We start from the raw sequence: 133323 nt of genomic DNA, 5'->3' as shown, positions 1-133323 counted from the left end.
GAGAAGTGTTGTTGGGTATGGTATTTCAGGAATTACTGGAGAGTCCAAGTCTTTCATTTTGGTGACCCAAAACTCAGTATTTTATTATTTTGTCAATCTTTAAAATCCCCATTATTATGCTACAGTAGGCATACATTCTTTTGGATATTCTCCCAGTCCATGTTAACATGGGAAAGAAGAAACAGACTAGGATGGCAGGGAAATAAAACAGGGCTGTTGTATAATTTGGCTATTTGATTCTGCTTTGAGCATATAGGCTTGCAATAGGCCAAGTGAACCACAAAGGTTGGCAAGGTTTGTGTAATTATGCTGACACCAACACCCAAAACTAACTAAAAACATCAACAATAAGAGCCGATGCAGTAGACCAGTGGATCAAAGTGGTGAGGAAGGCTAGAAGACGTAAAGACCCTGTGGATTTGGAAGACTTGTGAAAGAATTCATATTTGTGCCTCTGATAAAAATTCTAACTCCCATCCAGAAAATATTCTGTCAGTGGGAAGTCAATGATGGCCAAGATTACTGTCAAATGGGTGAAGGAATGCTGCAACTATGGTCCAGTGAGCCTTTCTAACTCCTCGTAGGGTCTCCTCTCTGTTTACCAAGAATGTGATAATGTGGTAATCTGCTGCAGAAGGTAAAGGTGATTTTTGAAAGGCCCTGTGTAGGAAGACGTGGGACAACTATAAACATTCTTACTTGTACCTTGGTCAGTTTCATATTTTAAAAAAATACCATGTCGTGAGCCAGAAGTGAGTGTACCATGACTACAATATTAGCTATTTGAGCAGATGAGGTTGTGAAGATCACAGTTTGAGGCTGGATGGTGGTCTGTAAAAGCCTATATAAAAAAATAACAATCTGCAAAGAATTAGATTAGCTTTACAACGGTTTTTCAGTACTGAACAATAACAAACTCAGTGCCTCACACATCTGAGGCAAACATTGTACCTCTAACCTATATTTTCAACTCCAAGATTATTTTATTAAAAAAAAAAACAACTGCTGGCGCCAGTAGCTCATGCCTATAATCCTAGCTACTCAGAAGGCTGAGATCTGAGGGTAGGAAAGTCCATGTGATTCTTTTCTCCAACATCATTAGAGTGCTAGCTTTGAGGTAGATTAGCAACAGTGCCCAGACCCTGAGTCCAAATCCAGTACTAGCACACACACAAAAAGTGCCTTTAGCCTTTGGGGACATACATACATACCACCCCCCCACACACACACAGTTACAGTACATATGTTTACTATATAATAAATATGTATGTGTATACACACACTTACTTGACATGTCCATCTATATGATACATACATACAAACACATTTCATATAGGAAACCTATCTTAGATAATAAAAGCAGTTGAAAAATGTGAACACACATTTTATGAGAAACTTCCTTTTCCTATGATTTCAGAAGCCAGTTGGGTAAGAATATTAACTGTTTACCTCTTGGGAAATTTATCCCTCGTACTTCCTAGTCATAGAAAACAGAATTACATTCTGTTTTTATTTTCTCCTTTATATTCCATCTTGCCCAAATGTCTGACTGTTAATTACAGTTTATTTAACAATAAAATATTTTTCAGTGTTTAAGAATTTGTCACTACATCACTACTCATTCACTCACACATTTTGTGTACCAGGTAATGTTCTAGAAAATTCAAAATCCCTGAATTCATAAAAGGAGATCGACAGTATTCAGTTTAATAAGGATATATGTAATATACACACATGAGCACAAGCACATAACATATACATATTATAGGTCAGAGGTTCAGATGGCACAAATGCCATTGGGAGAAATGGGAAAGAAAATGACTGGAGACTCTAAGTTACTGGTTGGCATTGAGGAACTGGAGTGACTTGAGTGACATTTGAGCAGATGTCTGCTCAATACAGACACAAAGAGGAAGAATGCTTAGCATTTGCCAGAACAGCAAAACTGTCTATAGTCTGAGCAAAGTGAGGCTTGATGAGGGGGGTATCAGAAAAGTTTGGAGTAGGCTGTGGTAAGGAAGTTCATCTTTAACATTTTAATTATAATTCGTATTTTTCAAATTTCTCAATAAAAATCTGTTCTTATTTCCTCTTGGGATACCCAGAAAACTACATTTCCCTGCTATCTTTTCACTTAGCTGTAATCCTATGTCCAGTGGAAGCTAAGTAGAAGGGATGAGGACTACTTATCTACCTGAACACAAGTCTCCCTTCCAGGAACCTCCATGTATTTTCTCCCTCTGAGCTGGAAGGTGACCAATAGGAGACTGCTAGGAGGCACATGCTGAAAATGAAGTAAGAAGGAAGTTATGGCGACACTAGAGCTGACCACTGAGGATACCAGTTTTGTGAACACGAGATTAATTTTATTGTGTTAAGCTATTAAGATTTGGAGATTTGTCAATTACAGTATGAGTTGGAATTCCTAATGAATCAACAAACATATAGGGAGAGTTCTAAAGAACTTGCTACTAGGAGCTGGTGGCCCCTGTATGTAATCCTAGCTCTGCAGGAAGCTGAGATGTGAGGGACACTGTTCAAAGCCAGTCCTGGCAGGAAAGTCCATGAGAGAGTCTTATCACCAATTAACCAGCAAAAATCTGGAAGTAGGGCTATGGTTCTCGTGGTAGAATGCTAGACTTGAGCACAAAAGCTCTAGGACCTTGTCCAGGTCCCTGAATTCAAGCTCTAAAATTGGCCAAAATATAAAAAGGAACTTGCTTCTCTTGATATTTGTTATATTACTCTTTTGTCTGTCAGAGAAGTATAAACTGCTCTTTTCTGATAGAACATTGACATTGACCCCTGAGGTATTGGTCAGGAGGGATCTGTTCTTCTGAAGTCCTTCCTTACATGAGTCAATCTGCTGCCTCTGTATATCTTTCTCTATAGTCTATCATTTGTAGCCCATGAAATAGCAAATTGTTCTTTGATCTTACCTCATTCTTTCTCAGAATGACTAATAAGTTTAGCAGGGTGCCATTTCCCTCCTGGATCCTTTGATTCTTATTGAACACTCATTCACTCTCAAACTATTATCCTATTTCAGTCATCTGACACTTGAGGATATGTCTCCATACTCAATCTGACCTTGAGCTGTCAACTGATTATCAGCCTCATTAAAGTCTCATCAAGCACCCTGGCCATTCTTGTTAATATTAACTTATTAGACTAGCAAAACTGACTACACAAAGCTGTAATCATACTTGCCTGACTGATAGAAGAGGCTTTTTATTAAGATATACTATTATTTGTGAAGAGTAAAATACGTAAGATGGTATTAGTTTCCTACTGATATTATAACAAATTAACCACAAACTTAGATCGATGACAAATTGATATTCTACCAATCATTGTTCTAGCAGAAATCCAGAATGATTTCCACCTAATTTTCAAGAAAGTAATTTACTTTATCTCAAGATATTAAGCTTTGAGACTTTTATTTGATAAAATTTCTGTATTGACTAGTCCATGACTGGACAAATTATACAAATCTGTAAAAGCCCTCAGAGAGGGCTTCCTTTTTGTACTGGTATAGGGAACTTCTTTTATGGTAGGTAGAAAAATAGCCACCAAAGATGTTCATATGCTAATTCCCGAACCTGTGACTGTATTAATTTACATATCAGAGGAAAAGCTGAGGCTTGGCTAAGGAATTCAGATGGAAAGATTATGCTGTATTAGCCATGTGGATAGTCACAAGTCCTTATTACTCAAAGAAGGTGAGGGAGTCAAAGTTGGATTTGAAGATGCTGCCCTTCTAACTGAGGGTGAAGATTTGGGGATGGGGTCAGGCATGAGCCAAAGAAGGCTTCTCTCTATCCCTCACCCTTTATCACTTTTCTTCTTCTTTCTTCTTCCTTCTCCTTGTCCTTCTCCTCTACTTTCTCTTCCTTTCTTTTAGACAAGGTTTTGCTATGTAGCTCAGGCTGGCCTAAAACTGTTGCCCAGATTGGCCTCAAGTTTGCTATCTTCTTGTCTCAGCCTCTCTAGTGCTAGGAATATAGATGTGTGCATCATGCCTGGTAATGTGAGAAAGTAGAACAATCTCAATTTATTTTTGTTATTGAAAATGTTGAAGCAACAACACTACAATATCATTTCTGTTAATGGGGGAGGAACTGCTGGATCAAACTTTTTGTTTCTAATTCTGGGGATCCTAGAACTCTTTCCAAAGCTTCAAAAACTGTGTCCATTTGTTTACTCTCGCCTTCCTCTAAATGAATATAATGAATGAAGTTTGTGTATCTTTTTTATTTATATAAGTAGGATAATTGTATACATGCTTTTCTGCATCTTATTTTTGTCTAGTTATCTATTCTGGAGATCTTCCCATATTAATATATGAAAAATGCAAGTATTCTTTTTAGCTTTGTATACCATTATGTTCTTATCCCGTTGTATAAATACACCTGTCCCATGTCTTGACTTTTCCTGCATGCACCATGGAGAAGATGGAACCTAATGCGAGAAAAGATCTCACAGAGGTGCTGACATTCCAGAGAGAAACGGGAGCCTGTTGGATAAGCAAAAGTATAAGGGTCATAGAGAGTTGGGGGGGGGGTGTAAAAGACAAGAAAGAGAAGCAAGGAGTAAGAAAGGGAAGGAAAGAGAAGAAATATAATCACTACATGGGGAGGAGATGTGACTACAGGCTGAGAAAGAGAATTAGAAAGAAAAGTACTTCTTCCCACTACCATTAAAATGTTATAAAGCTCATGGTTTAAACTACAGTTTGCCATAGTCTCTTTCTTCACAAAGAAGCCTGTGCAGTAAGGTAAATACTGCTGTTGAACTGTCTGACCCAACTTGATTTCTTACCTCAGGAAACATCTTTATGGTTCCTATGCCATCACTTAGACTGGCTGGATTCTGAGAATCATGAGAAACGCTAATTAGTTTGAATAGGAAAAATAGGGCACCAAAACCTAGCAAGAGGGCAAGCTGTTAAATAGGGAAGCTGGCACTGTGCCAGTGGTCAAAGAAAACAAGCTTGTTTCAGATCATATCAGTAGGAAAGGGCATTCTGTCTAGTTGCTGAAGCACAGAAGCAAAGGAATCTAGAGGAATTACAGTTCAGAATTAGAAGAACAGTAACTTTGTTCATGAAGACATTACTCCTGTGGAGAAAGGATTACCATGGACTCCTAAGGTGCTAGAGATCAGTGAAGTTGTACTAAACTCACAGAGGCTCCATAGCTATCGACACACAATCATGTAAAATGATGTTTATCAAAGCAAAGAAATGGAAATAAGAGGGTTTTTTTTGTTGTTTTGTTATTTTGTTTCTTGGTTTTTTTCTCCTCCCTCCTTTGTCACTTTTTTCTGTACCTTTTGTCTTGTATGTACATTTATCTGTTTGGGGGAGGAGTAGGGAGAACACAAAAGTGGGGGTCAAATGGTGAAAAAATGCATCAGGGATACTCACTAGACACTATGTTGGAAAATGTACTATACAACTTTTGGGAGAGAGGCTGGGAGGGAAAACTGGGGGAAAATGAGGGAAGAGGTGACACTGTTCAAAATAAAATGTACTTATTACCTGACTTATATAACTGTAACCTCTCTGTGCAATAACAATAAAAAGAAAGCACAGGATGTGATATCAGCAGTAGAAGCCAAAAGGCTAATCAAGAGCACAAGGGAGGCAGGGTACAGATGCCCGGTCATGGAGACTGGGAATATATAGAAGTCAGCTCTGGGCTGGGATGTAGCTCAGTGGCAAAGCCCTTGCCTAGCAAGTGCAACGTCCTGGGTTCGATCCCCAGGACCAAAAAAAAAAAAAAAAAAAAAGACAAACAGAAGTCAGCTCTAACTTGGATGACTCAGGACTCAGGACTAAGTTCTTGATAATAAACTGGGTTGTCTTTGATAACTGTGATATTTTAATTATTTAAAACTGTTGTATTACCTTCAAGTAGTTGTACAAAGGGTTTTCAATTCATACTAATGGTAATGTTCTAAAATAGGGCTTGTTATTTTATGTGAAACATTTTAATTTGTCTTGAAAGTAACTTGTGAAACATGTTAATATTACACATTTACATTTACATATTAAACATGTAATATTACACACATTTTGCTGAGGTAAACCTGAAACTCTTGGTTGGTTCCTCTTGTTATTACCCTGCATATTAGAACTGGATTTCCAGCTGGAATCCTATTGGAACTGAAATCATTCATTATTAAAAATGACTGCCATCTCTCACATAGCCATAGCTCATGCTGAGAAATATGACTATATACAGATGGAAGTGGTTATTAAAATCCCTTAGCCTAATTACTTTTAGTCATGGTCTGTCAGTCTTTTTTCAGTTCTCTTAGCATGATCTTTTTTAAACCTGGTCTATTCATTTCCCTCATATACCTCAGTTCTACATTGTTCCTCTCTCCCCTCCCCCACAGGCTATTTGCATGTGGTCATTTATCTTAACTGCCTTTCCTTTTGTTTTTCTCTTCTCCCAAAAGTGAGTATTTACTTATTTAGGCCCAACCTTATTCTTTATTTGCAGAACAAATCAAGTACAAAAGAAATGTCTCCCATCTTCCATTTCCAGTATTGGATTCAGTCTCTCAGTGGGGTTTACCTATTGTTTAAATCATTTATTGTTTCTGCATATAAAGTTATAACTCTTAAAAATAGCATTTACAATTAAATTGTCTTTTATAATATATTGGTGCTCACATCTAGTGTTAACTATAGAATTTTTGTATTTAGTAGTCAGCACGATATTTATTATTATTATAGTGTGTGTGTGTGTTTGTGTGTGTGTGTGCAGTTCAAGTACTGAGGCTTCAACTCAAGGCCTGGAAGCTGTCCTTTAAATTTTTGTGCAAGGCTGGGACTCTTATCACTTGAGCCACAGCTCCGTTTTCAGCATTTTGGTGATTAATTGGAGATCAGATTCTCACCCTGGGCTGGCTTCTAACAGCAATCCTCAGATCTCAGCTAGGCTTACAGGCATAAGACACTGACACTTGCCTCTTCTATTATTTTTATTTTCTTCTATTATTTTTATTTTTTTATTATTTTTTTTTATTTTTTTATTTTTTTTGGCCAGTCCTGGGGCTTGGACTCAGGGCCTGAGCACTGTCCCTGGCTTCTTCTTGCTCAAGGCTAGCACTCTGCCACGTGAGCCACAGCGCCACTTCTGGCCATTTTCTGTATATGTGGTGCTGGGGAATTGAACCCAGGGCCTCATGTATATGAGGCAGGCACTCTTGCCACTAGGCCATATCCCCAGCCCCTCTTCTATTATTTTTAAACAATACAAATTTCACTTTTTTAACTTAAGGTTCCAAAAAGAAGAAAATCATTGTAAGAATTTCATGTGCTACAATGATATTAAAAATGCTAAATTTCAGCTAATACTGCCTAACAAATAACTTATTAAAGTGGTATCATTATTAAAGTTGTTCCCAAAGTATGATATTTCAGCATGCTGGGTACTGGGAACTAGAGGAGCTTGGAAGGCCTCAGAAGTGGCAGCCTTGCAAGTAAAGTCTCTCTCTTGCTTTCTCTCTTGCTGTTTCTCACTCTTCTCCTATGAGGAGAGTTATATAAGCCAGAATTCAAGGTTGTCATAAAAAACAGAATCTCTCTGCCCCAAAGAAAGCCATAAAATCACTGTCCACCTTCTCTTAACACTCATTCTACAGAGGTCCTGTCCCGTACTCTGAAGGAACAAACAAACACACAGAGAAATAAGGAGAATGTGAACAGGCCATGGTAGGTTTGCACTTTATTCTACTAGCTTACACCATCTTGTCCAATCTCATTTCTCCATAGCTCTTCATTCTTCATTGAACCAAGTGTAAAAATATCTTTCTTTATTTCTGAAGCTTCTCATATCATGTAACTTTCCATTAATGTCATGAAACAAGAGGAAGTGATTTAATAATTAATAAACTAATTTAACAAATTAAATATTAATTAGGTTAATTAATAAATACCATTAACTAGAGAGAACTTGTTAATCTGTGTCTTGTTATAATAGTGCTATCCATTACCCTTACAATAAATGAGGAAAGTCATACCTTTCCAGCTCTACAAAGTTGTAAATAATTATAAATTTTCTGATATAGACATTCAAGCAAAATTGTCCTCCAAAAAATGTTAAGGAAAATAGAGAAATTTTTGTCTGACAGAAAAGACTCTGTTTCAAGAATTACTTTAATGATCACACAAATGATGATGAGGATTTATAAATATTGCTATGAGGAGGTAGGAAGACTTAGAGATCTGTTTTTCATAAGTAGAAGACATATACATTTTTTCCTTTTGAAAGAGAATGGAGAAAGTAAACTAATTTGAAGATATAGAACTTAAAGATAGGCCCTAGAAAGACCAATAATTATATGTAAATCAATAATCACACAATAGGAAATATAAATTAACATTTTCAAAATTATACAAAATTAATATAAAACACAGTACACAAGCCAGGTACAGTGGCTAAAGTCTGTAATCCTAGCTGACTGGGTGACAAGATCAGATGATCACAGTTTGATGCCAGCCCAGGCATAACAGTTGAAAACTCAACCAATGTTGGAGTAAAGAGAGCCTATCATCCCAGCTAAAGGGAAAACACAATGGCTGCTGCAGTGATATGCACAGGTCATTCCCTCCTACTAGGAGAAAGCACAAGTAGAACAATCACAGCCCAGACCAACCTGGGCACCAGAGGGAACCTACGTTGAAAATGACCAACACAGAAAGGGGCTGGAAGTGTGGTTTAAATTGTGAAGTACCTGCTTAGCAAGTGTGACCAACTGAATTCAATCCCAACAACAACTACTACCACAACAAAAATACTCTATAATCTTTACCACAAAAATATTTAAATATATCCAAAAGTTTTAAAGAAGATCTGGACAAATGCATAGATAGATGAAGAAATATGTTCAGGAATGAGGAGGCTGTAAAATAGCTAGGGCTCAAGGAAGGTATGACTGTGTAGGAGCAGAAAAGTGTTTCCCTGAGAGGGTAAAATAGCTTTGCACCATGACTTTGGTCACTTCCATAAGTCTACACACACACTAAACTTAATATAATCCTTCTACAAACATGCAACAGTTTTTGTAAAAAGAGAAGATTGAAATAAGCCTGTGGTTAGTTTTATTTTCTGGCTTTGATCACATAGAAGGAACCGGCAGAAGGGCACACAGGAACTTTTATTTATTATTATTTTTTGCAACTTCTAAATGAGTCAAAAAACGAAAGATGAAGATTTCTAACAATGTGTGTGTGAACCTTACAGCCCTGACAGGACAATGACTGGCTGAAGGAAACTTAACAGTGTGCTTGAATTATGAATGATATCAGTGGAAAACACTGTTTACTTGTTTATCCTATGTCTAACGACACAGGATTAAGAGTGTTTGACATTTTGCATTAATTCCTGTCACAAGTGCCTGTATGCACACATGACAGTGAGGAAATTCCTGGATTCCTTACCAAAACTGCTGAAGTGCTTCCTGACTTTTTTGACATCTACCTCTTGGAATGTGCCCTTTTGTCTAGAACCTGTAGTTCCCTTAAGAAAGTCAACCTGAACCTTATAATCTTGAAGGTTGGGGGAGAGAACTTGAGCTTAACTGTATCTGTCAGGTAAATGCATTCCTCACCCCGTGGTGGTAATTGGAATAGTATTTAATGAGCGACCTTTTGAGATATCACCGTATGGGCATCTCATCATCTATCACCATAGAATCTGCTGGTCAAAACTAGCAACAATGCCTCATGCCAAATGCCTCATACATTAAAGAAAACAAAATAGACAGTACAGAGAACTTGGGAAACGTAGAAATATATTATATAAAAATGTCTGGAGTGTGCTTAAAACAGTCGAGAAAAATTATCTATTAAAAATAAGAACACTGGGCTGAGAATGTGGCTTAGTGGTAGAGTGCTTGCCTTGCATGCATGAAGCCCTGGGTTCAATTCCTCAGCACCACATAAACAGAAAAAGCCTGAAGTGGTGTTGTGGCTCAAGTGGTAGGGTACTAGCCTTGAGCAAGAAGAAGCCAGAAGCCAGGGACAGTGCTCAGGCCCTGAATCTAATCACCAGGACTGGCAAAAAAAAAACAAAAAACAAAACCCAAAATAAAACAAAACAAAAACCCTCAAAAAGTGAAAAAAAACCCACATCTTTTAAGAAAGTAGAAACAAACAAAAACAATAAGCTGAAAAGTAAAGTAAGCTGAAGAGAGTAAATAATAAGCCTCAGGGATTCAGTACTAGTAAAAAGAAGATGGTAATACTAACACCTTGACTTTGGCCTTCAGAATTATGAGATAATAAAATTTTCTTTTAAACTATGGAGCTTTTGGTACTTTGTTTCTTCAGGCTAAGTAGTACAGCTAGTAAGGATCAAGCTGGTGCATTTTCTACTGAAGCATTAATAATAAGTACTTTTATTAACAGTGGTGACATGTGGAGACTGGAAGTGCGGAAAGGAATGCTGTAGTACACTCATAAACTTCATCCAAAAAGTAATTAATGCCATTGCTGAAAATAAGAACAAGATAAAATAAAACACTGCATGTAGTGGCTTAATTAAAAAAAAACCCACTACATGCTAAAAATAAAACAGTATTTATTTTCCCAGTACACTAGTTTCTGGCATGCTTTTCAGTTTATGACACATAACACAGGGTGAGTAGTACAAGTTTGTAATTTCTAGGAGGCAGAGACAGAGGAATTATAAATTTAAGAACACTGTTTCATATACACCAAACAACAAACATCCCTAAAAAACTGTAAAAATCATACTTTCTGGATCCAGCTTATAATCTATGTACTACCATAAACATATCAGTGTAAATGTAATGTCCCAACAACATTCATGCTCATTTTTCTTTTACACAATTCCCTACTTGTGTTTTTTTTGTTTCATGTTCTCTGTTGTCTGCATTGACCATTTCAGAAAACTTTTCAGGAAAGATTCTTGGTTGACATTCTTAAGCCTTGCATTTCTGAGAATGTCTTTCAGTTGCCTTCACATTGAAATAGTAACTTTGGGGGTCTGGGAATATGGCCCAGTAGTAGAGCGTCTGCCTCAAATACATGAAGCCCTGGGTTCGACTCCTCAGCACCACATATGTAGAAAAAGCCAGAAGTGAGGCTATGGCTCAAGTGGTAGAGTGCTAGCCTTGAGCAAAAAGAAGCAAAGGACAGTGCTCAGTCCCTCAGTTCAAGACCCAGGACTGGCAAAAAAAAAAAAAAAAAAAAAAAAAAAAAAAAAAAAAAAAAAAAAAAAAAAAAAAACATGGCAAGGTGCATAATTCTCGGTTCAACAATTATTTTTTTCCTTAAAACTGTACGGTCCCATTTTCTTCTGACATTTAGAACTGCAAGATATAAATATGAGTTCTGGTTGACTTTTGTTGTTTTATATGTTACTGACTCCTCTGCCAGGATCCAGCTTGTAATATTTTTTCTTGACCCTTTAAGTTTAAAAGGTCGTCAGATTTCTACATATATTTCTTTCCTTTCGTTAAATTTAAAAGGTGCTGTGTGAGCTTTTCCCATTTGGAGGCCTCGTCCGTCTTAACTCAGAGAAAATTCTTCGGATAGTTCCTTCATTCCCGGTTCAGCTTCACTGACTTTAAACTGTCTCAGGCAATCCTGTTGTGATTTTCCCCTCTCACACTGACCTCCTTCCCCCTTGGGCTCTGCGTTCTGCGAACACCTCTTGTTCGGCATCACACTGCAATAATCTGACTTTGAGCTCAATCCGGCCTACACTTTTTCTTTTCTTTTTTTTTTTTTTTGGCCAGTCCTGGGCCTTGGACTCAGGGCCTGAGCACTGTCCCTGGCTTCTTCCCGCTCAAGGCTAGCACTCTGCCACTTGAGCCACAGCGCCACTTCTGGCCATTTTCTGTATATGTGGTGTTGGGGAATCGAACCCAGGGCCTCATGTATAGGAGGCAAGCACTCTAGCCACTAGGCCATATCCCCAGCCCGGCCTACACTTTTTCTCTAACTCAACGAAGCTTCCACGTGCTTACTGTATATACACACGGAGCCGAGGGCTCCACGCCCTAGTATCTATCACACGGTACTTCACACTCCGTAGCTTGTGTCCGTGTGATCTCCGTTACCACCGGTCATGCTTTCCTTTCCTAGGCTCTGTTCGTGTCTTCCGAAACGCAGCAGCACGCTCTTGAAAATAAAGAGCTTATCTAGCCGACGTGTGAAGCCACCCAGAGATCTCCACTGATAGCCCACTGCCTTATTATTTATTAAAATGATCTTTTTCCTCACTTATCTTTGCAATAACTCTCCTTGGCCAAGCTAGTCAGATACCAAAACACTTTCCATCTTTCGAGCCAGGAAACCAGATGGAAAGATGGTCCCTAGCTCCTCACGTTGCGTCATCTCCACGCGCCTTACGTCAGAGCCAGTGGCCTGGCGCGTAGTTTAATGTGAAGAGGCTGAGGCGAATTGTCAGTCATCATCGGGGGGCGGGTCCGCCTGTCTGCGCTTCCTCCCTGGCCTCCCAGTCCAATCCGAGCGGGATCTTGGGAGTGCGCACGCGCAGCACTCCACTCCGCTTCTACCCGGTTCCCAGGGCCCGGCTCAGATCCGGTGCCGCCTTAAAGGTGGGGCTGGGGCCCTATGGTGGCCAATGGCGCTCCGGGTGAGGGATGACGAGTGGGAGGTGCTTGCTTGTCGGTGGTGCGCCTTTTCCCCCAGCCGCCGCGTGTGCCCTCCAGTGGCACGTGTGCCCGGCCACCCCGGAGGCCATGGAGGCTGACCTGGCCGAGGAGCTGGACGAGGAGGAACAGCTGGCGAGGCGGCACCGCAAGGAGAAGAAGGAGTTGCAAGGTGACCCGCCCCGGCCGCGCCGACCGACGATCATGCAGACCTCCGGGGGCGGGGCGTGGGGGGCCGGTCTTTTCTATGGGTTCTTTCCTGACCCAGCTGGGTCCTCCGCTCCCCGCGTCCTCCGGCCCTTCCTCCCGCAGTCGCCCTCTGCCGACCCCCGCCGTGCACTGCTAGCCCCGCGCCGGCCGGCGGATCCCGGGTCTCCCACGAGGACCGATACCCGCCCAGCTCCCCCCTTGCCCGGGCCTGCCCTAGCGGGTGGCCCCAGTGGGTGCAAAAATGTATGTGCATGCCTTAGTTCGGGGGTTTTAGAAGGTACTTAACGTGTTGAAAACTTGTTTCATCCACTCCCCTTCTCCACTAATCAACACATTCATGTTTCTGTGAATGAAGTGTTTGGTCTCAAGTTTACTCCCATCCCTTCTCTGTAGCTGTTTGATTGTTGTTCCGTTTACACTTCTTGCTTCTGTAATTAGTTTTCCTATATATTTCTGACCTTCACTGGTTCTTCACCAGTTATTCCCAAGTTTCTGATTTTTTTTTTTGTCTTTGGTGGCTTTTTAGCAAAAATTCAAGGTATGAAGAATGCTGTTCCCAAGAATGACAAAAAGAGGAGGAAGCAACTCACCGAAGATGTTGCTAAGTTGGAAAAAGAAATGGAACAGAAACATAGAGAGGAGCTAGAGCAATTGAAGCTGGCTTCCAAAGAGAATGAGGTGTGTAGAAGGATGTTGTCTTGCCTGTAGCACCTGAACACAGATGGTTACTTCTGTTAAGCTGCTTATTAGCATCAAAGAATGAGAAGGAGAATGAAGTCACTCCGACATGCTCATATATCACTTTCATTAATGTGTTTCTGACTAGGTTTACGTGGCAGTGTGTTCCTGTAAGGGAGATCAGTCAGCAAAGAAGGTACACTACTTTACCTATTTACCTGCAAATAAAACTTGGAAGATTAGACATGTAGCCCTAGAACTGCCAATGGGTAGGATTGTAACCTGAGCAAAGTTACCCAGCCCTTCTGTGCACAATTTTCTACGCAGATAATGATGGAACAAATGTTTTTGCTGTTTAATCACAGGATCTTGTAAGATCCAAAAGGGAACACAAACGTAAGTCACTAAAGTGCTTGGTGATCAAGGTGTAATAAATGATGTAAATAAGTAAATAAGAACATGTTGGGGCTGGGAATACGGCCTAGTGTTTAGTGAAGTGCTCGTGTTGTATACATGGAGCCCTGGGTTCGATTCCTCAGCACATATGTAGAAAAAGCCAGAGTGGGGTTATGGCTCAAGTGGTAGAGTTGAGCAAAAAGAAGCCAGGGACAGTGCTCAGGCCCTGAGTTCAAGCCCCAGGATTAGCAAAAAAAAAAAAAAAAAAAAAAATATGTTAACTTTCATTATTTGAACTGGTATTTATCATTGTAGTTAACATGATTGTGGAGCACTTTAACATAAATTTTCCTTTTGTCCTTTTGTGGTACTGGGGTTTGAACTCAGCACCTTATATTTTCTAGGCAGGCACTGTATCATTGAGTCATGCATTAGTTAGGACTATAGGATTATAGCATGAACCTCTAGTATCCTGCGCTTACTCCACTTTTGATGGAGATTTTTTTCTTTTCATTTTTTGTGTGCTGGCACTGGGGCTTAAATTCAGGGCCTAAGCACTATCCCTTTTCTTTTTCTGTCAAGGTTGGTGCTTTTTTTTTTTTTTTTTAAATAAGAGCCTCACTAACCTTTCTGCCCATACTGGCTTTGAACCTTGATCATTAGAGCTCATCTAGGATTATTACTAGCATGAGCCACCAGTGCCAGGTAGAGATTTTTTATATCTGTGTAAAATCTTATCTGCCACAATTAAATTTTATTTTTTTATTTTGGGTCTGTTTTTAACAGGGAAAACAGCATATCTATACTGATTTACAATGGTCCTATAATAAATGATAATTTGAATTTCTTTAACTTTATTAGCCAGTTATTAAGATCCTGGCCTTTCTTGCTTCTGCAGTACTTAATCTCAGCAAAGAAGGATTGATGCTTTAAGGATTGTGTTTTCATGATTGTGGTATTCCTAATTATCTTCCTATCTTTCATTAGCAAGATAATTTGTTTGCTTTTTTAGGACTTCAAATTTGAGATTTCTTTCTACGATTTCCAAAGGAAAGAAGTTTAAATTTTAAACTATACATTGTCTGACTGTGAAAAAAACCCCTCCCATTCCTTGCACTTTTATATTAACTAACTTGTTTTCTTGTTGATACTTACCTAAATTCTTACATCACAGCTTTTTGGTTTTCCCATGCCTTTGTATCCTGCCTGATGTCAATATGGCTGCAATTTTAGCAGCGTCCTCTGAAATCATAAGATTCGTAATGTCAGTAAAGTTGATAATTACTCATTATTTATAGATTTTTATGTTTTTATCATTTGTGATGTAACTTTTAGAGACACAATATATTAAAGGCTTTGAGTTCTTTTTTCATTTATGTATCATTCTACAAGCTAACTTAACATCAATACAGTAACAAAATCCTAGCTACTTACCTTAATAGAAGCCTAGTATGCTTTGCTTTTTCTTTTACAAACACATCATTAGCTTTTGAGGATTAGGACTGCTTGTAATGTTGAATGATCTTAGAAATAAAATATACTTTCTGCTTGAAGGTGTCTTAGGTTTTGTTTTTTTACTTTTTTTTGTGCTGGTCCTGGGACTTGAATTTAGGGCATGGGCCCTGTCCCTAAGCTTTCCTTGGTCAAGGCTAGTGCTCTTACCACTTGAGCTACAGCTCTACTCCCAGCTTTTTGGTGGTTAATTGAAGGTAAGAGTCTCATGGACTTTCCTGCCTGGTCTAGCTTCTAACTTCAATCCTCAGATCTCTGCCTTTTGAGTAGCTAGAATTACAGACACGAGCCAGCAGTTCCCGGCTAGGTCTCAGTTTTGTAGGAAGGAAATAATGGGGAAAGTTTAGTAGTTTGTAGGATTCATTGTGTTCTGGCTAATTAAGATGGAGAAAGCACTGTGTTGCCACATTTGAATTGAGGCAGCATAGGACTTAGATTTCTATGTACTATCAACATTTAGAGAGTGAACCAGCGCTTATAGGAAGTAAGACAGTAAATGGAGTAGGCAGTTCCTGGAGGAAGGAAGGCAGGCATGCAAGATGAGCTCTAGCTTTGAGGAACTAGAAGGAAGTTTCTTGGGAATCTGAGAAATTGTTTCATAAACTAGAGAAAGTAGACAAAATCATACTGTTTAATATACTGTTGCTGTTGTGCAAATGTAAAATGTGGGATTGGATGTATTTGTGATTTTCAATGATGACCAGTGAGCTCATATTTTTGATAATTTAAAATATTTTTTCATTTTTTTGTGCTTTTTGTTTCCTTTAGATAGACTCTATTGCTGTTAACATTTCACACCTGGTAATTGAGAATCAACCACCTCGGATATCAAAAGCACAAAAGAGACGGGTATGAAAGTCATGTCACCAAGTATAAAAATCTCTGTGGTGTGCTCAGTACTATAAGAGGGGCATAAAAAAATGAAGTTACTTGTTAAGGGACTGGCACTAAAATTTGTAAAGTACTTTCTATGTGTCTGATATGTTTATTTGTTTCTGTGAAATTTCATTTAATCATGTGAAGTAGGATTTTGTATCCCCATTGTATAGAGAAGAAAATAGGCCTATAACAATATAACAAAAGATGTTGTTTGTAGTTTTCCTAGAGGGTAGACCTGGGAAGGGAGAGCAGAAGTGAATTCTTTTAATCCCAGACTTGGTTTAGAATCTTCAAAATGCGTTCAGACCCATAACTAAAAATTGTGGCATTGAGTAAAGAAACAAGCATTTGAATCTGAAAGTTGTATATAGGTGTTCAGAATTGTAATTATGTTGGTATTTAGTAGTTAACTCTTTTAAAAATTCAGATAATTGTGGGTTGATTATATAAAGTGTTAAATGATGGATTGGAATTTGAAGGAAATATAGTAATTTTGACAGATTATTCCAAATAGGACAAAAACCATAAACAACAGCAGCAAAAAACTTGAACAATCAAGTATGAGGATGAAATCAAAGCCTACGTGGAAAATGATTTATTAGAAGTAACTAATTAATGGTATTTATTATGAGAATACCTTTACATAGGTAAGGCCATTTCACTTTGAAAAAGAAAGAGGTGTGGGTTGGGGGCATGGGGACAGATAAAGAGGAGAAAGCAGGGAGAATGCAGTAAAAAATTCAATGTATATACTAAAAATTAAGGAAAATGAGGGAAGGAATGGGTTAGAAGGATGGGTGAGAATGTTGAAAGGGGTACAACTACTTAAAGATAATGTAATTGTTAAAAGACCTAATTTCATTCTTTTCAGTTCCAACTACTAATTTTTAGTAGGATTCAAAAAGAAGTATTGTTTAGATATATGGCACAAAGTCTCCTCATGTTCCTCAGGCTAGCTTCAAACTGTTAGTTTTTATGCCTCTGCCTCCCAAGTGCTGGGATTATCAGCATATCCTACTGCTTTCTAGCACTTAAATTCATATTTTAAAACTAGTGCTGCATCTTACTTAGTTACAGATAATTTGGTAGAGCATGGAGTTTAGTATCAGACAGATGAGCTTAATATCAGGTCCTTATAGCTCTAGGACTGAACCTAGGGCTGCCTATATGCTACACAACAGAACTACACCCTTTAATTTCACTTGTGGTGACAATACAAGATTTCTAACTTCTTTAAGACATTTTCATATGTATATGTATATATGAATATAAATATGTAATGAAGAAAAATTATACTAATTTCATAGGATCATTTTATTCAATAATATACTGTTACCACAAGTCTTGGAGCACTGAATCATTGGCAAATGGTTGTAGTATAGTATGTCTCTAAAATATAAAACCCAAGCTAGGCACCAATGGCTCTAAATACTCAGGAAGCTGAGATCTGAGGATCCTGGTTCGAAGTCAGTCCAGGCAAGAAAATTCCTGAAACACTATCTCCAATTAACCACTAGAAGAAAGTGATGCAGTGGCTCAAAGTGGTAGAGAGCTAGCCTTGAGCAAAAAAGCTCAGGACAACACTTAGGCCTTGAGTTCAAGCTCCATAACTGACAAAAATATGAAAAAAATAAACACAAAATAAAGCCCATGACCAGTGACTTTTTTGTTTGAAAGTTAAGTTGCAAATCAGTAGTCATTTATTTTACTTGTATGAAATATTTTTTCTTGAGTAATGGGTTATGAATGCCAAAGAAATTCTGTATTCTTTTAGAGGCTCCCTAGTTCCGACTCCTTTTTTCTGACAGTTATTCTGTGTGCCACTTTTCTACAGTTGTCACCTTACTTTTTCAAATCAAAAGTAGGTTGTGTGACAGTAATACAAGGGTTGTTTTTAAAATTACCTCTACTTATTAATTGCTTAATTGATTGTTAGTGGTAGCCTAGTTCATTGTAGAAAGCATAAGGATACAGTTCCTTTCCTTGTTCATCTCTGCTTTGACCCTTAAGTAACAAAACCTAAAGGAAACTAGTGTCTTCCTTAAAAATGTTTCTTTTTTCTCTTAACTTAAATGTATATCTTTTTCTGCTATACTCTTGGACAGTTAGTATCTTTGCTCTTCTAAGTACTTTAGCACTTGGAGGTCAAAATGCCTTGGAAGGCCTGCCCAGTTTCTTACTTGGTTATATTAATCACATTCTCAAATAGAAAATATTAAAAATTTGTAATACATCAGAAAATGGAACCTGAAATAAAAATGGTTAATTGGGAGTTTGAAACATTTATTTATTTGTTTATTTATGCATGCCAGTCCTGGGGCTTGAACTCAGGGCGTGAGCACTGTCCCTGGCTTCTTTTTGCTCAAGGCTTGCACTCTACTACTTGAGCCACAGTGCCACTTCTGGCGTTTTCTGTGTATGCGGTGCTGAGGAATTGAACAGCGGGCTTCATGTATGCAAGGCAAGCACTCTACCACTAGGCCATATTCCCAGCCCCTGAAACCTTTATTTTTGATAACCAGTTAACTAAGTGTATATATTTGTCCAGAGACACTACTATGGGAGGAAAATATGACAAAACTTTATGAGGATTTATTGTAAATCTTAGGGAATTTTGTAGAACATTTATCTTGCTTTGTAACCTGGAGAAAGAGTTTTTTTTTTAAAATTTAATTGAAAGAATTTTAAAGCTTTTTTGATGTGGTGAAAGAGTCCAAAGAAGGTATTAGAAAAATGGACTTCAAAAAAATATAATGAAGCCTGGTGCTGGTGGTTCATGCCTGTAATCCTAGCTGCTCAGGAAGCTTAGATCTGAGGAGACCCTTATCTCCAAATTACCACCAGGAAACTAGAAGTACACTTGTAGCTCAAGAGTGGTAGAACACTAGCAAGAGAGATCAGGGACAGTGTCCAGGCCCTGAGTTCAAGCCACATGAATGACAACAAGAAGATGAAATTTGACAGGTAGAATGAGATTTTATTCAAATAAGAAAGGTGAGACCCAGGTTTTTTCAATGACTTCCTGAGTTTCAGACAAACCTAGAGCTAAGTACCCGCTTTTCATCATTTCACATGAACTTCTTTTGCTTATATTAACGTATCAATGTGACTAGTTTTACCAATAGTTTTATTTTAAGTTTCATGCTACATTTTGCTAATGTATTTTTGCTAGACCTTCTTGGTGCCGTCCTTTCTAGTTCTTAAGGTGTAGAAGACATGTCTAATGCTGTTGAAACTAGTTTGTAGAGGAAAACATCTGGCACCTAGCACCTAGCACACTGGAAAGCAAACAGTTACCTTGGAACGCTGAAGTAAAACATGAGTGGAGGAAATGAAGTGATGGAATTAGTGTTTTAGAAATTCATAAATAAAGTTGCACTCTGCTAGTGAGAAGTATATGACACCATTTTACTCTAGCTCCCATCTACTCCAGCTCTTATTCTGATTCAGGTGCCTGGATAGAAGGATCTGTGAATGTTGTTCCTGAGCCATGTTCTGCTCTAACCAGCTACATGGCCTTTGGAAATCTTCCTGCATGCTGTTTCCTCAGAAAAGGAAAATAAGGGGTTTTGGAATTAGGTGTTTATTCTCTCCCCTCTCAAGTATTGTGTAGCCTTTTCTAAAATAAGAGTGCCATCTTGTGTTTTAAGATTTTATGCTTCCCTGGGAAAACACAAGTACTGTCTTTGATTTGGGTAACTTAGAAATGACTCACATGCATCTACTATGCCACTTCACAGGCTGTATACAAGTATGTGGAACCATTTTTGTTGAGGCTTGCCTTTTCTCATTCACTTCTGCCCCCTGGGAAGAGCTAGGATGTGGAAGTCTTTATTTATTTGCCTTGTTTACCAATTCTTTCACTATAATTTAATCCTAACATCAAGATTTGTAGAATTTAGTTGGATTGTTTTTTATTCAGTGGAAATTAAGTTTTCACTGAATGAATAAATAAAACAAACTTGTAGTTGGGGATTAATTAGAAAGATCTTGAAATCCCCAGACTTATGCACTTCAAAATAAAATGTATTTTACTATCAAGAAAAAAAATCACAAATACTTTGTGCCTATCATTTTAATTTTTTTATGTGCTATTAGCATAGAATTAATAGGTACTACTACATAGCCAGCTTTTTAGTTTGAGCCCTCAGCCTTCCTCGCATGGTTCTCTGAACTGTGTCTAGCTATGAAACATGTATTATTCTCTGACTTGTGATCCTTACTAGATAAGCTGCTCAGATTCCTTCCCCAGACTTCCTTCTCTGCTTATTTCACAAATATCTTGCTGCCCTCACTTTACCTTATCCTTTCTTATGGCATGGAGAGATCTCGTAGGAAGATTGCATAAGGAAAATAGAGGAGAATGTCAAGTATGATGCTATGTTTATTACAAAAGATGAGTTGCACATTTCCCATGAGTATACTATATTTAGAATAGTGCATAAAAACAAAGTCCGGAAAGGTATACTGCGCACCTCTGGAAAGCATGGAGACAATAGTAATTCTTAAAGGGAAATTTTGTCTGTTTTTACTGTTTTTCTTAAGAGTATTTTTTATATTATTACTATATTAAGCATATGTGTAGTTAGACTGAAATGGATATCTGCCTGTAGCCTTCTAAAGGCATCACTGTGATTAGAGTGATAAGGAGCCACGATTGGCTTGTGCTTAATTGTGACATTGTGTTTATAGAACTAGGACAACTCACTCTTAGACAGTACCTTCAAATCAGCAAGTAAAAATTTAGAACCTTGTTACCTTTAAATAGACTTTAGTAGGCTAGGCCTGGTAGTGTACACTTGTAATTTTAGCACTTGTCATATAAGGATGGCAGCTTCAAGGCCATGCTGGGCTACATAGCAAAACTCTGTCTTAAAAAGAAAAAAGGTATATAAGCTGGGCACTGGTGGCTCAGGCCTGTAATCCTATAGCTACACTGGAGGCTGAGGTCTGAGGATCATTATGTGAAGCCAGCCCTGGCAGAAAAGTCCCTGTGAAACTCTTAGTTGCAATAAACCACTCAAAAAACCCAGAAGTGTGATAGAGCACTGAACATAAAGAGGCCCAGGGATAGTGTCCAGGCCCTGACTTCAAGCACACCCACCAGAAAAAAGATAAAGACAGACAGATAGATAGATAGAGTGACAGCCATCATACAAAAGTCCTTTTTTCTTCCTCTTTTCCTCCCTTCTTCCTTTCTTCTCTCCCTCCCTTCCTCCCTCCTTCCCTGTCTTCCTCCCTCCCTCCCTCTCCTCTCTCCCTCTCCTCTCTCTCCTCTCTCCCTATCTTCCTCCATCCCTCCCTCCCTCTCTCTCCTCTCCTCTCCTTCCTTGCTTCCTTCCTTCCCTCCCTCTTTTCTTTCCTTTCCCTTTTCTTCTTTTAAGACTGAGTCTTAACTATGTTTCTTAAACTGGAACAGTTATGGAACCCAGATAATGCCTCCTGATTTCTGGGATTATAGGCATGTGGCACCCTGCCCAGCTGCAAGAAAAGCTTTATATGCCTCAGTTCTGAGTTAGGTACTAGGAACACACAGCTCTTAAAGAACTTTACAGTATAAAAAAATTCTATACGCGATAAGATAAATCTGATAATGCTTGTGGAGTAAGGAGAGCAAGGCAATCTTAACATCTTAGAATCTTAACATCTCTGTCCCTTTAGTAAAGTATAAATCATTAAGAATTAACTTTTTTTGCATTCTCATTTTAGGAAAAAAAAGCTGCATTGGAAAAGGAGCGGGAAGAGAGGATAGCTGAAGCTGAAATTGAGAATTTATCTGGCGCTAGACATGTGGAAAATGAGAAACTCACTGAAATACTGGCAGCCAGAGAGTTGGAAATGAAGCAGATTCCATCTGATGGCCACTGTATGTACAGAGCCATTGAGGACCAACTGAAAACACAGGACTGCACCCTCACTGTGGCTAAGCTGAGAAGTCAAACTGCTGAGTACATGCAAAGCCACGGGGATGACTTTCTGCCATTTTTAACGAACCCCAATACAGGAGACATGTACACACCAGGTTATTTGCTTTTCTCTACTATGTTTGGCTAGTTGGTTCTGGTTGTATGTGTGTTTTGTTTTATTTTCCCTACAGATGCAGAAAAAGCATTTGACAAAATCCAATATCCATTTATGATGAAAGCTTTGGAGAAACTAGGAATCCAGGGAACATTCCTGAATATAATACAGGCAATCTATGACAAACCTATAGCTACCATTATACTTAATGGCAAAAAGTTAAAGCCGTTTCCTTTAAGATCAGGAGCAAGAAAAGGATATTTGTTCTCTCCACTTTTCTTCAACATAGTACTAGAATTCCTAGCCAGAGCAATAAGGCAGGAGGCAAATATAAGTGGGATCCAAATAGGGAGAGATGAAGTTAAACTCTCTTTGTAGATGACATGATCCTGTATTTAAAGAACCTCATAGTCTCTACTCCCAAGTCACTTGCCCTGATCCAAAATTTTGTCAAAGTAGCGGGATATAAAATAAATCCTCAAAAATCAACGGACTTTCTGTATGCCAACAATGTGAAGAGTGAGGGTGAAATCAGGAAAGCAACTCCTTTTGCAATAGCCTCAAAGAAAGTAAAATATTTAAGAATAGCCTTAACCAAAGAAGTGAAAGACCTCTATGATGAAAACTTTAAAAACCTGAAAAAGGAAATTAAGGCAGAAACAAGGAATGGAAAGACCTATGCTCTTGGATTGGGAGGCTTAACATGAAAATGGCCATATTGCCCATTACAAATTACAAATTCAATACAAATTCAATGCAATACAAATTACAAATTTTATGCAATACCCATCAATATCCCAACACCATTCTTTAATGAAATAAAGGAAGCAATCCAGAAGTTCTTATGGAACAATAAAAGACCCCAATAGCAAAAAACAATAAGTTTTATTTAAAGTAGTTGTACGAAAGGATTACACTTGATTTTGAGTACAATGTATCTTGGTCAGTGTTACCTCTTACATTGTTTTTTGCCCATCTTTCTCAATATCTGTACCTTCAAGTTACATTTTACTGTTTTTATGTATGTATATTGAATATAAATATTTTCCTACCCTGCCTCACTCTATCTGTAGTTATGGTTGCTTTTAAACATGTCTCCTGAGGCAGGACACAACCTGGAGACACAAATGGAAGAAAAAAAATTGAGCAGAATTATTTTCTATAAATTAATATATACCTACATATGTATGTGAGTATCTATATGATTTTAAGAATATGAGCAGAGAATGATTATTAGTTTCTTCTGTTCTTTGCAAAATTTAATGTTCAAGTTATGTGGCCAGGGTGACTTCTGCAGAGAGGATATTTAAGGGTGACTTTCCTTTAATGGAGTGTGTTTCCTATGGACTAAGATGAAGAGGGTGGAACCGACACCGAAGGCATAGCAGTGGCAGTCAATTAGATCTTTAATGAGATGCTCTAAGGACCTGTTGGTAGATGTCAAATAGGATTATAGAGGTATCTAATTCTCTTGCCCACTGATTTACTATAGATGTTTTATTTATAATGTACATATTTCTTAATGTTTTAGGTCACTATTTTCTAAAGGACTAGAATTTGTTCTAGTACTTGAAACACATTTTCCATGTATTTTGATATATGTAGAATAAACACAAGAAACAACTCAAGTGAAACTCCTGAACTCTGCTTGTGGTAGAATATTTCATACATGATTTTAAGTCAGAGAAAAAGACAAAAGACTTAATTCGTTATCCATTCATTTATTGTTTACTGAATACCATTATGTACTGGCAGTGTTCTAGGCACTGGTCTGAACGCTGAGATTAGGGACTGAGACAAACATAGACAACTTATTTATTTTCCCTTTAGTTCATCACATGTTCTTTGTTTTGGGCAGAGAGTATATCTGTGGTCCATTTAACACAGTGTATAAAAAGATACACAAACAGACATACCCTTTGTAGACTCAGATTAGGTTTTTACTTCACATAGGACTGCTTGAAAGGTTTCCTCCTTTGGCTAAGACTGATACTGAAGCAAGTAAGGTAAAGTGCTTTTGAAATAACAAGGAGGTGCTCTTTGACGATAACCTCATGAGATGAACTTAAACTCATTTGTACTTTACCTGAATTCTCTTCTTATATTCCTAATAGGGTCTTGCCATAAGCCTGATTGTGTAAAGGCTACACATTAGTCTATAGTGTTTTTTGGACACAAGTCTGGGCTTCAGCACACATGTGACGATAACTCTGGTGGCAGTTTTGAGAGTCTTTGCATTGGGTGGGGAGAGAGAAATAAGTTTGTTTGGTAGTTTCCAGGCCACAGCTTCTGAGGGTGGAAGGCATAAATGAATTGCTTTGCTTTTGGATGGGATGGTGTAGGAAAGTTGGGGCGAATTAAGTGTGAATCTGGGAAGTGGATTCAATTGCAGAGGGAGGTGGTAGAAAAGGGAGATGTTCATGACTTGGGCATTTTTATCAGGAATCTTGGGAGCTATAAAAGGGATCTCTTAACATGAGTTAAGACAATTATTAAGTGCTATGTTGTGATGTGTTCTCTGCAGAAGAGTTTGGAAAGTACTGTGATGATATTGTAAACACAGCTGCATGGGGCGGTCAGCTTGAGGTAAGTGTGTGGTTACTCACCATGATTGTCAGTTGTGAAATTACTTCTGAATTTCTTTTTGTAGTTTTAAACATTTTTCAGTTGTAATTTCTACTGGAAGATTTCTTGTCCTTTTACTATTGCCTTTTCTTTGCTGATTAAACAGGGTATTAATATTCTTATGCTTTCGATTAATGTATGCACCTTGAGTGAGGCACTATTTCATTTTAAGTAGCTCAGTGTTAGATTTCTGTGTTTGAGAAGCTAACTGATGCATTTGCATACATTTTTATGTGTAACACTGCTGCTGATATATTCAATTTTCTGTTTTAACAGAAATGACTTCTTGAATGTAGTTGCGTGTGCCTGTAATCCCAGCATTTGAGAGGCTGAGGCAGGATGATTAAGGCCAGCTTGGGCTACAGAACCTGTCACAAAAGAAAAGGAAACAAACCAAAAAAAAGATTTGATTCTAGTTAAGTGGCTGATGAAAAATCACTTTTGAGAAAGTAACTTCTTTACCTTGGAAATAGAAAATGAGCTGGGCAGGGTGGTACATAACTATAATCCCAGCACTGAAGAAGCCCAAGCAATAGGATCACGACACTGAGAAGAGCCTGGCCTACAAAATGAAAAGCTGTCTCAATAACAAGAAACAAATAGAAAATATTATTTCTGTGTGAAATGCAGGTTCAATTTTACACAACTATATTGAATTCCTAGGTAATTTGCTAGTTAATAGCAAATTACTTATTTGAAAGCAATAGTTAATGCATTGAAATTCACATAAGAAAACAGTATGTTAAGTCATTTGGAGGGAGTTAGTAAGACTTTTGTTGTTGTATGTGGTAGTTTTGGGGTTGGAACTCTGGGTGTTGTACTTGTTCTACCTATATGAGCCTATACCATTAGTGCATTTTGCCCTAGTAAATTTTTTTGGATAGAGTCTTGGATTTTTGCCCATGATGGCCTAGAACACAATCCTTCTGATCTTTGCCTGACTAGTAGCTTTGATTACAGGTGTGAACTACCTTGTCTGGCCCCAGAATTATGTTTGTTTGTTTGTTTTTCCCTCTGTTATTTTTAGGGCATTACTGGGATTTGAACTTAGGGCCTCATGCTTTCTAGGCAAGCACTCTACCATGTACTTCGACCATGCCCCCAGGCCCAAGATTACTTTTTAGCTCTCATTTTAAAAATCTCACTGTTAACAAATTATGTAAACGGGCCCTGTGATGGTTAGCAATCTGGATATTAGAAAACAGAAGTCAACTTTGAAGTTCAAGTTCTGATTTTTTTTTTCCTTGAAATTCTCAATTTTGGGACCTTGGAGAAATTAGTTAACTTCTTGAGCTTGAATTTCTTAATTATTGAATGAGGTTAATCACACCCCTACTTAACCAAGCATTTGTGAACAGTATTTGTGAAGCAAAGAGTAAATGCTTAAAAGTTTATAAAAAGCTGAAGTCCTAGATGTCAGCTCTAACCAAATTATTAATGGTCTTGTGTAAGGAGAATTAGTTATCTTGAATCTTCTGTGGCATCTGTGCTTTAAGATGTCTTCAAAATCTTTCTTAGCAGTGCTGTAATTGTACCTCTCCACCAGAGGGAGCTGTGTCCATTAGTTTTGTGTGTTTCTTGGATCTCAGAAACTCAGGATTTTCATGGTAACTTAGAGGCACATTAGGTTAAAAAGACTTGAGTTTTCATAAAAGGATCACAAGTTAATAAGAATACTGGAGTCCTAACTAACTCAGTTTAAACTCTTTTGAAGACATTGACTCAAACATTTACCTTTTTATGAATTCATTTAAAATAAAAGTTGCTATTTTCACACTAGGATAATTTTACATTATTAATCAAAATCAAATAAAAATCTTCATTATCTGATTTCTCAAGAGGTAGAAGGGACATTATGATTTCCAGAGCTTGCCTTTTTATTCGCTCCTTTCTTAGTTTAAAAATTTTTTTATTCTAGATATAAGAAAAATGTATTTCAAAGGAAAATTTAACAACAGAATATGGGGGTATATTTGTTACCATGCAGCAAAGGACCCTTTTAGTATCCTCTCAGTTTTTACATTCTTCCACAAGTTCCCAAAAGGACTGTGCTCTTGGTTGATTTTTTTTTTTTTAATGCCAGTAGCTTGAACTCAGAGCCTCAACCCTGTTACTTGGTTTATTCTGCTCAAAGCTGTTGCTCTACTACTTGAGCCACACTTGCATTCTGGCTTTTTGATGGCCACTTGGAGCTAAGAATATCATATTTAGCCAGGGCTTGCTTAGAATCTTGGTCCTCAGATCTGACTTCCTCCTAAGTACCTAGGATTATAGGCATAAGTGTCTAGTGCCCAGCTTTTGCTGTACTGGGTAAGAGGGAAAATGTAGATGATAAATGCATAGCAAGTTGGTTCAAGGCTGCTAATGGTTGTTGATATTATTTAATGAACTTGTACCCTAGAGTTTCTAAGTTCCTCATTTCAGCACAGGTTATTTACTTTCCTCATGTTTGACTTTGGCAGGTCTTTTAATATTTTTAAAATACTGCTTGTGTCTGTCCCATAAAGTTTTGTGAGGATTGAATGAGTTCATACAAATAACCTACGTAAATGCATAGAGTGCCTGTCATAGTAAGTGGACAAAACATTAGCATTGATTTTATTAGTGACTGTTATTCATCAGGCTCAACCTCCAAGTTATTGTTGTTGTTATTGAGCTGTACTGGGGCTTCTTAGGCCTGCTAGTCAAGTGTTCTACCACTTGAGCTACACAACTAGCCCTTCAAGTATTTGTTGCAGTTAAGAAATTTAAGTTGTGTAATACGTTAATCAGATGGATGTCATTAAGAACAGTTTGTGTACACATCTCATTCTACTCTTGCCTTGACAATTATAGAAACGTAGTTCTCCGCACCAATTGTACATTAAGGCCATATGTTTATCTGAATCAGGGAAGGGAAGGGGAACATCAAAATGGTGAGACAAAGGGTAAAAGGCAAACCAGTGCAACAGCAATACTTACAAGACAAAATGTTGTAAACTAAGTGTACAACTTCGGGGTGGGGGAACTAAGGAGGAGGGAAGGTGGGAGAAAAATGAAGGAGGAGATAACAAGATTGACAAGAAATGGACTCACTACCTTAAGTATGTAACTAATCCCTCTGTACATCACCTTGACAATAAACATTAAAATAAAAATATTAAAATTAAAAAAACAAAAAGTTTTTAAAAACAAACCTCCTGCTGGTGGCTCTTGCCTATAATGCTATCTACTCAGAAAGCTGAGGTCTGAAGATTTGGGTTAGAAGCCAGCCCAGACAAGACAAATCTGAGAGTCTTTAACCAGCAAAATGTCACACAGATATAATTACAGTGGTAGAGCACCAGCCATGAGCAGACAAGCTGAAGGATAGGTGGAGGCTGAGTCCAAGTCCCAGAATTGGCACAACAAAATAAAAATCAAGTTCCTGTATTGTCCTGCTTTCATATGTAGCCCTCCAGCTGATACTGATTTGGTATTGAGCTTAAGTATTGGTATTTAAAAAGTATTTTTATATGAAAATTTTCAAGTGCAATCAAATATTGAGAGACTAGTATAGTCACCCCCACTTAATTAATTTTGTTGTATTTTTACAAGGCCATCGTATATCCAGACCTTGGGAAACCTCTGCCTTTTATTTAAAATTTAAGTCCGAGCTTTTAGAGTAGTTATGAGTAGGCACATCTTTGCTGTGACTGGTTGCTCTGTTTATATGAATGTACTTCATAGTAGTTTGTGATTCGAGTAAGATTCACCTTTTAATTTTTCTTACTAATGCATCTTTTTGTCTCCTTGTAGCTAAGAGCTCTGTCTCACATTTTAAAAACACCAATAGAGATAATACAGGCAGATTCTCGACCTATTGTCGTGGGTGAGGAGTATCCCCAAAAACCACTAATACTTGTGTAAGTATTTTTGCTGTTGTGTAAGAAATTTGTACAGTTGTATTTTTCATAGTTAAGAAAAAAAGGAACCTAAATGACTAGGTTGTGCATGTCAGTTAATCAAAAAACTATATTGAGCTGAATCTATTATGTTTATCGTGTAAGTCAATTCAAAAGGATGCATAGTTTCAGGATCAGTTTGTATTGCCTTGGTTTGATAGTTGCAGGCTTAACAGATTCAATAAGTATAAAAGCTGTAGCATAGTCAGATGAGTTTTTTTCCTCCTATTGTAGAAGTATTTGGTATGATTGAGAAATGGCTTCTGGAATACAGCATGGGGAATTTAATGTTTTTAGTGGTTATTAACTTTCTACTTAATTTCTTAGTCATGAGTAGCTTAGATTTTCTTATCTCAGCCTTTCCATTTTATCTTCAGTGGTTGAACCACTTGATGGCTGAGACTTGTCAAATGGCATTGAGCCCTTACTAAGTTTGTGCAGTCTCCTGTGGACTGATATATTTGGAGTGCTTGGTTTTATGTTCCTAATAAGCATTTAGACATAACAAATTCTTTTCATCATGAAACTACTGATTCTTTTTTTTCATTTCAGATATATGAGACATGCATACGGCTTAGGAGAACATTACAATTCTGTTACACAGTTGGTGAACACAGCTGCTGAAAATTGCAACTAGTTTGTAATGATACACAGTTATATGTTAGTACTGTGTGCTGATCTGAGTATTTTTATCAAGTGCTAGATTGTTGGCAATGCTACTGAAAAACACAACTACCTTAATCAGTTTTAAGAGTAAGCTTTCTTACAGGCTTTCAGAAATGTATTTTCATGAGTGTCTTAGTGGTGTATGTACAGTTTGTAAGTCTGTAGTGGAGAGCATCCTTTGTTGACTAAGGTGGTCCCAGATCAGTGATTCTTTTATTTATGTAACACCTTGAACATTGTTTTTATAAATTGTTTTATAAATTGTTTAAAATTTTGTCCCCACTACAGAAAATTTTCTAGGTAATCATTTCAATATAATTTTCCTCAAAGAAGTGAAGTGACTCAGTCTCTTTGTCATTGCAGTGATGTAGTTTGATGATAGCAGATGTAATTAGTACTTATAAAGTGGATTTGATCACTGGGTGCCAGTGGCTCATGCCTGTAATCCTAGCTACTCAGGATCCTGAGATCTGAGGATCACTGTTAGGGCTCTTGTCTCCAAAAAACTACTCAGAACAAGCTGGAAGTGGTGCTGTGGCTCAAATGGTAGAGCACCAGCCTTGAGCAAAAGAAGCTCAGGAATAGCACCCAGGCCCGGAGTTCAAGCCCTTGGTCTGGTAAAAAAAAAGAAAAAGAAAAAGGATTTGATTGCAGTAACTTTGGTGCTGCTGGGATTCATGGGGTGATGCTTTTTCTTTAACTCAAAGTCCTAAAAGATAGCTGTCTTTCTAATGCCTTTGTTATTCTTTCTGCTCTTAAACTTTGGATTACAGTTAGTGCTGTCATTTCTTGGTTCTCTTCCCAGCTGCAGGTTTTTGTCTGCTGGTATGCTGCTTTGCTTTCCTTTTCCCCCAAGGAACATTTTGTGACAATATTCTTTACCTTGGGCAACTTGAGGATTTTTAGCAGTGTGAAAGGGGCCAAGGCCACAGTCAGTTCTAATGTTTACTCTATTATCAGCCTTTTTTTTTTTTTTTAACAAGATTTCTTTCATGTTGCTCACTCTAGGACTTTAGAACAGAGCAAGTTTACTTATTTTGTTTATTACATAATTGTCACTTTTTTTCCCACTCAAACATTTGAGAATTTTTATGTTGCTTACATGGATAAGGTTGAAAGCCACTATTTGAGAGCGGAGAGCTGTATAGTAAAATCAATATGCAATAGTTTTCTGTGGAGAATTTGTCTAGTTTTCAGATTACTCCTAACAGTATTATTGCTAATAATATCCATATGTATGTATATATATAAAAATCTGTTATGTAAAGAAATATTATGAAAAGGAGAACTTTTTGGTTTGATTTGTTTTTTCCCCAGGTTGAGCAGTACAACTTTTAAGATTTATTATCAGGTTTATGCCATTTGAATTTTTGCTCCATATGTAATTTTTATGGATAAATACGCGGTTTATAATCAGTCTCATGCCCAGCAGTGTGAGAAGCTGATATGTGGAGACTGATGACCTTGAACAAGTCTTTCCTGAAGGGATTCATTCCATTGCTGCAGATTCACATCCATTCTGCCTGCCAAATAGTATATTCTAAAGGCTCTCTGTTTTGTAAACTGTGATCTGAATTTCAGGAAAGTCTGAAGTTTATAAAAGAATAAAATTGTAAACTTAAATAATTTGGGATTACTTTCAAGTGTCATCTATTACTTTAATGTAAACTATCAGCATTAAGTAGTACTAAAACCAATCCTATAACTTGTTATTTAAAATTAACTATTGGTGTTTTTGTTCGTGTTTTGAGAAGAATTGAAATTTTCATCTTTTCTCTTATAGTGGCCAGTACAATTGTGAACAAAACTTAATTTGGTCAGCTTCTGTTCTTTAATAGAATTTCAAATAAATATCTTTCTAGCCATACCTAAAAAAAGTCTTTATAGAACATGGCAACTGTTAATGTAAAAATAATATGTACTAAGTTTGTTGTATGATGATGGCATAATAGAAATCACTTGAGGTTTCCTTGGTTCTAACTGGGACGAGTATATATCAAAATGAATATGTTTTCAACTCAGAATTTTATCAACTTAAATATGTTTACAACTTGTATACAGCAAAGATGATTATGTAACTGGAGTGAGCAATGTACCCTTTGCTCCTATCACCTGATGTTAGCCAAATAAGAATAAATGATGGATAGATAATACCAACCTTTTTTGAATTGTCATTCTTATAACAATTTTAGAACTTAGAAATAGATAAAACTTACATGCTTTAGAATGTATCTGTGTTTTGTCTTCATCTGTAATTGAGTATAATACAGATTCTCCCATTAAAGGGAATTGTAATCAGTATGAACCTAGCATTATGGTGTAGAGGAAGGTAATAAAGGAATAGCTATGTAAGTAATGTAGAGGCTTAGAGTGTTTCAGATAATGAAGGTTATTTAGGATAAATAAATTCTAAGGGTTGTGTTAAGATTCATGTGTGTGGCAGTAAACATTTGTGTGCAAGGCAGTGAAGCAACTGGAGACTGGTATTTTAAAGTTTGCGTTGCTACTCCATGGTTATACTTTAAGACTCAAGTTATTGCAGTTGTCACCTTCATAAACTTTGCTAGAAGGAACATTCTAGAGGGACTCACACCAGCAAATCAATTCTCTCCCCTTTTCTTTCATTACCTGGAATTAATCACATGGCCTCCCACAAATAGAGGGCTCAGAAATCGCTACTGCATTAACACTGCATTAACAGTCCTTCCTTGAAATTCTCTTTTCCCTAATGCTACTCTTCATTCTCTTAGGGCTCCATTCTGATCTGAGCCATTTTCTATATTGTCCTTGACTCTTTTTCTCATACTCCATCAGAGCTCCTCAGCTGCTGTGCTGATTGTGGCCCAGAGGTATATTTTGTTTGGCCAGTGTCATGATGTAAAAATAAATAAAAATTAGTTGGTAGTATTTACATAACAGGGGAATTTAATTTAAACATCCATATTTCTCACTTCTTTTTTTTTTTTGGCCAGTCCTGGGCCTTGGACTCAGGGCCTGAGCACTGTCCCTGGCTTCTTCCCGCTCAAGGCTAGCACTCTGCCACTTGAGCCACAGCGCCGCTTCTGGCCGTTTTCTGTATATGTGGTGCTGGGGAATCGAACCTAGGGCCTCGTGTATCCGAGGCAGGCACTCTTGCCACTAGGCTATATCCCCAGCCCCTGGCCATTTTCTGTATATGTGGTGCTGGGGAATTGAACCCAGGGCCTCATGTATACGAGGCAAGCACTCTTGCCACTAGGCCATATCCCCAGCCCATATATTTCTCACTTCTTAAAGAGAGAAAAGAAAAACAATGAGATGAGCTGTCAACATGAAGCCAGGCATTTGTCTTGAAGGCACTCAGCCAGAGCTGAGTGATTGTCCACTTTAGACAGGACACATGCAGTTTCCAATCCCTGAAACAATCTGTGTGGCCTGCTGACATTTTTTTGTTATAGTCCAAAATGCCCATTTCTCAAACCGTAGTCTTGGCTTCCTTCTGTCTTCTTGATTTAGCACCTCCCCCAACCAGTTAGACTCTGTGGATGTTTAGCAACTTATTGGATGGACTTTAATTATTTTGATAACAGTTGAGAGACACTTTAAAAATGACCTTGGCAAAATTAACAGTTGTTAACTGTCTGTCCCAGAAATCACTTCATTGGCTACAGTTGGTGAAGTGCTAATAACAGATGACCTCTTAGCCAGTGTGAGGATTCTGTATCCAGCACTGTCGACGGATGCTCAGCCTTGTTTGAATTCCTCTAACTCACAAAATTTACCAGAGCACGCAGATAACTGAGGAGGAGGTTGGAGGAGTGATGGATAATAGAAGGCGACAGTGAAAGCACACAGGAGATGTGGAAGTGCCTCAGCATAGTGGGCCTGTATCAGTGTCTTTCATCAACACCATGGGCAGAGCTTACACACAAGATTTGTAGAGGAGAAAGTGGAGATCTTGATTTGCTTGTGAGGTTGTATGAAAGAAAACTCTTCTTGAGTACTTACTATATGCCAGACTTACCTAGTCCCTTCAGAAGTAGGGGTTTGGTATTTTCATTCTGATTTTTGGATAATGGAGGTGAGACTTTAAGAGTGAATGACTTGCTTCTGTCACATGGATAGTAAATGCCTGGGAGGATCTCTTAAAGTGATTTTCATGTTTAAAATGTAAACGAACCAAGAGAAACCCAGTGTCCTTTATTATAAGACGTAGACTTTTTAGTTCTTAACAGTAGTTTTCAAGTACATAGGGCATCTGTTCATGTTTGAAAACCCAAGTCTCAGACCACACTTTAATCACTAAATAAGCTTGCCAAAACAAATCAAATGAAGGCACTGGTTTGAACCATAAGTGGTATCCCTGAGTTCCTGTTTTTAATGCATTTTCCAGCTTTCAAATTCCTTGAATTTGTCACAAGGATCCTGGTTACAGCCAGAATTAGCTTTTTATTTTCTTTCTTTCTTTGTTTTTGCTAGTACTGGGGCTTAAACCCAGGGCTTCAGCTCTTGTCTTTTTCACTCACAGCTGGTGCTCTACCACGTGTGCCACATCTCCAGTCTAGAAAATGTTGCTGGTTAATTAGAGCTCGCTTCAAACTGTGATCTTCCAGTACTTAGCCTCCTGAATAGCTAGGATCACATATGTGAGCCACTGAAACCAACTTGGCTAGATTCTTTTCTACATTAATGTTAGCAAATAGAAGAAATCTCTTGAGTTCTTAAAATTAATGATTGCTTTACTATTAAGTTACTCAAGGTCCTAATATGCTATGTGTTTTTCACATTCTCATAGTAGGCTATACTTTATCATCTTTACTTAGCTATTTCCCATGCAATCTCAGTGGAATAGGCTGGTATTCCTTCTTGTTGTTTTATTGATATGAAGAGAGATATGTAGCCAGTATGATGGACTTGCTGAAGTTTATATAGTAAATTGTTAACTCTGTCTGGATTAACATCCAACTTTAGGTTCCTGGTCCTGTGCTGAGTTCACAGGCCACTGTTATTTTAAAACACTGGTGATTTTTCAGTTTTTTCTGCCAAATGGATGGATCTCTGGTTACTGGGAAAGCTCTGGACACTGACCTTCCACGAAGCTATGTAGCAGTGTTCAGCAGCCTTTTCATTTGCAGTTGCCCAACCAGAGGAATGGTTTTTAAATTAATTAATTAATTGTCAAAGTACTGTTTAGAGGGATTACAGTTACATAAGGCAGTGAGTACATTTCTTGTCAAACTTGTTACTTCCTCCATTTTTCTCCCACCTCCCCTCTCCAGCTCCCTTCCCACCTTCCCCCGAGTTGTACAGTTGGTTTACAGCATATTGTCTTGTAAGTATTGCTGTTGCATTGGTTCGCCTTTTACCCTTTGTCTCTCCATTTTGGTGTTCCCCTTCACTAGTTCTGATACATGTACATACAATACCCAGTATACCAAAATCAATTACAGTGACATAAGGGTTAAAACCATGGAGAAGAAAAACAAAAGAAAAAGGCTTAATTTTATATGGTATGTTGAAAATAACAACAAAAATAAACTACTTATTTTCAAATCTTGTAGTTCATTTTGCTTAGCATCATCTTATGTGATCATATGTGCCTTGCTATTGTGCTCATCGGCTAGGACTATTCTAGACAAGTCCTAATTGTTTCTAATGAGTAGGGATTTTTTCAGATGAAGATCAAAACAAAAATTTGAGATAGCAAAACCACCCATCTCTGACTAGGTTTCTCATGTCTTAATAGCCTTGCACTTTGTACCACAGCCCTACTGTCAAAGATCCCCAATTCTCATCTCTCCACTTAACATCCAAGGTTCATGCTATCTTATATACTTTCTTTGTTTTGTTTTGTTTTGCCAGTCCTGGGGCTTGAACTCAGGGCCTAAACACTGTACCTGGCTTCTTTTCGCTCAAGGCTAGCACTCTACCACTTGAGCCACAGTGCCACTTTTGGCTTTTTCTATATTTGTGGTGCTCAGGAATTGAACCCAGGGCTTTATGTATATGAGGCGAGCACTTTACCACTAGGCCATATTCCTAGCCCCTCTTACATACTTCCTATAGACCGGTACTGGCTGCAGTCTTACCAATGTTCTATGACCTGTCCTTTCATATCTATTCTTTTTTTCCCTGTCACCTGGAATGATTGCAGTCCCTGTTTATAGTCTTGCCTTTGGCCTGACCTTCCTTTGTCCTATGAAAATGAAGTGCCAGAAATGCAAATAAGACTATTGCTTTTCTGTACTGCAAATCTGTTTTTTTTTTTAATTCTCTGTGAATTACAAGGTTTTGACGCCCTATGAAAACATGCCTGAGAAGAGACCCCTCCACCAGGGATAAGCTAATTTTCAGAGAGAAAATTTGCAGATGGGGTCAAGCCCACCCGCACCTTCTCCATCTGGCCCATACACCCCAGACAGCAGTATCTGCTTTAATCATCCTAATGTCAGTACCAGACAGTGAGACCGCTCTGCAAATATTCCTAAATCACTTATCCTGCCCTGCTTGGTCTTTCCTATAGAAACCCCAGCAAAGACTAGACTTTGGCTGCCTTCCTCCCATTGCCCACTGAGCTGTTAGACCTCATGCCCCATGCTGGCCTTTTTTTGGTGTGTGGTCTTGGTTAGCATATCATGTCTGTGGTTTCTAGCCACTTTAATATAAACTTGATAATCACTCCCATGTCTGTGAGTCCTAACTACTAAACTGAAGGTCATAGTCTTCATCACATCAACTTTTTAGTGGCTTCCCCTGCCATATGATGAGTACTCTTCTTACTGTGGGAGGATTTTCTTGACTCGTCCCGAGTCCCTCTCTACTGACAGTTCCTCTAAACTTACACACTAAAATTACATTTCCCCTGGTCCTCTATACTTTATGTAAATACTTCCATCATGTCTGTTATTTACATGTTTCACCCGTCATAATTACATAACTGGTTAGTGCTTTTAAACTGTTACCCTGGGACTCAGCCATCAACAGCAGGCAATCTTTCTGGCATCATTAGAACAACTCTTTACCACTTGGTATTCCCATGTAAGCTAGCCTTTGAAGGTTAGTTTCACTTGGTGATTGAGATTTTTCACTTAGAAGCAGTGTAGAGAATGAAAAGACTTTTTATTTTTTGTTTATTTGTTTCGTGTGTTTTTTTGTTGCCAGTCCTGGGGCATGGACTCAGGGCCTGAGCACTGTCCCTGGCTTCTTTCTGCTCAAGGCTAGCATTCTACCTCTTGAGCCACAGCGCCCCTTCTGGCTTTTTTCTTTTTTCTCTATATGTGGTGCTGAGGAATCAAACCCAGGGCTTCATGTATACCAGGTGAGCACTTTACCACTAGATCATATTCCCAGTTCCTGAAAAGACTTTTTGTTAGGGATATACCTTTATTGTAGAAAGTTGGTGATGACTGATAGAAAGAAAGCAAAGTAGTCCATGTGGGAAGCAAAGAGACTTGGGTCAATGATACTGGCAGTGGAAAAGGGAGCAGAGAGAAGTGAAGGGTGATGGTGTGATGGATTTACACTGAATCAACTTAGTTGAACTCTGACTTGATCTCCAAATATGCTCTCCTGCACAATTGCAAGCCAGTCCTGGCAGGAGACATTATGGATGAAATAATGTCATCCATAAAGTGACAGTTGGAAAATCATTGCCACTGGTGTAGAGCATCAGTTGTTAATGTCACCCACACCTACTGATTTATGGGTTTACTCATTGAAATGAATTTATGCCTGAGCCTGAAATTTCTCCTTCTTCTGCCAGATTTTCAGCTTCACTAGGTGTTGGGCAGACCCAGCTACAGGCCCCAGGGCAATAATTGTGCTACCATGAAATAAGGTCAAAGTCCTACAATATATCCCATAGTCTACATACTTTCTAATTCATTTCTTTTTTTGTAATTTATTTATTAATTAAACAAATTTTTTGACAAGGTGTTGTGCAAAAAGGGTACAGTTACATAGTAGGTCAGTGTGTACATTTCTTGTGATATCTTACACCCTGTTTTTCTTTCCCTTCCCTAGGTCAGGTAGACAATACACAATGTACCAAGAACATATACATATACATGTACCAAGAACATATACATCTAATTCATTTCTAATTGCAATGAAATATAAAATGTACTGTTATAGCTAAGCCATGTCACAGTTTAGGGAGTAAGCCTTCAAGTGTATGTTAGAAAAGCTTTGTGAGGGACTGAGGCTAATGTCCCCCCAGGAGAGATTTGTTGGTGTGAATAGGATAAAGGTGAGGGAAATATTCCAAACTAGAAAAAAGGTGACTCCTGGAACACCATAGCAGAGTTCAGCCATGCTGGCAGCATTAAGAGTGGAAAATTAATATATCTTATCAAGTGGGTATTGTAAGCTAAGGAGTGCTTTAGGCAGAGTGCTAGAAGTGCTGTGAGGATTCTTTTTTTTTTTTTTCTGTGAGGATTCTTGTACTGGCCTAGAGTAAAGATAAGAGAGACTACCAAGAGGAAGAATAATTAAGTATAAAAGAATCATAACTTTTTGAGTTTGAGAAATAAAACTAGGTCATTCCTGACCTCTCCAGATAAGAAATGAGGCTACAATTCACAGAGGAAGTCCAAAGAAATGTCAGAAAAGTGAGGTCCAAGTTGAAGCCAAAGGCATAACTGCCGAAGCTTGTGATTGCACCTCAGGAATATTAAATATGCCAAGAATGATAAGGTGTCTACAGTTATTAAAAATATAATCCCATATGAGATCTCACAGTAGGGAAGGGCCATTCCTAAGGAATTTGAGAACACTGAAGTGTTTGTTTGTTTGTTTTGCTCGTGTTTGAACTTGGGGTCTTGCATCTTGTCCAGGTTGCCTGCCTGGCTGCATTTTGCTGGTTATTTTGGATATGGAGAGTTACAGACTCCTTTGCCCAGGATGGGTTCAAACCCTGGTCCTTTGGATCTCCGACTCATTAGTAGATGGGATTACAGATGTGAGCCACTGGTGCTCCTGTTAAAAGATACCAGTTTGGGGCTGGGGATATGGCCTAGTGGCAAGAGTGCCTGCCTCGTACACATGAGGCCCTGGGTTCGATTCCCCAGCACCACATATACAGAAAACGGCCAGAAGTGGCGCTGTGGCTCAAGTGGCAGAGTGCTAGCCTTGAGCAAAAAGGAAGCCAGGGACAGTGCTCAGGCCCTGAGTCCAAGGCCCAGGACTGGCCAAAAAAAAAAAAAAAAAAAAAAAGATACCAGTTTGGAATGTGGAGGACAGTACACAGATGAAAAGATAAGACTCAGTATGGTTGATAGAAATGTAAAATGGTACTAATTACTGTGAATAACAGCCTGGAAATTCCTCAGAACACCAAACATAGTTATACTCTATGACCTAACAATTTTATCCCTAAGTATATGCCCTAGAGAAATGAAAATTTGTGTAACAGTAGTTATATAAACATTCATAAGAGCCAAAAAAGTGGAAACCTCCCACATGTTCCTCAACAGTAGAATAGATAAGTAATATGTAGTTTATCCACATCGTAATTGAGTATTATTTTGTAATGAAAATAATTGAATACTGGTACATCCTATAACATGCATGAAACTGGAAAATATTATTTTGTGTTAAAGAGTGCAGTCAGAAAAGACCACATAATCTATGATTCCATCTATATAAAGTGCTCAGAACAAGCAAATCTATACAGAGATAAAAAGTGCATTAGTGGGTTTGTGGATAGAACTAGTGATGAAGTACTTGCCTAGCATGCATAAGATTCTTCCCAGCTCTGGAAAAAAAAAAAAAAGATTAGTGGTTGCTTAGGAATTCTGTGTGGGCAGAGAGAATTAGTGATTGCTAAATGCTATAGGCTTTGAGGGTATGAAAGCTAAAATTGATTGTGGTGATTGTTGCACAACTTGGTGAAAAACCATTGGATTGTACATTTTAGAAGAGTGGTTATATGGCATGCGAATTATATTTTAATAAAGCTATTACTAAAAAAAATCCTATAAGTCTTTGAGGTCTTTGGATTCTTGAATGTCTATAAACTGAAAGCAATTTGAAAAATGTACTTGGCAAACATGGGCTATATTTTAAGCACAGGAAAAGAAATTCAGAGGATAAAACGGAGTCCAAAGAAGAGAACCAAGAGGTGATTCCAGGCAGTAGTAATATAGTAACTCAGGAACTGACAACATATGTCTATTTGGCTCTCAGAACTGTTTTAAAACAGTTGCCTACCTGCTTTGTCGCTCAGTTTTTTTTTCCTTTGGTGTTTGTTGTTATTGCTGTTTTTTGAATGGGATAGTCTTGCTTGCAAATGTTTGTTTTACCAATTATTTATTCTGGTTGTGTGGGAATAGATAACTTCTTAGTTCATAGGTTCATAGATCTTTACATGATGATGAACTGGGACTGGACTCATTGAACTACCTGTCAGGAGCTGTGCCTATCTCTGGATGTGGTTTAAATTTAGATATTAAGATCTTAGATTAAACTTTTTGGGAAGGCAGGTAGTTCTTGAGAAAAAGTGACTTTTTTCCATGTGAGAGAAATGTGAGTACTTTATGGCCACAGTAAATTGGAATTAAAAACATGTCTCAGTTTATTTTATTCTTTTTTTTAGTCACTTACAATGCAGAAACAGAGGCTAATGCTTATCTCCTAAGAAAGACTGGCAGGCCTCAGTGACTTGCTTCTAATCAAGATTGTAGCATGATACATGATGTCACATGATCTCGGAAGAAACTAGACCATAAAAGTCCTACAGCCCCCTCCCCACTTTTGTGCAGTGACCACCCTTTGAATCAAGCCTCCATGTTGGGAGGAAGCCCAAGTTACATGTTGAGGCTGAAAAATCCTACCTAACAATTGGCATCTACCACAAGATGTGGGTAATAATCCCTCAGGTGATTTCTGTACCCAGTCTTTTCACTACCAAGTGGACCATTAAGATTTGTGAATAAAATTTATTTTAAGCTTTTTGTGCCATCTCCCATTTGGTTATTCCATTAATGCCCCCCCCTTTGATATTTATGTCAGTTTTAAATACTATGTATGAGAAAACATGCAATACTTGTCTTTCTTATTGAGAGTGAGAGGTTATGATTGAAGTGCTCATGTACTAAACTTATATTCATGTATGAACATAAATAATGAAGCCCATTAAAATAGTAAAAGAGAAGATTAGGAGTAACAAAGACCATCACAGTGTGTGAATTTGATAAAAGCACATTAAATGCATGCATGGAAATTTTTGCAGTAGAACAGCTTTGTATATTAGTATACATTAATTTTAAAAATTACTTCAGGTCCAGACATTGCATTTGGTTATTATTTGTCTGATGTTTTACTTTTTCTTAACATCCTATTGCCTTCTCCCTCTTTGTTCTTGCAGTGCTGGAATCAAACCCAGGGTTTTGCACTTGCCATGTAAGTGCTCTACCACAGAGCTGTGACCCAGAAACAGTTTTGTCTTTTTAAATTAATGTTATTCACTTGCTGGTAAAACCTTTTGTTATTTTCCTTATGGAATTTTCTGTGTTATCAATTTGACTGAATTCTTGCCTGAGAAGATAATTGGTTTTGTGCTGGTAATAGGGCTCTTTCTTGTATTTAGAGCCTTGGCCCTATCCCTTAGATTTTTCTGCTCAAGGCTGATAATTTACACCGTGAATCACAGTTTTGCTTCCATATTTTTTGGTGTTTATTTGGAGATAAGAGTCACATAGACTTGCCTGCTTGGTCTGGCTCCTAACCTTGATACTCAGATCTCAGCCTAGTGAGTAGCTAGTATTATAGGAGTGAGCCATTGGCATCTGGCTCCTGAAAAGGATTTTAATTTGCTCTCAGTCCATATATATACATACATACATATTATTTTTATATTTGATAGATTTCAAAGGTGTGATTAGATTTAGATTCAAAGTTTTAGGTAAGAATGTTTCATGGGGGGCTGGGAATATGGCCTAGTGGCAAGAGTGCTTGCCTTGTATACATGAGGCCGTGGGTTCGATTCCCCAGCACCACATATACAGAAAATGGCCAGAAGTGGCGCTGTGGCTCAAGTGACAGAGTGCTAGCCTTGAGCAAGAAGAAGCCAGGGACAGTGCTCAGGCCCTGAGTCCAAGCCCCAGGACTGGCAAAAAAAAAAAAAAAAAAAAAAAAAAAAAAAAAAAATGTTTCATGGATGGTATTTGGTATTTTAAAAATTGTATCTTAAAGTAAGGCCTAAGATTCACTATTGTCTCATTTTTAATGATGGTGGAAATGGATTCATGGGTTCAGTTATTAACCTGACCACTTACTTATAAAGCTTTTTCTAACTTTTAACTTAATACTCTTGGCATCAATGTTATGATTTTTGTATAGATTCTTTATTCCATCAGCATTTATAAAAATGGTAAATTTTTCTACCTATTTTCTCTTCCTTCTTATTAGCTTTAAATTTCTTCTATGAGTAAGATGTAGATATATATGCATATTTATTTTTATATGTCTATCTTAAAATATATAGTAAAGCTCAATGAGATATATTCTAAAATATTTTTATCTTATTTTTTATCTACTTATCATCTATTGTATTTCTTTCTTTCTCTCTCTTTCTTTCTGTCATGGAGCTTGTACTCATGGTCTGAGTCCTGTTCCTGAGCATTTTTTCCCCCTCAGTCAAGGCTAGTGCTCTACTACTCTTGAGCCACAGCATGACTTCTAGTTTTCTGGTGGTTAATTGGAGATAAGAGTCACACAGACTTTCTTGCCTAAGGCAGGCTTTGAACAGTAATCCTCAGATCTCAGCCTCTCGAGTTGCTAGGATTACAGGCATGAGCTTCTAAACTTGACTTGTAAAACTTTTTTTTTTTTGCCAGTCCTGGGGCTTGAACTCAGGACCTGAGCACTGTCCCTGGCTTCTTTTTGCTCAAGGCTAGCACTCTACCATTTGAGCCACAGCACCACTTCTGGCTTTTTCTATATATGTGGTGCTGAGAAATCGAACCCAGGGCTTCATGTATGCAAAGCAAGCATTCTACCACTAGGCCATATTCCCAGCGCCCTGAAACAGTTTTTTTAAGAGAACTTTATTAACTATTTGGTTTTACCCAAGGCCTAACATATGAAACTGTAACCTCTCTGTACATCACTTTGACAATAAGAAAAAAAATAAAATAAATATAAAAAGAAACACACCCATCAAAGTTCAAAGGATGGACTTAGGAGACAAGAGGTGTATTAAAAGCAAGACTTTAATCGTAGTCTTGCAAAATCAAGCATCCCTTGCAAGATCAGGCATGCTTTGGGTGACTGCAACAAGCACTTTTATACCTAGCATGAGAGGATCCCTCTCACAATTCCTCATTGATCTACCATGAGATTTACAGTCCCTCCTGGTGTCACCTAAATTGCATTATTCTCTACTGGGTAATTTGAATACATATACCTCTTGAGGGTGGTTGAAGTTTAGAAGCAAACTTAGGCTGTCTCCTTTCTGCCTTTGTTCTTTTGTGACAGGAAGGCTATTCTGGGCATGTGTGTTTGGACACATAATACGGTTTCTAGCCATTTTCTCTTTATTTTATTGCAGCCTATCTTCCCCCTTGCTAATTGCTCCCTTCTAACTGATCTGTTTGTGTATACTCTATTCAGTGAACTAATTTTGTCATAGTCATAAGTCACTCTGCAAGGAAGCTACTGGTAAAATTCCACTTAGGGTCAAATGTCTTGTCTTGAATGGACCACTACCAACTTTATTTCTAACACATTAGTGGAAATGTCACAAGGGAATCTCCTGAGTCACTAATGTACCATTATGAATTATTAGATTTGGATATTTTGTTGTATTTCAGTCTGTTCTTACATTGCTTTTTCCCTTTATTCTTGTTAAATTGGAAGATTCTAGAAGATGTGTTCTATGTCCTTTAAATGTGATTTCATTCATCTTTGATAGCTTCCATGTGTTGGGAATAAGTATCTAACACTTGTCTGATGTACTTCCTGCCCAAAGCTGTACCACCTATCTCTTTTCCCTACCATTTACCTAGAAACCCAGACTTTACCTTTTAAATGGGAAACCATTGAAAATGAAACTCATTTTCAACATGATGTATCTCAGAATGTCTTTGCCTCTATGACATATCAGTTCTACAATTAGAGATTCTAAAAAATGAATAATGAAGGACTGTAACTAATAGTTATTCATTAAAAAAATTTCCTCAAAATCATGGCTGAGAGATCGTTAATAAGAGCCCTGAGGGGTGGTAACAGCACTAAGATTGTTACTTTGAATGGGAAGAAGCTAAAAAAGATGCCTTCAGCATTAGAAAAACTGACTGGCTTGAGGAGTCTAGACTTACAAAATAACCAAATTCCTAAAATGTGTCCACAACTGAGCACCTTGACTCAGGTGAGGAAACCTATCTCTTTTTTCTTAAAAAAATAATTATTTATTGTCAAAGTGATGTACAGGGGGGTTACAGTTTCACACGTAAGGCAGTGGGTACATTTCTTGTACAATTTGTTACCTCCTCCCTCATTTCCCCCCTCCCCCACCCCCTTTCCCTCTCTCTTCATGTGTTGGATTGAGAATTGAAAAATAGAAATTAAAAAAAATGGTGAGAGACAGAACAATAAGATCAATCTATGGAAATTTATCTCTGTGGCGGCTTAGTGTATGTAGCGTGTTGTTGGACAGGCACCAGAAAGAAGTCTTTCTCACTTAGGGAGTTACATGTGGTAAGGCAAGAAGATGTTTCCTTCTATTCTTATGCTCTTTGGCCTACATCTGGAATCAGGGGATTAGGTCTCCACCATACTCCTCTTCCTGGAGGCTAACATCTGGAAAGGGGTGGAAGCCTGGATCTGCTTGTGTACCTTGGGGGCTCACATCTGGAAGTAGACTTGAGGATCTAGAAGAAGCTGTTTTACCCTTGGGACTGTCCTGAAGCTTTTTTGGGGGGTGAGGTGGGGTATGGAATAAAGAGACATTTACATGCAGGAAGGGAGTTCTTTTTCAATTTCCTAGTGCTGGATGAAACTTTGAAATGGAACCTTGGCAGGAGAGGAAGGAAGGGACATTTATTTTTTCTGAAATAGTCTTGAAAGGGAGGTTAATTTTTTAAATAAAGAATACCCTTCTTAAAAAGCAACAATTGACAGGAATGAATCCCAGATGTTTGAGTTAGACGTTTCTGCCTAGCAATGTGAAACTCCAGCTGTTAAAAATCTTGAGGTTGAGAGAAGGCAGGAGATATTAACTTATTAACATTGCAGTTTTCTTTTTTGCTTGCTTCTAAGTTGCCATCTGCACTAAAAGAACCTGTATGCAGCAAAAATCACTGCAGCAAGCTCATTTTCAGTTAAGGATTGCAGACAGTAAACTTCTATTTTCTTATCTTCACCCTACCTTAAAGAGGTGATGTATCTAGAAGATATTCCTAATATTCCTAAATTTCCTCTACTATAAAATGTGCATTTGTAATTACATGACATCAAGGGCTCAGACTATTCTAATGGGACATATGAGTTTCTATGCAAACGAACTTAGGATTTTAGTTCATTTAAACTATGAACTAAATCTCTCCCTCAGCTTAAATTTATTTCCATTAAAGTAATAACTCTCTGGCTTAAGAGTTTTTTTTTTTTTTCACAAAAGCCCACAATACAAGGCTAATTTTTCTCTTAGCCTCAGTCCTGTTTTCCATATGTAATTACTTTTAATTCTTTTTTCTTAACTTATACATTTTAAATGTCATCCTGATTCATCTTCCAAATACAATTGTGGATATTTTAATTTCTCTATAATTATTGTTGTTTATTTTTAGGACTTTTTTTTTTTACAAGTAGGGTCTCATACCTTTATCCGGACCAGCTGCAAAATAATGTGATCCTACTCTTTCTCTCTTTCTCTCTCTCTCTCTAAATTACAATTTTAGGTGTGTGTTACCATAATAGGTTCCACAGTTATTTCTCAGTATTATATCTTTAAGTCAACTTTCATCAAACACAGCTTCTCTTCATTCTTCACTTCGATAAAGGATCGGCATCAACAATCCACTTAGGCTGTCTTTTCCTTGTGTATGTTTCATGAAGTTTATGACATTCATATCCTATTTAGTTATAACATGATCAAATCTTTATTTTACCTCTCAGAAAATTCTAAAATGTATGTTGTTAGTAAGCAAGTCAATCTGCTGTGATTTTGTTTTCTTGTTTAGATGCCATTTTTGTTTCTTGAGTTTTCTAATTGCCTTTCCACTTCTGTTGTTACTTCAATTTATTATAGCTCCAATTACTTTAAAACCAACCACAAAATGTATTTTATCAAATATACTTGATCCCTGAGACGTTTTCCTCCAAGACCCTCTAACCTCTGTCCAAATCTAAGCTAAGTGCCATCTATGCTGACTGGATGCTGTCTGTGTAGGCCAGACTGCTCTTTTAAATTGAACCCACCATTTTATGGATCTTATATTTTCCCCTTCTCTTACATTCTTTATCAGTAGCAAGTCTCCAGATAACTGGTTGTGTGTGTGTGTATGTGTGTGTGTAGGCCATGGGGCTTGAACTATTGACATGAGCACTGTCTCTGTGCTCTTCAGCTCAAGGCGATCACTCTACCTCTTGAGACACAGTGCCACTTCCAATTTTCTGGTACTTACTTGAAGATAAGAGGCTCACAGCTCACAGACTTTCCTGCCCAGGCTGGCTTTGAACCTCGATCCTCAGAACTCAGCCTTCTGAATAACTAGGATTATAGGTGTTAGCCATCAGTGCCCCATGCAGATAACATCTTAAACTGGTATTTAGTAGTTTATCTTTGTTTGTGTTTTCTGTTTTTTTTGTTTTTGTTGTTGTTATTCCTTGTATATCTGAAAATAATCTTATCCTTCCCTGATATTTGATTAATAGTTATGTAGTAAAATGTTACCTACTCAAGATAGGCATGGGCGGTTCATGCCTGCAATATTAGAAACTCAGGAGGCCGAGATCTGAGGATGGTGTTTAGAAGCCAGTCCTGGCAGGAAAGTCCCTGAGACTCTTATGCCCAACTAACTAGCAAAAAGCTGGAATTAGAGCTGTGGCTCAAGTGATAGAATGCTACCCTTGAGCAAAAAAATCTCAGAAATAGGTCCCAGGCCTAAAGTTCAAGATCCAGGACTGGAGTTAATTTCCATCTGCCCCCAAGTTACATACTCTAAAATATACTTTTTTAGGAAAGAAAGCCCAACTGTTGGATTAGCATTTAATTCTCTTCTTTTTTTTTGTGGCTTCTTTTAAATTAATTTGTGTATTATTCAGGACTGCTCCTAAGCTTTGACATGTTTATTCCTTCTCAATTTCCTTCAGCAGAGAGCTGGCCCAGCTCAGTCTACCCCACCTTAGTGAGTAAAAATAATATGCTTCATTATTATATTTTCATGTGAATATATAACGTACTTTTCATTGCCTCCATTATACTCCTTTGCTTTATTAGTTGGACACCTTCCCACTGGTGGTGTTTCTTTTCCCAAATAGTTACATTCTAATTTCATGTTTTTTAAAATCTAGAGTCCACATAAAAAAGAAAATATGCAACATTTGTCTTCTCATGCCTTATTTCAATTAACAATAAGTAGCGATTACTCTATTTCCACCCATTTTCTCATACTTGACATGATTTTATTTTTCATGATGGCTATATACTACTCCATCTTATGTAAAACACATTTTCCTATGGGTTCATCCATTGATAGGCATGCATCTAGTCTGTTTTTATAACATGGTTATTATGAACAATGCCACAATACATATGCACATGCAGATATCTCTATTTTATTCAGCCCTTGTTTTTAATAAGAAATAACACCTCTAAGCAGATTTGAGATTGGGTTCTAAAAGCCAGATTCAGGCTAATGTTATTATACTTTTTTTTTTTAAAGCTGTTCATGAACTAATAGTTTTCCTGTATGCAGTCTCCAAAGTTGTGGAATTTATAAAGAAATACTGTTTACCTTTTCTATAAGTGGGAGTTCTAGATTCAGCTCAAACAAAATCTAGAAATTCTCAAAAATGAATATACATTATTACAGTTTATAAAATATTGCACATTCTCTCAGTTAATGGAAAGGGTTGATGAAAGTTTCATACACACAGAAAAAAATTAATGCTAAATATAAGGCATTTACTCTTTTTGGTCCTTGCTATCATATGCAGAAAAAGGATTTTCTAAAAATTAATGAATTTATATGGGAATGACAGAGTACTGGGCTGAATGAATACATGTGCAATAGTAAACTCTGAGTATATTTAAAGAACAATGAGGCAAGGGGGAAGTTTTAAAAGGCAAAATGAAAATTGCATAAATTACTTGGTGGAATAATCTTTGGACACAAGGATTGACAACAAATCTAGCCAGTAGAAAGTTGAGCAGAAAATGTGGACTGACATCTGTGTAGGTTGGCGGTCTTTGTATAAGACTGTAGATTTGGTAGGATTGTTTTGTATAAAGTTATGGTATTTTGTTTATTTATGTATTTACTTATTATTTCATATACGTTAAATAATTTTACAAACAAATTTCAATTCAACAAATTAATATATGAACAATTCTGTGTATAGTTTCTGTTACCAGGCGTACATAAACAAAATCATACCTCCATAGTTTTCCAGCTTCTTTTATTACTATTACTTTTTGTTAGAGGTTGACAAAAGTGACTTGATTTTGATTATGACTTTTACAACCTCAATTTTTGCATTGATTTATTCAATCCACAAGTAAGTACTGAGAACCATCTGTGCCTCAGGCACTGGGAACTGCTGTTTCAGCAGTGATCCAAACATATGGAAATCTCAGTCTTCATAGAGTTTGTTTTCCCCAGAAAAGGCGAAAGAAACAAATAAAGATGTCAGAGGGTGATTAGTGATGAGGAGAGAAACAAAGCAGAGAAAAGGGGTCTGACATGTGGCATTCAGTTGAAATGTTGTAGGATACTGGCCTCAAGTGTCCTTGTGGTTTTTGCAATTTTTCAATGCTTAATGTAATTCTTATTCTAACATTTACTTTTATAAAATGTATTTTCCAAGTTAGCTTGAACTCTTTTTCCTGATTTCTATAAATCAACTTCTTTATCAATAATGATTAAAGGTATTCATTCACCTACAACTTCCATTGTGTCCACACTGTGCTGGCATTGGAACTGCCTTTTCTTTTGCCAGAAAATCCAGTATGCCACAGTATACTGATTGCTGTGTGTGTGTGTGTGTGTGTGTGTGTGTGTGTGTGTGTGTGTGTGTGTGTGTGTGTGTGTGTACTACAGCTTGATCTTAGAGCCTGGGTATTATCCCTTAACTTTTTTACTCATGGCTAGTACTCATCTTTTTAGTGGTTAACTAGAAATAAGAGTATCATGCTTTTCCTGTTTAGCTGACTTCAAATTGTGACCTTCAGATCTCAGCCTCCTAAATGGCTAGGATTACAGATCTCAGCTGTGGGCACCTGGCTTATATTGATATTTAGTCATGTCTTCCATAGAATGCCAAGTATTGTGATAGGATAATGTTTTAGGTTTATGAAACAAAAATAATACTTTTCTGTACACTAAAAAAATGACATCAGGGCTGGGATGTAGCTCAGTGGCAAAGTGCTTGCCTAGCAAGTACAACGTCCTGGGTTTGATCCCCAGTACCAAAAAAGACAAAAAAATACAGTTAAAAAAATCCCAATCCAAAAAACTTGCATCAGGCCTGGGAATGGTTTAGCAGTACAGTGCTTGCCTTGCATGCATGAAGCCCTGGGTTTGATTCCTCAGCACCACATAAACAGAAAAAGCTGAAGTGGTGCTGTGGTTCAAGTGGGAGAGTGCTAGCCTTGAGCAAAAAGAAGCCATGGACAATGCTCAGGCCCTGAGTCTCAGCCCCAGAACTGGCAAACAAAAGCAAAAAAAAAAAAAAGAATGACATCAAATGCAATAATACCATAACCTCTTTTAAAGCCAGACACACGCTAGGAGCCCTTCGTGCACTTTATGTACTCTTTGCAAGAATTGTTTCCCTTATAAACAAATTTATAATTCAGAAAGTGTTTAAGGGAGTTGCCAAAGATCACTCAACCAGATCTCCTTCAAGTTTACTTTTAGCTATGTATTATTACTCTATAAATTTAGTATGAAATTTACCAAAATGTGATGTTTAGTCTATAGTTTCTGAAAATGAAAGCTACATGGTCTAGAGATGGCTACTGAATTGTGTTGCCTCTCAGTTGTTTATATACTCTATTCACAAGTATTTACCATTCATTGGTTTTTGGTCTATCCTTGTCCTAAGGATACTACATACGTGCAACAAACAAACAAACAAACAAACCCAAAACAAACCCCAAACAGTTTTTGTCTTCAAGCTTGGGGATTAAATCATATATATCCAACTGACATGTAAAACTTCTTACTAGTTTCTATTATAACTGGTACTATCCATTGCACTATAATAATGATAAAGTGGGAGGGTAAGATTCTTTAAAGAATTTCTCTCTCTCTCTCTCTCTCTCTCTCTCTCTCTGTCTCTCTGTCTCTCTCTCCTTTGATTAGTTGGGTTCTGGAATGTTTTATTTCTAATGAGAAGGAAAACAATCTAAGCTAATTTCTAATAATTTATGGCAAATAAATTTCTCCTGTGAGTTTTGAAACATGTTTTGAATATTAAGGATGAAGTATTTGGTTTTATTCCTAGTGTATGGAACCCAGTGAACCATACAATGTTAACTTGCATTGAGAAATGGGGGCAATTTTTCATGTTGAGCTTTACTAAACAACAGCACCATCATGTTTATGAAAACATCTAGGAGCAAAAGACCCTTAAAGGCAATTAAGTCAATTGTTTCAAACCATAAAGAAATCAGTAGTCATCCTCTCTAATTGTATACAGCATTACTGACATGTATCACAAAGTTCAGCAGCAGTGTAGCACAGTGTCCCTTAAGCTGTTCACATGTGTGGCTCCCCAGGACAAATATATAGTTGGTCATAATTTTTCATCTGACCATAAATAACTGATAGTTAATAAAGCCACTTCTAAGTAGAGTTGGATAGTTTATACATTTTTCCTTATTTTTCATGTATTTACAGTTTTTAATGATCTCTGACAAGATCTTATTCATTAACTAATTCATTTGACAACTCATTATGCATACCTACAATAGTATAGTCACTCTGCTTGGTGGTAGCAAATACAAAATGGTCCATAATGCCCACACGTCCCTATTCTCTGGTGTAGTGAGGAAAGGTAGAAATATAATTGTGAACAAAGAGTTCTGTGAAGGAGAATTGCAGTATGCAGCGTCTCTAGTCAGAGAATCCAGAGGAGAGTCTGCAGAAGGGCAACTCAGTGAAGATGTAAAGGACCAGAGTTACGCAGATGACAGAATGACTAGATTATAAAATCAGGCTCATTATGAGATGCATATTAAGCAATGCTCAAGACTTCTTGGTACATATTACATTTTGTTTAAGTGTTATTCACTGGTGTTTTCATTAATTAATAAATTAATCAGTTATTCCCCAATTTCATATTTTCTCTTCTATTTTCTCTTCTATACTATTGAGTGAACCTACATTTCATAATAAAAAATAACACTAGACACTGAGATGGTTGTCTCATATCCAGTTTGAAGACTGAAATGTGCACATCTATTTTCAGGAAGGCCATGGATGGATAATAAGTTAGCACCTTGAATGAGTTATTGCGATTCAATAGAATTTAGGAAGAAATAGACTGCGTGAAATGTATGAAGAACAGAAAAGGCTGTAGGGGCATGGGAAACATTTAAGATTCATTGGTTGTAGAAATTCCTCATGGATTGATTATTTGGGCAAATGTAACCTAGGAGGGTTAGATAAGAGGAATTTTATTTGATGCCATTTCCTAATACCTGTAATCTGACTTTTCACTGCTATAAGCTAGCAGGAATGAAAACTAATGCTAGGGTTATTATAATGAAATACAACTGAAATACATTTAAAAAGAATTTTGATAGTAGAAATTCATGACTTACGTATCTTAGGTAGAGGAAGAGAAAGAGAAAGAAGTTTCAGGCACTCTGGTGTTTGGCCCTCATGGGGGGTTGTGAGACTGTGGGTGCATTGTCCTAGTAGGGATGGAAGAGCAGATCTGGTTTATTCAGGAGAATTTTCCAGTTTTACGTTTTGAATTTAGAGTGATCCACTGGAGATGTCTTGGGAGCCAAAACTAATATGATGCAATTTTTTACAGGGATAAATGTAAATTCCTACATTTAGTTTAAGAAAAGAATTCAATTGCACAAGTGCAGGATGTGGGCTATCTTCTTGACAGCTAACAGGGTTTTTCTCTTGGCCACAGGCAAAATTAATTACTTGCCAAACAAAGCATCCTGTTGCAGAAAGAGTTTATGCCATGTTAAGCTGCATTAATAAGAGTGTACTCGTGCAAAAGGGAGACACAGGGATGCTACCAGCATTCGTTCTGTGATCTTTTATTTTATGTCTTGCCTTGTTGTCCTTTCCTCCAGAGAGGAGCACGACAATGATTAGAGTGGCCAAGACGGTCAGGGTCTGGAAACTATGTTCTCAATGAAGTGGCTAAGAAAACAATGAAGCAAAACAAGAAAGAATAGGATCATAATATTGTAAGAATTTAAGCACCTGTTATGTAGGTGATAAAATGAAAATAATGTAATGGTTTATAGTTGCTCTGGAAAGGATTGAGTAGAAGTTATAGGGAGCCTAAACAGAAAATACAGAGATGATAGATAGATGGCCAGGCAAATAGACAGACAGGTAATAAGGTAGATCTCCCTCACAAGAGGAAAAAGTTACTTGTTATTGGACCTATTCATGAAGAAGGTATGTATATTCATAAAGAAGGTCATTGCAGCTTATATATGGATTAGATAGTTATAAAAGTTCCTTATAGCTGGGAATATGGCCTACTGGCAAGAGTGCTTGCCCTGTATACATGAGGCCCTGGGTTCGATTCCCCAGCACTACATATATAGAAAATGGCCAGAAGTGGCGCTGTGGCTCAGGTGGCAGAGTGCTAGCCTTGAGCAAAAAGAAGCCAGGGATAGTGCTCAGGCCCTGAGTCCAAGGCCCAGGACCAGCCAAGAAGAAAAAAAAAAAGTTCCTTATACTTATAAGATCCTCTCATTTCTCTGGCATGATTATAAAAAAAAGTACCAACAGTGCAGTTTTATATATGGTAATATACTAATATGCTACATACCATACATACATCAGTACCAACAGTACTAATAACAACAGGCCTCTGTTATAGATAATTATTTAAATAACTCTAGTTTAAAAACTTATCAAATAGTCTGTTATATGATGAAAGTGCCAAACTCCACTTTCAGAACAATCTATAACCATGAATTGTTACTAACCAGGCACTAGAAAGTTCACTATTTCAGAACATCTTTGTCATTGAATCACAAAAGTTTTACCTCAAAAATCTCCAAGGAGGAGTCTTTCCCTAAAGACTCAATCTAATCCCAAGTTACTTTTCATCTCATTATGTTTTTGCTCATTATTCATCACAAAATGCTAATGAACATTATTTATTTACTTTTTGTCTGTGTTATTTCCCAATAGAGAAGTAATTCTGTGTATAATTTGTCTTGTTCATGGTGGTATCTCTAGAATTCAGAAGAGTGGCAGGTGTTTACTAAATATATAATGAATATAATTATAACTAAATTAATGAAAAATCTGAGATGGGAGACATTTATCAGAAGTAAATTGCTGTTACAGTATCTATGAACCTTTTCTGTGTAATAGTTATGTGTGCAGATCCCTAACATGTGGCTACAGAGTATAACAACTTGTAGGAGAGCTTGTGAATCTTTTGTTATTTCACCTTACCTTGTGAAAAAATAATTTGACGTCTATTTTCTTTATCTTAGTTTCTGTTTTGAAATTCTTTACATTTTTGGGCTTTTCAGCTGAGCCCATTTCTTTCTTTCTTTCTTTCTTTTTTTTTTTTGCTAGTCCTGGGCCTTCGACTCAGCCTAAGCACTGTTCCTGGCCTCTGCTCAAGGCTAGCACTCTACCACTTGAGCCACAGCACCACTTCAGGCTTTTTTTTTTTTTCCTGTTCATGTGGTGCTGACCAATTGAACCCAGGGTTTCATGCATGCTAGGCAAGCACTCTACTGCTAAGCCACATTCCCAGCCCCCATTTCACTTTTTAAAAAAATATGCCACATTATTTGTTGCAAAGCTTAGGAATTTGTTAGCCTCTCCTTGACAAAGGATATGTAGTTAATACGTCAGCTAGATAAATTTTGCTTTCCTGGGTCATTTTGTAAAATCTTCTTGAGAGTAGGTTGAATAAAAAAAAATCTCAAAAACTAAAAATCAAAACTGTGCTTGCCACATTTCCCTAAAATTCTCTTTAAAATATCTTAAATTCCAGAGATGACTTTGTTTCATATTTTATTGACAAAACAGACAGAAACTCAATCTTTCTATTACCAAGCCCATCCTCTTAGCTTTTCTGTCTTCTCTACCTTCCTTCCTACTACCACAACCTTGATCCCTCTTCCCATCTGTAGCAGTACCTTCTTAATTTGGAGTCTCATTATTTCTTATATTCTTATGTTATATTCTGTGAGCAGGAGTTTTTTCTACCAGCATAAAATAAACTCATAGATTATAGGTAAAATAATCTCATAGTTATAGATCATATTCTAGTATCATTTAACAATGAAAGTTCTTAACTCTATTATGCTCACTGTCTAAACTTCTTCTATAGTCTGTTTCAGACTTTCCTCCTAGTGCTATTGTTATGATCATTGATGACTTCCATATTGCTAAACCCAGTGGTTATTTCTTTTTTTTTTTAATTTTTTATAGTTATTATACAGGTGATATACAGAGGGGTTGCAGTTACATAAGTCAGGTAATGAGTACATTTCTTTTGGGACAGTGTCACCACTTTCTTCTCTCTTTCCCAGTTTCTCCCTCACATTCCACAAGTTCTAGAGTTCATTTTCAGCCTAGTACCTAGTGAATGCCACTACTGTTTTTGTTCACACTTTCCAATGGCTATTTCTATGCCCTTATTTTTCTAAACCTTTAACTAGGATTTGACCAACTCCTTTCTTGTGATTGCTTTCTTTTCCTACCTTCTGACATCTGTGGTGCTACGTATACTGGAAAATCTTACATACACGTAGATTTTGCAACCAATCGAGGCAGTTTTCTCAGGAGTGAAGTCAGCAGAACAGGGCAGGGGAGGGACACAGCTAAAGATATGGTTATACCTTGTTTTACTGGTGATTTGAAACAAATATAGTTACCAACTCAAGATTGAGTCTTTTTACTCAAATGGATACCAGTATATATTTTAACCTCAACTTTACAGTAAAATGCGGCCTTGAAAGTTTCATATGCATAATAATTTTTTTTAAATTACAATTTAGCATGGTTTTTAGGATAAGAAATTCCATCATTAGGGCTGGGGATATAGCCTAGTGGCAAGAGTGCCTGCCTCGGATACACGAGGCCCTAGGTTCGATTCCCCAGCACCACATATACAGAAAACGGCCAGAAGCGGCGCTGTGGCTCAAGTGGCGGAGTGCTAGCCTTGAGCGGGAAGAAGCCAGGGACAGTGCTCAGGCCCTGAGTCCAAGGCCCAGGACTGGCCAAAAAAAAAAAAAAGAAATTCCATCATTAAAATTATTGACAAAGAGCTATATTATAGCAAATATTAGGTGGTATGCAAATATGAATAATAAATTCCCAAAATTTTCTTCCTAATGCCATTAATCCTATTCTTTGTAAATTTGTTTGTTTCAACTCCTATGATTCCTCATTGTTTTAATATAATATTAAATTCTATTGTCTAAAGTTGGTAATTACATATGAAAGGGAATTTTACTTAGGACTGAAGAAAAAAGACTTCTTGTATCTTGAAAAGAGAAAATTGCCATTTTTTTTAAAGCAGTTATGAACCGTTGAATTTTTTTAAACTGGAAAACTAAGAAAGGATTTTTATACTCCTTTGTATGGGTACTCCTGCGTCTCACTAATTTATTACTTTGACATATAGATAAATCTACATTTACTTTTTCATCAGTTGCCTTTGTGACCTTTATCATCTCATGGAGTGACATCAAAGTGAAAGGTCTCTAAGCTCTATAAGTAATAGTGCAATCTTACTGACCTAAATAAATGTTACAGGAGCATCTTACTTCTTAACTTTCCTTCTCATTTCAGCCTTTTGCGTGGGCTGGGAGTGAATCATCTCTGTTTCAAAATGCCCTGGGAATGATTGGCCACATGATTTCAATAAAGTTGAGAGAAAATCGAAGGTGTGGTGGGGTGGGAGGGATATGTGAGAATGTTGAAATATGTGACATTGATTAATGTCCATTGTATAAATATACTCCTTTGTAAGGTGGCAACTCCTTTGTACAGCTACATAAAGATAATACAAATATTAAAAAAGAAAATTAGATTGTAATTTAGTTGACAAGAACTAAGCACAAAACTCAAATGAGCTTTCTTTTTTATAAAAGCAATATTATGTTTACGGAAAACCATTTAAGATTATCTTAAGGATATCTGAGGATATCATTTCCTTTCCCATTTGGAGGTAGTAATGTAGGAGTGTGTGAAATCTCTGTTGTGTTCACAGTTGACATTTCTCAATCTGGGAAACAATCTTTTAGAAGAAGTCCCAGAAGAGATGAAATACCTTACCTCCCTGAAGAAGCTGCATTTGTTTGGAAATAGGATTTCTAAATTTGCATCTGGAGTGTGTGGTAAGTTAAAGCATAACAACATTCTAGTAATGCACACACACAAACATATATATATACATATATATATATATATATATATATAGTTTTTGTTTGTTTGGTTTTTTTTTGGTCAGACACAGGGCTTGAACTTACAGGGCTGTCCCTTGGCTTTTCACTCAAGGCTAATGCCCTATCACTTTTAGCTACAGCTACACTTCGGGTTTTCTGGTGATTAATTGGAGATAAGAGTCTCATGGACTTTAGTGCCTAGGCTGACTTTGAACCATGATCTCCAGATCTCAGTCTCTTGAATAGCTAGATTATAGACATTAGCCACTAGTACCCTTCTTCTAGAATCATCTTTAATAATATATGGCTGATGGGGCTGGGAATGTGGCCTAGTGTTAGAGTGCTTTGCCTAACATGCATGAAGCCCTGGGTTTAGTTACACAGCACCATATAAACAGAAAAAGCCAGAAGTGGCGCTGTGGCTCAAGAGGTAGAGTGCTAGGCTTGAGCAAAAAGAAGCCAAGAACTGTGCTCAGGCCCTGAGTCCAAGCTCCAAGACTGGCAAAACAAACAAACAAACCAACAAAAAACAACAACAAAAAAACCTACAAAAATACACACACATATGTATATATATGTGGCTGATTAATCCTTTATATTTAATAATGTGGGGTTGAAATATAAAAGAACTCCACTACTTTTGACATTAAGAAATTATGCATCAATATATATTTTTTTGTGGGTAAAGGGACTTGAATTTAGGACCTCATATTATCCCTTAGCTGTTTTGCTCAAGGCTAGTTTTCTACCTCTTGAGCCATACCTCCATTTCAGGCTTTTTGGTGGTTAATTGGATATAAGACCCTCTAGGATTTGTCTGACTGGGTTAGCTTTGAACCATGATCTTCAGACCTCAGTCTTGTGAATATCTAGCATTATAGGCTTAAGCAACCAGCACCTAGCTTATATTAAGTATTTATTTACATGTAGACCTAAGAGAATACACATTAGTGTTTTGAATTCTGCCCTCTTCAGAATAAGTGCAAACCTTTTTATTCAGAGACAAAGAGAAAACTTTTGAAAATGGAAAATTTCTTTGTTGATTTTTTTTGTTTTCTTTCTTTCTTTTTTAGTTTCTCACCAAGTTTTGATGTATTTTGTGATGATGGGGATCAAGCTCTGGCCCCTTCACACATTAGGCAAATTGATTTGCCACTGAGCTATATTCTTAAAGTACTTCAAAATCTTAAATATTATGAATGAAAACATTTCTTCTCAAAATAATAACTGTCATAAATGATCATTGGAACATATACACATTATACATAACAAACCAGTGATTCAACAATTTATAAATAAAAAATTAATGACCTGACAACAAATAGATAATATTTTGTAATTTATATTGAGGAGAAACATGTAACTAGATTTATATAAATAACATTGAACAATCTAACATATCCTAAGGTTCTGAATGGACTTTTTGTCTCATATTGCCTATACATTTCAGATAACTTGTTTTTTTTTGGCCAGTCCTGGGGCTTGGACTCAGGGCCTGAGCACTGTCCCTGGCTTCCTTTTGCTCAAGGCTAGCACTCTGCCACTTGAGCCACAGTGCCACTTCTGGCCGTTTTCTGTATATGTGGTGCTGGGGAATTGAACCCAGGGCCTCATGTATATGAGGCAAGCACTCTTGCCACTAGGCCATATCCCCAGCCCCAGATAACTTGTTATGTCTCTCTCTCTCACTCTCTCCCCCATATCCATACATATACATATATTTAATATGTATGGATATATGCATATTTTATACATATATATGTACACAGATATATACCACATTATATATTGCTATAGACACATATATGTAGTGATAGGTGTATATAGATTACACCACATTTTACATATAGATATCTCTATAAATATAAATAAACCAAGAGATATGGAAACATTATGTATTTACTTAGAATCTAGGTAGAGTGCCCTAGATTGATTGTGGTTTCTGAATTTCTTAAGTTTGGATTCTTGAACTTGGAAACTTGTTGAATTTTTTATATGATGGGCATAAGAAATATTAAGTGTCAAGTGGTGATTGTCTAGGGGTAGACGTAGCTTGATGTCAGGGAGTAGACTATCATGATTCTGAATAAGTAGCTTCTCACCTTGTCTAGAGTAAATTGTCCAAGGCTTGGCATTCATCCCTAAGCTGAGTGAGTCAGAGAATCTCTTTTCTGAGGTTTGTGATTAAGGGTAAGCAGTTTGATTGTTCTGAGAAAGACACATGACCTCAAATTATTGTCCCATAGACTATTCTGAGTTGCATATATATATATGCATATATATGTATATATACTCTCTTTTGTTTGTCTTGTTAGTATTCTGAGATAGGTGCCAAAAAACTTAAAATAGAAGACTTCACAAAAAAATTTTGGTCTCTGTATCCTTTTTGATGTTTTTGTTAAAAAGAGAGACTGAGCAACATTCCAATCACATTCCCACATGACAACTATTGCCAGGAACTGGCTGCTGCCGGAAGGCCCTGGCTGGCAACAGGATTATCCTTGATTCCTGTAGGCATTTGATATTGAGAGTTCTGCCCTGTCTATGATAGGAGATTCGAGATGGTTATGAATACATGAAAAAGTAGAGAAATCCTTTAGAAAGAGAAAGGATCATCTGGGGTTAGGGAGTAATAGAGAAGACAGCATGTGTAACAGAGTGAGACAGAATGCACATATGGACTGAGAGAAGTTTAGGGAGAAAGCAAACTACAATGTCTGCAGGGACATTGAAGTTATACACTCCTAGCTTGGTTCTGAGTGTCTTTCCGTTTATTTGTGGTGGTTCTGGTGTACACTGTGTCTCTGAGTGCCAGGATTTCACTTTGTGATTAACGTGCTCTTTTGGCTGCTGCTGAATGTCTTTTTGCCTGCTAATATGTGAGGGCATTCATGAACAACCAAAAGAGCCCTAGCCAAGTCAAAAATCAGGAGGAAAACAAAGATGTATAGAAAAGTGACTAAAAATTATTTTCTGACAGATGGTTGAAGTGACTAAAATTGTTTTCTCACAGATGGCCTACAAAATTTGATCCTGCTTAATCTGAACAACAATAAGCTTACATGGCTTCCTGAAGAAGTTGGCAGGTAATTCTGTTTATAGTGAGACTTGATGAACACATCATGCCCCTCCCCTTCTTTCCCACCCCCATCCTGATCATCTGAAAGCCTTATGCCATGGATTAAGTCCTCCTGGGTTTATACAAAGTGTGGAGGAAGCCAAGGGAGTGAAGCAAGCCACTAATTTTAAACAGATGATTCCTCGAACACTTCAAGAAATGAGAAACAGCATGACTTGGTAGTCTTATTGTAAAAGTAGAGATTTAAACATCAACTTCTAAAACAGGTGATGTAATTGCTTTCCCAATTCTGAGTTTCTTGGAGTTTGCTCTGAATTTAAGGACATTACATTTTTATTTCATGTATGTGGTCAACCATTTTGAGCTCGATGGAATAGGTAATACAAAAGTAAATGATTTTAAAACCACAATGTCATTTTCATCAAATAAAATATTACATTTTATTATCATTAACAGCACCCCCCCCCCAAAAAAAAAGAGGCTGTTTTGCTGTTTTTTTTCTTGTCCTGAACATCTGCACAGACAGGCTGCCATTACAGCACTTATCTGGAGCCATCTAAGGGCTTTGTTCTGCAGGTACAACAACCTCTTGTGATTTTCCTCTGATAAATGGAGAGAGCCCTTCCCGGGTTTACTTTGGAGACCCCTCTTGTTTCCTGCTGAACAGAAACATATGTTTCCGAAGTAAGAGTAGCCAGAGTTCTTACGGAAGATAGAGAACTATGAGCAGTCAGTCTTTTTGAATTCACTTGTCTGTATCTCCAGCAAATGGACCAATCTTTGCAGATTTTTTTTTTTTACAGGAAAGGTAATATTTTAACTCAGAACAACTACAATCAATGGTAGGTATTCCTAAAGAAGAGAAATATTTTCAAAAGGCCAATAGCTTCTTGCTTTTTTGCTTATTCAGTAATCAGTTCATTTATGTGGTGATGATATAATGACAAAAGGATATTTTGGAAGATTTGAAAAATGATACTTCATCCTATACCCTTGGGCAAGCAAAGTGATAACTGTCCTAGACTTCAGTTTAATTACTTGCTAGTGGAAAAATTTTGAGTAGATTAGCTTCGAAGTCCTGGCAGCCAAACTATGCTATGATTTCACAATGTATGGACTTCATCTCTGGAGTAGAATGTACATCACTCAAGGAATCACATAAATCTAAATGGAAACTTTCACCAAAGCGCGTATAATTGCATGTATATAGTCCATGTTGTGTGGCTAAGTCACAGTTGTTTGTATTCTGGCTGGGCCTCAAATGCAAACTCATGGTTCATCATTCCAAGTAAAATTCCATTTCCTCACTCTGGGGAATGTTTTCCCTCTCCCCTCCCCCCCTCCACCTCCTTTCCTCCCTCTTTACTTCCTTCCCTTCCTTCTCTCCCTTCTCTTGCCCATCCTTCTCTTTCTCCTCCCCTTCCCTCTGTAAAAGAATCTAGGTTACCTGGAACTTACTACATAACACAAGCTAGCCTGCAACTAATTGCTCACCATTCTCCTTCCTCTGTTTCCCAAGAGCTGGGATTACAGGCATGAAATTCAGCCCTGGAAGGGAGTTAGTAGGCAGAGGGATTTTTTTGTTGTTGTTGTTTGTTATTGTTCCTTATCTTCTCATACTTTAATGTCTCCATCTGCACAGTGAAGATGAAAAGAGGGTAATTCTGAGGATCAAATATGCTAATCCATGACAATATTTTGTGTTGCATAACTGATCAATTGATGTTTTTTTTCCAATGCTATTTTTATTCTAGGCCTTTTATGTTCATCTCACTCACTTCCTTCCTGGAAACCAAACTGTGATCTTTTGGTGAATTTTGGAAAAGCATTAAACATAGTTCGACATTCAACCTCCTCTTGCCCCACTATCAAGAAGCAGTAGCCTTAGGAGGACAGGCTAGAAATGAAGGTTTCATTCTAGGAGAGCTAGTAGGGAGTCTTGGAATGACTGCACCTTCAGTCCTAGGCTGCTAACTGAATTCCTTCCTTCTGAGTCTTACATTTCAAAAGGCAGGAGGGGGATGGGAGGAGCTTGGTGTTTAGCTTCCTTAAGCTACAGAATTCATGAGCTTGGAGTTAAATCAGTGCAAGTGGGGATTTACCTTTTGAGTAAGATGAGTGGAGATGCGTAGCTACAGAAAGAAGAGATTGTGAACATCCTGGGGACAAAATCTCTCTAAAAGAAAAAGAGGGAAACAGGAAAGGACCAAGCCAATGGGCTCAGTTCTTTCTCCAAATTGCCAGCCTGGTTGTGAAGTTTGTTTGTGAAGTCATTCATCAACCCAGTGGGAGTGGGGGGTAGAAGGACAAGGAAGCTGCAAGCTTAGTGCCTCTGCTAGGTTTCCATTTGAAAAAAATCATTCTCAAAAGCCACAGCCTGTGTGGTATGTGCTTGAAACATCATTTCCTTGGGATGTGGACACTGGAGGCTAGAGTTAGCAAGACCCAATTTCCATGTGACCTTTCCACTAATTTTTATATCTCCTAGGCAACCAGCATACTGTTCTACCTTGGCAAATTAGTTCTGTTGAAACAAAGAGAATTATATAGTATTATTCATTCCCTGTGCCTATCTTTGGTTTAGTACATACTTTATATATTTGTGTGTCTGTATATATGTAGATAGACATATATATATTTACTTGTGTATATGTATGCATATTTATGATTTACCTTACTTTTTCATTTACTCATTTTTTCTTATCTGAGTAGTATTTTATTACATACTTGTGTCCTAAAATGTTTATTTTTCTACATTTATGTACATTTGGGTTATAGCTGTCATAAATTAAGCAATCATAATTATTTTTATGCAATATATTGTGGACATATGTTTCTTTCTATTTCCAATTCTAAAAAGTGGAATTATAGTCATAAAGTATAAGAGAATATTAGTTTTGAAAGATTTGCCATTGGTATCTAAGTAATTGTGGCATTTAAACATTTTTAACCAAAACCAGGCACTGGTGGTTCACACCTGTAATCCTAGATACTCAGGAGGTTGAGATGTAAGGATCATGGTTGGAAGCTAGCCTGGGCAAGAAAGTCAGTGAGATTCTCATCTCCAATAAACTACTCAGAAAAAGCTGGAAGTGGCACTGCGGCTCAAGTGGTAGAGTGCTAGCCTTGCGCACAGAGAGGCCTCAGGGACATTGTCCAGGCTCTGAGTTCAAGCCCCAGAACTGGCAAAAAAATTTAACCTCATATTTAAATTTTCATCTATTCTACTGGCTGTAAAGTGAAATCCTACTTTAGTTTTAGTTTTCATAGGCATGATGTTTAATGATATTAAGTACTTTCTTATATTTTCATTCATAATTTATGTGCTTTTTAATGAAGTATTTATTTTCCATATTTGGTTATTCAACATTTTATTGTTTCTAAAAATTGAGTTGCAAGAGTTCTTTATGTATTCTGATACAACTTCTCTGTCATATTTCATTGCTGATCTTTGCTTTTTTTCCTCTGGCTTGTATGTTTATTTTCTTAACTTTTGAAGAACTTCAGTTTTTAGCTTCGTTTATGACTTATTTATTAATATTTTCCCATTTTTGGGTGTTCTGAGAAAGGAAGACTTGCCTACCCCACACTAACCAAGATATTATTCTATATTTTTTTTAACAAATATTATAGTTTTAGTTATCATTCTAGTTTAGTTATCTAGGTTTAGTAATCATTGCCATTCTTATTAATACACCATCTATTTTGGACCTTTGAACTGTCTTAAACTAGTATTTGCACATTGGGTGAAGAGTTTGCACAATGGGTCAGAGTTCATCCTGCCCTCATACATTTATTGACTTGTTCCAGCACCATCTGTAGAAAGACCATCTTTCCTTAGTTGAATTGCACTGATCACTTATAGGTCATTTGGACTTGGTTCTATAGGCCTATTTTTTTGGTGTTTCCATCTTACTCCATTTGGGTTGTGATAAAACCATGCTATAACCTAAGTGGTTTATAAATAATGCTAATTTATTTTCACAGTTCTGAAAGTTGGGAAGTCAAGTTCCAGGTGCTGGTAGATTGATTCCTAGAATGGCTCACACAATCTCCCTCTGTCTTAACAATGTGGAAGGGGCAAAGCAGCTTTTGGGAGCACCTTTATAAAGGCAGCAATTTCATTTATAAGCGCTTCACCTTCATGACCTAGTCATCTCCAGGCACCACCACATTGGTGATTAGGCTCTCACCTGAATGAGGTAGCACACATATTCAAACTACAACTATGAAAATAAATGACATATGATAAGTTATGTCTATACTTCGGACAATGTTTTTTTCTTTTTTGAGAATTTTATTCTTATAAGTGAGTTTCATTGATATATTCTGCTTATGATTTTAGGTTAAGAAGTCTAATGTATCTAAGTCTAAATTGTAACCAGCTAACCAGCATTCCTAGAAAACTTTGTTTCCTTAAGAATCTTTTGGAACTTTATCTTAACTACAACCAACTTAGTCGTATACCTGAAGATATTAAGTACTTAAAGAAACTACAGCGGCTTTCAGTGGCCAGGAACAACATTGAATTTTTGCCAGAGGTGAGTGAGATGTAGCGTCTCATTTTGTTTGTTGTTGGGAAAGAAGTCATTCACCATGATTGGGAGGGGTTAGAGATTCCACTTGGGTACTGGTATGCAAACTGTCACTCATGTTAACCTAGTTAAAATCTAAATTTTTATGACAGAAGAGAGTTCTAATTTAGATTCGTATACAAGATGCCATATAGCCTTTTAGTAAATAAAAACAAAACATGCTCATTTCAATTTGATTTCAGATAAGCAATGAGCATTTTTCAGCATACATATATTTCAAACATTACATAGGAATGTATTTATACTAAAACTATTCATTTTTTGTCTCAGATTTTGTCTTATCTGGGAACCGACCATCCAGAAGAAAACCCAGTTACTACTTGGCTTTGGAATATAGGCTGGATACTGTCTGTCTTCTGTATATTTTCTTGATCCATCTTTTTCCTGCCCTGTGCTTGGGAGACACTCCTGCCTTGATATTGATAAGCTTTCTTGTTTCCTGGCTTCCTCTTGAATATGGCCAATGGGAGGCATAAGCAGGAAATAAAAGATCAGGAGGACAATGAGGACCAACCATTGCACTTTTATGGAACTTTCTCAAGCAAAGTGGGTAGCCACCTGTGAAGTGGTCTCTTTCCCACATCCAGTTGACTCTTTAGGAATAGGGTGATAAATACACTGTTATTATTAGTGTTACAGGTTTCAGGGCCACTTTTCTTAGTTTAAGAGAAATTAGCTTCCTTAAAACCAGCCAGACTTTTATAAATTGAACCTTTATTAAGATCTCTTCCCATCTTCCAGTTTGAGAGTTCTCTCATAGATGGATATGTGAGTGCATTTGACTTCCTCCCTTATGCATATTAGAGTTATTTTGATAGGCAATACACCCAGTACAGCAACTTGAGAAATAGAAAGTTACAGAGTGATAAGGTAAGCACATAAATGAAAAATACCTTGTCTTCTCTTTCTTTTATGAGAATGTTCCTTTAAAAATTTTGTACATACTATGATGTGACAAGTGAAAATATTTTAAAGCAATAGCCTGAATATTGAGTATGTTTCAAAGTTGTTCCTATTTGTTAAATGCTAATGTCTGCAAATGAGTAAAAACATCTTGGAATTGCAAAGTAAATATTACATATAAATTGTAAAATAAACCAATTAAAATGAATCTATTAAAACAGTATTCTCTTGAAGGAAAAGCAATAGGAACAGCAAAACATCACTATGGGAATCATATTATTTAGTGTTCATAACAACTGTGACAAAACTATTTCCCCGCTTTGGAATATAGAACACAAGACTAGTGTAACTCAGTCATGATTTATATATGGGCCCAGACTCACATCTGTCTGACTTAAATGTATATTCTTCAAGTCATTTATCCTCTTATTTTTAATACTGGACTATAAATTGCTAGTTTTAAGCAATTTCAATGCTAACCAATACTATCATAATCTTTTAAGTAATAATGCTTGTAATCATATATAACTTGGGTATGTAAAAATGATTTAATCTATCATTGTTCTTTTTGATCTGTAATATAAAAAACCCTTTTTAATAGAAAAATTTGTTAGTCATTTTCTAGTACATTGTATATTATTCACATGTCTGTACATGTATGGATATATATTTTCACTCTTTCCATACTTTATCCTCTGCCTAGTAGTTCAGGCCTTGATTTTATTTCTCTAAAGTGGTCTGAGGAATAAAAAACCTTTGATTAATAAGTGTACCTAGGACTTATGAAATGTATTGTTATTATTAATGGTTATCATTTGATCATACTAGGCTTTGAATTTAGAGCCTTGGTTTTTACTAGGCAAGCATCTCCCCATAAAAGCTGCATGTCCATCCTTTTTACTTATTTTTTTAAAGTTATTTTTCAGATAAGGATTCACACTTTTTTTTCCCCAGGCTAGACTTGAACCAAGATCCTCCCATTCATGCCTCCCATATAACTAGGATTACAAACATGAACCACTATTCCTGGCCATGACATATATTCTTAGCACAAATATTTCTCTACTTTTATGGTAGGTAAGGTCATAGAATAATGTCCTTAGAGTTGCATTTTTTTTATACTAGTAGGTAGAAGAGTTATAAAAGGTATAGAATGTGAATACACTTTTCTTTTTAGAGAGAAAAGCTCTATTTAATCCTAAGAGATGGTTTTTTTCCTCCAAAATTTATATGGTGAAATACTAACCTCCAATGTGGCAGTATTAGGAAGTGGGACTTTGGGGGGTTATCAGGCCATGGAGGGAGGGGGAACCCCTTATCAATGGTATCATTGCCCCCATAAAAGAGGCCTCAGAGGGCTTCCTAGCTTTCCTTCCACCATGTGAGGTGTAAGAAGAAATTGGAGGCTGCATCCTGGAAGAGAGCCCACAGGATACTACCAGGCGTCACATCTAGGTCTTGGACTTCTTGCCTCCAGAACTGTGAGAAACAAGTTTCTGTTGTTTATACCACTCTAATCTGTATTCTTTCTTCTGTCAGACCAACTGATATATCGCCATTAGTCCATTGTTTGGGCAGGTTAACAAATACGTTAGTATATTAAGTATTAATATTAATATGTTAGTATATTAATATCAATTAATATTAATATAGTAGTATGGTTAATATAGTAGCATATTAAAAGTACTGAGAAAACTTACAGTTAATTGTTTAACTTTGTTAATTAACAGTTTCCTAAGTCTAACTTAGAAGTCTTTTTTCTATTTAAAATATATTAATATTTCAGGAAATATGTCTAGGAAATTTTCAACAAATTAAAATTATTTTGACTTAAAAATGTAACTCAACTATATTAATTAGTCAAAATGACTACTCCTCTTTTACCTAATGCCTAGCATGTAGTTAAATATGGTTGTCTTTTTTTCCTTGCTATTTATTTTTTATAATGATAGAAGGATTTTGTTTTTGGTAAATGCCCTTCTCCCATCTGTGAGATTTGCTTACTGTTGATATGTTCACTGGGTTGGCATGGATATTCTATCATAGTAGATACTGACATTTGTTCAGTGATATATATATATGTATATATGTATAATACACACATAGACACGTATACATATGACTTAAGCTACATTAATGAGATGCAACTTTAATGGATTGGTAAGAATGAATGTAGTCTTTGTGGTTAAATTGTTGAATTAGAAGACTGTAGGCTTGGTTCAGCCACTCTGGCAAGCAGTCTGGAGATTCCTCAGAAGGCTAAATGTAGAACTCCCCTATGACCCAGCAACCCCACTTTTGGGTATTTATCCAAAAAACCACAAACAAAATCACAGTAAAGCCACCAGCACAACAATGTTCATTGCAGAGCAATTTGTCATAGCGAGAATCTGGAACCAACCCAGATGCCCCTCAGTAGACGAATGGATCAGGAAAATGTGGTACATATACACAATGGAATTTTATGCCTCTATCAGAAAGAATGACACTGCCCCATTTGTAAGAAAATGGAAGGACTTGGAAAAATTATACTAAGTGAAGTGAGCCAGACCCAAAGAAACATGGACTCTATGGTCTCCCTTATTGGGAATAATTAGCACTGGTTTAGGCAAGTCACAGCAGAGGATTACAAGAGCCCAATAGCTATACCTTTATGATCACATAAGATGATGCTAAGTGAAATGAACGCCATTTTATGGAAATGATTGTTATATCAGAGTTGTAACTACTTTCAACATCCCATGTGTATCTGTAGTTTCTACTATTGATGATATTCTTGTATCACCTTCTTGTGATTGTATCTACACTATCTCTGTAATCTTATCTGAGTATATTGGAAACCCTGTATACTGGTATTAGAATTAGGAAATTGAAAGGGAATACCAAAATTGAGAGACAAAGGGTAAAAAAAGAGAAACAATAACACAAGCAATACTTGCAAAACTGTTTGGTGTAAGTGAACTGAACACCTCAGGGGGGGAAAGGGGGAAGGGGAGGGGGGTATGAGGGACAAGGTAAAAAACAGTACAAGAAATGTATCCAATGTCTAACGTATGAAACTAACCTCTCTGTACATCAGTTTTATAATAAAAAATTAAAAAAAAGAAGAAAAAAAAGAAGACTGTAGGCTTGGGTGTTCAGGTGTAACAATTGTCATTTTTCAGGAGCTTTAGACATCAATGGCAGTATCAAAAAAGAAACAGACAATGATACTATTGAGCACCTACAAGCAGGAAATAGTTTTCTTCTTACCCTAGTCAGTGTATCCATTTGTTAATTTGGCTTGGATTTCTATTCGTTTATAATACAAAGAGTCCTGAGTAATTAATATGGATGACATACATAAAAGATCTTTTCCAATCTGATCTCTTCTTTTTTCAGTCCATCCTGGTCACACTGTTTTTGCCACATTATACTTCCTCTAGGTCTACCCAAAGTAATAAAATGTTCTGTGCTCCAAGAATATCAGAGAATCTTAGCTTAAGCTTTGTGTTTTCCTGGAATCCTTTTCAAATTTCCTATTATTTTCTGTTTCACTTTTTAACACTTCAGAATACTTATTCCCACAGCACAATATAGTTAGCAATTATTTGTAAGTTTTAACCTTTTAACTTAAGACATGTTGAAATGTATAGATGCAAAGACAAAAATCAACAACAGAAAAGTCAAGGATGTATTTTTAAAAGGTTGGAAAGTTTTTATATTGTACCTTTCAGATATGGAGTGCATATTGGGAGTCAGGAAATCATGGTTGCTAATACAATAATGAGAGGATCACGGCGATGGGACATTTGATAGGATCACATATATGGCAGATAATAGCTTCTATTTCTAGGACAAGCCACTCATCTGTAGGAATAGGAAGGTGAGACAGTCTCAGCTCTTAGCTCCTTCAGAATGTGTTTTATTAGCAGGAAGCCTTCTTTCTTTCCTGGAATCTTGCTCTTTCTAGAATATCTTATATCATCTGACTGACCAAGGCAGGTATGTGAAGGCTGGGCCATTTCTGTCTGATGGAGAACAATTTCCATGGGCAGTACCAACTCAAGAGCTCCTTACTGAGTTAAATGAGGTTCTATTGGATCAGAGTTCCACCGGTATTTTTCTGTTTATCCAATCCTGATTATTGTCTCTCTTTTATAGGACTGGATCTCTAAAAGATATCTTTGCACCCCAAACTTTATCTCAGCATCTTCTTCCAAAAGATGCAACCTGTACTAATATGTAATAAGGCCAAAAAGGAGGACAGTTACCAAGACTGTCTCCTTAGGGAGAGAGTTGACATTCAAAATGTGGGTCACATTTATGAAATATTTCTACACTTGTTTAAATCATTTAGTAAATCATTCCCTAATTTCTCAATTAAAAAAAGGTTTTTGATGACTTGAGTTGAAACAAATCCTACATATTTTTTTGTTAGTACAAATGTTAGAACTTAGATACAAAGATACGACATATAACCATGTAGTTGTGGCAATTCATAGAAACATAGGGTATATATATATATATATATATATATATATATATATATATATATATATATATATATATATACAAATTTCATTCTTTCATTAGGAAAGGGTAGTGTTACCAGTTCCAAGAAAAAAGATACATAACACATTCTGGTGGATTTTAGAGGCACCATTCCAGGATTCTATATTTTCTGTTTCTCATGATATCTTCTTATTTTAATAACAACTAAGCTCTATTTAGAGTTCACTGAACATAAAGCTGTTTAGTAACCACTTTCACATTAGTAACTTATTTGATCCACTTGAGGACCTCATAAGTAGGGGTTTCTATTTTCATTTTATAAATGGAGGAATTAAAATTCAAAGAGAGGCTTAGCAATTTGTCCACAGATTCAGTTTTTAATAGTCAGAGATGAGATTTGAACCTAGTAGTAACCTCACTCAAAATATATTAGGTTTCCCTGGAATGGCCAGAAGAAGTAGGGAGAATTTGAAGATGTTTTTGACAATCTACATAGGAATATCTTTGGGGAAGGTGTATTGAATAGTTGAGTGGCTCAGTTCTTCTCAATAGACAGTTACTTTCATGAAGTTTGAGGTAAAAAAGAAAACACTTTTAATTTTAGATACTAGATTAAAAAATTCTCTCTCTTTGTTTTTGAACAGGAATTTTGTGATCTTAAAAAGCTAAGAGTCCTAGATGTAGCTGGAAATATTATTCAGATCTTTCCATCAGGCGTAAGTAGAGTTGATTTTTATTACAATTGAAAAATAATTTTGTTTATGCTATTGGGAATATAAATATATGGGTAGCCAGTAAATACTGTTGTAATTGGAACCTTGAAGTATACAAATGACTTAGATTTGCTTTACTTTAGAGTTTTAAAGCCTGGTCTTTCTTTCCTTTTCTTTTTGTTCTTGTTTGAACTTTTTGAACTAAATGAACTTTACTATCATAAATATTTTAATACATCAGTTATGATTAAATATTTTTGTTATGACACACTGATTTGGTCACCTCAGACTTTTTGAAATATTACTAAGGCATAAGTTTTTGTTCCTTGTAATTAATCCAAAGGTGACACTTTTACTATTTGTTTTTAAGCCATAAACAGTGAAAAGTTTACTTTTTCAAATTTTGAATTGAACTTTGATACTTTTTAACTTCAAATAGCTGAAGAACTGTCTTGGTGACTTTTAGGTCTGGAAAAATAGCCAGTTTTTAATATTGCAGCTTTATATACAAGTGAACATGCTTCACTATTCAAGAAAATATGTAGGAATCTATTAATCTTGAAGGTACTTTGAAATTAGCTGTTGATTTGCTAATTATTTTTACATTAATGTTTGATTCCAAATGAGTTTCAGACTTTTCCATTCTTATTGAAGTATTTTGTACTGATGATAATCAACTACGATTAAATAAGTTCAAAGTAGGTTTTAGAGAACACTATATAATGTCATATACTCTATGTAAAATGTAATCTGCTATATATAATGTAGTTTTCCTAAATATATAAATGTGTATATATGTATATATAAAATATTTTAATAGTGTCCATGATCACTATTCACTTTCATAATTTGTGCCAGCACCACAGCTTGAACTCAGGGCCTTGTTATTTTGCTTAGCTTCATTGCTTACAGCTGGTACTCTACTGCCTTTTGTCATTCCTTGAGTCTTCCAGAGCTCTTTTGTCTTTCCCAACAGAAATTTACTGTCATTAGAAAAATTCATGATTCCCTTTAAGAAAGTATTGTAGCATGCTGAAATAAGATATGCCGCCTCTCCTTTGTAACCACAATTCTACTTTCTGTCTCTATAAATTGACTCCTCTACATTCTTTTAGGCTTGTCACAGCAGAGGATCACAAGAACCCAATAGCTATGCCTTTATGAACACATAAGATGATGCTAAGTAAAATGAACTCCATGTTATGGAAATGACTGTTATATCACTGTTGTAATTACTTTTTTTTTGAAGAGAAATTTCTTCTTTTTCTTATTTATTGTCAAAGTGATGTACAAAGAGGTTACAGTTTCATACGGTAGGCATTGGGTACATTTCTTGTACTGTTACCTCATTCACCCTTCTTCTCCCCCTTTCCCTCTCCCCCCATGAGTTGTTCAGTTGGTTTACACCAAACAGTTTTGCAAGTATTGCTTTTGTAGTCGTTTTTCTTTTTATATTACTTTTAACATGCCATGTGAAACCTTAGCTTCTTTTGTTGATGATCCTCTTGTATCCCCTTCCTGTGGTTGTCCCCGCACTATCACTGTATCTCATCTGAGTACCCTGTATACCATATATACTGGTATTAGAACTAGGGAAGTGAAAGGAAATATCAAAATCGAGAGACAAACGATTAAGACAAACAACTCCAAAAGTAATACTTGCAAAAACAATTGGTATAAACCAACTGAACAACTCATGGGGGCGGAGATGGAAAGGGGGAGAGGGGAGGGGGGAATGAGGGAGGAGGTAAAAAATAGTACAAGAAATGTACTATTGGCCTAACATATGAAACTGTAAACCCTCTGTACATCACTTTGACAATAAATAAGTAATTATTATTAAAAAAGAAATTGTGTGTTCATTTTTAAGGTGTCGGTACACTATTTCCAAATTTAGAGTTTTAAACATTGACCTGGTAAATGGTACGTTTATTATTCATGTTGTGTTTCTTAATTTAATTCTCTGTACCTGCCTTGCTTCTCTGACTTTGAAAGCAGCCTTTAGTGCTACATCTTCTGTGGTACAACCAGAGTTTAATCTTTTAACCAAAGATGTCTTGGTTTAGACCATGATCTTCTAAAAGATCTCTCTCTCTCTCTCTCTCTCTCTCTCTCTCACATGATTTTGTAGGTAGCATTTAATCTGGTTAGGAAAATCATTCATTTGAACAACTGTGGACAATAAATAAGAATAGAAGGAACAAAATTTAAGGTGCTTCTAAGTTACATTTTTATTTATGGATGGAATTGGATTAGGTTTTTAAGCTACAAGCCATTGAGGACTAAGATGATCTGTAATAGAGCATCTTTTATTTGCATCTTTTTTTAAGAAGTAGGAGTGACAGTTCCAAAATATGGCTTGTTATGGATACTCAACAATCTATGAAAACACTGTCCGTTGTTTAGTTACTGGAAACCAGTGATGCTTGGTGTAAGAGTTTCCTATGGCTACCATAACAAAGTACCATAAACTTGGGTTTAAGTCTTCTTAAAGGGTACAAGTCCTTGGATTGTGGTCCACTCTAATTTAGTATGACTTCATCTTAACTAATTATATCTGCAAAGACTCTGTTTACAAATTACTTCACATTCTGAAGTCCTGAGTACACATGAAGTTTGGGTGGATAAAGTGCCACTATTTAATCTGTTACAGTTTGGTAGCATATTGAGATTGTAATCTGTCTGTGAAATAGATACAACTCTCCTTTTGCGAAGAGCTAAATTCAACAAAGGGATATTTGATATCTCTTCTGTGGCTTGTTCTTTCCCAAGTGTTGGGCTTAAAGATTTAAGGGATTCCTCCCCTCATGTAATTCTGAGAAGGCAGATGAACAAATATGGCTGCTGCCTGCAGGAACTTTGCGATTTGTGTTTGAGGGAATCTCTAGAAATTGAAATAGACTCTGGAAAGATCACAAAAGAGAGCTAAACACAGAAATGTAAAATTAGAGAAGTTGATGGAACTAATATTAACTAGCTTGGAAATAAAAGGGGACAAATAAGTGGGAATTTCACAGTGAAGTTCAAAATATGAAGAAAGTGACCATTTGTTCTTATAGATTTTGATAAGAGAGAGAAAAATACATTATTATTTGCTGTTGAAGGTTTGGATAGTATCCGATGGATTTGAGGGGGAACATAGTCATCATTAATTCCAGATTCAAAAAAAAAAAGATAGAAAACTGTCTTTGAAGTGATTGTGATTAAACACTTTTAACAGGGAGAAAAGAAATCACTGAGGTTTTTAAAGTGTTTTTTGAAGTGATATTAAAAGTAATATTGAGCACATCATCTCTTTTTTTTTTTATTCTTCTTTTCCTTGGGGGCACAATTATTTTTTCCAAACTGCTTTTGAAGAAATATATTGACCCTACAAAAGTGAGAAAACATTTTAATGATCAACAGGGGGCACCTTGAGGTTTGCCTTTGGTAGCATAAACTTATACCAAAGATATAGAACATTGCAATCCTACAGGAAACTTCACATTTCAGCAACACTTTGTCAGAATCCTTCATTAGCCATCTATCCAATTATGACTACTTTCTAGATCCAGAAATGGCATTGAAAGTCATATTTTAGGACTTAAAACTTTCAGTTATCTAGTAATTTGCAGTCTTGCAAAGCAAAGTTCTATGTTAAAAATCTATTCTGTAAAGACAGATGGGAAATTATTGTTTCTTTGTGGAGCTGAAGCTGTTGTCTCTAGAGAATTTGCTAAAGCCTTCGTTCTTAAATTTGAGTTCACATGAGAAGCTTTGGATGGCATGTTAAAACCCAGCAGGCTGAGCCTCTTTCCCAGTTTCTGATTCAGTAGACGGGGAAACCCAAGAACTTACACATTTATTAAATTCTCAGGTGATGCTGATGCTGCAAATCTGTGGGGACCAAACTTGGGGAACCTCTGGCCTAAATGACAAAGAAATGTGGATGTAGACCTAGCATTTTGCCCATGTGAGGAATCCGTCCTTTGTCTTAGGAATGACCAGCAGGAAATGTCCTGGTTAAGGTATACAAAATAATAAGGCATTTCTCTTTTCTCACTGGGAGTTTGGGTTTTGAAATTTTCACTGTGTCCTTGATTAAACGATACTTGATCATTCCTCAAACAATAGTATGCACTCTGAAAAGTTCTTCACAAAACTTGGAGTTTTGACATGTGAACAGAAAGAATTCCTCTAAAGTTGGAGGCTGAGGTTTATGTGTGACGTAGTGGAGTTACCCTTGCTTAGCCACATTGTAGACACCCATGGTTTATTTATTATGCCATTGATGAAATTCGTTTGATGTTTGTTCAACTAATATGAAAGCAGATAGGAGTAATTTTTATGTATTTTTTATTTTAATTTTTGTCAATGGTGGGTCTTGAACTCAGGGCCCAGGCCCAGTCCCTGGGTTTTTGTGCTCAAGGCTAGCACTCTACCACATTGAGCCACAGCTCCCTTTACAGTTTTCTGATGGTTAATTGAGATAAAAATTTCACAGACTTTACTTCCTGGGCTAGTTTTGAACCAGGATCCACAGATCTAAGCTTCTTGAGTCACTGGGATTACAGGTATGAGCCACCAGTGCCTGGCTTTACTTATTTTTGGTAAATGATCTTAACATGAAATTTTATTTGGGATGAAATTTAAGAAGGAAAAATCTTCACCATATTACTTTTAATTGAATATGAGTTTTATATTAAGTTGGCTGGTTCCAGTTTGGATTTATGAAACTCAGGTTTAGTAGAACCAATTTTATGGAGACAGATCAATGTAAGAGTTTATGAGAAAAGGCTTTTCTGAGAATTGACTCTCAAGAAATATGCTTTAAAGTTATAAATCATAGTTAATGCCCCATTTTCCACGGTTACCGTTTTCTTTCCGTTTCAAATCTAACTAATGATCATTTGTATCTGTAGCTTCCATAAACAGACTCTATGTCAACATTAAGAACCTTAAGTATTTGTGTGTCCTCAAGGTTTGTGGGTGTATAGTGCCTTTATAAGAAAATGGATATAAAGCTCAAGATATGATGTTGTCATGAGAAAATTATGCTTGGACTCTTTATGGAAAATAATAGTAATAGCACCTATTCTATCAGCACTCCTTTTGTTATTAAGAGTTCTTAAGTGTATCCTAAATCAAATTTGAAGATAAAAAGACGTTTTTCCTTTTATAGTATGAGAACCATGGAAGGAAAAAATATACAACAGCTTTCTCAGGGACACAAATCATTTGAAAAGTGTAGAGAAGATTTGAATCCACTATTCCCAAACCAATATTGAAGTTTCACAGCTCAATGAGTTGCCTGCTTTTGACTTTAGACATATAAATCAGTTACTCTATGTCTCACATTTTTTCTTGTGTACACTGAAGATATTAATACTTGTATCCATAAAATTTCTGAGGAAGTTAGTGATAAAAAATAGAATGAATGAAGAACAAGGTGAAATTATATATATTTATATATAATATGTATACACATATATGCCTTTATTAGGGTCTTGGCCTATGCTATATATTAAATTTTCTTTTTGTGGGTCATATCCAGGACCTCATGTATTCTGTGCAAGTGCTCTATCATTGAGCCGTATTCTCTGCTCCATTTTCTTTTCATTTTAAGGAATGGTTTAAGTGCAATTCATCCCAGGCTTTCAAAACCTGAATCATTCTATCTTGCAAACTCTTTGTGCAACCACTGGTGTGTTACCAAGGCTTTTCAAGGGCAGTACAATCTTGTCAGCACACTCTGCTTGCCATTATTTATGGTCCTTTTCTGAATTGTTGTTCCAAGTTACTTTTCTTGTAAATAACACTTAGATTCTTCTGGCCTCCCTTAGTTATACAAAGTAACAGAACCCACCAATGGTACCAGAAGATATCTTCCTTTCCCAGGATCTTCATTTTTTTCTATTTATTTCTCTCTGATCCATTTATTCTTTCTCAGCTCAGTTGGCTTCTGATTATGACTGTCTTTATACAGCTTGTCACCTACTACTTGTCCTAATGTCTATTCCTTCTTGGGATACATTTAGTTTACCATGGTTTTTCTATTAATGAGGACTGTTTTTTTTTTCCATTCTAGTCTGAACCCCCATTGGAATCATTTTCTTGACTCTAAATTCTAGCCTGACATTGGTTCCCTATATTCTCTACCTCATCCTTGTATTAATTAATAAAGCCTAAATATTTCAAAAATACTTCCATTGTCTTAATTATTTTACCTCTTGAAGATTTGATACAAACAGAAGGAAGCCATTTTATTTTTGAATACTCTCATCTTCTCCAAATTTATCTTCAACAGAATAATTCCCATATATGCAAGGTTATACATAAATATATACATGAACACATTTACATTCTTTTTTCCCCACACTTACATTCTTAAGGAGACCATTTAATTGAAATTAGGAGAAATATTTATTGAAATTGAACACTTGGAGAATAGGTACTACATACATCAACATATCCATGATAAAAATGACTTAGATTAGGCCAGAAATCGCAATAAAATTATAGGAAAGAAACTCCATAGAAATGCGAAATTATGTTTGCTGTATATTAAAATCTCTTTTGGAAACTTTCAAAGCTCTTTTGTAAGATGGTTAGAAAATGACTTTAAAATAAAAATCAATGACACACAAGAAAATGTTCATAAAGTTGTGGTCAAGAACATCCTCAAGTATCTCCACAATGTAGTGATTTGGAGTGAGTGTCTATGTTGTTGTAAGAGCCATGAGAAAAATCTAGTTGCTTGCTTCACTCCTTTACTATTCTACTCCTCTTGAGTAGCAGTATTACAGATCTATTTGCTGCATTTGGTTCTTGTTCCCATGTTGGTAGTTTATTTTTATTTTCTGCGGAATATTAGAACTGTATCCTCTCTCTGAAGCTCATTAAATGCTTCTCTAAAATTTGATCTTGATTTGAAAATAGTATATTTTTCTTCAGTTGTCTATGCTGCCTTTAGTGACTCAGTTTATTAGAAGACATACATTTAAAACAACATTTAGTGACCTTTAAAGAAATGGGACACAAGCCAATGCTTTTCTAATGGAAACCCCTTGTGGGCCCTGAGGTTTTTATGTAAGTGATGTAAGCTTAGCTAATATAGAATTAGTGAGTTCCAAAACTTGACTAAATGCTTTCTCTGACACTACTTTTATGAGAATGAGATCATTTTTTCTGCTGTTTCTTATTTAGGGGAAGATGGGAGTGGGTAAAGAGCAGGGTACTGAATTATATGTTATTACTACTTTTACTATTTTAAATCTGAAATTTCATGAGATAGATAGACTTTTTAAAATGGAAAGCATACAGAAAATTTATGACCTATTACTCTTGATGCAATGATGATTTTTTGTTAAAGTTCTCATTTAAAAATTGAGCTCTCAGTTAAGTAAGGAGGCATTACTTTTTTCTTTGCTCATCAAAATTAAATTATATGGCCTGTCTTTCTACTTCTATATGGTCTTATTAAATTCAGGGTTGTGTTAAATTTCTATACATTTTAAATACTGCAAAAGGACCCCATAGTACATGATGTAGTGAATGGTTGAACAATATTTGGCTCTCAGTTAACTCTTGGAAAATTTAGTCTTCTAGCCAGGTAGTAATGACTTGATTAAAGAGACACCCTTCTCACTTGAGTGATAATATGAGCATCTGCTAATAAAATCAGTCAGAGCTTTTTCCCTTTCACCTTGTCATTTCAGTGTATTTTAAATGATTTTGAGGTTGGGGGTCAGCATTTCTTCAACATTTCTCCAGTAAAAGACAGACAGACAGACAGACACAGAGAGAGAGAGACAGAAAGAGAGACAGAGAGAGAGGGGGGGCAGAAAGATACATACACAGACAGAGAGACAGAGACAGAGAGACACAGACACAGAGAGTGAAGGTTTGCTTGCTAGCACTGTGGTGCCCTGGGTTGAATTCCAAGTACATGAAAAAGAGAAAGAGATTGAGAGAGGGAGAAATATGAGAGAGATTATTGAAAAAATACTAAGAAAGAAAGGAGAGAGAGAGAAAGACAGTAAGAGAAAGAAGAAGAAACAGAGCAGAGAACAGAAGAATAAGAGAAGAGAGGAGAGATGACAGCAGAAGAGGAGAGAAAAGGAGAGAACACTGAGTGAAATTCAGTAACGTGGCATCCATCCATCCTGATGTAAGGCTTCATCTCCACTTAGATGAGAAGAACTTTCTGTCTGTCCTCCTGCATCTCCTCAAATGAGCTTGATGATAGCAAATATTTTTGCTTCTTTTCATTGATGTATTCCAAACACCTGGAATAGTGAGTGCCTAGTAGTCAATAAATAGTTGCTAGAGATAGCTTAGATTGTCAAAATTCAAATGGTGCTGCTGGCATCCAGAGGACAGAGCCAATAGATACTGCTAAAAATTTTCTAATACATAGAACAACCCCAGAAAATGAAATGGTGAATATATAATGCTTATTAGTTGGATGAATGAATGATTGAGTGAGTGAATGGCTGATAATAGCCATTGTCTGGTTTCTTTGTTTTTCAAATCTAATGTCTACAAGTCACATGCACTGAGAGTGTGTCAGAAGTCCTCTTTGACACTGATGGGAAAGTTGTCTTCATCTTAACCCTATGATTGTATATGGCTCCTGGCTCCATTCTCCAGAGGAGTCTGTGTTCATCAGTCTTCCAAGAATACTCTAAGTTAAATCTCTAGTTAGGAATCATATATGTTATAGTTATATTTCCTTTTAAATTTTATCCTGTAATTACAGTTACATGAAACCTTTATATAACTTCCCTTGGCTGCCAAGAAGTTTAGAAAACATTAAGTGATTACAGTTTTAGGATCATCATCTATTTTTATATTTTGATCTCTAATTTCATTGGCCACAACATATATATCTTTTTTTATTATAAGAGAGCTTGATTTCTTGGACTATACATTAAAATGGAAACGAAACTGAAAATAAAAATCCAGCTTCTGGCTGAGAAGATATCTCCAGAGATTTCTAAGGCTACCTATATTAGATTTCAGGGCATTTCAAAATATTTGATTTGTTGTCAGCAATACGAGTAGGGGACAGGGAGATCAATTTTCTTGTTATTCCCAAGATTTTATGAGGTACGGATGAAATAAATTTATAGAAAACTGTTCAGTACTTTATAAACATTTGCTCTCTCTGGCTTTTTTTCCCCTCTGTGGTTGAGGATGAGGTATAGTGGTTTGATAGGTACAGTGATTAGTCTTAGTAAAGGGTGAAGGTTCCAGAATATATTGAGAGAACAAGTCACTATTATCAAGAAGACAGGAAGCCAAAACTGTCAGAGTAATAATTATGCCAAGAAATAAAAAGCAGTTATTTCTTTAGTGCAATCAGGGCAGTTTTCACTTTTAGGAAAATTTGACAGTGTAATCAGTTCCATTGATTAAAAGACTAGTGTTTAAAAACAAAATTGTTCTTGCCTCAACTTATCTACTTAAATGACTAATGCTTATAAATTTGGGAGCTTCCTGGGGTATTCTGACCTGTGAAAGAATGAATGTGTGAAGGGAATGGTAAATAATAAAATGAAAATAAAACCCATCATACTGTCTCTTAAATACCTGAAGAGTATTGAAAAGTGAATTCATATTTGTAATATTTTTAGATTTTATGACAGGAAGAGGAATTATACTTTTTCTGTGTTTCCATATCGTAAATGCACTCATGTGGTGGCTCATGATGTCACCGGAAATCTGATTGAGAATTGGTGGTTGAGCATGACTCTCTCAAGTTAGTACCCATCAGCATATTTGTGGTAGTGACTTTGACAACAGTGAATGAGGTAGGAAAGATCTGACCAAGGATTTTAAGAGATACTGTGTCATTCATTGTGTCCCATTCAAAAAAGTGATTTTTTTCTTTTTCTTATAAAAATATTTATTTTTATTTTGAAGGTGTTGTACTGAGGGGTTACGGTTACATAAGTCAAATAAAGAGTACATTTCTTTCTGAACTTGTCACTCCTTCCTTACTCTCTCAGTTTTCACTCCCAACTCTTCCCCAACAAGTCATTAGTTCATTTTCAACATAGTGTGTAGTGAGTATCACTGCTGCATTTGTTCACCCCTTGTCCTACCATTTCTGTGCTTCCCCTTATGGTCCCAAAGACAGATAAGCTTACACAAACAAGACATAGGTAAAGAAAAAAACAACAGCAACAAAGAAAATAAATCTCCTTGTTTCCATTCTTGGAGTTCATTTCCATAAATAATATTTTACAGGCTCAGGATACATTGTTATTGTGCCTTTGTGATCCTCTCCTAAGTATCCTCCTTGGATCTCACTCTGTCAGTTCCTAGAGACCTGTACAATTCATCATGTTCCAGTATATTTTTTTTCTTTTACTATCCATTGTGTGTACTTGTAGGTTTATAGTTACATTCTTATTACCACAAATAAGAGAAACTATGTAACTTATGCTTCTTTGGGTCTGGCTTACTTTGCTTAATATAGTTTTTTCAAAGTCTTTCCATTTCCTTAGGAATGGTGCAGTATCATTCTTCCTGATAGATGTGTCCAATTCCATTGCCTGTAGACCACATTTTCTTGATCCATTCATCCAATGAAGGGCATCTGGATTGATTCTATATCCTGGCTCTAACTTGTACAAAGGAGAATTTATTTTGTAACTTCCATACAGGAATACAATGTATACGGTTCAATCTCACCTCTTCTATTCCCCTCCCTTACTCTTTTCTCAACACTTAGACCATATTTACCCTCTTCTTCATATTTATCCTCTTCTTCTACCTCTCTTCTGCAATTAAAAACCTATAGGTGTCAGACTCTTAAAATATTGCTTTTGTTTTACTCGCTCTATGACTCTGGATAGAGATCTTTATATTCTAGAAGTCTCAATTTCCTTATTCATAAAGGAAATACATTTTCAGTATACTTTTTTCCTTTTTTCCCTTTTTAATTTAACTTTATTGTCAAGGTGATATACAGAGGGGTTACAGTTACATACGTAAGGTAGTGAGTACATTTCTTTTCAAACTTGTTACCCCCTCCCTCAATTTTCTCTTTGATTTTGGTACCTTGAGTATCATATATACATTTATATGTATCAGGGAAGGGAAGAGAAACATCACAGTGGTGAGACAAAGGACAAAGGCTTGAACCAATGCAACAGTGATACTCACATGACAATATGTTGGAAATGAACTGTACAACTTGTGGGGGGGAGGGAAAGTAAGAGAAAATATAGTGACAACAGGGTAATCCATTGGGGGGAAAACTTGAAAGAAATAACTTCACGTAGTACATTATAAAGAACAACAACAAAGAAAAACTGCTTGTTTCCATATCATTTCCCTTATATGATCACATGTACATAGCATAGATATTGAGCTATTGTGAACATCTGCCAGGACTATTGTAGACATATACTAATTATTAAAGATGAGGGAAACCATGTAATCTATGTTTCTTTGGATCTGGTTTACTTCACTTAATATGCTTGTTTTCTATTTTATTTTTATTTAATTAATTTTTAATGCCAGTACTGGGGCTTGAACACAGGGCTTTGTGACCTCACTTCACCTTCTTCCTGATGACTATTGTTCTACCACTTAAACCGGTCTCCTGTTCCACTTTTCCTTGTTATTAGTATTTATTAGTTGTATATAGGGTTTCACTGTAGTATTCCTATGCATGAATAATATTTTGTTTTGATCAAATTTTCTCTTTAACTCACGTTTCTCTTATAACTCACTTTAAACAATTTTAACTAGTTTAATTATTCTATATTCATCCATGCATACGAAGTACTTTGAGAATATTTATTTCCCTTCACCTTTGCCTCTCTCCCTCTAGCCAACTATTTTCACTCCAATACAGTTTCTATTCATTCATTCATTATGTCAGCCCCCGGCATTTTGCAGTCTTGTAATTCACTTTTCAAACAAATTTAGATCCTATGTATGATAGAAAACCGAAGTGTTTGGATTATTTTACTTAACAACATGGTTTCCAATTCAATCTATTTTTCTGTCAATGACATGATTACATACCTCTTTATGGATGATAAATACTACATTCTGTTTTACATTATTTTTTCTATTCATTGACTGGCACCCAGGCTCATTGTGTAGTTTGGCTATTGTGACTAGTGCTGTTATGTACATGGGTGTCTCAACTGTATTAGATACATTCTCTTGGATATATGCTCTGAATTGTACAGCAGGAGCATGTGGTACTTTTCGGTTTAGCATTTGCAGTGTTCAGTTTAGTGTATTGAAACCCACACTGATTTCAATAGTGGCTTCAGTAATTTACATTTCCCCCTGCATCTCATTGCTTATTATTTGTTTTCTTGTGATAGCCAGTCTGACTGGGGTGAGGTAGAATTTCACTGTTGTTTTGTTTTGCATTTTCTTTATGGTAATATGGGTTGAACATTTATGTAATCATTTGCCACTCTACTGCATTTCTTTTTCTTCTGTGAACTATTCAATTTTCTTGCTCAATTTTTTTAATATAGATTAATTATTCTTTTGGAGTTTAATTTTTAGAGCTCTTTATGTGTCCTAGATGCTTTATCTGGTGAATAGCTGACAAAAGATTTTCATCTCATTCTATGGGCTATCTCTCACTCTGAAAATTGTTTCCTTTGCTGTGCAGAGAATTTTAGTTTCATGCAATCCCTTTGATTATTCATATTTCCAGTATAGAGTCTTATTTAAAAAGATGATACTTAATGCCTATAACCTAAAGAGTTTTCACTGCATTTTACAGCTATAGTAGTTTTAAACTTTCATGAGTTAAATTTTTTGGATCTTTGATTCATTTTAAATTATTTTTTTTTATAGGCTGAAAGACAGGGTTCTGGTTACATTCTTCTACTTATGGATGTTCTGTTTTGCCAACAGTATTTGCTAAAGAGGCTGTCTTTTCCCTGGTGTATGTCTTTGTTCCCCTTTTCAAAAAATCAGGTGGCTGTAGCTATGTGGGCTTATTTTTGGATCTATTCTTGTTTTTTTTTTTTTTTTTTGGCCAGTCCTGGGGCTTTGGACTCAGGGCCTGAGCACTGTCCCTGACTTCTTCTTGCTCAAGGCTAGCACTCTGCCACTTGAGCCACAGAGCCCCTTCTGGCCATTTTCTGTATATGTGGTGCTGGGGAATCGAACTCAGGGCCTCATGTATACGAGGCAAGCACTCTTGCCACTAGGCCATATCCCCAGCCCTTTGGACCTATTCTTGATTTCTAGATTTGTATTGTATTCCATTGACCTGTAATCTGTTCTTACATGTACCATGCTGCATTTTTTTTTCTTTTTGCCAGTCCTGGGGCTTGAACTCTTGGCTTGGGTGTTGTCTCTGGACTCCTTTTGCTCACTCTGTCATTTGAGCCACTGTGCTACTTCTGGCTTTTTCTGTGATTAATTGGAGATGGAGTCTCACAGAGTTTCTTGCCCAGGCAAACCTTGACCCTCAGATCGCATCCTCTTTAGGAACATCCAACTCATGCTGTGTTTCCACCCCTCCCCCCCCCCCATGGTCATACACCCAACATTTCCTTTTTACTCAAGATTGTTTAGGCTATTTGGCATCTCTTTTGCTTTCATAAGATATTTAAGATGAATTATTGTATTTCTGTGAAAAATGACACCGGAATTTTTATAAGGATTGTACTGAATTTTAGGTTGCTTTTGGTAGGAAAGCTATTTTAACAATATTCTGTGGATCCAGGAACATAAAATGTCTATTAATTATCTGGTGTCATCAGTTTCTTTCTTAAAGGTTATAAAATTTTTATTGTAGAGGCCATTCACATCATTTATTAGATTTATTGCTGGGTATTTTGTTGTTTTTGAGACTGTAATAAATAGAATGGCTTTCTTGATTTCTTTCTCAGTCTTTGTTATTGGTATTTAGAAAAATTACTTATTTTTGTTAGTTAACTGTTCTTCTACTTCACCAAAAGTGCTTACCATTTTGCAATTATAGGGTCTTTTAACCATAGGTGTATATCTGAGGACTAATACTGCTTCTTCTATTCTGAGTTATATCCCTTTTCTTTCTCTTGCACTCTTGCTACTTCCTGATGGAAATTTTCTTTACCAATGTAAAGTAGTTGTCATTCTTACCTAATTATGTTTCAGTAATGGTCATAAATTGTTGTTTTGTTAGCTCTTCTTTGCTTTTTGTTGGTAGTGGGGCTTTAAATCATGGCCTGGGCACTGACCCTGAGCTTTTTGCTCCAGGCTAGTGCTCTATCACTTTGAGCTACACTGTCAAGTCCAGTTTTCTGGTGGTTAATTGGAGATATGCCTCTCCTGGACTTTCCTGTTGAGCTGGCTTTGTACTACTATCCTGAGATCTCAGCTTCCTGAGTAGCTAGGACTACAGGCATGTACCACCTGTAACCAGCTTGAATTGGTTTTTCATTAGAGAAGTTTTCGTTTTAATTTTATAAAGGATATTTTGCCTAGTAGGTTGGCAGTTATTTTCTTGAAAATAACAGATCTAGAAAAATATCATTAAATTTTTTCTTGCTTTAACAATTTCTTTTGAGAAATATTCTTTTATTCTAGTGGATTTGACTGTTTAGGTGACTGGTGCTTTTTCTTTTCCAGTTTTTGAAATTCTTTACTTGTTCTGGATGCCTAATGTTTTACCTATAATATTCCTGGGAGAAATTTTTTCCCTGGTCTTGTTTGGAATCATCTAAGTCCTTATGTACCCGGAAGGTTATCTTTCTTGAGATTTTAGAAGCTTACTGAATAAACTTTTATTTTATCAAATATGTTTTCCGTGCTTGTAGCTTCTTGCACAGCTTCTCTTTTCTTTGTGTATATTTGAGCATTTGATCTCTTAAATAGTATCTCAGAAATTTTGTCTGTTCCATTCTTCACCTTAAATTATTTATCTTTATTTGTGTGTTCTAATATATCTATATTGTCTTCAAGCATTGACATTTGGCCTTCAATTTGTTCTAGTCCACTGGAGATGTTTTCGACTTAGTTTTATTTTAAATTGACTTATTGAACTATTAATTTCCAGAATTTCAATTTGATTTCCCCCCCTCCTGCCCAGAATTTCTGTCTTTATTGAATTTCTCTTTATGTCTTGCATTTCCTTCTTTATTTCATTTACCTCCTTATGAGAGTTTTCTTGGAATTCATTCTTTGGGGTCTTCTATGATTTCATGGATCATTCCTTATAATCATGTTTTGAATTATTTGTAAGAGCTTTGATCTATGATTAGGGTTTGTTATTAAGATTAGGGTTTGTTATTGTGGAGTTGTTGAGTTTGAGAGGAGTCATGTTGCCTTCCTGCTTTCCCATATTTCTTGTGTTTTTGCATTGGTATTGGTGCATCTGAAGCCATGTGACTAGTTGGAAGTTTTAATAATATGTAACTTTTCAGCGGAAATATTCTCAACATTTGAGCAGGTCAATTTAGTGAGTTGAGGTGCTCTTTCTCATCCTTGGTCTGCAGAGTGTAGCAGGTACCCTTGACTGAGTTGGAGAGTGGAGGATCAAACCTGACACTAAGTTTTATACTGGGAGAAAGAGAACAGAGAGACCCAGGTACTGTCCACAATGCTTTCAGCCCACATACCTTGATGGATCTGGACTTAGGGCCCTCAGTCCTTTCAGGCTACAAACTAATGATAGATTATAGTTTCTGGAAGTGGGCCTCAGTGCTTTCAACACCTCTCCAGCAGCTCACCTCCACAGGAGAGGAAGGTATATATACCTTATTTGATTTTCCAGCATTCTGGATACAAAGATGAATAAGACAAGCTCTATGTTCTCTTAGAGTTTATATCTTGGTAAGGAAGGCTTATAATAAACAGGTAAACCATATTTTAGGTAAGGTTATGAAGAAAATGTATAAGGCACGGTCATGCTGAGGAGTGACTGATCTGTTCTCAGTGTTTACAAAATTGCAGGAATGAACTAGGGTTAAATGACGGATTTGCAACTGAACATAAAACTTTGAAGAATGGCTCTCTGAAGAGTCCACATGTGATGAGAGATAACTGAATAGAATACAAAAATAAACAGGGCAGAAACTTTCAGTATCTGGTTAAAGCCACATCTCCACTCCTTGTTTCCTGAAGTACTTCTAATGGAATAGTTCCATTCTCATTTTGGAAAAAGTAAAATCTTTTGTGAAAGATTTATTTTATTGATAAAATTAGGGAGATTTTATTTCTCACTCCTTCTTTCCCTTTGTGTTGCTTTCTTTGAAAAGTAGCAGCTACTCAAGTACTGCTTAGTAACAGACATGAAGACAGTGACCTCATGGCTAAGCCTGATGGACAGGAGGCTGGGTCTGCAGCTGTAGTGTTGGATATACAACACTACTCCTGACTGCTCCTTCTCATCCATGGAAATAGCTACACAAGATAAACAGCATTCTATACTTTGCTTTTGAACCAATATAGCAATCCAGGCTAAAAATAAGTAAAGAACACAATAAAGAATAATAAAGTTGAAATAAGTAATTTGCCAGAACTTAACAAATCTCCTCAAAGTAGTTACTTAATATTAGAAATGACTCAAGTAATTAAAAATAATCATATACTTTTGAACCCCCTCCCATAATGCCTTAAAAGAAGAATCATAATAACATGAATGACTCAACCTCAAATTAAAAACAAAAGCAAGCGGCACCAGTGGCTCATTCCTGTAATCCTATTTATTCAGGAGGCTGACGTCTGAGGATTGCAATTTGAATCCCTGTGAGTCTCTTATCTCCAATTAAGCACTCAAAAACTGGAAGTAGTGTGGTGGTCCAAAGTGGTAGAGGGCTAGCCTTAAGCAAAAAGTGCTCAGGGACAGTGCCCTGGCCCTGTGTTCAAGCCCCATGACTGACAAAAAGGAAACAACAACAAAAAACCCCCCACAGAAACCCAGAAAAACAAATAAATGAAACAAACAAACAAAAAATCACCAAGCAAATTGTCATTATTTTTGGGGGGCCAATGGTCACAGCTATTAGCTATCATACTTTTCCTAAACCTCACAGTAACATTTAAAAATAGGACAGAACATAATACTTAGGAAAAAGTAGTACTTCATAAAATATCCTTTTTAGTATAGAAATTTCAATGTAAACACAAGTTATTCATGAATGGACAATTAGAATTTTCATAAGAAAATATGTATGTGTGTGTGCTTAGTGAAAAGAAATAGTCAATATTGAGGCTAATAAACCCAAGGAAATAATATATGCAGAACTGAATGTGGGTTTTTGTATTTCCATAATGGAAGCAAAATTTCATTAGCCTCCCTCTTGAGTTCCTTTAGACAATTTGTAGCTGAATTCTTCAGCTATAGTCTGAATATATTTTTATATTTTCAGGTAAGATTGAGCTTTTGGAAGGTCACACACCATTGTGATTCCTTAAGATTTTTTTAACCTTCCCTATTAACCAATTTTCATCTTCTTTGGAATTTTATCATTCTTTCATTGAAATGCACAAAGCCAACATAGTCTTTGAAAAACATATTTCTTAATGTTTTACCTCCTATGCCTGATATGTGGGAAAGTTCCCAAACTTCTGGGAAAAGCGTACAATCAGCACAAATGTTAGTATAGCATTCTTAAAGCTCTTGCAATATTTTTAGCCCTGGGAAGATTTTTATCCACTTTGGGAAGTTATGTTTTCATTCTTTTCACCAAATATAGGAGGAATTTATACTGTGCTGCTTCATTTCCACAATTTGTCTTCTGAGGTTTACATGTGGGTAATCTGAATCAGAATGATCTGAGTTTAATAATCTCTGAAAGAATCTGTATTTTCTTTTACTGTGGACAATTCGGAAAATATAGATAAGTGTTAAAGAGAAACAATATTATCTATAATCAAACTAAATCAGTGGACAGTATGTATTAACATATTGGGTTTTTCGTTTTTGTATGTGTGTGATAGAACAGGTTTTGAACTCTTGCTTGGCCTCTTCTGCTCAATGCTGGCACTATACCACATGAACTACTCCTTCACTTACAACGTTTTGCTGGTTAGTTACAGATAAAAGTCGTGGATTTGTCTTCCCAAGCTGGGTTTGAACTGTAATCCTCAAAGCTTGGGCTTCTGAGTAGCTGGAACTTCAATTGTGACCCACTGCAACTCATTGTTTACTATTATTTTAGTTTTAAAATATACGAGCTTTGATCTCCAGTACCAACACACACACACACACACACACACACACACACACACACACACACGAACTCATATGAGTGTATAAGTTTGTGTATATGCAAATGTGTGTATTTTTAAAATTGGAATAGCCATACATGTCCCATAGTAATATCGTTAGTCATATGTATTGTTGTAGTATTTATACACATATATGTTTATATATAGTATTTATACATACATGTTTTATAACATGCCTTTTTTGTTTTCTTTTCTGTGGGTTCTGGACTTGACTTCAGGAATTGGGTGGTGTCTCTAAGCTTTTATGCTCAAGGCTAGTTAGTGCTCTACCAATAAACTATGTCTTCACTTTTGGCTTTTTAGTAGTTAGCTTGAGATAAGAGTCTCATGGCCTTCCCTGTGTGGGCTGGCTTCAAACCATGATTCTCTTATCTCAGCCTTCTGAGTATCCAGAATTAGAAGCATAAGCCATTGGCAGTAAACTGCTTTTAAGAAAAATCTATCTATAAATCTATCTATCTATCTATCTATCTATCTATCTATCTATCTATCTATCTACCTACCTACCTACCTATCTACCTATTTTTATTTTTCCACTCCTAATGCTTGAACTCAGGGCCTGAGCACTGTCCCTGGCTTCCTTTGTTCAAGGCTAGCACTCTTCCACTTGAGCCACAGTGCTACTTCTGGCTTTTTATATATGTGTGGTGCTGAGGAATCAAACCCAGGGCTTCATGCATGCTAACAAGCACTATTATACTGCTAAGGCACATTTCTAGCCTGCCTTTTATATTTTTTATTGTAATCATTTCCCCATAATTCCAAATATTGTATACCACTTGAAGTGGTATACAATAATACACTGCGAGTATTGTTGCATGCATATTTAGTATCCTAATTTTTTTGGCAGATAGTATCTTTCAGACTTCTTACCACAATAACATTGTTTCCATGGATCTCAGTGCAACTCATCTTTGTACATACCATACTAATTACTTAAGAAATATTTGTCTGAATCAAGACATACTTCCGAATGAAAAAATATGCACACTTATTTAATTCGTGAATGTTGCCAAAATTTGCTTCAGAAACTTTATTACTAGTAATGAATGTTTCTAAGGTTTTCTAATTGATTCTTTTCTTTTTCTTTTTTCTCTTTTTGCACCTCGTGGGGTTTGAACTCAAAGCCTGGGCACTATCCCTGAGCTATTTTGCTAAAGGCTGGAACTCTACCATTTTGAGTCATAGCACCACTTCTGTAATTAGTTCTTAATGTTATCATAGTCTTATTTAATGCACCTCCATGAAGACATTTATTACACCGAAAATTTTATATTATTGAACAACTAGCCAGTTCCTGGTATAAATTCTTCTGTTTCCCTTCATTGTGTTGCCACTCAGTGATTGTTAGGTAATTTCAGTTTTGGAAAAGTGTTAACTTATTTTCAAATTTGGAGCACTTTGAAAGATTGGCAGCTGTCTAGGCCATTCACTTTGTAGGAGCAAATAATATTCTGAACTGTTTTGATGTGACCTGTCATTCAGATTCTCATCATCTCTCCCTCTCTTCAATGTATGGCTCCTTCTCAGCTATGAATACCTTGGCTTCATGGGAAGTGAGTGTGGTGTTGGCAGGTGGAGTGTAGTTGTTTCAAGTGTGAGCCAATGAATTCCCAGGGCTGCCTATATATGAGAAAGTGCAGCAATCCCTCTGTCTTTTGTTCTTTGATCCCATCTTTCAGGATCTCTTGACTGTGTGTGTTTAATTTCCTCAATTATTATTTCTTCTGTGGGAGTTATTGGTTTTCACATGCCTTTCAAGTTGATCCCTCCCTCCTTATCTTCACACTGCCCATATGAGGTTTTTGTTTTTGTGGGAATTTTTTCTTCTTGTACTTAGCAAGAAGTAGCTATTTATTTACTTTCAGTAGGGAATTTGTAAATTGCACATTTTCCTAAAAAACAAAATTCAGCTACACAAGAGCAAGTCATCAGCAGATATTGAATCCACAGAGTGCTTGTTCTCTATTACAAAGGTGGTGCTGTCTAGCAATGTGCTTCATGGAGAAAGGGCGAATGAGCTTTCCTACGACTCTTATCGAAGCATCCTAACACCATTAAAGATGACAGAACCCTCAAAACTAATCTCCTCCCACAAACCACACCCTTTAACACTAGTTACTCTGGGAGTTAAATGTCAATATATATATATTTTAGAAGAAGGTGTTTTATCAATATTTAGACCATAATAGTAACTTTTAAAAAGATGAAATAAAATGACCATTTTTGTTAGATAAAAAACCCTCTTTTTTCCATTTCCTGTTGTTCATTTTGATTAAAAAAGGACTGATATTAATAAGACTTTTTTCCTTAAAAGATAACAAGAGATTTGATATACTCCTTAGACAATAAGGTCTGATATGGTATTATTTACCATAATGCCTTAAAGTTGACTAAACACTTTAAACATTCTTCATCTGGTCTTCATAATTCATAGAGATGGATATTATCACTTGTATTTATTTAGGGGAGTAGGCTCAGTTAAACGTGGAACAAAAATAGATCAGAATCTTAACCCCATTCTCTATTTGATTCCTAGAGATTAAAATATAAAGCTTAAAAAGCAGTGATCATTTCTTTTTTCTTTTTCATGTCTTTTTGTTGTTGTTTGTAAGATATCAATAGCTTAAGGGAAATGCTGATGCTATTTGGCTCAAAGAACAGAAGCATACTGAGTAAAATTTAAAATGTTATGCCTTTGAGGGGCTTTATTTAAAATGACACTGGGTTTGTGTGAAAGGAAATCAAGCTACAAACTGATATTGTATTTCTGCAAGTCCTAATGTGAGTCTGGTCAGTCAGTTTTCATTTCCTGTCTGGATTAGAAAAATGGAAGACTAGAGTTCCCACAATTAGCTTTTAAAACAGAAACAGCTTTCACAAAATCCGTGAATACTTTCCCTTCTAGTTCACTTCTCTGAATTGTTGCCTCATCGGAATAAATTTTAAAATGGAATTCTCCAATTCTTCATGGTCAGCCCTGTCAAAATCGAGGTTGGGAAACTTCTGCTGCTTTAACCTATCTTGAAGAAAGTGTCCCTTACAGAGTGTGGGACTGCTCTTTTCTGTTCCTTTCTGCCACTGTGTGTACAGGTTTATGTATATGGACCAAGGAGTGTCTATAGACATGTGGACTTTCCTTTCCAGCAGAGAAATACTAATTGTATAATTACCTTTCAATTCCAAATAGATGGCTTTTTCTAAAGAGGAAGTGACTAAGGATTGGAAGAAAGGACATTGTTAGTTTGAGGGGAAAGAATAAAAATTTTATGAAAGTTTTTTTTTAATTTTATAAAGGAGAACTCACATAAAAGTACCTGTGAAGGCAGGGAAAAAGAGTTTTATGACATATTAAAATTGGTGTGCATATTAGAAACTCCATTTTAAGTAGTTTAAACTTACACGTGGAGGACAGAGGAGAATCTCATAGAGATTTATTTAGTACAAAATAGGTACTTGTTAATAGTTTCAAAATGAGCTTATGGGCTGGAAATATGGCCTAATGGCAAGAGTGCGTGCTTCCCATACATGAAGACCTGGGTTCGATTCCCCAGCACCACATATATAGAAAATGACCAGAAGTGGCGCTGTGGCTCAAGTGGCAGAGTGCTAGCCTTGAGCAAAAGGAAGCCAGGGACAGTGCTCAAGCCCTGAGTCCAAGCCTCAGGACTGACAAAAATAAAAGCAAAACAAAAACAAAACAAAAACTCCTAAAAAACGAGTTTATGCATTTATCTTAAAGTATTTGTGAGGTATTGCATGAAATCTTGACAATAATTAATTATTATTATTTTTCCCTTTGCCTCTTTTGTACTCATGATATTAGGCAAGCATTCTATTACATGCTCCAGTTCTTTTTGGACAGTGTTATTACTTCTCTTGCTCTCTCGCAGTAATATATATTGAAAATAAATACACATTATCTTTTATCTAACAAATTGTCACAGAATCCAGCTGTTTAAAACATTAAAATAGGCGATTTCACACAGATTCTGAGGCCTAGGGAGCTGAGACGGTTTTAGCTATGGGATTTTGGCTTCTAGTCCTTTGTATGACTTGCAGTGAAGTTGTCATCTGGTTTGCAGTCATGTGACTGGAGCTGGAGGATCTGCTTCCAAGATGATGCATTCACTTGGATTTGGATAGAAAGCCCAGTTTCTTACCATTTGGCCTGTCTAAATGTCCTCAGGTCATGGCAGTTGCTTTCTTCCAGAGTAAGTGGCCAAAAGCCAAGAGAGAACAAATTAGGATTGGAATACCTTCTCTGATTTAATATTTGAAGTTGTACACATGTCTTTGATGTTATTGTGTTTGTTATAAATGAATCACCAAGTCTGGAGCAAGGGGAGGAATATTCTAATCTTATCTCTTAAAGGAGAAATAGGAAATCTTTGGTGGGCATTTCTTAAAATTACCAAAGTGTGCTAATAGCACAGAATAGTTTCTGTCAGATTTATCATGTTTTTCACATTTTTTACACTAATTGCTGAAGGCAGGAAAAGTGAATGCAAAGACATTGAGAGATATGTGTAGAGTCTGGAAAGAATAAGATTCTGGCATAGGCTAAAAATATTCATAGTTTGGAGACGTTTAGTACTGGTGTCTTTAGCTAAATAAGGAGGCTAAATAAATCCATAATGGAGGGTGGGAATAGGAAAAAGTAATAAATAATAAGTAGGGTAATAATAAATAGGATAATAGAGAACTAGATAAAAAGCTCTTTCTTATTAGCCCTAAGGAGAAATCTATCATCTGTCTACCTTCCTACTTACCTATCTCTGTCTGTCTTTCTATCTTTCCTTCTCTCTCTTTCTGCCTAGATTTATGACCTAAGAGTTGTTATCATTTTTTTCCAACCAAGATTAGCCTCCTCTCTCCAATTTTCTCTGAGGATCTTCTCTTATTCTCATCAGAAAGCATTTGGGAGATACTGAAGAGTTATGACTAATTTACTTTTTGGCTATTTTCCTTACTACACATGAAGGGCAAGTGAGAGAGGGCCTTTTTTTGGGGGGGGGGAGGGCTCTCTTCTGTTCAAATGATGTCATCAGCCTAATCATTGTGTAATTCTGACTAGCTTTTAGATTCATCATTCACTATCTTAATTCTCCATCAACTCCAAATCTTTATACTCTCTTTCTGGAAAGATGTTTCAAGTCAATCATTTTAAATTTGTTAAGTAATTTCCATCTTACAACTCTGGGCTGAACTCATAGAAACCTGTCACTGTCCCATAAATTTGTAAAGTGCTACAGTTTGATGCAGCCAGCTTATTCTGGCTCTCAAGGGTAGATTGTGCACATGTTTCCAATTTTGCATTTAGTGATGATCCATCTTAGGTCCTTGTGCATTGTAGGGGCAAGTACTCCTCCCCTGAGCTTCCTTTTGTTTTCATTTCTATTGTGCATAACAGGTTATAATGAAAATGTTATTTGTTTATTTTTTAAAATTTAATTCTGTTGTAAGGGTGATGTTAGAGGGGTTATAGTTATGTAAGTAAGGTAATGGGTACATTTCTTGTTGAACACTGTTACCCCCTACCTTGTTTTTCCCACTTTCCCTACGCCCCAAGTTGTATAGTTTATTTCCAACATAGTGTCATGTGAGTATTGCTGTAGCATTGGTTCACCCTTTGATGTTCCTATGTTTGTTTCTCTTGCCTTCTTTTTCCATACATGGTTAATAAGACAATCTCTGAGATTTGAAGTATAGTGTCTTTTAGAATGTTTTTCATCATACTTAGTTTTCTAATAAACACAGTATTTATAATATTCATTTGTTCTTAGCATTTGATTGGTTGAACCTTGTTGTATTACTATCTCTGGTATAATCCTGAGCTAGTTTTCTCTGTGGTTCAGTCACCAGTCATGGCGATTCAAGCTAGTATTAAAAGTCTTATGCTTCTAACAGTGAAAGTATGTCTAACTCTGAAGGTACTATTGTACAATATATGTCCTAATAAGAGAATTTTATTTTATTTTTATTGAGGATGAGGCTTTTGAGGTGATTCCTGTTGTGCATTAATGTTCTGATTTTCTTTTGAAAGTTTCAGCATATGAAGCTGAGGGAGTTCTACTGTGAGGGAAACCCCCTGTTCCGGAAGCAGCCAATCTATGCTGGCCAACAGGAGGACCTTTGGAATCTCCGGGTGAAGACTTAGCTTATAAGCATGAGTCAGCAATCGAATGCTGTGACTAAAACTTTCTTGTTTTTGTGAATTTATTATTGTTATTATAAAGGTGACATACAGAGGGGTTAGAGTTACTTACATAAGTCACACAAAGAGTATGTTTCCTTTTGGACAAAGTCACCCCTTCTTTGCTCTCCGTGCCTTACATTTTCAAGGATTTTCTTTTAAAGTGTTCTTACCAAACCAGAAAATGTTTAGTGTAATCCTAGTCTGCTGGCAAATGTGGAGCCTATACACCATTTGTTTACAGAATCCAATACAATCCTAGCTGATTGCCAGAGTGACTAAATACACAGAAATGGGGATATTTTGTTGGATGAAAAGAGTTGAATTTCTTTTTCACTCTAGTCTTCCAAGTATATTTTTAGTGTTGTCTAAAGATATGCTTGATTTGTTCTTGTGAGATTTTTACCTCTTTGGTCTCCTTTTTGTTTGTCCCCACTCCTTGTAAAGGAATGAATATAATCCAGAGTTCACATTTATGTTACTTAAAAATATTGGTAAGCCAGGTGCCAGTGGTTCAAGCCTGTAATGTCTAGGAACATAGGAGACTGAGATCTGATGTTCACAGTTTGAAGCCAACCAGGGAAGACTCTTAATTCCAATTAACCACCAAAAAGCTGGAGGTGGAGCAGTGGCTCATGTGGTAGAGCACTAGCTTTGAGCAAAACAAAGCTCAAGGACAGTACCCAGGCTCTGAGTTCAAGCTCTACTAGTAGCACCCCCACCCTCTTCTTCTCTCTCTTTCACACACATACACACACACAACACACATACATGCACACATGCTGATGATAGTATAAAGAATAGGAAACCATGATGGAGGATTCCATTTATAGTGGACAAGAAGATTGCAGATCCTCTATTCTTACAGTACAGCTCTCCATCATGAATTTGGACTTCTCAGATTCACTTCAGTCTGTAGTTGAACATGCAAAAGTTTCATCTCACTTCCAGCAGTTAGAATTCAAGTTTCATGACTGGAGTAAATAGCCACTTTAATTCCAAGGCTTAATTTGTTCATGAATTTATTTTGAAAAACTATTGAGTATGCTGAATGGCACTACATATTCATTATGAAACCCAGAAAATAGAGATGAACAAGGACGAAAATAAAAATAAAGTTATGATACAGTGATATTGAAAAAGATTCTATACATTATTTCAAGACTTGTTTTTCTTCACTCAAAATATCGTGGATTTCTGATCAGAAAAAAACAACTAAAATATCTTTTTGATGAATATGTAACATTCTGTTATGTGATACTATCTTAGCTATTTCTCTGTGGGGTGTTTAGATGATCAATTTTAATCTATATCTAGACCAAACTAATAGCAAATTTTTAGCTTGGGGATTTCCTTTAAATATTAGCTCTTTTCAAATTGCCTTTCAGAAAATATTTCCATAAACAGAATTATCTTCTATTCTTGTAGCATAAACATCTCCTTTAAAATTTAATTGCAAATAATTTAAAGCACAACTATTTAACTTGTTTAATCTCTCCAACTGATTTTTCTCCCATGGGAAGCTTTTCAGAATAATACTATACTAGCTAACATTTGTTTTAATTTTATATGTGCCAGGTACTTTTCTAAACACTTACTGTCATAAGGTACCATTACAGTCCCTTTTTATAGATAGAGAAATGGAGACTCTGAGAGGTTAAACAATTTGTTCAAAGTTGCAGAGATAGTATTGGTACAGTGTTGCCAACAATTGGGCTCCAAACTCCATGCCACATTGAAGCGAAGGAGAGACAGGGTCATCTTGGGTAGGAGGGGATTGTGGTTTATAGAGGAGGCCTGATGAGCAGATAAATGAAGGTGTTAGCAGGATTTCTGAGAAGCTTTATGATAATGTTTCCAGTATTCAAGGTGACAGAAAAGTACTCTCTTCAGTTTCAAAATTGTAATGTTCAAACCTACCTATGATTACCTTATAGATATTCTAAAAACTGCCATATAAACTATTAAAAATAAGTAAGTTATTTGTCTAGAAAAGGTTTCTTGTTTTTTTTTTTTGTTTTTTTTGGCCAGTCCTGGGGCTTTGGACTGAGGGCCTGAGCACTGTCCCTAGCTTCTTTTTGCTCAAGGCTAGCACTCTGCCGCTTGAGCCACAGCGCCACTTCTGTCCGTTTTCTGTATATGTGGTGCTGGGGAATTGAACCCAGGGCCTCATGTATATGAGGCAGGTACTCTTGCCACTAGGCCATATCCCCAGCCCCGGTTTCTTGTTTTAAAACACTGGAATTATGCCATCATTATGTATATATATTTAAACCTGTATTAAATGTATCTCTAAAAAGTATTCTAAGAGGTACTATTATGTTGACAGTATCTTACTGTATATATTCTCACATTTCTAAGTCAAAACTTATATGTATTAATATTATAACTTGTCATTTCAAAGTAACATATTGGCAGTACATAGAAGTATATAAATAATTGGTGATGTAAAAATTGTCAAGATACACTGAGTATAACTGACTTGTTTTGGATCCAGATATCATAAATGGAAGAAAGCAATCTCTATAAACGTATATGTAGGTCTCACACATTTCAGCAAATCATTCTATCTTCTGCTTGGAGAGCAAATCCTTGTCTATGAATTCTCGGCAGACTGAACCAAACCACTGAAGTCATGTAGTCCACATGGTATTTCATTTAGAGTCACTACAATTCTATGGATAGATAGAAAAAAGGATGACAGTGAATGTCTGATTTTGGAGGCCTGTTAATAGTAATGCTTTCAGATGGTCCTTTGAATTGATCTCAGTCACTTACTTGTGTCCAGGAAATGGAGATTTAGTGGGAAGGAGAATGTGTTATGGAAGGATGGGACACATAACAAGCCAACACTTGCTGTTGGCTGTGTAAACCATGCCAAATCTCTTGTTAAATTGTACATGTAAAGTGACAGAGAGCAGAGTTACAGCACTTTGTGGGTTTTGTTATTATCAACAAAAACTTTTAAGACTTTCATTCGGGCAAATAAATGAAGAATCATGTATATACTTAAGAATTTACATGTTTTAATAATATATTCACAATATAGTCTCAATAATATATACATATGTGTATATATGTATGTATTTATCAATAGTCTGATGTAGACTACTGTAATACTACTGGGAAAAGTTTTTACTTTGGCTAAGGAAAACAAGTCCCAAAGAAACTCTCCCCATATACCATTAAAATGTTTTTGTAACATTTTTGTAGACTTTTCTGCTACTGGCAAAAACTTGGAATAAAGCAAATAACTGTACTTGTTTCCTTTGTTTGATCAACAAAGACTTAATTTTATGTATTACATATGGTATTTTTAAATTAAGATGATAATGTTGATAGTCCTGGTGAAAGCAATTTCCATTTTTTCATTATCCCTTTTATTAGTTAATACTAAAATATTATTGCACCAAGTTGATATTGTGACCATCTCTGGCCAAGGGTATCACAGAATGATGTGAGATAATTAGTTCATAGAAGTCAATGCTCTTCAACATGGTGGTGGTGTTCATATATTCACTGAAGCTAATCACAAGCCCTTATCAAACTTGACTATGCATACAGACAGACAATTGTATGGATAGATAGAGTAACTTGTTGAGTTGAAATGTTGATTCCATCGATTTGTGGTGTGTCAAAGATTCTACATTTCTGATAAACTCCCAGATGATGCAGTTTACATTGGCTTGTGAACTTCAGCTTAAATGATTTGGATTTAGACCTCAGTGAATATTACATATGCAATTTTATTTAGTATATACTAATAAATGTGCAAAAATAAAGAGTATTATTATGACATTCCCATGAATGTAAACAATTGTGTAATATACTTTGATCAATTCACCACTCATTATTCTATTCCTTTTCTTTTCTACTTTCCTATCTTCTTAAAGTCTAGATTCCACATATGAGAAAAAAAGTGAGATATCTTTCTAAGGACAGACCTGATTTTTGAGTCCAGTCTGAATATTTGTACAATCCTTGCTCATTGTGACAAAATTTACCAAATTTAGATCTAATTGTCTAATTTTTAAAAATACATAATAGAATTCTATTGTAACCTAGAATCCTATACGCAAAAGGCATAAATATATTCCAGTGGAAGTAAATTACTTTCCATATGTTGATAAAAGTCAAACATATTTATAATTCCATATTACATTTCCAATAATTTATTATATAGAATCTTAGTTTAGAATCGTGTTTTAACAAAAACTGAATATTAAGGCAGAAAACTGAATCAATGTCACAAAATTTTGAAATTAATTTGAGGAGCCATATTTTTTTTAATTTAGGAAATAACAGCAAGATTTATCATGAATCAGCTAGAAGAAAGAAATTCTTTCATTATGAATGCCATAGAAGAGTATCCAGATATCAAAGACAAAATCTCTCAGGGGCAAAAATGTGCAATATGTGAAAAATCCTTTTTAACAACATGGCTGGAATGCGTTCAGTTTGTTCATCCATCAAAGGTAAGTGGTGCTTTTATGTGAATATGAATGTGAGATTGACTCATTCTTTCATCCTTGTTTAAGACAACTCAAACTTTGTATCTAAGGATTGACTTCTGTGCTAATATAACAATTTTGTATTGAAAAATCTGATATGTTTATATAATTATCATTATCACCCATTTATTTTACATGTGAACTCTATCAGAACACATGCTCTCCATCATAGTTCCATGGAAACTGAAAAGCTTTATTCAGCAAATCCCTTTATCAGCCGTTAATGAAACTACATGCCCCTAGTGAAAGGTATTATTCATTAGTCTGTTATGGAGTGTGAGTAACAAAAAGATTGTGCTGGCTGGTTTATGTCATATGGTGTTTTAGCACATATTGAAAGTGATAAGTATGAGCCTACAACATTATTCCACTTAGAAGATGTGGATCCTTGGGCAGTGACAAAGCTCATGAGACATATTGAAAACCAGCCTACACTAAATGTTTATTTTCTATAATTATCCATAAACTATATGGTTTAGACAACGCTCAACAACTCAAAACTCTCCTTCAGGAAAACATTTGTAGGTCATATGTACACAAGGGTGGTCATGTCCCAATCAAACTTTTCTCATAAACCTTAAATCTCAATTTCATATTCTACTCACATACAAGAAATATTTCCCTGTTTCTTTTAACCATTTAAATATGTAAAATGATTCTTAGTTTACATGTCATCTGCAAACCGAATGTGAAACAGATTTGGCCTGAGGATTACCGTTGGACTACGTCTGTTCCTGTCCCAACAACATTTGTTCTTGGCACCATACATTTTTGCTCTAAGTAACACTTGACCTCTCTTGGGATGGTGAAGTGCAATGGTTGACAATGTGAAATGAATGACTAACAGATGCAGTTCCTGCCATTCTGAAGATTATCATCTGGTGAAAGAGGCAAACATGAAACCATTAAACGCTCATGCAACTCTAACTTATAATATAGTATGTAAGTCTCTTAGAACTGATATAGTAGCTCCATAAATTGAGTAGCTCTAACACCAGAGTTCTACTGAAGTCCAGTATAAAGTTATTAGCAGAGCTGGTTCCTTCTTAGGACTGTTAAGAATAATCTGCTCTTAACTTATCAATTGCCATCTTCTCCTTCCCTCTTTCTTTCATATGAATGTGTCCAATCATAATGCACTGGGGACTACACTGATGACATCAATTGCATTTGATTGCTTTAGCAAAGGCCCTTGCTCCACACTGGAGCCACTGGAGGTAAAGACTTCATTACATGAATGTGTGTGTGTGTGTGTGTGTGTGTGTGTGTGTGTGTGTGTGTATTTGAACTGATAGCTAAAGGACAGGAAAGAACTGGCCAGATAAAGATTCAAAATCCCATAGTTCTAGTGACTGAAGGTGTCATTAGACCTAAGAAGTCTCTGTACCAGTGAAGGATCTGAGTTCAGTCTTCTGACACCTGTCTCAGTGTGTCTTATCACTAACCATTCACCAAATTTTACACAGAGCTTTGAAAAAAATACAGATAACCTATTGTAAACGAGGACATGCAAAGACAGGGTCCTCAACACCCCCATTGTTATAATGTTTTCAGTTGATTTTCATGGGAAATCAGGGCTGGGAGTCTTTGTTCTGCCTGTTTAAGGCTGTCCCATCACCTCAGGGATGAATGAGAAAGAACTATTTTGTGGCTGACACACAGAAAAAGACAAAAATAATTGGCTGGGTATGTGAATTAATAAATTATCTGGTGACAAGTGTGGCAAATAAATAACAGTAAGACAAAAAAGAAGGGATAAATCTTCAGTGGAGTACAGAGAAATGACAAATACCGATTTTCAAGTGTTGTTTATACAGTACTGGACCATGGGTGAATCTTCAGTAGAGGGAAGGGGTAGAAGAATGAATAGGGAAATGAGTGGAATGTAGGCATGAATGCATTGTATATACCACAGATCTGAGAAAAATAAGGGAAGGGGTGGGTAGAAGATTGGAATGAAGATGTTGAAGGGATGACACTGATCAAGATGTATTGTGTACATAAATTACTTTGTTAAATGGCAAATAAAAGATCAATACATAATCTAAAAATTAATAAATGTGGGAAAGGATGGGGTGGAGGGATAGATGAGAATGTTAAATGAGGTGATATTGATCAAGAGGCACTGTATTCATAAACTGCTCTGTTGAATGGCAACTTCTTTGTACAACTACCTAAAGAAAATAAGAATACATTTTAAAGAGAGAAAGGGTTTATTTTTCCAAGGAATTACCATAAAAGTTGGCTTACTTGGTTTTTGTTAGTTTCTTATTGTTTGTTTTTCCTTTTCTATTGTAATCTGAACATGAAATCTATCACCACCCTATTTTGTGGGTTCTTTCAAGATGGATGAGTGTTTAACGATCATGGATACTTGGGATTTAGATTCTATCAAAGTACAAAAGTATTATTATTAAAATGTGTGCTTTTTGGATGATAAGAAGAAGTTACTTTAGAGCACACTGTGGACTTTTCTCTGTCCATCTACTTCTTGGAATCTGTGTGCCCAGAGGCTTTCTATTTATTTTGTTGGACTCAAGACAAAGTCTCTGGAGCACAAACTATTGTGTCACTGAGTCCATGGTTATGGAGCCAGAGTTTTGTCTCTCACAGCCAGTGTTTCCTCAAGGACAGCAGGGACCTCACATGCATGCTGATAAAGTATTGAATCATTCCATAGGTTTCCATTTCTAACTGCTGGATGAGATCATTACTATTTACATTTCAGAGTTTCACTAGACTTCTCCAAACTGGTAATTGTAGAATTTTTTTTATGAAATTCACTATGTGAGCTGTTTATAATTAAGTCCATTAAGAACAACACTTTTTTGTTGTTGAAAAAGTCACGAGTAGCACACAATTTGAGTGATTCATATAGCAAATATTTATATGCCTTTTACCTAGAGTTAGGAATGTTTACTATTTTGCTCTACGGGTTTTATGGTTTATGATTTTGTCTTTTTGTTTTTGTTTGATGGCACTAGAGACTGAACACAGGACCTCATGCTGGTTGCGTGAATACTCTACTAATACTCTATCTGTTAAGCCATATCTTCAGTCCTATTTTTATCTTCAAAATTTAATCTTATCATGCTGGGGGCTAGTGGCTCATGCCTATAATCCTAGCTATTCAAGAAGCTGAGATCTGAGGATCATGGTTTGAAGCCAGCCTTGGCAGGAAAGTCCAGGAGACTCTTATCTCCAATTAGCCACCAGAAAACTAGAAATGGCACTGTGGTTCAGAGTGGCAGAGCACTAGCCTTGAGCAAATAGCTCAAGGACAGTGCCCAGGTCTCAAGTTCAAGCCCAGGACTGAAAAAAATTAATCTTATCTAAAAGAAATTCCATATTGACAAAAGAAAACCCCACAAGAAAATGGCTTCCCTTTAGAGATCAATAGCATCCTTGATTTCAATTATAAAATATATAAATTTCTCTGCTATATACCAAGTAGAAGGCTTTTTATTAAGAGTAACTACAAGTATGTTTATGATGCAGAAAATATGTAACTGATTTTAATTATAGCAATACACACATAAGCTATGGAGGTATCTATTTACTTTTAGGATGCAAAGTACAGATTTCACAAAAGTCACTTCCCTTAGGCCATTTATAATCCTGTGGAATGAAATAAGGGACTGTCAATGGAATTCATATCACCTAATAATGTAAGGCATTTTCCCAGAGTGCTGTCCAGGAGAAAGCTCTTGGGATTCCCAGAGAAAGTAATAATTAAGAGATATAAATCAGCTGTGATTGTTGGTCAGCCCTACTAAATATGTCCCTCACATTGTCCTTTGCCAAAACTTTTAAAATCAGAAGTGTGTGTGTGTGTGTGTGTGTGTGTGTGTGTGTATGTGTGTACTAGTTCTGGAGCTTTAACTCAGTGCCTGAGCACTGTCCCTGAGGTCTTTGCTCAAGGCTAGTGTTTTACCACTTCAGCCACAGCTTCATGTGAGCTTTTTTGATAGTTAATTGGAAATAAGAGTCTCAGGGATTTTCCTGCCCAGGCTGGCTTCGAATCATGATACTCATATCTTAGCCTCTTGAATAGCTAGGATTCAGGTGTGAGCCACGGCACCTAGCCAAAAGTATTGTTAAATGTTACACATGATATTCCCCTATTTTTATAAATAAACTTTTGCTTATCACAAAAATAGTTACTATAATTAAGAATGATGTAATTCTACATGTACATCACTTAAAGTGAATCCATACCATCACCATCACTCTACTTGGTATCAGATTTACATTAATTCACTTACTTTTTTGAGGAGTTGGTAACCTTAAAGGAAGGCTACTTTTTCCTTCCTGATCCTGTTATGTGTGAATTATGTTTGTGCTATGCTTATTCAATTGTACTTAAGGAAAGCAAATGAAATCAGTAAGTGTTTGATCAAAGTAAACATCTTCAGCAAAGTGACATGTAGATTTGACTCTACTATAAAAGCCTAGAATTTATGAAAGTTCTCAGTGAATAATAGCCAGTTAAATTGCCCAAAATTTTACTACTTTGATAGTTTTTGTATAAAAATGTCTGTCAAAAGTTAAGTCAGGCCAGGCTCATGCCTATAATTCTGGCTACTCAGGAGGCTGAGATATGAGGATGCTGGTTCAAAGCCAGCTGGGGCAGAAAAGTCTGTGAGACTCTTATGGCCAATTAAACACTACTCAGAAAAAAGCTGCAAGTGGTACTGTGGCTCAAGTGGCAGAGCTCTAGCCTTGAACTGCCCCACCCCCCCAAAAAAAAAGTTAAGTCAGCATTTATGTTAGAAGGCTCTAAAGTCTGCACAGCACTTGGCAATTTGTTTACCTGTTGCTTGCTATGGACATTGATCACTGAAACCAAGTTTAAGCAATATAAGGACCATTTGCGTTTGTTCACCATTATAGTCACAAAGCTTGGCACAAGTTACAAATATTTTATTTCTACTGAGTGACTGATTAATCAGACTATCTGAATTTGAGTGCATACTTCCCTCTTAATTTCTGGATGTATCACATCGAATATAATATAGAGAACCATCTAGTAGAGCAACTACCAATGAGAATTAATGTCAAAGTCTTAAAAAAAAGAATTGGCCTTCCATATTAGCAAAGACAGCATTGAAATAATTGTTTAAGAGAAATTTTGAAGTTAAACCTAGCTTAATAATATACTCCAGGAGAAAACAGCAATTGTTAGTGAAAAATGAGTACCACACTATTTATTGGTTCTCCTGATGGGAGTAAATATGTAATGTTGATCACACTGTCATCTATATGTGACTTGCTCAAAGCATCATCTGGAATGGGTTACAGTCAAGAAACATTTAGCATTTAGTGAGTACAATATGTCATATTACTTGAGAGTAGTTGCCAAGCACTTAGCTTTCTATTAGCCATTATTTGAATACCTTGAAAAAGTTGCCATGTCCATTTTTTTCCCTAACAGATTCCTTCTCAAAATCATCTGGCAAACTACTAAGTTAATTTCCAATTTCTCACAGAGAAATTACAACCTACTAAAAATAACCACAGCCAGTCTTCACTGGTATGTCTGGTGCTATGATGTCACCTGTAATTCCTCATGTTTCCTATTCAGTATTTAAAACACTCCTGGCACTAATGAGAAATCTCAAATACAAAGAAGTCAATAATTTTGCTACAACTACAAAGACATCCAATAGAGGCTGCGAGAGAAAAAAATCCTGTATGTAAATCTTTGCTCTTAGGCAGACATTATGGACTATCATCCTTATGCCTTTAAGCTTAGTTATTACTTGTTTACTTCAAATGCATTTAAGGCATTTATGCATTGGATTTTCTGGTTTCTTTAACATTTGTTTTTAGTAGAAATACAGTTTGAAATCAAAATCTAGTGCTTGCTAAGCAGATGTTCTACCACTTGATCCATGCCTCCAGCTCTTTTTGATTTCATTATTTTTCACATAGGTTTTGTTTTTTGCCCAGGCCAGCCAGGCTAGCCTGGACTTCTTTTATCCTATCTTTGCTTCTATGTAGCCAGGATAACAGGCATATATAAGCATTTTTTAATTGGCTAAGAAAAAGTTTCACAAACATTTTTGCCCAGGCTGGCCTCAAACCACAATCATCCTGATCTAGGCCTAGTGAGAAGTTAGTAGGCTAGGCCTCAGTCTTGTTTTTCTTTATTGTTGTCCACCTCTTCTAATTTGTCTGCCTTTATTACAACAACTTTACTATTGTTAACATCCGGTATTGTGGAACGATTGATTTTTGGCATGAGACCAGGGATCACCCATTGAGGGTCAAGATAACTATACTTAAGTGAAGTTGAGCTTGTTTCCCAGCTCTAATCTATGAGCTAACAGAATGAGGGCTTCAGCACATCTGATTCCTTATGCTGTCGCCTTCAGATGACCACACTTGGAGACATCACCTACAGATATTTTTTAATCATTAATGCATACACCATTTTATGTGTAGCCATAATGTGTACAAATAAATTAATTGGTGGTAATATAATTTGTTCCTATAATTACCTTCATGCAATTGGAAGATCATCAGGTGAGTGTTTTTACTTATAAAGTAGAACACAGAGCCACTGGTATTCAGTCCAGACAGATATATAAATATGTTTGTACAGGATTACACACACACACACACACACACACACACACACACACACACAAAACATACATACACAGTCAGGTAAACATTAGTTTTCCTAAATAAATAAAATGAAAATATAATAGTTGAATAAGGATATTTGTTATTTGTTTGATTTCATTTAAAAAATTAAAAAAGGAAGTTAGAATTCATTTTATTAGGTAAAATATAATTAATGATAGCAATGTAAAAAAGCAACAGAAGGACATGAAACTACAGAATGCATCAAAAACCTAATGATTAATGAATAAACTAGAAACCTTCACATAGTTTCTAGATAATAAAATAATATATTCAAATACTGAAGAAAGACATGATCTCCCAGATTGACAAAAGTATACCAATTACCCTGTAGAATAAAAAGAACAAATTCATGTGTGAGCATACTTCAATAAAACTTCATATAACCAAAGATAAACTATTAAGAAGAGATAAAATCATTAAAAAAATTGGGCTGGGGATATGGCCTAGTGGCAAGAGTGCCTGCCTCATATACATGAGGCCCTAGGTTCGATTCCCCAGCACCACATATACAGAAAATGGCCAGAAGTGGCGCTGTGGCTCAAGTGGCAGAGTGCTACCCTTGAGCAAAAAGAAGCCAGGGACAGTGCTCAGGCCCTGAGTCCAAGCCCCAGGACTGGCCAAAAGAAAAAAAAAATCACCCACAAAAAGAAATGGCAATGGATTAAAAACATTTTTCATTAGTAGCAGTAGTAGCTAGAAAAATGAAATAAAATCTTCAAAGCACACAGGGAAAATAACTTAAAATCTAGAATTGTGTGCCCAGATCAGTTGATAGCAAAAGGCATGGGGATATCTAAAAAAAAGTTTCTTTTACTTTGAATAAACCATTGAGTTTTAACTGTAATAAAATGTAAAATGTCTATTGTGGTATATCTCAGTGGGTGAGTACTTGCTCACTTTCAGTTCTGAACACCCTAGAAACAGGACAAATAAAAAATTTAGAAGATTAACAGTAAGTATAAAAAGTGAAAAATATGTGATAATTGAATTAGGTTAAATATTTTGATATGAACTTACTAATCATAAATTTATGGATATCTAAGACAGGTAATGAAAATTGACATTTGAATGTGTATTGCCATGTATATGAACAGAATGGAAATTGTGTGTATTTGTGTTTGGTTCTGTGCTTATAGTGTAAAAACATGCGCAAAATACATGTGGATAATAATGAAACCATTAACATTGGTAAACATTATTTGCTTTTACATATTGTGAGAGCTTTATACTGCTTTTCTATGTAAGTAGACAGAAATACAAAAGGTAGTTTGCCTAACAGCTGTCTTTAATATTGAAAAGTTCCCATTTCCTAATTCAGGGTCAGAAAGGGCTCATGTTTCTCTCATATGTGGGAACTAGATCTAGCTTATACATGAAAGTATATACAAGATTATAAGCACACACATACATGCACACACGGTCTAAAGTATGATATATGCCAGGGAGGCACACTGGTTAACTTAGGAGTCCAATGGTGTAAATTTTATGAACTACCTACTGTTTGACAAAACAAATACCACCAGGAAGTTGGAGCATGTGTATTGTTTGAAGGTGGGAGAAGGCCAAGTCAAAGGCAGCAAGCAGGCAGATGAATGGAGCGAGCAAGGATGGGCAAACATTTATAATATTTAATATATGTACAGACGTGAAAAGGGAACCAGGAAACTTGAGGGATGGGTGGGGCTGGGAGAGATGGAGGAGAATGGTGGGAGGGAAGACATTGAACAAGATGCCTATCAAGATACACAAAGAGGAATTGAATAAAACAATGTTCCACTTCTTGACTATCTCTTTGGGAAGTACATTTGAAGAATGTTGACATTTATAGTAAATACTTGATCAGAAAGGAAGAACTCATTTGATAATGTCAATGTCTGGCTTCTATGTTATGCCTTACTAAAGGTTCTGCCTCTAGCAGGGTTTACTCCAGATAATAGATGAGTCTTTGTTTTTATATAAAACAGAAAAACTCAAATAAATAAATGATAACAGCTTTATCCAGGTGAATATTAAATTATGCCATATTTGTCTTCTAAAATATTGAGATGACAATTGGGAAATATTCAATAAAAATGTTACTCAGCTTCCAATATTAACATTTGGTATAACTCATTTGGTTGCTTTTATCTTTTCCCACGTTATAGCTCTGTTACCTTCTTAGCCTTTAACAGTTATCAGAAGTCCCAAATAAGGTATTTCAATATTAAACTCCTAAGGATATAAGTCTTTGAAGCAGCAACAAAAATAACCTCTATTAGTTACTACTAACTGGGGCCACATTTGAACTAGTAACCTAAATGTTCTCATAAAACTCTTTCCAAACCCTTAAGTGATCCTGTGCCCAAGGTAAGCATTTGATGGTTTTCATTTCTTATAAGAAGTTTCATTAGTTGAAGTTAACATTTCCCCAGATTCTTTTAAAGTTGGAGCATATAGGGAGGAACAGTTTGGGATATGAACTCTCAACCCTGTATTGAATGATGTAATGTAATTAAACTTACCCTCAAAAGAGAAGATTAGAGTGAATAAGTCTCACTACAAATGAGTGAAAACGCTCATCTACTTTATGAAAATAAATGAAAATTTGTAACGCTAATTCCTTTTTTATGACAAGCTGCCAGTAATGAAACATAATATAAGGTTGCATTTAATAATTTTACTCATTACTTATGGAGTAAAATCTTGCTTTACGGTAAAATGTTATTACTGTTAAGATACCACTGACATTCATTTACAGAACTGATCATTTCAAGCAGTCAACTGTGAAAATGAATGTAGGTTTTAAAACATTTATGCAGTGGTTAGTCAATTTAATGTGCATTAGACCCTAGGATCAGAAGGCATTGCATTTTGAGTTCTAAATGGTCATGAAAGTAATATGTATTTATTGTTCAGAAGACTTGAGATGGTAATGTATGTTCCTTATTATTTTATTCGCAAGATTGAAAAAGACAATTACACTATAAATAACTTACTGTGTTTTGATCACTTTTATTCCCATGAGAACTCCCTCAATTCTCTTCTCCATTATAAAACTCTCCCTATTGTTCTTAAATTGCTGGAGAGATCATAGTGTTACATTCAGTACAATATATGTGTATATGTATATATATATCCATCTTAAAAAAAATCTCAAATTGTATCCAGTTTGAGTTCGTTTGTCTGAAGCTTTGAGTATCAAAACCTTTGACTCTCCCTTGTGGAATCCAAAAAGTGTGAATGCAGGGAATGGAGGTTCAGGAGAGCCCCAATCTTCAGGGGAGAGGATGACACTTAGCTAGGTGACTGGTTGGGACAAAAGAAAGATTTTCTTCCTACTTTCTGCTCTTAGCCACACTCCAAAATGCACCAAATGTGGAATGACTGTATAAGGAGTCATCTAGGCAATGATTCTGTTGGAGGGGAAGTAGACATTATTAATAACTGGAAAACCAGCAGGAACTTGGAGTTGTCCTGTGCACATCTGAATACATAGTGACTCTTCTTAAATGCACCAGTTGATTTCAGAGGAAATTCATTGCTGGCACTTTCACTTCTGGTTTGGTGGAGTGGTCATTCTACGTACTCATTATCCATCTTGGATTTTAGAAATTATTTGTAATTTCTCCACAAACACTGAGGAACAACTTTAAGCAGGAAAATCTGTGTGTGAAGTACAGTGCCAACGAGTAGAAACATCTACTCAGTTCCAAGTGGCTTAATATGTGAGTTTAAATTCTAAAGATGTGAGACACAAGCTATCAAAGCTAAATGTTGAATAAGTGGTAGAGATCAATTGCTTTATGGGCTTCAAAGTGACGGGGGTGGGGGGGTCACAGGTTGTTCTGAGAAATGCTTTTAACCACGCAGGCGCCAGCCATTGAAACAGGTAGAAGTCAGACACATGGAGAAGGAAGCAGAGGAGATGTATTGAGAGATAATAAATGGAGGAGAAAGAGTCACGTCCACAGGGCAGTGAATCAATAAGCATGGATGAGAAATGTGGGAGAGGCATTGTTATAAAACTGACAGTAAAAATTCCACAAGCCTGACAAAGAATAAGAAGCTTGAACTTGACCCTGTTTGGAAATGGTTGTCTCTCGTTTTTTAAAGTCAATGCTGATAGATCTAGTTCTTTTATGATTTGTTGTTATTATAGAGGTGATGTACAGAGGGGTTGCATTTATATATGTTAGGCAATAGGTACATTTCCTCTCAGTGTCATCTGTTCTCTCATTCTCTCCCACTCCCTCCCTCACATTTCCACCCATGAATTGTATGTATAGTTCACTTTCATCAATGTCCAGTGTGCTCTACTGCTGCACTTTTCACCCCCTTTCCTCAGATTCTGTGCCTTCCTCCAACCCTCCTACAGATATGTACCTGCATATACTTTATATAAGGTAAAGAATACAGAATCATCAGCAAAATAACAACAAATTAAGAAAAGAGCCCTTTTTTCCATGTCTTTGGAGTTTATTTCAGTATGTACATTATTTAATATACATATGAAGAGTTATTTGGGTATTACACCTTTATGATTCTCTCCTAAGACTATCCTCTTTTGCTCTCATTGATGTTAACCTATATTCCTCACAATTGATGAGTGGATCTGAAATATGTGGTACCTATATACAATGGAATTTTACACAGCCATTAGAAACAATAAATAATGTCATTTGCAAGGAAATGGATGGAATTACAACAAATCATTTTAAGCGAGGTAAGCCAAGATCAGAGAGACAAATGGCACATGTTCTCTCTGATATGCAGAAGTTAGATTTGAAACATACTGGAATATGACAAATTATACAGGATTCTAGATCTAGTCCTTCTTACATCACACCATCTAGGACTTGTTTTCTTTTTTTTCTCTTCCTACCTAGGATTAACCTATCTACCTCATGGTCCTGAACTTAACCACACCTGCAAGGTCACTTCTTGATGTGTAAGGTGACATACATATTGAGAAGTTCTCAGATATCAGGGGAGCTGACATATTGTCTACCATTGCACCTTTTTCTGAGAAAATAGAGATTCATCTTACTATTCTTTTTTTTTCTATACTCTTTGCATATGACTTAAACTTTAGTCAAACTTCATTGTATGCTGTGCAATATAAATATATATTTGAAGATTTTCAGCTTTACAAAATTTAGAATATGACAGTTATTGTCACATGTTGAAGTCAAGCCACACGGTGAAAGTTTCTTGAAATTATTGCGCTGCTACTATTCAAAGTACAAAAAATTGAACAGACATTCTTATTTAAATTGAAGGTGAAAAGCTAACTTTACCTATAATAACCATAAGTCCTATTGCTGTGTTTCTTTTCTTTAGGAAAAATAAATGCATTTCCTTATAAATAGTCAAGAGTGAAAAATTAGATGCATGTATATAGACTTTCACTTTTAAATGTAAAATGATATCATTTTGAGAAGGAAGTATTTTCTAACTGTGGTTTGACAAGCAGGATATTTTGTTCTGTGTTTTAATTTTTTTCTGTAAGCAGGAACCAGAGCGGTAACCATCTTTGCTAAAATAATGAAATTTTGTTAGCTAAGGTTTATGGGTAAGGTCCTGTCCAGAAGGAGTGTCAGTATTGTAACATGTTTACTTCAAATAGATAGATGCCTTCCTAGTGGCAACAATTAAGATGGTACTACAAATTTGAAAGGTGAATTTGTTTTTAAAATATTATTTTCTTATTTTTAAATTATTCTTGTATTTTTAAATTAGCATCAGCTAGTTGTGCAAGGGGCTTTTGTTTTCATACATCCTTATGTGTGCACAATATATTTTGATCAGAATCACCCTCTCTGGCACTTTCATTCCCCTCCCCTTCCCCTTTCCAAAACCAACTTCAATAAGTTAAGATTTTCATACCTGTGTGTAAAGTATTTTGGTCACATTCATTTTCCTTCGCTATCTGTGTTCTCCATGTTTCTTTCCTAGTCTATTCTCTATGAGACTTGTTTAACATTCTTGTCATTCATTATTTTTAGTGTATGCAAACACTGTTCAAAGGCATTTCACACATACCTCTCTGGAAGTAGAAATTCAAGTGACATAAAGTGGTGAATGCTAGAACCCTTCCCCCTCCCCCCTTTTTGATGGAACTCAGGGTTTTGTATTTGCTAGGAAGGCATTCTCCCTCTTGTACCATGCCTATAACATTAGAGATTTCATTTTTTCATGCACACATTGCTAATGATGACAAGAATATATTACTAAGGAACCATGTCTAGTTATTTGTTTTCAGCAAAATATCCAGCAAATAACCCATAGGTCCTTAGAAGTATTTTATCATAAACACGAATCATTAAGTTTGAGGATAAACACTAGAAAAATCTCACATTCACCTCATGTGACCTTTTGCAACATAGGCTCCTCAAAGGCAAAAGAGAACATTCATTTTATTAAAATTAACTAAACAATAATTGCCTGCAAAAGAGGAAAGAGGGACACAGACATTGCATTCCTGTTTGTGACAGGAGCCAACCCAAACTCTGCCCGTGCCATTTCTTAATGACACAAGGGAAAAGGCAAAAACCACACTGGAAACAAAAGTCCCTTAATACTTTCTATCACAAACTTTTCATCTCATGGAGAAATCTGGACAAAGTGTATAGGAGAACAGCACAATCCCACTTGCTTCTCTGATTTCTGTCTGTTTTGTTATTGAGCCCCTTTGGGTTCATGGTTCAATTAAACTGAATCAGTAGAACTGATATTACATGTTTTATTTTCAATAGTCCTTTGGTTCTTGCTGAGATGTGTTGAATAGACTGGAAGAAGTATTCAGAAAAGAAAATTACCAACTGTCTGGGAAGGGAAAGGACCACATTTAGTTTTGTTTATATAATTAGTTCTACAAACACAATTTCAATATTTGAATTGTTGAGGAGTGAATATTATCTTACTTAGAGTAGATGTAAGGTAATCTACATAATGTGACTAGCATGATAAAAATACATATGAATTCTTTTTACTCCTAGATGAGGGTATTTGTTATTGTATTTCCATGGCTGAACATTTTGGAATCAATTTAGTTTATACTGCACTATTTTCCCAGCATTCTAAATGCATTCTTGCATTTCTGCTCTCAAGTTTGCCCTTACTGAACTGTGCTTTTGTTTTTTCTATGGACATCTAGTAATTCTTCGAAACTTAAGCTCCTCCTTTTTATATGCTGTGAAATGGTGGCATGCCCCCACCTTTACTCACAGAGAACTTATCACTGAGTTGAGACATTTGTTTCTAACAACTTTTTGTGATTACTGTCCCTCCAACTAGACCATAAGAAGATTCTTCATGGCAGAGGTTACTAGTCCTATATTTCTGTATTCTTGGCACTTTTCCTGATGTCATATAGATTTCAAGTGACATATAATTTGTCAGAATTCTTGGTTGCAAGCTAAGGAAACCAAGCATACACCCTGATGTGAATAATAGTTAAAATGTGGGTAAGGGTCTGGTTGAATATTTAGGTGTGACCAGATCAGATTCCCAAATGTCTCATTATGAATGCACATCTTTCTATTTATTGTTCCTTCCTTCCTTGATTCCAGGTAAGAACTCTATCATTGTTCCCTCTAGGAGAAGAATGGGAGCATCTCTCTCTTCTGGGAACAGTCTGAGATTGATGCTCCTTGGCTCTATTGGACTAGCATGGGTCATGATGTTTCCCCAGACTGATTGTCGAGGGGATGGGTCATTGGTTCGCATTGAGTTATATAATCATATCTTGGGCCTGGTAGTTGGATCAATGGTCCTTTCAGTCTTCAATATATTTTTCTTGGATTGGAGGAAGAGTGGGTCTTCAAAACAAAAGTGGGTTTGGACTCTGGCAATATGGCAAAATGATTACACCTGTTGGGGAGTCCAGTGAGTGGCTACTGATGAATCAACTGTCTTTGTTTTTAGAAATTATGCCTTTTTACCTTCATCCAAAATGTCTTATGGTGGTATCACACTTCAAATTGGAGGTAGAGAAGAAGGTGAACGACTTATTATTCCAGTTCTCCACCGATACAACATCACCTCACAGATGGCTTAATAATTGCTCACATGTTTTGTTCAAACATGTTTTGCTCAAAATTCTTTTGTGGACTAGTGAACAGCACAGTAATCAAATCTCTCAGCTTGGCTTGTGATGTTGGTTAAATAGTTTTATGGTAAAAGCAAATAGTATTATTAGCCACTTAAAGTCTACTCATGTGTCTTACTAAGAGCTATGTTGACTTGAGAAATATTAAGCACAGAAATGGTAAGTACAAAGTTGTAATTTTTTTTCCTTTTGCTAGTCCTAGGACTTGGACTCAGGGCCTGAACACTGTCCATAGCTTCTTTTTGCTCAAGGCCAGCACTCTACCACTTGAACCACAGTGTCCACTTCCAGGTTTTTCTGTGTATGTGGTGCCCAGGGCTTCATGCATGCTAGGCGAGCACCCTACCACTAAGCCACGTTCCCAGCCCTAAATCTTTCTTTATAAGTCAATTTTTTCTTTCTCTCTTCCTTTCTATCCCACTTTTTCTTCCCTTCTATTCCTCCCTTCCTCCCTTCCTCTCTCGCTTTCTTTCCTTCCTTCTTTCTCTATCTTCCTTCCTTTCTTTTCTTTTCCTTCTCTCCTTCGTTCCTTCCTTCGTTCCTTTATTCCTTCCTTCGTTCCTTCCTTCCTTCCTTCCTTCTTTCCTCTCCCCCCACCATCTCTCTCCCTCTCCCTATTTTGGCTATGTATTTTGTGCACAAAGCTATAAAAACACAAACATGGCAAGTGCAAAAATGTTATATATTGAAGAAATTGATGGAGACCTAGCCAGTAACTATCATCATGAAATTTTCAGATTGTGAGCAAAGAATATTCACAAGATGAATTCTCAGAGGGAATGGGTTCAGGATCTTCAAATCAAGATACTATTCAACAGTTTATTTATTTATTTATTTTTTTGGCTGTTAACACTTCTGTCAAACTCAATAGGAGTCAGGTTCATGTTGAGTCCATATCATTTTCTACCCCAATACTCTGTATTTAGACTGTGCAGTAATATTTACATAAAAACACATATAAACCTCATTATTTGGATTTTCTTTAGTATTGGAGATGCCTTTCTTAGCTAGTTAGTGTGTTTATGTGTGGAAGGAGAACAAATCAAGCATAAATGGAATAGTGTGTCCTTTCGAAGTTAATGTCCTGAAACATGTGAAGAATCTAATGTATATTTTAATAAAAATATTTATTGGGTACTGCCTTAGTTTAATTTTTAATCTTTACTTTATAGACCTGGAAGATAAGCAAAAATTTAAAGCTGATACCTCTTCGAGTATTACTCTGTTCTCAGCGATGTTTTTGTCAGCGTGGCCCTAATGTCTTTGGAATCGCTTAAATAGAATTACATTGGACTGAATTGTGTGCTGTTCACCGTCAGCACATGCCCTACTCCTTATCTTTTCATGAATCTATTAAACCAACAAAGACAAATCATTCAGTGTCAAATATCTCTTTTGAAGCACTAATAATCTACCTGTTTAGGTTCTAGGTATGTTATTTTTTTAATTTGCTAAAAGTAAAATAAAAAGGCAAATTGAGATTCATACACGGTGTCATTTTCTTTCCATTGTTTTATAGCTACTTTCTTCCTTTCCTAGAAAATATTAAGAGACTTTAATGGGGAAAAAGTTTGTTTTGTGTGTTATTGCAATTGAAATAATTTATTTTTAGTCCTAAATAATTATATTTACTACCATTCATAATTTTCATGGGGCTCCTTTGTTCTGAGAGACAATAAAAACTCTAGAGAAAGAAATTATGAAAATGCATCATACATTTTGCATACATTGGTGGTTTTGAAAGTGTGGTTTTGTCCATCACTATGGTCATAATTTGAAAACTTGTTACAAATGCAGATTATCAGGCCTTACCTAAAATGATTGAATCAGAAACTCTTGAAGCCTGGGCCAGGGATGTCTGTTTCAACAAACACTCTCAGTGAATTATGTGCCCTAGTTTGCAAACCACAGTTCATTGTAGTTTTCTGTGTGTTCAGAAAAGCTAGGCATTTAATCATAATTTTATATTTTAATTCTATTGGAAATGTATTTCTTCATATAAGTCTTTGGTGGTCTTGTGGGAAACAGAGTCTCTCCTTCCATATGTTCATCATAATGTTATTGTCTAGCTAGGCCTTTATGAACTCAATTTAGGACATATTCATTTATGTATCAGAGTTGCCTGTGCCTTAACTGGGAAACTCCATGAATGGAACACAGTAGGGCTGCCTGTCCCAAGCACTAAAGTCTGGTCCCACTCACACAGAGAAAGTTATCCCAAGGTAACTGTAAGGCTCCATTAACCAAGAATGCTCCTTAATCAGAGTGCAAATCAAAAACAGAGTGCAAAATACAAAAAACCCAATGCATTAAAAATGAGTTATAGAAAGACACTATGTATGTTTATGAAGGAAAAACTTTCAGTAAACCGGTTTTGACTAGAGAAATATTTTCAGACAGTGTATGCTATTAAAAATATTTTGTGTATTATTTTAATCCTATAACATCAAATATGCTTTATATTTGGAGAGAAAATTTTATCCATTTACCCATAAGTATACTTGTTTATTCAACAAATAAGTTGCGTAGTTCCTTGAAGCTCACCTGATATGAAAGATGATCTTTACTTTTCACCTTTTTACTCTTGTTTTCTTCACATTTCAAGGTCCTGAAGCCTTGTGTCTATCCCACCATTCCACAACCACTGGCCTTTCAGTGGTCATCAATGACTTCCCCCCAATTCACCAATACTTCAGAAGGATTATGCCTTGCGGGACTGGACTCCACTCTTTGCCTCCTTGATTATACTGTATAGGATCATTCCTATTTCCTGCCTCTTTCATTGAATTCTCTCCTGAACCTTTCCACAGTACACAGGGATTAATGAGGGGAACTTAAAGTGGTTCTTACCCGGCTTGGTGGGGGCTTGGATGGGCCAGAGAAGTCAGTCAGAGTGGTAAAAGACCATGGTGCATGCCTCTATCTAGATAGGCTTGCAGAGAGTGAAAATGGTTTACTGTTTGAGAGAGTTTGCATGTTTATTAAAAGAGCAAGGTCACTTACTGCTTTTGTAGAGGAAGGCAATGGCTCTTCAGTATCATCAGGTCAGAGCAGTTGAGTATCCAGTATAAGCTGAGAAATCTAGCATTTTCAAAAGCAAGACTGCGGGTTTCACTCAAGAGGAGAGAGATAGGCTAGTGAGCCTCATGACAGACTCAAGTTTAGTAGTAAGCCTAAGTAGAGGGTCCCTGGCAGAAAGTGTGAGGCAGTGGCTTGTTTCAAAATGGGACATCTGGTAGGAAATCATTACCTTTCATGCTCATAAGTAAGTTTAGGAGAGAGGAAAACTGTGAACTTATCTGAGGGATAAAGCTGGCTCATAGCTGGAGCTATCCCTGTAAAATTAGAATAAAACTCCAGCCATTTTCATGATTAAAAAAATACTTGTGATTTCATTTCGGAAACTCAGGCTTTGCACATGGCTTGCTGTTTGTCATTTATACAAAGGACAAAAAGGTACATTTACAATGTTTAAAACTGACCCACTAGGGTGGGAATATGGCCTAGAAGTAGAGTGCTTGCCTCGTATGCATGAAGCCCTGGGTTCCATTCCTCACCACCACATATATAGAAAAAGCTGGAAATGGCACTGTGGCTCCAGTGGTAGTGCTAGTTTTGAGCAAAATGAAGCCAGGGACACTGCTCAGGCCCTGAATTCAAGCCCCAGGACTGGCAACAAACAAAAAAACCCACAAAGAAACAAAAAAACTGACTCATTAAAATATTCCGATCAAGAAATTGTACAAGAAATGTTCCCATCAAAACTTGCAAAAGGGGGCTAGGGATATGGTCTAGTGGCAAGAGTGCTTGCCTCATATACATGAGGCCCTGGGTTCGATTCCCCAGCACCACATATACAGAAAATGGCCAGAAGTGGCGCTGTGACTCAAGTGGCAGAGTGCTAGCCTTGAGCAAAAAGAAGCCAGGGACAGTGCTCAGGCCCTGAGTCCAAAGCCCCAGGACTGGCAAAAAAACCAAAAAACCAAAAAAAAAAAAACCCCCAAAAAAACTTGTAAAAGAAATTACTCAAAGTTACCAATATTCCACTGAAACGGTTCCATGTTATGCTTATAATTACCTATCTCACAAATAAGACAGATATTTCCAAGAGGGATGACAGTGTCTAAACTTAGGAATGGAAGGGATCTCCCTAATTGTTCCATGTACCAATACCAGAATGAAGTACCTTAGGACAAGCTGGATCAAGCTTTTCTCTGCTCAATACTTGTTATCCCCACTCTCCTTATTTATTTTAATTTTGGGTTGACACATGATTGAAATATTTATGGGATACAATCTTTCAGTTTCTCTTCCTATATCTTCTTTCTTCAGATCTGCATGTTATTTCCTGTATCCTCCCCCGTTCTTCAGGAAGTGGTCTCTGGCCACCCAACTTAAGAGTATCACTATTGCATTTGTTGTTGGCATAATGATAAAATATTCACATTGTTGCATATGTAATAAATGTGTTATTTTTTCCTTTCCTTTTTCTTTTTAGTGCAGTCCTGGGGCTTGAATGCAGGGCCTGGGCTTGAACTCAGGGCTTGGGCTTGAACTCAGGGCCTCCTGGGTGCTATCTCTGAGCTTTTTTGCTCAAGACTAGCTTTCTACCACTTGACCCATAGCTCCACTTCCAGCTTTTTGGTATTTAATTGGAGATAAAAGTCTCATGGGCTTACCTTCCCACACTGACTTCAAATCAGAATCCTTACATTTCAGCCTCCTGAGTAACTACCATTACAGACATGAGCCACTGGTGGCCTGACTCAAATGTGTTTCTTCCTCCCTCTCTCCCTCCCTCCCTCCCTTCTGTCCTTACTTCCTGTCTGTCCCTGAGCTTCTTCGGCTCAAGGCTAGTCCTCTACCACTTGGCCCACAGTGCCACTTCCAGCTTTTTCTGAGTAGTTTATTGGAGATAAGTGTCACACAGACTTTCCTGTCCAGGCTGGCTTCAAACTGTAAACTTTCAATCTCAGCCTCCTGAGTAGCTAGGATTACATGTGTGAGCCACAGTGCCTGGCTTCAAATATCTTCTTCTAAATTGTGGAATACTATTCCGTGTTGTAGATATAATAGTTTCTGTAAACACGTTCCTTGTGCCATCTTATGACTATGTTTACAAGGTAATAAAAAAGTGTTCTCTTATGATCCCATTTCTTCTTTCAGGATAGCTCAAGATAGAATTTTAACAAGGAAAGAACTGAATTATTCTTTGCATGCTACAGTGTCAGATAGTAGACAGATAGCGATGCTGTGTCATCTATCATTGGTGGCTTTGTTAAGGGGAAGAAGGCCAGAGACACAAGTGAGATCGTTTAAAAGTCAGAGAGAGAGCACTGTCTACAGGAGGCCACTTTACCAGGTTAGGTTTAGATCTGCCAAGAAATGCTTGCTTTTGTTTAGCTTTCATGTTCTTTCTCTTCCTTTCTTTTTCTAAAGGATTAAGGTCCTGTCACTTCAAATCATGGTGTTAAAAATACATGGCTTAGGTTGCATTGTTTTGAATACTAAATTGGTAAAGAAAATGGTGGAGCCAGTAGCTGCCTGTTGGGTTCCTGATTCACAGGCAAAAGCAAGTTGATGGAAACAAGGAAATGGTGTTCACGTCTGCAGGAGCAAGTATGCTGCGTTTCTTTCTTGTTTTGATTCTCGTCCACAGCAAGGCAGGAACTGGAGATCAGAAAAACATCCACTAGTATAGCATTCTCTAATCACATAACAACTACTCAGTCATAGTAGTGGGGTTCTGTGTCATCTTTTAGAAAATTAGAGACATATAACCTTCATCTATTACATTGTGTAATTTTATTAGCATATACTGTAACAATCATCCAAGTTTTCCAGGCTGAGCCTTTTCTTGAGAAACAGAATTTACTTATTAAGAAAAATAAAACTGATCAGAACTTGTATTTTTCTAAATGCATTTAAAAATACAGTTTTATGTTTTATAGATAATGGACAATAAATAAAGTACCATCTTTCCAATAAAAATATGGAACTAAGTAGCTTCACTGTAGCCATTTGTGTGGTTGTTGAGTTCTAACCCAAAACAATCTATGTCTAATCCCAAATACATTATCTGCGTTATCCTTCATCTGTGGGTCTACATGATGAACCAGGATTCCGATCCATTAAATGACAATAGAGATATTTAGAGAAACAAAATCCGTTATGAAACACATACTATTTCACAACTCAGTTCCAAGTGATTCTTGTGAAAGGGATGATTTGTTAGAAAAGTTCTTTTCCACTGTACTATGTGGCTTGCAATACTACAGATATTCCCATTTCTTAGTATTAGTGAATTTTCCAGTGTACATAAACTATAACCAGTAACTGGACTTGAACATGTCTTTCTAAAATTTGCAAGCATCTAAGAAAATCTAAATGGCTTTATTTGGAAATTGGAAGGTCAGTGCTTGATAAAGAGATGAGGAACAAGTGAAGATGTCAGAAGTTCCAAACTGGTCCAGTTTATTTTGCTATTGTTTGTTGACCAAAGATCCACAGGGTTCTAAATACTGTATAGAAGAATCAGGCACTGCCGGTGCTTAGCAGGATTCTAACATGCCTCTGTGAAGAGTAAATATAAACCAAATACTCATTCCCACCCCCCACCCCCAGGGAAAAACATTTAGAGATACTAAAGATTGACTAATATGATTTTCTGAGGCTCCTGTAGTCCTGTGATACCATTTTCAGAAAGCTGGAATTCTTCTGTAACCTGATAAAAAAGATACTCTTAAGCAGAGGGCAATGTAAGTATTTTAGCCTAGTGAAGACTCATCAGGGTGTTCCTTGAAATAGTAAAATAACAGGTTAGGCCCAGAAGAGGAGGAGAGAAACCATGGGGAAAAGAGCGAGGACCTTGGCCATGGAACCGGAAGTGTGAGAGGACAGTTTTGGTGTCCTCTTAGGATATGTGGGAAAAGCAGCTTGTAACCTGGTCAGCCTCTCTTCTCAGTTAAATATGTTCCAGAAACCTGAAAAGGTAGAGCAACTTGTCTAAAAATCACACAGCATACCAGTGACAAATAAAAAGCTCCTAGCTCATTGTTTCGTTCAATGTGACTTAATCCAAGTGCATCCATGCCTTCCTCAGAGACTCCTCAGGGACCCAGAAGTCTGCTTCTTTAATTTTCTTTTCTTTTTTTCTTTCTTTTTTTTTTTTTTGGCCAGTCCTGGGGCTTGGACTCTGGGCCTGAGCACTGTCCCTGGCTTCTTTTTGCTCAAGGCTAGCACTCTGCCACTTAAGCCACAGCGCCACTTCTGGCCATTTTCTGTATATGTGGTGCTGGGGAATAGAACCCAGGGCCTCATGTATATGAGGCAGGCACTCTTGCCACTAGGCCATATCCCCAGCCCTGCTTCAATTTTCTAAGTGCTGCACCACAAGTGCTACTCTTGAGACACTTCACCTGTCTCCTAGCCCTTTCGAAAACATCTTTTATTCCCCTTCCCTCTGTCCTTTATCTTTTCTTTCTCAAACTTATTTATTTTTCTTTTCCATTTAGCAATACTAGGGATTGAACTCAGGGCCTTGTGCATACTAGGCAAGGCCTCTACTTCTTAAGCCACACTTAGGCCAGCCTGGAACCAGGATTCTCCCATCTCTACCTTCCAAGTAGCTTGATGACAAGTGTATACGCTACAATGTTGACTTTTAATCTTTAATTCTTTTCCTTCTTCACATCTGTGTGTGTGTGTGTGTGTGTGTGTGTGTGTGTGTGTGCGTGTGTGTGTGTCCCAAGATTTAAACTCAGGGCCTGGAAGTTATCACACAGCTGTTATGCTCAAGGTTAGTGCTCTACCACTTGAGCCACCACTCCACTTTTGGCTTTTATGATGATTATTTGGAGATGAGAGTGTCATGGACTTTCCTGCACTGGCTGACTTTGAACCCCAGGCCTCAGATCTCTGCCTCCACAGTAGCAAGAATTACAGGCATGAGCAACCGGCACTCGGCTCCTCCACATTCTTAAGGATGATATTCTCAATTCAAGTTTTCAGAAACATCTCCTCATTCAAAATAGACTAGATAGCAGAAGTAGGAGACTAGCACAGTAATTAAAATGCATTTAGTATTTTTTGTTTGAAATTGTGTATTCATTTTCATACTTAGTGTAATTTCTTAATTAACATTCTCAATTCTCTGAAAATTTGGCATCTATTCTTGCTCTACAAGAAGTGACCAGTATCACTCATAGTTTTTGTCAGGAATTTATTTTAAAGCTCATTAGCTCTGTAATTAATTGTGAATCTGTTGGTTTTATCATAAACCTTTTAATTTTTGCTCAAAGTATTAAACATTTCTTTTAGGGCAAGTCCCTCAGAAACATCATTAATTGGTTTTGGGGTTAGATAATTTTTAGTGTAGTATTTACTTACCATTAAGCAATCACTGAAGTAATACTATATATGTGTTCATATGTATATTCATATATACATGTTCATAGTTGTTGAATATATGCAAATCTATGAAAATGTTCCTGAGAAAACTGGCAGTGAAAGGCATTCATTTTTACCCCTTTGGCTTCATAAAATATGTTGCTCATTTTCAGGTCACATGATGGAATTGGGGAATTAAAAGTTAAATATTTGATGCTCTTAAATGGAATAGACAAAGTTGAAATGAGAACTGTCTTTTCTTTCGGATGTGAAACAGTCCTGCTTGAAAGCAATTTCTCTATTCAATGAAGAGACATGCTACTATTGCTAGTCAGTCTTTGTGTTGCTACTCAGTTCCCTCAAACATAGCTCAGAAGTCCACTCAGAGACGAAGGTGACATTGTTTTCCTCATGTCACTCATAAATGAGCTACAGAATACTCTGCAGTATCTCCTCTTCAAACTTCACTTCTCATGCACAGGGGTTATTGATGCCTTGAAAACAAGTATGACATGGATAAAGGAGTTAGCTTCCCAGGTGTACAACAGTTTGTGCTTCTCCTTAGGGGATTAAGTGCTCTGGCTTGATTGCCAGGCCTGGATCAGAATTACACCTGAGCTGTCTAACTCTGATCAGAAAGAGCCGAGTCCCCAGAGCCTTTAAACTGAACCTCAACAAGAAAGAGAAGCCGAGTATGGATACACATGCAGGTAATCTCAGCATATGGGAGACCAAAAAAGGATTGTTAGTTGGAGGTCATCCTGGGTCCGTTAATAAGTTCGAAGCTGGACTGAAAACAAAAAACAAAAATTAAAAAAATAGAGAAAAAAAGAACTAGGTGAGTTGGAAAGAAATATTACAGGAGATACATTCCCACTTATGCTTATGACTGACTTCAGAAACTCAGGCCTGCTTTTTCGAATAAATTTTCTAATTTTATATCTTAATTCATTCCTAGCAGGAGAAAAAGAAAATCCAAACTCCTGTGAGTCTAGGAGCATTGTGAAACAGTGTACCTTGAAATTCTTGTGAAAGATTCAAGTGAAGAGTAGTCCTGGAGTGGTGTGGGAGTGGGGGGGGTGGGGGGTGGGAAGGAAATAAAAAATTCTGAGGCCACAGAAATACCTGGTAATTGAGAATTATTGCCTAGAATTAAAATTATATGTCTAAAATGATTGCTGGTTTTTTCCTAAATAGTACTACTTCCAAACTTGTGGAATATTGAACAAACAAACTCAGGAAATACTTCTAACAGCCATTGATTAATAGCCCTCAAGTCATATCTGAGTTGATATATTACTACTTTTAATGCCAAGTTCATTTAGTTTAATCATATGTTGACCACTGGACCATAGGATTGACTTCCAGGATATAAGAAATAAATTTAAATTGGCCCCCAAATCAAATCCCCCTCTGAGGCTACTTGGGATTCTTTTTTTTGGGGAGGGGGAGGTAGATTGTTAATGTAATTTCTCTTGACATTTCTGGAAGGGAACCAAAACTGTGCTATTCATTCATTTTTGAAAAATTTTATTTATATGCATAATTTTATAACCTATAAATTCTGTCTCCTGTTTTTGAGAGGTCCTCAGAAGCTACAGTAATATAGCTAAGAGTAGGCATTGTTCTTCAATTAATGCAGAAACCAAATTTATAACAGAATGTTTAGATTTTATTTTGTGTTTGAATTATTCTTCTTCACTCTAAGAAAATCATACAGTGTTCTGACTGCATGTGAAAGGAAATAGAAACCTTTAACCTAAATAGCAGGAAAAAAAGTCAATTTGAAGCGAGTAACTGAGAAAAACCTCAAGCTTCATATTTCGAGCTGTGCTTATTCCTTATTCCAAAAGTTTTCAGAGAATCATAGAATTAGGAGAATCTATGAAAAATCCAAATTCCATATGGGTAATTTCATAATAAAAATCTCCTAGGCAGAAAAAAAAAGCCTTCTGTTACAAAGCAAGACTGTAAGGTGAAGGTAGGTAAAGGTAGCAGGCACTATGCCTTTGTGTCAGTGGAATATGCGTCATTTTAATGATACAAAATGAAATGAATTGATGAAAATATTTGGAAACAATTCCCCATCAATATTCATCACCGATGTAGAGTCCATATTTATCACTTAACCTATACTTGGTTGAGTTCTGTGCAGAGAAAGCCTGAGCAGCTCTATCTAGATCTCTCAATTGTTCATTGTTGTCTTGATAACCACTAGGTGCCACTGTTGTTTCAAAAGTTCCTGTAGGACGCACCATTACACAGGCAAGAAGTTACATAGCACGAAGTTACATAGCAAGAAGCACTGTGGTTTATATTTGGAACATTTGATTTGCTGGAATCAAACTAATAATGCTAATGGCCAAAAACTTATGAATAGTTTTAATATAATAAAATAATGGAATAACGGCTGCTTCAGCTTTAGCCATTTATTACCCTGTTCGCCTCCTCCCACCCCCAATCAATATGTAGTATTTATCAACTGCTGACTCTATAACAAAGTTACTTTATTTCATCCTTTTGTTGGGCCAATTAAATGAATATCACAAAGCCAAGAAAGGGCAAAATTAGAATTCAAACCCCTTGTGGATACTGTTTTCTCCACAGATATGGTCTCTGTTCATACAGGAAGCTACTGGCTAGTGGGAGGACATGAGCTAGGTTCTGTGATAATACTTCAGATCTAGGTCACTAGGCCAAGCATACACAAAATGAACATTTAAATTTGTTTCAGAGAAATGATTTAAAAAATCAAATACTCGATGTAAAATTGAATTTCAGACAAGCAATGTATTTGTCTTTTTATACACGTTCCAAAAGCAGCATAAGGCATTCTCATGCCAAAACATTGTTCTGTATGCTTCTACAATTTAATTGACTAAGTGCCCTCTATTCTTATTTGCTTACTCTGGTAATACCACAGGAACTATATTACTCAATTAACTTGAGAGAAATTGAACAAAAGTCAGCTAGTTTCTTTACGCTCTTTCGGACTCTCCCTTCTTTTTGCTTCCCCTGGAATTGCTGTCCGAAGAATGAGTACTTGACTATTTGAAGGATACTGATGCAATTCTGCCCTTTTAACTTTTGCTTGTTGTATGTACCTCTTTTCAGATTTGTGTGATTTGGTGCCACTATGCTTACTTTGTTTTATTTTTCCCCTCTATCATACCTTTTTCAGATCTGCAATTTCTACTTTAAAAGATCTCCAGTGCCCTTTGCTTTCTAATGGGTTATACTTCTTGAAGTAGACCCTGTTTTCTTCCTCACCTCACTTGCTTTTCAGCTGACTGCAGTCTTCTTTCTCCGTTCATTATTATAAGAAAGCTGCCCTCTCCCAGTCACTCAGCAACTTCCTAATTGCTGAATTCCATGTTTTCTAAGTCCTTGTCTAGTTTTTAATTCCTATTTGATGGTGTTTCATCTCTAATCCCTTCTTTCATTCTCTTAATATTATTTCCATGGCCCAACTATCACCTTATTGTGAGAGATTCCAAGATTTCCAATCTCAGTCATAATAACAGTGTCTCTACAAATCAAACCATATGAGAACACTCTTTAGTTCAAAATATCTTGTTATAAATTATGTGATTTGGGGACTAGGAATGTAGCTTAGGGGTAGAGTGCTTTCCTAGCATGCATGGAGCCCTGGGTTTGATTCATTGGTTCCACATAAACAAAAATAAATAAAATAAAATTTTAAAAATGGAAGTGGTGCTGTGGCTCAAAGTGGTAGAGCACTAGCCTTGAGCAAAAAAGCTTAGAGATAGTGCCCAGGCCCTGAGTTCAAGCTCCAGGACTGACAGAAAGAAAGAAAGAAAGAAAGAAAGAAAGAAAGAAAGAAAGAAAGAAAGAAAGAAAGAGAAAGAAAAAAGAGAAGGAAGGAAGGAAATAAAAAACAGCAACGTAATTTATGTGACTCAACTGGTATTCTTGACTGGATCTTTCCCTTTTTATTTTCAATAGTATTCCACTATCAATAAAAGAAAGACAATTCTCAAAAAGAATTTAAGATTCTATCTCAATTTACTTAATTAATTATTACTCTAGAATGGCAAATGAAAAATCTACTCTTTTGCTGGGATTCTGCATTGTTGTACATTGTGAAAAAGCTGGTAAAAACAAGATAAGCACCAGAAATGGATGCTTGCAAGGGTTTAGCAGCATCAAGATAAGGGGAGATGGGTAGACAATAAAGGGATGGAGGAAGGGAGAAGACACAGACAAGAATTTATTGCATGTACCACAAAATTAAGAGATGTAAGGGAAGGGATGGGACAAAAGGGGATGATATTGAAGAGGAAGACACATCAAGATGCATTGTATTCGGGTACTGCTTTTTATTTTATTTATTTATTTATTTATTTATTTTTTTGGCCAGTCCTGGGGCTTGGACTCAGGGCCTGAGCACTGTCCCTGGCTTCTTCCCGCTCAAGGCTAGCACTCTGCCACTTGAGCCACAGCGCCGCTTCTGGCCGTTTTCTGTATATGTGGTGCTGGGGAATCGAACCTAGGGCCTCGTGTATCCGAGGCAGGCACTCTTGCCATTAGGCTATATCCCCAGCCCCGGGTACTGCTTTTTAAAATGTCACTCCTTTTATAACTCCTGAAAGAAAATAAAAAGTAAATAAATTAAAATTTTAAAACAGTTGGTAAAGTCTTTGCCATTAACTGGAAGTTAACAATGTCCCTCTGACTGGAGGGGTCTATGAAAATGCTTTTCCTATCTAATACCAATGTGGGTCATCAGGTTCACATTTGCTGTATTTGATGACTATCATGTTGCCACTTATATTCAGTTTGGGGAACATTATCTCTTCAAGATGTGGACTAGAATGTGAAGATCATTCATCCAATCTGTTTTATTCTTAATCTCAGTGATTAATCCCAAAAGGAATTATAGACTTTTAACTCTTTGAATGCATGTGATAGTTTTTAACAACCCGTGAAATCCCACTTATGTTAAATTTCCTGGACTGTAAATTTCTCTCATTCTTGGCACTTGAGTGAGTCTTGATAATTGATGGAGATGTATTAGAAAACACTGATGACTCTGCCTACTTGTATGAGGGAATTAAATACTGGACATTGAGCTCTTGGTCATAGATCATTTCTTTTTGCTCACAATTGGTACTCTACTACTTGAGCCCCACCTCTAGTCTGGCTTTTGGCTGGTTAATAGGAAATAGAGTCTTACAGGTTTTAATTTTTATTTACCTGGGCTGGATTTAGATCTTGATTGTCAGATCTCAGCCTCCTGAATAGTGATATATATATATATATATATATATATATATATAAACACATGTATATGTATATATATTATATATATTTAAAGCAACTTATTGGAGTAATAACTTTAAATAGTAAAAATGTTCATAGGATCATAGACTTTGGGGATTACATATTTAATTAGGTGGAGATTTTCATTTAAATTCAAGTTTATAGATAGTCCCTAGAAATTTCTTTTGTGTAGACAACTGAAAGAATTGATAGGTTTAAGAACTGTAGGTAACAAGTTAGATAAGATATGCTCACACTGCCTTTCATATGAGACTGTAACCCCTCTGTACATCACTTTGACAATAACTAACTAACTAAATAAATGAAATTTATAAAAAGAAATGTAGGCCACTGAATATATTTATTACTTCTTATTTTGGCACCACTTTGAGTTTCTAAGTGCAATGAAACCTTGTTTATACAGATTGGATTCAGAGCCACAGTCAATTTGTTGGAAGTGATTTATAGATGAAAATATGAGAGAATATTGTTGCCAGGGAAATTTCGTAAGAAATTGCATTAGAGTGAAATCTCGTACCACAGTAATGGTAACTAGCACTTTGTTTTTGGTCATTGCCAATATTGCTCATAGCAGATATTACTAGTAGCTCTATACAAATTTTCTTATTAAACATGATATACAGCTTCAGAATTCTTTTCACCTCCCCACATTTTACACGTTAGCTGAAGAATGAACTCATGTGTACTGACAAAGATGGACACAAATGAACATAGAATTGTGTTGTTTTTGAGCTAGTGGACAAGTTTGTAGAAAATTACAAACTAGATAAAATTGTCTATCTCAAGACAAGAAGAAATTATTTCATTCATGATGTGACATGCAACATAAATGGTACTTTTCCATTAATATACTTTTTTTTTTTTTGCCAGTCCTGGGGCTTGGACTCAGGGCCTGAACACTGTCCCTGGCTTTTTCTTGCTCAAGGCTAGCACTCTGTCACTTGAGCCACAGTGCCACTTCTGGCCAATTTCTGTATATGTGGTGTTGGGGAATCGAACCCAGGGCCTCGTGTATACGAGGCAAGCACTCTTGCCACTAGGCCATATCCCCAGCCCCATTAATATACTTTTAATGTATGAAAGCAATATGTCCTTTTAATATAAAATGTTATGCCATTTTACTAGAAACTATTATGCCTTTTTAGTATAAAAACCCTACTCAAAATTCAAAAGACCCAAACAATGTGATCCAAGTTATCTTAGTAACCAATGAAAGAAATCTATGAGAGCTAACAGCTAACATTTCTCAGTGCCGCTCTCACAGACTAACCATTGTTCTTGGTGCCCACTTATCTAAATCCTCCTCCTAAAGACCTTGAAAAGTTGGCATTGTTTTAGCTCTGCTTGCCAATGTGCTATTTGGTTGTCTGGCTCTATAGCATAACAGTTTAAATGCATTTCTGCTTGTGCTACTTTTGGTATGAGTAAAATATTCCTGGGGAGTCACTTTACCTATTCTACCCTTTCTTTTACTTCCAGTAATATAATAAATGCAATACTAAATATCAATACAATCCATGTAAAGTTTAAACCTTGAAACTTGCAAATGTCAGTTGTGCCAGTTAGTTGAAATGAAATACTTTGTAGAAAGCATAAAAATTCCCTTACATATGTTGAACAAACTAAACTTGTTTGGAATCTTTTCTACATGTTGATAAATAATAAACCTCTAATTTATTCACTTTTCCTTTTTCTATCACATTCTGTCCTACTTAATTTTATTTAGCCACCTAATTTGGCTTCCGGAAACAAAAATACTTGGACATTGGGAATATTATTTCCTGTGTTTGTTGTGGAATGAGACAAGAGCAGCTCATATTTGAATTGTGTTGTCAGCTGTGAAATGGAAATAAAAGCAAGCACAATAGTGTATTTCATCATTTTAAGGAATCAGGAAGGTCTAAGAACAAGAAGTATATATTTTTATTGGATAGTTGCTTGAGAAAACTAGGTCATGATGATGAAGTGCTATGTAAGTCCACAAAGGACAATATTGAATGAGATGACTCAAAAGACGAGTTCACTGTAGATCTGAGCTTACGTGAGATGTTGATTCAGAAAAGTCTCATTGGATCTAGGGAAAAATATCCACCAATAAAAATGGTTCTTTGACATTGGAACCATAGGAGTTTTGAAGATACAATTAGAAATCTAGATAAGATTATGACATGACTATATCCTGGTGTTGTCAGCAGTAATATAATATTGGAAGCAATCTAAGTATCTTCTCAGTGGAAAATAGTTACATGTATCATCGTACATTTTTTTTGAAAGAATATGATATAGTCCTTAAACTTGCTGTTCTCCAAGTTTGTTTCTGGTGACATTACAATTTCTTTTAATATAGTGCTCAGTGAAATAAAATTATCTGAATAATAACATCTTATGTAATGACACACATCTTATAGAAAAAATGGATAATCTATCCATGCTGACATAAATTAATAGTGTTATTGTGGAGCATACTTTTACTGTGCTTTTCTATATTTTCCAATTTTAAAATAGTATTGTAATTATTTAATAACCATAAAATGCAGCAGTGTTTTCATAAGTAAGTGGTATCTAAAGTTTTGTCAAATGGCCAACTCTCTACCTTCTGCCTTGTTTATCCTAATATGAAACACAAAGTCATGAAGCGTTCAAGTGAGAGCAATAGATAAGTAGGAACATGACTTTTATCTTTTGACATTTTGAATAATACAGATGAGAGAGTTTGGTTATTTTTCAACTTTGTTAGCTTTCGATGTACACTGTATTCCTGTCATACATGATAAATGCTCACTGATGCAAGGAAGCGAGAACCTCAGGTAATTATAAGGGTCTAAATCTTACCATAGAATCCTACTCTCTCTCTCTCATAAATTATATAATGTCCATATTGCTTAAATACTTTTAATTAGAGGTCTACTACATATTCTTTCAATTTGATCTGCTAGTTAGGCTAGCACAACAATGTCCAAGCTATTGTTGAATTTCTCTTAGTACCAATTTCTTATACCAACCACTATTTCATAATATTAGGGGAATTTGCTTTAGGAGTTGATCCTAAGGGGAAAATGTAAGCTGCCTGGAGTATTTTAGCTGTTATTATTAACTATATATCTTTATTATATATTTTATTTATATGCTTTACATATTACATTGTAATATTATTGTATTATATCATATTAATACTATTAATAATAACAATAACATAGTGGTTCCAAATCGTCTATTTTTTTCTTTTGTATTATTATTCATTGTAATGAGAGCTTTGTACCCAGTTGAGAATTTAATGATGTTATTAGACAAAGTATATTATTTGCTAATTTTATTTTATTTTTAATTTTTATATATTTATTTTTTGTTTTGACTATCTGCTTTTAACAGAAAGTTTGTATTGAAAAGTTACATTACTACTGAGGACAGTATATCTAATAGCAGCCTTACATTTTGGATATGATTTAAAGTGTTGTATTTGACTCATTATCTTAATTCCTCCAAAAAAATATATTTCAGTCAAAAATACAGAGACTAGTATATAGATCAAATGTTTAAAAATTTATTAAGGGTTTGAGTAAAGGATTATTGAGCATGCTTAATCAATTTTTGGCAATGTTATGAACTGAATTGTGCTATTCCAAAATTAATGTGTTGAAGCTGTAATCCCCAGTGTAATGATATTTGGAGATGGGGCCTTTGGGAGTTAATTAGGATGAGAAGAATTTGTAAAGGTTTGGCTCTCATGGTAGGATTAGTGCTCTTATAAGAAGACATACCAGAAAACCTTCTTCATCTTTCTCCACAGCCATTTGCAAGTTACTTACAGGGAACTGAACGAAGTTGCACTTTTATCTTAGGTTTTCCAGTTTCTAGAACAGGAGAGAGAAATTGTGGGCTCTAGTACTTTGTTATGGGAACATGAGATGACTAATAAGTTACCATATTTGGAGGAACTGCTAATTTGTTGGAGTAAAAACCTTACCTATTAGTATATGAAATGACAGGATCAGATTGAGAGAGATTTTGATTCAATGGGTTATTTGATTCAAAGTTTTTGAGAAAATTGAATATGTAATTGTATATTTAGGGTTTTTTAAAATCTCTTTCATAAAAAGGATGGATAGTGTATCATTTAATATATTAATTTAGAAAAAGATGAGGTTTAATTATGTGCTTTTGTTTACATTTGAAAAGGCAGAGCCCGGCTAACACACAATACTTTGTTAAATTTTAGTATTGTATTATGAAAGGTAACTTGAAAAGTGGGAACATATTATGGGAAAGGTGATCATAGGGGCTGTAGGCTAATGAATAGCATATCATGGAAAGGATAACATCCATTTCCAGTTAGTTTTGAGGAACATGAACTAAATTTTCCTCCTGCCTGAAACAAATAAAACTTGACACACTGTATGAAGTAATAGGGTCAAGGTTCTAGACATCAGACAGCTCTATTTTACCACGGACATTCAAGAAATAAACAAAATAGGCCTTGTGATCACCCTCTGGAGATGACTCTGGAGAATCTAAAATAGCTACATTTCATACAGAAGAGTACCAAGGGGTGCAAAACACTGAGTGAGAATCCTACAATTTTATATATTCATAATGTCTAACTAAGTAAAGATTAGCACATACATAACAAAAAGACAGACATTGGTGAAATTAGAATGAGTGATTTCAGGAACTCACACAATTTCCATGGGCCAATCAGCCATAGTAGAAAAACTGTACAAAAAATGATGTCAGACTGAAATGCATACAGTTCAAAAATCATTTTAAATATAAATGGCTTAAATTTGTCAAAGATTGCTATATTGGATTAAAAAAGGAAGACCCAATTATATGCTCTGTATAATAAACCTGATTTGAATGTAAAGACACACTAGGTTAGAGTATCAATAGCACATGTCTATAATCCTAGATACTCCAGAAGCTGAAATCTGAGGATCAGGGTTCAAAGCCACTCCAGGAAGGAAAGTTCATGAGACTCTTAACTCTAATCACCAAAAAGCTATAAATGGAGCTAGGGCTCAAGGGATCGAGCACTAGCCTTGAGCAAACAAAGCTCAGGGACAGTGTCCAGGCACTGAGTTCAAGCTCTCCTCCTCCAAAGACATGCTAAGTCAAAGGTAGAAAAGTGACAAATAGTATATGGAGAAGAGTACAACATATACCTTGAAAATGAGAACATACAAAGGTTTCTTTAGCACAGGGGTTTATGTTCCCAGAAACAGAGTAGAATTTTAACATATCTGTCACAAACCCACAATCTTATAGAACTTAGTGTGAAGGATTTACAGTGCTATATTGGAAAAGAAAAGCTGTCTTATTACTATCTTGACCTCATAAAAGTTGTGATGTATCCTTAACCATTGTGCATTTTAATTATTCTTTTAAAAATTTGGTCAGAAATCTAATCCTCAATGAATAGCTCTTTTCTTATAAGGGACTATTTTGCAAACCTTTATACCAACAAATTTGAGAACCTGAAAGAAATGGATGATTTCCTAGAAAAAAGTGATCCCCAAACTCAACCATGAAGATTTAAACCATCTAAACAGACACATATCCAGTATTGAAATAGAAATGGCAATAAATGATCTCCCATCCAAGAAAAGCCCAGGTCCAGACGGATTCACTGCAGAATTCTACATGACCTTCAAAAGCGAACTCACACCAATATTTCTCAAAATCTTCAATGAAATTGAAAGAGAAAGTTCATTACCAGACACATTCTATGAAGCCAGTATAACCCTCATCCCAAAACCAGGCAAGGACTCATCATGGAAAGAGAACTATAGACCAATTTCCCTGATGAACATAGATGCAAAAATTCTCAACAAAATTCTGGCCAATCGACTTCAACAGGTCATCAAAAAATCA

The 133323-nt window shown here is 36.3% G+C and overlaps 2 protein-coding genes across 3 annotated transcripts; both read left to right on the top strand.

The window, feature by feature from the left end:
* Positions 1-12668: 12668 nt before the first annotated feature.
* On the top strand, positions 12669-31727 carry Otud6b (OTU deubiquitinase 6B). The gene is made up of 7 exons (XM_048358875.1): positions 12669-12832; positions 13397-13548; positions 16225-16305; positions 22045-22357; positions 24881-24942; positions 28759-28865; positions 29457-31727. The coding sequence occupies exons 1-7, from the start codon at positions 12751-12753 to the stop codon at positions 29539-29541; spliced, it is 882 nt and encodes a 293-aa protein (XP_048214832.1). The 5' UTR covers positions 12669-12750; the 3' UTR covers positions 29542-31727.
* An 11637-nt stretch (positions 31728-43364) lies between these two features.
* Positions 43365-115152, top strand: Lrrc69 (leucine rich repeat containing 69). Of its 2 annotated transcripts, XM_048358991.1 has the most exons (8): positions 43365-43917; positions 56163-56289; positions 59351-59423; positions 63762-63957; positions 70053-70124; positions 94360-94461; positions 98805-98984; positions 114936-115152. In XM_048358991.1, the coding sequence occupies exons 1-8, from the start codon at positions 43735-43737 to the stop codon at positions 115038-115040; spliced, it is 1038 nt and encodes a 345-aa protein (XP_048214948.1). In that variant the 5' UTR covers positions 43365-43734; the 3' UTR covers positions 115041-115152. The 2 variants fall into 2 exon arrangements, with proteins under 2 accessions (XP_048214948.1, XP_048214949.1); XM_048358992.1 differs by lacking the exons at positions 56163-56289; positions 59351-59423; positions 63762-63957; positions 70053-70124.
* The last annotated feature ends 18171 nt before the right edge of the window (positions 115153-133323 follow it).

The sequence above is a fragment of the Perognathus longimembris genome, chromosome 12 (genome assembly GCF_023159225.1).
Source record: "Perognathus longimembris pacificus isolate PPM17 chromosome 12, ASM2315922v1, whole genome shotgun sequence".
Lineage (NCBI taxonomy): Eukaryota > Metazoa > Chordata > Mammalia > Rodentia > Heteromyidae > Perognathus > Perognathus longimembris.
This window is presented reverse-complemented; position numbering and strand designations above follow the sequence as displayed.

Coding starts and splice junctions, on each gene's coding strand:
- Otud6b (XM_048358875.1), top strand. CDS start 12,751: ATGGAGGCTGACCTGGCCGAGGAGCTGGACGAGGAGGAACAGCTGGCG. Junction 12,833..13,396: donor GGAGAAGAAGGAGTTGCAAG/GTGACCCGCCCC, acceptor GTGGCTTTTTAG/CAAAAATTCAAGGTATGAAG. Junction 22,358..24,880: donor AGGAGACATGTACACACCAG/GTTATTTGCTTT, acceptor TGTTCTCTGCAG/AAGAGTTTGGAAAGTACTGT.
- Lrrc69 (XM_048358991.1), top strand. CDS start 43,735: ATGGCTGAGAGATCGTTAATAAGAGCCCTGAGGGGTGGTAACAGCACT. Junction 43,918..56,162: donor AACTGAGCACCTTGACTCAG/GTGAGGAAACCT, acceptor TTGTGTTCACAG/TTGACATTTCTCAATCTGGG. Junction 98,985..114,935: donor AGTTTGTTCATCCATCAAAG/GTAAGTGGTGCT, acceptor TTTACTTTATAG/ACCTGGAAGATAAGCAAAAA.